This window comes from Pleurodeles waltl, chromosome 5, assembly GCF_031143425.1.
Source record: "Pleurodeles waltl isolate 20211129_DDA chromosome 5, aPleWal1.hap1.20221129, whole genome shotgun sequence".
In the NCBI taxonomy this organism is placed as follows: Eukaryota; Metazoa; Chordata; class Amphibia; order Caudata; family Salamandridae; genus Pleurodeles; species Pleurodeles waltl.
In genome coordinates, this window is record NC_090444.1 from 959,195,091 (window position 1) to 959,339,269 (window position 144,179).

Here is a 144,179-nt window from a genome sequence, read left to right on the forward strand (position 1 = left end):
ACAGAGTCTAAGAGAGTCCAAGTGGGGAAAAGGGTATTAGGACGGTAACAGCTGGGAAGGAGACCTGTTGATAGCAAAAGGTTAAAACACAACATCAAAATTACATCTCATGAAATCAGTACCATGCTACAACTCTAAGCTTCGTCTTTTCCCAAAAAAACATGAACAACCCTAGAATAGTCCTAAAACTGACTAGGCTTTAGATGACCGAATTCCTGAGGAGGAAACAGGAAAAGTTAAATAGGACTTTCAGCTTCAAGTACTTTCTTTAGCATGAGAATCAGGAAACACTCTGAGCAATTTCTAAACAACCATTTGAATCTCCTTTTAAGAATACATTTCAGGAACACACAGCATTACATCTAGAACTCTGGTATTGTTGTGTTCATCTCAGAAAAAACACTGGAAAGTGAATTGCGCACACTGCAGATTTTTAGATGAGTATTAAACACCGTAAAGGATTGTGCACCATGAAATCACACAACGTAGATTTAAGGAATAAATCACGCGACGTGTCAACTTGAAATGCTACCAAGAAAATGTCTTAGAATGGTAGCGCACAGTAATTTACATTATTTATACACAAGGAAAGAATTGTGCGTCTTGCCGATTCAAATGCCACCATACAAATGCCAAGAAATGGTAGCGCAGAATGAATAACATGAAAAAACACTCAAGGAAAGAATCGCGCGTGTTGCCGATTCGAATGCCACCATGTAAATGCCAGAAAATGGTAGCGCACAATGAACAGCATGAATTACACACGAGAAGTGAGCCACCATGTAAATGTCAAGAAAAGGTAGCGTGCAATGAACAACAAAATTAAATGCTCATGAAACGAGTTGCACGTCTTGCCAACTCGTAAAACATCATGTAAATGTCAAGAAATATCAACGCGCAATGAACAACAATGTAATAACGAAGTCAAATCTTTATGGAATAAATTGTGCGTCCTCCCTATTTGCAAACCACCATACAAATTCCAAAAAATGGCAGCGCACAAGTAATCTGTTATTCATTTAAGAATTAAAATCAAGAATATGAAAATTCTCAATTACGGTGTTGGAAAATGTCCAAACACCGTCTTACCGCCTGGAAACAGTGATCACCAATGAGAGATGAGTGCAGAAGAATGGAAAATCCAAATAGGCCGCCGGGACAGGAGCTCAGGAAGAAGCTGCTGCTCTGCACTGGGACCTCTGAATAGTGAGCACTGGAAGTTGGGCTGACTCTCTTTTATAGAGTCTTGGCCCAGCCTAGAACTACGCCCAGGCATGTTGCAGGCAAAGTCTCTAGAAGGCCCTGGAAAGGGACCACACCCTAACACACTCTGAATGTCTGCAGCAATACATTGCAAATGTACAGTATTTATAAGCACCTTAAAAATGAATCTTTTGGATGGAATTCTGCAATGCAAAAGGTTAAACAATAACATATCATCACAATGCATAAATTACATTATCTTGCGAGTGTTGGTTTTTTGCATTCTAGATGCCCGTAGAGCGCACACTGTCCTGGTGTTGACACATGCACCACATTGCGTGGTGCAAGAGTGAAGCAACTCCAGTTGTGAATATGCCTCCAAATACATTTATTTAGCACTTGAACACAGGGGAGTACCTCTACGGAGGGGTGTATGGGGTAGAACACCCTCAAATATTTTCTTAGTCAGGTCATTGACTGGCAGTGCCTGTCAGGCCCCACTACCAGTGATGAAATATGTTAGATGAAGTCAGCATTGAGCTGGATGGCTGAGTGTGCCTAGAACAGTGTGAGAGATGTGCAGGGCTGAGGGTGTGAATCTGATTTATAAGTAACACAGGTGCCAAGGGCCCCTTCTTGTCACACACTCCACTTGTGTGGGCTGCCTGGCATGATGATCCGATCACGTACTGTGCCAAAGCTTCATGCCCCTATCAGGCTGTGGCTATGGTACTCAAGGTACAATGCTCCAACAGTGAAAATTGGGTCTTCGATTCTCTGCACTATGCTGCACTATGGAGAAAACTGTAGTGCAAATAAGTACTCGCAGTTCCTTAGCATACGGCTGATACTTCTCATACTTCTTCGTGCTACATCAGCCCTAGGCGCTGTAAACACAGAGGGGGTCATTACGACCTCAGCGGTCTTGCAAAAAGACCGCAGAGGCCGCGGGAGACAGAATACCGCCATTGCCGGCGGTATTCCTGGCTCCCTATTATGACATTTCCGCTGGGCCAGGGACGGTAACAGTGTTACCGTCCACTGGCCCAGCGGAAATGTCACATCAACATTGCTGCCGGCTCTTAATAGAGCCGGCGGCAATGCTGATGTGCAGCGGGTGCAGTAGCACCCATCGCGCATTTCACTGCCCGAAATTCGGGCAGTGAAATGCGCGACGGGGCTATGCCTGGGGGCCCCTGCACTGCCCATGCCAAGTGCATGGGCAGTGCAGGGGCCCCCAGGGGCAACCCAAGTCCCCTTTCCGCCAGCCTTTCAATGACGGTGTTTACCGCCACGGACAGGCTGTCGGTCGGGGACTAATAATCCCCAGGGCAGCGGTGCTTGCTGCCCTGGGGATTATGACCACCAGGCGGAATCCTGGCGGGATATTGGAGGGGCCGGCGGTATGGCCGTGGCAATTCCGCCACAATCATAATTTCTGGCGGAACACCGCCAGCCTGTTGGCGGTGTTACCGCCACCTTACCGCTGGCGCCAGGGTCGTAATGACCCCCAAAGTGTTCTGATGACTGGTCAACTGATTAACACACTTGTTGGAGTCACAGTTATGTATGCAATCTTAGAACTGGAATCTGCATGTCAATAATACCAGTTGTTATTCCTCATACTGGGCTGCCTCACTTCTTTGAATGTGCAAGTTATCCTTTTATTTTCAGTACTACTGTATGTTATACCTCATTTTGACTGTCAGAGGCACAGTTTCCGATAAAAGACATTGGAACAATATGTTTAAAGCATGCTTTCAGAATCAGTGGAGCAGGACACGTAAATGCACAAAAGCCATCAACACAGACGCAGTGTCATGATTCTCAGTGGTATCAGGTGGTGGTGCTGTCCCATCACATTAATTCCAAGTGCTTTGTTGCCCACTGTGCAGGTTTCAGTGCCCTACAAGGTCATAAGTGTCTTTTTACAGCTCACCATGTGCCAAGGAGAGCAGCTCCAAATGCAGCAGCATCAAGATACATGAATCCATCTATCCATCTGCACACAAACACACACACACCCCCACAGACATGATCTGTGCACACATACATCCACCAGCATACCACTGATGTTCACATGCTGCACAGAAAATTAATCCAAAACACACAAACTATCACTCACCTTCACACAAAAGCCCATCAGTCCACAGGCATTGTCACCTACTCCTCAATCTATCCACCCACACAAATTCAGCAATTATCCAAACATAAATTCATGGGCCATCAAGCCTCCCCACTCACCCAACTTATTCATCTCACCCCACCATTTTTCCACTCACTCCTGCATCCACTCACACACTGATGCAGCCATTCACCTCCCACTTTATCCTCCATGTTTAATCGTTCATCCACTCAGCTGTCCAAACACTTACCAATCCACACAACCATACTGAAGAACACACATCAAATAGGTAAGTGTGTTCGCACTGTTGAGGCAGTTATATTTAGGAAGCTTGTTTGCTGATGTAGTTGCAGAACATTTGTGTCAGAGTGGAAAGCTTGTACCTGTTCCTGAGGTCCAGCTGCACCCATTATTTGAGGGATGCTTACCCCACTGTTAGATCTGTCAGCCTTAAAGTGGTCTTCACTCACACCTTTTTCCTTCATCCTCCATGTTTTGCTCCTCTCCTTTTTGCTGCTTTTAGGACTCTGTTCACTTCATCACTGCTGACCAGTGCTAAAGTACATAAAGCATGGTAACATTGGCTTATCTCCAATTGACATATTTAAGTTACTTATAAGTCCCTAGTAAAGTGGTACTAAATGTACCCAGGGTCTGTAAATTAAATGGTACTACTGGGCACCCTCTTAAGTAGCACTTTCAAACATGTCTCAATCCTACGATTGCATCCTGTGTGTGCATTTTTTAAACTGCCATGTCGACCTGGCAAAATAAACCTTTTGCCAGGCATAGACCTTTCTTTTTCATACATAGAAGGCAACCTTGGATAGCCCAAAGGGCAGGGTGCAGTGTATTTAAAAAGGTAGACATGTAATTTTAAGTTTTACATGTCTGGGTAGTGAAAAACGTCTACGTTCATTTTTTACTATTGAAAGACCAACCCCTCCCATAAGATAGCATTGGAGATACCTAATTACATTTAATAAGCTGTAATTTTCAAATGGGAGCAGGTAACCAGTTCATGTTTGGTGTCTCTGGAATTGTAATGAAAAATCCTAACTCATGGTAAAGTCAGATATTAAATTACAATTTAGCAAACACCACTTTTAGAAAGTTGGCATTTTCCTGCTTTAACCATTTAGTGCTTGTAGCCTTCCCCTATGTCACATGACTGCGTGTAGCTGACAGTTGAGATTTGTGTATTCATACTGAACAGCCACACACAATAGAAAGCTTAGGTGTGCCTGGTTGGGCCATCATTGACAGGAATTGACGGCAGAGCTGGGCCCAGCCCTACTTACACTTATTTAGGGTGTGTCCTGCCTCCACACAAACCCCCTGTAGTTAGTCTGGTGCCAGGATAGGTGAGGCAGGATGCCTAGGGACTTCAAAGGGAATTCTCTAGAAGCTTCTCCCATGTTTCATTTAAAGGATACCAGGTGTAACTATTGGATCTCAGACACCACCTGTTCTGTATACTTCTGGACATGTGGATACGCTGCTGAACTGCTCTACTGCTGAAAGGACACTCCGCTGGACTGCTGCCCTGAAGGACTGCTGCCTTGCTGTGCTGACCTGCTATCTGCCACCCTCCTGCCTGGGTGAGAAGGACTGGACAAACATCTGGCTAACCCAAGACTCCAAAGTGGCTTCACGCTTAGGTGGCTGGCCTCCAAGGGACAGAAGGCTCCAACAACCTTGAACCCAGCACCTGGAGCCTGCCATCTGTGAGTCTTCCCGACAAAGTGCTGCCATCCCAGTCCTGGACTTATGAAGTGGGCCTAGGGTGGTCTGCCAGCCTCTGTAGATCCAGTGGAACCAACACATCTTTGCTGCACAGCCCAATCCAGAGCAAAGCAGACACATTGCTGCTACTGTGTGGAGTGTCTTGTTGCAAAGGCCTGCATCGCATCACAGCCAACTGCTTCATCAGAACCCCTGCTGCGCAACACATCCTCAGTGCAGGCTCTCACATCTCTTGTCGACGGCATCCTTGATGATGATGCCAGGCTCCGCATTGAGTCTTGCTGCTCTTTAGAACTGATGCACACTGCATCCTCAGTGTTGGACCCTGCTTCGCAAGCCCTCATCGACGGTATCCTCAATCACCACCTAGGACCTCGCACTGCAGCCTCACCGCATCTTGGAAGCAACGCATTAGTTTGGCTGCACTACACATCTTTGACACGGACACTCACAATGTCCACAAACCAGGATATAAGGTACTTTGTTCAGCAGGCCTAATTGGGCCCCTTTAGCTAATGCATGCTCCATTGCACTCAGCCTGAACTTGTGAATTTACCTAGTGCGGCGCAGCCAGATATCCACAGTTGGTGCTTCTTGGCGCTACTTTAATTTAAATCTTTAAAGCTGTATTTCTGTGGTTCTACTGATTGAATTTTTGTCACTTCGGTCTTGTTTTATTTATTTAAAAATACTTTATTTTAAAAGTCTGTTGTGGGTTCCTTTTGTGGTGTTTTCACTGTGTTCCTGTTTGAATTATTGCACAAATACTTTACACATTGGGTCTGAGTTAAGCCTGACTAGTCAGTGCCAAGCTACTTAAGGGCTGTGCCAAGGTTTATTCAGGGCAGAAGCCTCCAACAAGTGGCACGGGAGCCACTGGCAGCTTGCCAGCACCCTCAAAGTAGTTCTCAGAGGTGAAGCCAAGTCCAGTACCTCAGAGGGTCTATGCATATTAAAGGGAGCAGCGCTGCTTATCTCAAGACCCTTAGACTGACGGCCAACCAAACCAATAGCCGGGCCCCATGATCACAGTAAAATACAAACTATGTTGGCTTATGGGGTCTGCCTGTATCTACTCTCAATCTAAGCTACAAAGAGATTGGTCATGTTATACACCCTTCTCTATCAGTTGCACCACATGTGTGAACAATGCACCATGAAAGAGGAGTGTCTGCAGTAACCTGCGCACGACCCAGAGTGAAAATGTGTTAGTTGTCAGCGTAATCAACCAATCAACCCAAGACTGAGAAGAGCAGGGTATGGATCCAGAGCAGAGAAAATTAAGCGCCTTATCTACATTAATTTATGCATCTGTCTGACACTGTGTCCCTCCCTAATAAACATTGTCTTTTCCAGGAAGCTATGCCTAACATCAAGGACCACCAAATGTGTGTGTAAGCCCCCATCATAAAGGTTCTATCACTGACACAGTCGTGCCGGTGTATGACATAATCATGCCAATTGCAAAATAATAGTCATCCTCTGCCATTTGTAGTCTAGTTATGGCATACAGGCAGCCATAATTGACATATCAATGGTCCACTTTTAGCCACATCTGACAGAATAGTGACCGCTCCTCCTATAATAATAGCCATGGCTGATATACAATGGGCATTCTGGCCATTCTGTTGTCCGGCCTTAGCACAATAGTGGCCCTGGCATAATGGTGGACATTATTGCTATAACACAGGCATCCTTGGTGATATGGGCCCTCATTACAACCGCCAAGGTTTTACCGCCGAGCGGCCGCCTATGCAGGCGCAATCGCGCCAGCCGCATTATGACATCCCCGCTGGGCCGGCGGGGATGTCGGCCGTAACATTGGAGCCGGCGGTGTTGCAGCCGTGCGACGGGTGCAGCTGCACCCATCGCGCTTTTCACTGTCTGCTGTGCATACAGTGAAAAGCAGGGTGGGGCTGTGCCTGGGGGGCCCTGCACTGCCCATGCCAAGGGCATGGGCAGTGCAGGGGCCCCCAGGGGCCCCGCGACTCCCCTTCCTACCAGCCTTTCCATGGCGGTCTCTACCGCCATGAACAGGCTGGCGGGAAGGGGACTCGTAATCCCATGGGCGCTGCCCTGGCGGATTAAAACCGGCAGGACAACCATGGCGGGAAACCGCCGGTTACGGCGGTGTGACTGCGGCGCTACCGCCGTGGTCGTAATACGCCAGATTGTACCGCCATCCTGTTGGCGGTACAATCGCCGAAACAGCCCTGGCGGTCTTTGACCGCCAGGGTTGTAATGAGGCCCGTGGTGACCATCCATGGCTTACGTTTAAATGCCTGGGTATTCAAAGTGGGTATTTAAAGCAGAATATGTCCATGTGAGGCATTGTTACATGTGAGTACTAGATGAAAATGACAAGCTGATGTTTGAACACCTTATTTCCAAAAATTGATAGGTGATGCTTTAAAGGTAAAACGTGTTTTTTCAGAAAAGATTTTTCTTGTAAATAATTGAGTTTGTTCACCCTAAATGGTAAGTGGTATTCAATAGAAAATATGTGCATTTTCAGAAACTGATATGCTGATGAAGACAAAATATTTCATTCCAAAACACATTTAAAGTTGATAGCAGAATGATAATTCAAGAACAGTTGGGAGACGTGCTGCTATGGTTATGTCTTTTGTGGCAGAGGGCACATGATGCTTTGAATGTTATTTCATTAGTAAGGTGGAAGCATTTAATAATAATAAACCTTCCATGGTATTTCTACTGGTAGCCTTGCCAGGTATGCTTGGATAGTAAATACTGATAATCCTACATAGGGTGAACATAGCATAATATTATATAGTACAGTGAGGAACTACACTAGCAGCTCAGGAGGACTTTCCTTGAGCAGAAGTAGCTCTCACTACAGAAAACGTTCTGAGCCCTGCTTTAGGGTTTGCTTGTGACTTCACCCTGAGAAGATGTGTGATTGCTGCTTGAGAAGGGTTTCACCCCCTCAACCAGTAACCCTGGGCGTGTGCACCACAGACATGAATTAAAGGCTAGTAGTGCTAGAATGAGTCATTTGCATGTCAGGCCACATCTCACAGTGTATCTGGCCTGTGGGTGATCCCAAAAATAACTCCTGGCCGTAGGAATGGCATCAGCTGACCAGGGGGCCCCATGATAGCCAATATAACAGAGCACCCTGCAGCTGAGAGCATGGGCACCAGCAGGCATCTCTCTGCTTCCTTCCCCTCTCTTAAGAAACCCCCTTCCCTGTGGACTTCTGACTTCTCTGCCCGAGCTAAACCGCTTATTTACCCAGCCTGACTCCCCTCAGAGGACTGCGGTAAGGTAGCACATTGTGTTCTGGTGTAGAGGTGGATGAGCTATGGAAAGCTCAAGCCACAATGAGCTATGCTTTCTGTTTGCCAATAAGCGCTAGCCTCATGCACCAAAAATTAAAAACAAAGCATTACTCTTGTGGATCGAGAGATCCTGGACCAAATCCCAGCTTTCCTATTTCACCAAATTGTGTGATTCTACCCAAATATTTTATTTATTGAGCTTCCTTTTTCTTCATTGTTACATATGAGATGAGGCCTGGATGTGTGCTGTATTGAATTCTATCGTGTTTTCATTTAACAGAGTACACTGGTGCTCTGAAGTTAGGCGAGCCACTGAAAGCTCGAGCCGTGCTAAGGAGGAAATCTTCCGTGTGTTAAAGAAATACACTTTCCTGAAGTTTGAAGATACCTCGTCATATTCTAACATAATGTCTGCTGCATGATTTACCTGTTAAATAGTTTCTGGCTCAGCTCATGCTCGGCTCTTAGAGCCAGCCCCCGCTCAGCTCTGCTCTCCCTATAAACTTGTCTACTCGCCCACCTCCATGTTGACCGATATTTAAAAAGAATGTAGGCAACACTGGGTACATGTGACAACTGTCTTGCCTCCTGCATCATCCTCAGAGCGCGAGGCCTGAATGTGTCTGAGGTCATGTTTTAAAACTCTCACTTTTAATAACTGTGTCTCAGTGCAGTGATATAATATGACATTGTGAAACCTGGGGACTGGGCAACAGGAGAACGCTATGTCAGGCTGGTTATTTCCTTTTAGAACAGAGCTCCAAGGCAGGCCTTTCTCAGCAGTAGGTGCTATAGTAACGCCCACCTGATTTCTATCCCCCCTTTCGTTAGACATTTAGGGTTCCACTCCTCAGGAGTGGGTGGGGAGTAAAAAAGGAATGTTCAGGCAATAATTCCTGGCTATTTGTGAGGAAGGGGTGTGAGAGCCTCTGTTTCAAGCTCCCAGAAGTCCCCTCCCACATATTTCCACCTCCATGTGAACTGCACAGCTTGACCCACTTAACAGAGGGGGTGTCTGACCCCCCACTTCCTTTGCAGCAGGATTCTTCAAGCTTCTTGGCAGCGCAGACACCAAACCACATAATAGTTTCCACGCACCAGACTTCCTAAAAGAAGTGGGCTACAAACAGAGGCTCTCCTAGTCTCTGAAGCGACCTGGGCGCACCATGAAAGACTCTAGGCGCTTCTGGGAGTCAGGATGAGGGCACCCTAGAGGGGACATAAGTTGTAACTAATATATGAAGTAGAGAAACCTGTAGCTTTCCTTCTATGATCTCAGAAGCATGAGTCACACATGCTGTGGTGTACCGCCCGTTGGTACCTGAGGGGTGCACCGGGGTACGGGTTTTAAGCAGGTGACCTTGACTCTGATTATCAGGACATCCGACTGGCTCAGTGTTTGCTAACTCAATAGCAAATCCAGATCAAACCATATTTACAGATCACACAAAAACATCAGTATACTTAAGACACACCTCCTACCCCCATAAAACGTCTCCAAACTTTACAGTTGTTTAAGTTTTTGTTCCCACAATGGCAGATCCTTTCAAGTTGTCCTGAGAAATTCTGTCCTATCGCCAATCTTCAAAGCCATGACAAAGAGGTTAATTTAAACCAACTATACCCACAGACACATAGAATGACACTCAACCCACCTAATTAGAAATGACACCTCAAAATCTAACAAGCACTTGAAGCTCACACCCCAAAAAGAATGAAATAAACTCCTTCACCACACGTTCCATGCCATAACCTTCATATTTGAGTGTGATATCATTACTGTATTTTCTAATAAAGAGGAAAATGAAAAGGAGTCACAGGTCCTGCTGTGAAGATCACCACAGTGTCCAAAAGATTTGTGGTCCGGGTAGTTTAAAACTTTCTTCGAGTGGAGTTTTGGGCATCTTGTGCAGTCCACATTGCTAGATATTCTGCAGCTTTTTTCCCTGTATCATAGTTTTCACATGGACTGCACTCTCGACCCCTGCTGAGCCTGGGGTCATATGAGGCCTGCTCCCACTGCCCTCCCCAAACCTGTTCTGGTCATGTTAGGTGTGTCCTAGAGCCTGGTCAGTTCTCGCTGCCCTCCTAAAACCCAAAGAACACAAATCTAGCATTCTTAACCCTGCCCATTACTTCATCCAGCAGCCTAGGGTCGACCTACCTGTTTTAGTTGGCTATACCTCGTTCTTCATTGGGAAGATCTCAGACTCACGCCCCAAACATTAATGACTAACTAAGCTGCACCCCTGCTTGAACATCAGGGCAACTAGGCAGAGCGGTGCAGGAGTTATTCAGGGAGGTGGTGTGGGGCAGAGATAAAGTACTCAATGAAGTATACAAAGTGGTGTGAGGCAGAGATAAAGTACTCAATGAAGTATACAAGGTGGTGTGAGGCAGAGGGATTGAACTCAATAAACCGTAGAACCAAAAATAAATAATTGTCCTGCCAGTGGTTTGACTTGAAAAGAAAAGGTGCTTTAATCATGGTACACAGCCAAATACTGCACATAGCATGAAAAGGGCAACATAGTATACACAAATATCAGGGGACTGTGATATGGGAAGTGATTAAAAATCCAAAATGTAGCCTGCTCCCCGATCCCTATTAGTATAACAAGATTAATTTGAAATACATAACTGTGCCAAGGGCTTGTGTGCTTCAACTTTCACATGAAGACTGCAGAGACACCAACAATAATGCTGCCATTATATGGTTGTCACTCAGGTAGATGTTGTGATGTCTGTTGATGTTATTTTGGCCCTTGCAATCTTAGTTGCACACTATACCAAAGTCTTGAACCATGGGCTTCTCCCACCACCCGTTGCTGGTGGATGGACTGCTCCAGCTTGTGTGCTTCCTCTCACAAAGCCACCAGGAATCAGCAACACTGTCCTGTCTGTGCCCCGCTGACTCCTGCGTGGGCCTGATAGTGTGATTGTGTGCTGGTGGGCGTCTCCAGTGCAGAAGAGTTGGGGCTGTGAGGGGACAGGTAAGCAGAGACATTTTCCTTTTTGGCTCTAATGTCAAGCTTACCACCCAAACAAATGGAGAGCCCATCCCAAGACGCATCTGAGACATTATTGGTGGTTTAAACTACAAGAGCTGAATGTGGTTGTGGTTTTCTTTAGAGTCATGCTGTCGCTAAAAGTAGTTATGATTTTACTTTGTGCCTGATGGTTAGAGGTTCTTCTTCTTCATCTGTTTCCTTCATTGTCATGTTTTTCATCTCCAGTTGCATAATTCATTTCTCTGTGGACTGATTAAACGGTGACAAATGTACCCACACACAAGCACTTATTTGGTGAACACGTTCCCGCACTCCAGTGTGCAGTGCAAGAACACCAGGGTCATGAGATCACACCACACAGCCTGGTATTGCAATTCCCTCCCTGGCTACATTGGCCCAAAATCCATTTCTACCTGCACAGCTCTTCACTGCCCTCGTCCTCCAGGTAGGCTTTACACTGTGCAGAAATCCTCTTCCTCAGCGATCACCGGCTCCTTCCCTCAAAGTGGTTCAAGGTAGCTTCTTCAGCAGGATGCAAAATGTCTAGGTTACATTTCCCGTTCTTACCAAGGGGACATGGCAGTAAAAGACTCCAAACCTGGATCATGTGAGAGCGTAGCTCTTATAATGAAAATTAACATGAGAGCTTTATGAACTAATGCATAATAATGTCGTATAGAAAATTTATTAATGTGTTTTTGCTAAACGTGTGCTCGAAATGTGCCCACAGGGAGTGGCCATCAATGTATACGATGATTAATGAAATTGACTAATAATGAAGAATTTATGTATTAATGTATGATTTTGAACTAGTATTAGAGTTATATGTTAAGGTTTTGCCAATAAATCACTAGGCCTTAGTTAGTTTCTAACGTACAGTGTGCTGACTTGCTGAAGGACATTTACTCATACTTTTCCAAAAGCTAGAGGATGTATGTAACCGCAGTGGATCTGTTCTCATGAAATTCGACTTGCTCAAAGAAACATTCTTATGGAACGCAACAGTGTAGACTTGCAACAGGTACAAGGTCACCTAAACCGGCATAGACAATGGAACTACTGACTGGGGATGCGAGAGGACCACGAGAACATGAAATCATACCGGACATTCTACCCGTTGAAGACGTCAATCACAAGAACCAATAAACTACGTGAGAACTGTTATGAGTTGACAAATTTTGATAGTGTGACTGCTAAATTATTGGACGGAGATAATGGTACGCCAAACCTGACCAATGAGGAATTAGGGGACTGTACAACAGAAAAGGGATAAAACCCTTTGACACGAGGAGCCATTGGGAGATGCCATTGCGAATATTCTTGTTATTACCCATCCACTTTGTCACTGTGCCTGAAGACTTTGCTGTTTGACTCTTCAAACCATCCTCACCCTTACTTTGCCCGTTCTATACTTCTTCTCCTTATGAGGGAAGTACCCCCTTTTACCCCGTCCTGCTGAACTGTGTTGATGGCGAATCAACTGATGTCCTGAGGACGAAGATTGACTCTGTATGCTGACCCATTACGGAGGGTAACTATATGATGATGAAATTGTAATTGTCTGTTTGCCTTTCCTTTCTAGGTACCAACTGCTTCTTTTGACAGAGACCATAGTTAGATGTTTTCTAAATTTATGTTGCCAAAACGTTTTGCATGAAGCCCAACATGCCAATGCTAATTCGAGGTTAGTTAAGAAGTTCACTAAACAGACGCAAATAGACAAATGACTGACTCTATGCTTTGTTGAATAATGCACTAATGATACTCTGCTGAGATGAACTCATGTTGACGTTGTGCTATGTTCTAAGTTTTATGATCTTTGCTTTGATGAAATCTTATTCGAGTTGCCATATTATGACAATGTTGATGTGTTTCATGGTGTTGAGACTAATAAACTTACTAGGGGAATTGTAATCAATAGGGAATAAATATCATAATATCGTACTAAACTGGTGTGGTTATTCATGACTGAAAGGTCATGGTGGTTTCCGAGTCTAATTAATGTTATTGATTATTCTAATTCATTCGTTATGGTGAATATTGATGACGTTGCAGATTTGTATCTAAAAGTGCATTTCTGCTTCTGACAAGGACGTCTTTTTGGAGGTTTGACACTTTAGAAAGATTTCTCAGTCATTTTTCTTAGATCTTCAGATTGGGCAGGAATTGCGGTGAAGCTACGTGTTTCTGCCAAAGGCTGAAAAAGAATGTCTCAAAAGGAGAGGGGTCTTCACTATCTTGTTGCTCCAAATTACTATGGGAGAAGAGTGAAGCAGAAAAGGGGCACTCCCTGAACCTCAAATGGGGCTGCAGTGTACACCCTCCTTCCCTATGAACTTGGAATGGGCCTACTGTATTTCTACCACTACATATCTAAGTGTGATAGACCCATCAACTTCCATATTGTCAGCCATAAACACATACGAGTCCCAAAATGGATTCCCCCTAGCAGTATGCAGCACACACATACTCCAGGCCAGCTCTGCTTGTGCCACACAAAGCAACTACAACTGCCTCAGTCATATACCATATTGATGGAGGAAGCACCCTGTTGGAAGGAAATGGCAGAACATTTAAAGCAGGAGAGGCCGGTAGGGAATGTAAAAGGCAGCAGCAAAAAAAGCCTGTTTTTTCTGTTAGCCTCATTTGCTGTTATCACTACCAGTTGTCTCTGTCCCGGAGAGAAGACAACAGCTTCTCACTCTTGGTTGGTTAGCGATCATTTCACAGAGGATCTCAGTGCAGACACATGATTCTTGTGTGTGGTGAGGTGAAAAATAAATGATGCTAGGCGAACTGATGGTAGGGAAGCATTCACTACTGAACCATGGAGGTGGTCACATCTGTCCCAACATGTCACTGGCCACTATAGCATTGCAGGTGGGGGAGAGGCTGGGCATTGATTCTCAGGCAAGCTCTCTAAGCTAAAAGCAGATAAGTAGAATATCTAATGCCCTCGTCATTACAGCCAGGAACCCTACAGGTCACGTCAACTCTCTCCAACCCACCGTTCAACAGAACTGGAAGCTCTCCTAGAGAAAATTCCAACGCGGTCTCTTCCCTCAAAGAGACAAAGACAAACCACAATTTCCTCTCAAGGCTTCAATATCCTCATTGCATGGGATGATGATAGAACACCAACTAAGGATAAGCTATGCCCCACCAGGTCTCCATCACATGGTACCATCCTGTAATCAGTGTTCTATATTGAGGCCACTATTCTTTCAGGATATGTGGTAGCCACTCCTTGCTGGCCGCTGCAGGGAGTTGCTCGCCCATATTAAGGTGAAGAGAAGCATGCAGTACTTATAGTCTGTTTACGATAAAAAAAAGTTATTTCTTGTTTCACTTCAAGCTGTATAGCATATCCCCTCAGGGGCCTTTGTCTCTTGTGATAGCCAGAATTCTATTTTCGAACAGATCACTACCCCCTTAGTTACCCGGAATCATCATGTGTGCCACACAGAACTATCCTTATGGCCCCCTTAATGTTAATGGCCTTACCAGTTACAGCCACTGAAAGATGGTATTGAATTATCTGGGCTCAAAAAAACAGATGTGGTTATGCTGCAGAAGTCTAACCTATCCCTCATGGAGGCCCACAAACTCCATTGCAGCTGGGTTGTATTGGTGGTATCAGCACTGGGCCGAATATCCTTCCAAATGGGTCCAATACATCTACATTGCCTTACAGAAAAGCAGGGGTTAGCATTCTTTCCACAACAACTCTACTGATAAAATTTGTGAAAAACTTGGTGTGACACCCACAAACAAATTTGTCTTTGCCAAGCTAGCATGCCAAGACCATTCCTATATCTTTAGCTCAATTTATGACCAAAACATGGACAAAGCAGATTTTGTTGCCAAAGTTAAAAGATTGCTCACTGAAAGGATAGGGCCTTTATATGGATTCTTATTGCCAACCAGTATCTATTAGATGCTTGGAGGCTCCTACACATATTTCTTTCATGTCCATATGGGACGGAGACCCAGATTGATTACTTTCCAGCATCCACAGAGAATCTCCCCAAAACCATGAAATGTGAGAGTATAATACAATGCATCTTGGATCATGCCCTACATACTATTAAACTGGACCTTTAATTATAGGTACCCAGTAATACAAGTTTGAGTATAGATACACTAAAATTCAAATTTCCCAACAAAAATTGAAACTAGTAGAGTATTTCAAAGGATATCAAACACTAAACAAGCATTCTGTGACTTCCTATCATGCCTGCTGGGCTTAGGGAGACTACTGATGAGGGATTCTGCTCAAGTGCAGAAAACTGCTACAGTGAGAGAACACCCACTCGAATCAGAAATCACTGCACACACACAAAACTCTTGCATGGGTTCCACAGGTTGTGATGAAAAATACAAGCTTAACACCATTTTTACAGCACAAGCAGAGAAAACTCTTCAGCTTAATTAACAGCCACAATATTGACCATGGAGAAAAAGTTGGACATCTATTAGCTTTTCAACTGAAACAAGATGTAGCTAAATGCAACATTCCTGTCATTTACAATGTCTCCAAAGTTCTGAGAAATCACAGAAGTGTTTGCCTCCTTTTATGCAATTCTATACAAGTCTGTAGTCTCTGCAGCTGTTACTGCTGGGCAGTGATTTCTGGATGATCTTCACCTTTCTACACCTTCCAAAACTGTTACAGGAAGATCGACCAACACTTGATATGGAAATCTCAGACAGGGAAGTTGGGGAAGATATCCAAAAGGTGCCAACGGGAGCATACAAAAAACTTCAAACTTGGCTGCAGCTCTTTGCTTATCTCAGCGACTCAGTTCCCTCTTTATTTGACCCTGGGTATAACACAAGGGCTCTGGCCATATGGTTGTTTCACAACGAACCCCCTGAATTTCTATATCTCCCTGGAAACGAACTGGAGAGACCGGGGTCACCTCAAGGTGTATACAAGCCATTAGCCCTGTGATGACAGCGTGGCTGGAGGATACATGGACGACAGAGCCTCAGAGCCAGGCACCTTCTAAGAGCAGCGCTGCTGGAGCTGGCTGTTGTGAGAAGATCTGACCTCCACTATGGGCTGTTGGTCGGATCCTGGGGAGGCGAAACCTGCGGTTTGACATGGCCCTACAGCGAAGAGAGAAATGTGGAGGAGATGCTGCCAGGCCTAAGCCATGCTGAGAATGAGGCAAAAGAGGAACATAAATAGCATAGCATTCTAGACCTGGTGAACAGATCTTTCAAATCCCACACTCACTGTCCACCCATAGTGTATGCAGGGGACTGGCGCTTGGGACCACGCAGGCCTAGCAGCTACCTATGATGTTTGTGGTGGGGACACAGGAAATGGTGACAGGGTCAGAGTCCTCCACAAGGCACTTGTGTGAGTGGCCAATAGAAAGTCCTTTTCTCATTTGGGGGTGAAGTGTGGACCTTCCTGATGCTTTTGTTTCTAGTGGCGCTCGCAAGAAATCTAGTCGCTGCAACAGAGAAGCAGTGACACCTATGATTTGCTGGGGGTGCCTCCATGACCTCTTCATTTCTCCTGGCTTGTAGCCTCCCCTGCGATCAAAGGCGGACCCAGTCATGGGTGCGGAGGCTGGTGGAGGAGGTTGTCCTACCCCTGGGGTGCAGGCAGAAGGCACCACGAAACCACTAAACCAGTTACTTTTGACTAAGGAATAGCTGAAAAGGAAAGAGGGTTCATAATACTGGTCTGAAACTTCGAGGCCCCAGTGGCTATAATCAGATGTCTCTACTGCACACAAGACATCAAGCTGAGAGAAGAGCATGCAATGCAGGGCCCAATATGCTGGTGACTTAAGTTGTCCTGCTGTCCTTTCCAGCTTGTCCGTGCCTTCATTTAGTGGTGTACCTTAGTAATAAATCCCTTTTGACTTACTCTGCATGCCTCCTATGCCCATAACAGAAGAACTCATAAACAACAGAGATCAGCGCCATTGGAGGTGGGCGAATATGGGAGACCGAGGACTCCATACGCAGTCTTAACACCACAATATCTGGAATGAAAAGACAGTACATCAACTGGAGGTGAGGGCTGAGGACACAGAGGGGTGCTCTTACCACAACAACATCAGAATAGTGATTTGAGAGGGTTGGAATGGGCTGTTTCCTACTCATCACGCACAGGCTGAAATCTTGCATTCCTTAAAAAGACTTGTGCATGTGCTTTGCAGTGGAGTGAGCCTATAGGTCCCTGGCTCCACAGCTCCCACCAGAGGCTTCTCCGCAGCCTACCATCGCCTGCAAATTCAACTTTGCATATAGAGATGCCATTGTTAAGTTCTCTTGGAAACACAACAGACAGGTTTGTAATCCTACACAAGTTATTATATTCCAAGGCTGCACTTCAATGGGGGAGCAACAGAGATGTACCTTTCTAGAAAACCAAAGAAGAAGATCAACTGTATCCTCATAGCCCTGCTGAACAGTTCAACAGCAGGGTGGGCTGTTCTTCTTTCAACCCTCTGCCTTCTTCCACCCACGGTGTATGCAGCACTCTGGCGCTTAGAACCACCAAGATATGCACACACTCATGAAGGGCTCCTGTTTGTGGCAGGGACATGGAGATGTTGATGGGCTCAGAGGCCACTAGTAGACACCCTTGTGAGCAGCATCACAAGTGGCTGGGAGACTTTTCCTCAGTTGTAGATTCAATGTCAACCGTTCCATCACTTTTTTATTGCTGCTGACCGGACCCAAAAATAATCAGGTCGCTGTTGTTGAGGTTCTGTGAAGTGTGTGAGCTACAGGGGATGCCGTACTTCCCTCTTGCTTTCTCATAACTTGTGGCTTCCCCTTGCTGGTATCACTGACAGTCTGGGTTGTGGGTGTGGAAGCTAGTGGACGAGGTTGGCCTGCCCTAGGGGGCAGACAAATGGTTCCACTAAATAAAGCCCTTGTAACGGGTTCTTTATCTCCGAGTAGGATAGATATTGGAATAATTCAATAGGCGCAGTTTGAGGGGGATGAATGATTTATTTATTCGTTATCAAGGTTGGGTTTTCTTTTGTCTCTGGTTGTTCCACAGGTTTAACTTCCTGTTATGTTCACCCAGTATCTCTCTCTCCTTCTCAGGCTCCGTTCGAGTTCCCGCTGTGGTCCGGTCCTGATTTGAAGGGATTCCTGTTTCTTCCTTTACTGGCCACGCCCCTCCGGGGACGCGGCCGGCTGTCTCGTGGTCTCCCGACTTTGCTTCGGCAGGGCCGGGAGGTGCCCTGGGGTTTTCCTCTGTCCCTCGCGGTTCTTTTCCCGTGTCGGACCTCGGTTCCTTATTCGTCGGCTCTCTCGCTCTCTCTGTCCGGTTCATTCTAGTTCCTCCGCCGCTTGCTTGCCTCCTTCCCCTAGTCCGTCGTCTTTTTCTAGTCTCTCAATGCGGCTTCCTCCGGCTGCTGGCACGCCCCCGAGGCTTTCGCTCGTGCCCCGGGGGTATGGCCACTCGATCCCGGTAGCCGTTCTGGGAGCTGCTTCGGTGGACTCCCGGCTACACATCCCCTCCCTTGAATGGGGCTGTTCGAGACCCAGAGGGCCCGGGAACCTGGACAAATAATCTGCCTGACCCATAAGATCCCCCGGGAGATGGCAAACCTGAAAGGAGAAAGGTTGAAGCTCCATGAACCATCTCAGAATTCGAACGTTGGTATCTTTATACCTCGAGAGCCAGGTAAGAGGAGTGTGGTCCGTATACAACAAAAAAGATCTTCCTAGGAGGTAGTATTGTAAGCTCTCGATCACCCACTTGATGGCAAGACACTCACGTTCAATTATGGGATACTTCTGTTCTCTGGGAAAAAGTTTTCTACTAATAAAGACTACTGGGTGACATATGCCATCCTTATCTTTCTGGAAAAGTACAGCCCCCAGTCCCACATCCGAGGCATCCGTTTGTAAATGAAACGGGAGATCAAACTTAGGACACTTTAAAACAGGTTGGGTAGTAAGACACCGTTGTAGGGGATGGTAACTATGGGACTGCGCTGGGTTGAGACTTGAGATGTTTTTAGGCTGCCCTTTCTTCAATAAGTCTGTCAGGGGTGCTGCTAAGGTGGAGTAGTGTGGTATAAATCTCCGATAGTACCCCACTAGGCCTAGGAACGAACGGATCTCTTTCTTTGTAGTGGGGGTGTTTATGCGTAAAATGGGCTCTATTTTATTCATTTGTGGTCTAATGATACCTCTCCCTATATGATATCCCAGGTAGGAGATCTCATTAAAGGCCAACCGGCTTTTGGATGGGTTGGCTGTCAGTCCTGCTTTCTGTAGGGCTGTAAGTATTTTATCTAAATGTAACAAATGGTCACTCCACGTTTCGCTATAAATGACGATGTCATCCAGATAGGTGGCTGCATATCCGGTATGAGGTCGTAAGATGGTATCTATGAGTCGCTGGAAGGTGGCGGGTGCTCCATGTAACCCGAAAGGGAGAACATTAAAATGATATAGGCCTGAGGAGGTAGAGAAGGCCGTTTTTTCTTTATCTGCCTGTGCTAAAGGAATTTGCCAGTAGCCTTTAGTCAGATCAAGGGTAGACATGTATTTGGCCTTCCCTAATTTCTCTAGGAGTTCGTCTACCCGTGGAAGGGGATAGGTGTCAAATTGAGATACGGCATTGACTTGTCTAAAATCAATACAAAAGCGTATAGACCCATCCGGTTTCGGTACTAACACCACCGGAGAACACCAGGGACTTTGGGAAGGCTCGATAATACCCAGATGTAACAACTTCTCTATTTCCTTCTCTACCAGAACCTTTCGAGCTTCGGGGATACGATAGGGCCGCAACCGAACTACCTTCCCAGGTTGAGTTATAATTTGATGTTGTACTAGGGTGGTTTTACCCGGGGTCGGTGAAAACACATGGGAATGACCGTTGAGGAGTAGGGTTAATTGTTTGTTCTGTTGAGACGTGATTTCTGTATTCCTATGGGGTTCCTCGGGCTCAGAGGGTCGATCAGTGGGACACCATCCTATTTCTAGCTCCTTAAGCGTATTAACTAAACATCCCGTGATCTGACCTACTATAGGTTCCTCTCTTTTTTTTTAGCAGATTGACATGAAAGATCTGTGACCTTTTTGGATTTGTCGAGAGTTGGACATTGTAGGTAACAGGAGTTACCACTCCTATCAGCTGGGCCCCTGCCATTTTGCCAACAGTTTGTTATCTGAACTGGGGAGAAGTACCAATACTCTGTCCCCTTCTTTAAAGGTTCGCAATTGCGTGTTCCTATCGTAATATCGTTTTTGTTTAACCTGGGCCCTCCCCATATGTTCCCTAATGTTCTCCCATACGGTTTGTAATCGGAGTTTTAAGTCGCTCGTATATTCCAAAAGGGCTTTTTCCCCGTCTTCTTCCTCCTCCCACTGCTCTGCTGCCATGTCCAATAATGTCCTAGGTTGTCGCCCGAACAACAATTCGAACGGGATGTTTCCCGTAGATGCTTGTTCATGTGTTCTGATGGCGTACAATACTAACGGGAGCTTCCTATCCCAATCTTTACCTGATTCTGAAATTGATTTCTTTAGGAGAGTTTTCAGGGTGCGGTTATATCTCTCGACCAACCCATCCGTTTGCGGATGATAAACCGCCGTACTCAGCTGTTTAATCCCCAGCAGTTGACAAACCTGTGCCATTAAATTGGACATGAACTGGGTACCTTGGTCGGTTAAAATTTTTCGGGGAAATCCTATCCGGGAAAAGAATCCTATCATGGCATTAGCAACACTCTTGGTGCTAATACTGGTGATGGGGATGGCCTCGGGGTATCTTCTGGCGTAGTCTACCAATACTAGTATATAACGGTATCCTTTAGATGAAGGAAGAAGAGGACCTACGATGTCCATTCCTATTCTAGAAAGGGCACGTCAAGAATGGGAAGGGGCTGCAACGGGGGTCTTCTCTTTGGGCCGGGATCGATCAATTGACATTTAGGGCACTGTTGACAGAATTTTCTGATCTGAGAGAAGACTCCAGGCCAGTAGAACCTTCTTAACAGGTATTCTTCTGTCTTTTCTCTCCCATAGTGACCACCCCCTGGTTGACTGTGGGCCAGGTGTAGTACCTGCAACCTATAAGGTTCAGGTACTAGTAGCTGTTTCTTTTCCCTCCTATTAGGGCCAGTGATTCGATATAAAAGATTTTTATCTGTCGTAAAAGATGGACCAGTATCGTTGGGACTTCAGGGTCTGGCAGTTTTCCATGCATTAATCAAACTCGGATCTTCCCTTTGACAACTACGGAAGGGAGGAAGACCGGTAAGGGTATGGACCCGTGTAATTACCCCATCGTGGCTCGAATCCCCTTGTGCATAGGATTTCCTTGTTTCTCGTTTTTCTCTTCTCTTGGGTTTGTATCGTACAACCGGAGGTTGAATTGGTAGGTTAAAGAAGGGAGCGCTCCTCCACCAGATACTCATGTCTTCTTTATTCCTTGTACTGTCCAGAAGTAACGAAAAGTCTTTAAAATCTGTTCCTATGATGGCTTCTTCAACCAGTCGTTCAACCACCCCCATCCGTATGGGGGTCTCTTTTCCTTCCCATGAAAGGGTGGCCCAGATTAGGGGATATTCTCTTGTTTCCCCATGTATGCAACAAATGGATACAGTGAGTCCCGGAGTAAAGGCATGAATGTTTATTAAATCGGCTCTAATTACAGACTGACTGCAGCCTGAGTTGATGAGGGCCACAGTTAACTTCCCATTGATTAATAGTTCTTTCTTGTACTGGGTTTCTTTTCCCCCTGTGAAGAAGACCCTTCCTCTGGTAACCCCTATCTCCGTCGGTTCAGGTTTTTCAGTTTTTAGGGGACAAACCCGGGCGATATGACCCCACTCTCCACAACTAAAACATTGAGGTTGCTGTATGTACGGTCTCTCAGTCGCTCAAGTTTTTCCTAGGTCTTCTACTGATCTTCGCCCTAAGGACGAGGTTTGTCCGGGATTCTGTCGGATGGGATTAGGTGGTGTACGTTGGAGGGGCGTCTTGAACTCGAGGGAACGGTGGAAGGCACAGGCCAGCTCAATGGTAGTGTTTGTATCAGGGTTCGGGTGTTGCTTGATCCAGTTGCAGGTATTGGTGGGGAGGGCGTCTAGATATTGCTCTAAAAGGACAACCTCAATGATATCCTCCCTATTAGTCCCAATGAGTCCTAGCCATTTGAGACCCAAATCTTTAATCCGAAAGTATAATGCCCTGGGATTCTCGGAGGGTCCCCACTTGGCTTTCCTAAACCTGACCCGGTAATGTTCTGTGTCAAAGCCCACCCGCTCCAGGATACTCTTTTTAATGTCCTGATATGGTGTTGTGCCACCCGGGTTTACCGCTTGGTACGCGGCTTGGAGTGTCCCCGTCAGTAAAGGAGCAATGTACTGTCCCCATCGATCTTGAGGCCAGGTGGCGGAAGTGGCAACGCGTTCAAAGTTGGTAAAGAAGGAACCAGGTCTTCGCCTTCCTGATACCTCTGTAAGACTGAGCTGGGTACGTTCGGATGTACTCGAGTGGCCGCAATGGTATCCGTGAGGCTTTTTAGTGCATTCTCATGTACCAACTGGTTGTTGGCCATGATGGTGGCCTGACTTTTAAAGGCATTCTGTAGGGCTTCTCGTTCCACTTTTGCTTCTTTCTGCTGCTCCTCCCACACGATTTGCAGGTGTCGTTGACCCTCAGCTAATTGCTGCATCATGTCAGCTATTGTAGGGGTACCCTCCATGGTCTCTATCGATCCTTTCGCCTATTCCAATATCCCACTTCTGACACCACTGTAACGGGTTCTTTATCTCCGAGTAGGATAGATATTGTAATAATTCGATAGGCGCAGTTTGAGGGGGATGAATGATTTATTTATTCGTTATCAAGGTTGGGTTTTCTTTTGTCTCTGTTTGTTCCACAGGTTTAACTTCCTGTTATGTTCACCCAGTATCCCTCCCTCCTTCTCAGGCTCCGTTCGAGTTCCCGCTGTGGTCCGGTCCTGATTTGAAGGGATTCCTGTCTGGTCCTGTAGGGGCCACGCCCCTCTGGGGACGCGGCCGGCTGTCTCGTGGTCTCCCGACCTTGCTTCGGCAGGGCCGGGAGGCGCCCTGCGGTTTTCCTCCGTCCCTCGCGGTTCTTTTCCCGTGTCAGACCTCGGTTCCTTATTCGTCGGCTCTCTCTGTCCGGTTCATTCTAGTTCCTCCGCCGCTTGCTTGCCTCCTTCCCCTAGTCCGTCGTCTTTTTCTAGTCTCTCAATGCGGCTTCCTCCGGCTGCTGTCACGCCCCCGAGGCTTTCGCTCGTGCCCCGGGGGTATGGCCACTCGATCCCGGTAGCCGTACTGGGAGCTGCTTCGGTGGACGCCCGCTACAGCCCTCTTGACCAAAGACTAGCTAAAAAGGAGAGAGAGCAGACACCACCAGGTTGAGACCCTGGGGACCCCAGCAGTGGTGACCAGGTATGTAAAATTCTGCATGGCGCTCTTTTTTTTTCTTTCAATCTATGTGGCAAGAAAAGTCCGGTTAGGAGTTTACAACGCTAATAGCTCTAACTCAAGCAAATGCGAGACACATTGCATTGTAAATGCTTGTTTATTATCTGGGCATATATCAGCCAGTCAACAACCTCCAGCTGTATCTCTAAACAAATAACAAAAAGTGAAATGGAAAAACAAAATATCTTGAGTGCTGTTAATTCTAAGACTGATTATGGGCATCTAAGGGTCCACATTTTGGGTTTTAAGCAGGGGTGTGCAAAACACATGTAATTCATGTGTAATTTCCCTTTGCATAATTATACAAATGTTCTGGAAAATTACTGAAACTGCAAACCTTGCATCACGCTGTAGTTTTTATTGTGAAATATGACAGCAAGTCAGTTTTGGCACAAAGATGCCTTATGTGTTTACAAATAGCACTAAATTGAACATGACATGAAGAGTAGCCTCTCACATGTTCATTCATGTTGTTCCTCTGCTCCTACAATAGGATTTGTCCCTGAACAGATGGACAATTATGTCCCATAATGCTGTAACTTCAGGCATTTCATGTAAAATGCACAAAGAGAAATGTGGGAACTATGCAAGATTATTCCACCTTAATGTACATTTTGCAATAACCTAGTGTCAAGTCACATATTGGCCGTGTGATCTGCATATTGACAAATTGTCCCAGGCAGATGTTGAAAGAAAACCGTCCACCAATTGCATGTTGCAGTTTGCAGACACATCAGTATTGCCCAGTTGAATGGGTGCAAATTTGGGCCCAAGGTTTGAGTCTCATGACCAAGAGGATCCACATTGCTCCTGGACAGGGAGATTTTTGAAACAAGGTGGACTACAACCAAAGGGCAACAACAAACATAGTTATGTGTCAGACATGTAAATACCGTAGCTGAAAGCAACATGCATGTCTCTGTATGTACTTCTAGATAACCTATTTGAAGTCATCAATAAACACATTGATGAGTTAAGTTAAATCAAACACAATGTGCACTTTTTATACAGGAACTATTCAATAGATAGTGGTGATAAGTATCAATATTCTTATTTTGATAAATCCAAAGATGAGGCCAGTTGTAATATACATATTTGCCTTACACACACTTCAGGCCCAGGGTTCACACTTACCTACCTGGGGGGATTATGAGTCAAAAGGGAGGACTTCCAGGGCATCCATCTCCCCCCTCGGGGTCCTCTGTTCTCTAGTATCCTCGGTACTCTCTGAGTACACCTTCTGAAGAATTTTTTAATCCTACGTAGAATATTAAAGCAGGAGGTTGTGGGTTCATGTTGGTCATCCTCCTGGTCAGTATGTGTGGGTCTGTGTTGAACCTCCTTTTCATTCTGCAAGGCCAGAGCAGTAGAAATGCACTATGGTATAGTATGGCTCATACATCAGCATTCATCTATATACATTCTTCAATGAGCCCAGTTGCACCTTCCTAAAAAATCTTAGCATCCATATTCAGAAATGAGGTAGCACAGTTATAGGGAGTGGAGTATGACTCCTACTCAACAAGCATCTTCTGCCTCTATTTGTGGTCTTCACCATATACTGCTAGTCACCCGGCCATAGGTGACCTCCCCTGTTCTTCACACTCCACCATATCTGAGTCAGTCATTTTACCAATCTAGTTTAGCCATTCATTTCTCTAATACGTTTCTGTAAACCACATTCATTGCAAAGTGTGTTCTGATGCCCATTGTTAGAAATATACAAAGCAACAACTCAGACACCACCACTGAGTTCACGTATTGTAGGTAAAGTAACCACGAATACTTGACACTACCTTGACATTTTGCTCATCATGCGATGTTGTTACCGATTAGGTTTTCTGCCACATTCAGTGGAACAGTTTGATTTATTTTTGTTACCCATTGATTACTGAGCCTGCTGCACTCCCATTGGCAAAGGGAGCACTTCATCCTCATTTTGGTGGGTCGACCTTTCCATATCTCCACTTCCAGTACAAGAACGCTGCACAAAAATGAACAAGCATTTACAAAGTCTCAAATTTACTTGAGTTAGAGCTACTGGCATTGTAAATGCATAACTGGACTTTTCTTGCCACATAATTTCAATGCCCTGCATATACCTAAAGGGCAGCAAGTCAAATCAGACAAATGATAATAACATATTTTTATATAGCACCTTGTAATGCATTTCAACTGTTTCACAGTGCTGGAAAGAACAGATGTTTGTGTCATCTAGCGTTAATGGTACTCATGAATTGACATAGGGAGGATGGAAGGCTGAGTCTGCCTTGCAGTGATTTGGGATCCAAAATCGTGACTTGCGGATGATCATAAATAATAGCCACTGGTGTAAAACCCACTGAGGCCTCTTCTGAGCAAATGCTGGTCATCCTCCTGGTCAGTATGTGTGGGTCTGTGTTGAACCTCCTCTTCATTTTGCAAGGCCAGAGCTGTAGAAAAGCACAATGGTATAGTATGGTTCATACACCAGCATTTATCTATATACATTCTTCAATAAGCCCAGCTGCACCTTCCTCAAAAATCTTAGCATCCATATTCAGAAATGAGGTAGCACAGTTATAGGAAGTGGAATATGACTCCTACTGAATGAGCCTCTTCTGCCTCCATTTGTAGTCTTCACCATACACTGCTAGTCACCCGGCCATTGGGGACCTTCCCTGTTCTTCACACTCCACCATATCTGAGTCAGCCATTTTACCTTTGATTGCTGACTTACCTTACTTCTTGCCCTTGAGCGTCTTATATCCCTCTTTACAAGTTATCATGTTACCAATCTAGTTTTAGCCATTAATTTCTCTAATACATTTCTGTAAACCACATTCATTGCACAGTGCTTTCTGATGCCCATTGTTAGAAATATACAATGCAACAACTCAGACACCACCACTGAGTTCACGTATTGTATGTAAAGTAACCACGAATACTTGTACAGTACCTTGACATTTTGCTCATCATGCGATGTTGTTACCAATGAGGTTTTCTGCCACATTCTGTGTAATGGTTTTATTTCTTTTTTCTTTTTCTTTTTGTTACCCATTGATTACTGAGCCTGCTGCACTCCCATTGGCAAAGGGAGCACTTCATCCTCATTTAGGTGGGTCGACCTTTCCATATCTCCACTTCCAGTACAAGAACGCTGCACAAAAATTAACAAGCATTTACAATACAATTAGTCTCAAATTTACTTGAGTTAGAGCTACTGGCATTGTAAATGCATAACTGGACTTTTCTTGCCACATAATTTCAGTGCCCTGCATATAACTAAAGGGCAGCAAGTCAAATCAGACAAATGATAATAACATATTTTTATATAGCACCTTGTAATGCATTTCAACTGTTTCACAGTGCTGGAAAGAACAGATGTTTGTGTCATCTAGCATTAATGGTACTCATGAATTGACATATGGAGGATGGAAGGCTGAGTCTGCCTTGCAGTGATTTGGGATCCAAAATCGTGACTTGCGGATGATCATAAATAATAGCCACTGGTGTAAAACCCACTGAGGCCTCTTCTGAGCAAATGCTGGTCATCCTCCTGGTCAGTATGTGTGGGTCTGTGTTGAACCTCCTCTTCATTTTGCAAGGCCAGAGCCGTAGAAACGCACAATGGTATAGTATGGTTCATACACCAGCATTCATCTATATACATTCTTCAATAAGCCCAGCTGCACCTTCCTCAAAAATCTTAGCATCCATATTCAGAAATGAGGTAGCACAGTTATAGGAAGTGGAATATGACTCCTACTGAATGAGCCTCTTCTGCCTCCATTTGTAGTCTTCACCATACACTGCTAGTCACCCGGCCATTGGGGACCTTCCCTGTTCTTCACACTCCACCATATCTGAGTCAGCCATTTTACCTTTGATTGCTGACTTACCTTACTTCTTGCCCTTGAGCGTCTTATATCCCTCTTTACAAGTTATCATGTTACCAATCTAGTTTTAGCCATTAATTTCTCTAATACATTTCTGTAAACCACATTCATTGCAAAGTGCTTTCTGATGCCCATTGTTAGAAATATACAATGCAACAACTCAGACACCACCACTGAGTTCACGTATTGTATGTAAAGTAACCACGAATACTTGTACAGTACCTTGACATTTTGCTCATCATGCGATGTTGTTACCAATGAGGGTTTCTGCCACATTCTGTGTAATGGTTTTATTTCTTTTTTCTTTTTCTTTTTGTTACCCATTGATTACTGAGCCTGCTGCACTCCCATTGGCAAAGGGAGCACTTCATCCTCATTTTGGTGGGTCGACCTTTCCATATCTCCACTTCCAGTACAAGAACGCTGCACAAAAATGAACAAGCATTTACAAAGTCTCACATTTACTTGACTTAGAGCTACTGGCATTGTAAATGCATAACTGGACTTTTCTTGCCACATAATTTCAGTGCCCTGCATATACCTAAAGGGCAGCAAGTCAAATCAGACAAATGATAATAGCATATTTTTATATAGCACCTTGTAATGCATTTCAACTGTTTCACAGTGCTGGAAAGAACAGATGTTTGTGTCATCTAGCGTTAATGGTACTCATGAATTGACATAGGGAGGATGGAAGGCTGAGTCTGCCTTGCAGTGATTTGGGATCCAAAATCGTGACTTGCGGATGATCATAAATAATAGCCACTGGTGTAAAACCCACTGAGGCCTCTTCTGAGCAAATGCTGGTCATCCTCCTGGTCAGTATGTGTGGGTCTGTGTTGAACCTCCTCTTCATTTTGCAAGGCCAGAGCCGTAGAAAAGCACAATGGTATAGTATGGTTCATACACCAGCATTCATCTATATACATTCTTCAATAAGCCCAGCTGCACCTTCCTCAAAAATCTTAGCATCCATATTCAGAAATGAGGTAGCACAGTTATAGGAAGTGGAATATGACTCCTACTCAATGAGCCTCTTCTGCCTCCATTTGTAGTCTTCACCATACACTGCTAGTCACCCGGCCATTGGGGACCTTCCCTGTTCTTCAAACTCCACCATATCTGAGTCGGCCATTTTACCTTTGATTGCTGACTTACCTTACTTCTTGCCCTTGAGCGTCTTATATCCCTCTTTACAAGTTATCATGTTACCAATCTAGTTTTAGCCATTAATTTCTCTAATACATTTCTGTAAACCACATTCATTGCAAAGTGCTCTCTGATGCCCATTGTTAGAAATATACAATGCAACAACTCAGACACCACCACTGAGTTCACGTATTGTATGTAAAGTAACCACGAATACTTGTACAGTACCTTGACATTTTGCTCATCATGCGATGTTGTTACCAATGAGGTTTTCTGCCACATTCTGTGTAATGGTTTTATTTCTTTTTTCTTTTTCTTTTTGTTACCCATTGATTACTGAGCCTGCTGCACTCCCATTGGCAAAGGGATCACTTCATCCTCATTTTGGTGGGTCGACATTTCCATATCTCCACTTCCAGTACAAGAACGCTGCACAAAAATGAACAAGCATTTACAAAGTCTCAAATTTACTTGAGTTAGAGCTACTGGCATTGTAAATGCATAACTGGACTTTTCTTGCCACATAATTCCAGTGCCCTGCATATACCTAAAGGGCAGCAAGTCAAATCAGACAAATGATAATAACATATTTTATATAGCACCTTGTAATGCATTTCAACTGTTTCACAGTGCTGGAAAGAACAGATGTTTGTGTCATCTAGCGTTAATGGTACTCATGAGTTGACATAGGGAGGATGGAAGGCTGAGTCTGCCTTGCAGTGATTTGGGATCCAAAATCGTGACTTGCGGATGATCATAAATAATAGCCAATGGTGTAAAACCCACTGAGGCCTCTTCTGAGCAAATGCTGGTCATCCTCCTGGTCAGTATGTGTGGGTCTGTGTTGGACCTCCTCTTCATTCTGCAAGGCCAGAGCTGTAGAAAAGCACAATGGTATAGTATGGTTCATACACCAGCATTCATCTATATACATTCTTCAATAAGCCCAGCTGCACCTTCCTCAAAAATCTTAGCATCCATATTCAGAAATGAGGTAGCACAGTTATAGGAAGTGGAATATGACTCCTACTGAATGAGCCTCTTCTGCCTCCATTTGTAGTCTTCACCATACACTGCTAGTCACCCGGCCATTGGGGACCTTCCCTGTTCTTCACACTCCACCATATCTGAGTCAGCCATTTTACCTTTGATTGCTGACTTACCTTACTTCTTGCCCTTGAGCGTCTTATATCCCTCTTTACAAGTTATCATGTTACCAATCTAGTTTTAGCCATTAATTTCTCTAATACATTTCTGTAAACCACATTCATTGCAAAGTGCTTTCTGATGCCCATTGTTAGAAATATACAATGCAACAACTCAGACACCACCACTGAGTTCACGTATTGTATGTAAAGTAACCACGAATACTTGTACAGTACCTTGACATTTTGCTCATCATGCGATGTTGTTACCAATGAGGTTTTCTGCCACATTCTGTGTAATGGTTTTATTTCTTTTTTATTTTTCTTTTTGTTACCCATTGATTACTGAGCCTGCTGCACTCCCATTGGCAAAGGGAACACTTCATCCTCATTTTGGTGGGTCGACCTTTCCATATCTCCACTTCCAGTACAAGAACGCTGCACAAAAATGAACAAGCATTTACAAAGTCTCAAATTTACTTGAGTTAGAGCTACTGGCATTGTAAATGCATAACTGGACTTTTCTTGCCACATAATTTCAGTGCCCTGCATATACCTAAAGGGCAGCAAGTCAAATCAGACAAATGATAATAACATATTTTTATATAGCACCTTGTAATGCATTTCAACTGTTTCACAGTGCTGGAAAGAACAGATGTTTGTGTCATCTAGCGTTAATGGTACTCATGAATTGACATAGGGAGGATGGAAGGCTGAGTCTGCCTTGCAGTGATTTGGGATCCAAAATTGTGACTTGCGGATGATCATAAATAATAGCCACTGGTGTAAAACCCACTGAGGCCTCTTCTGAGCAAATGCTGGTCATCCTCCTGGTCAGTATGTGTGGGTCTGTGTTGAACCTCCTCTTCATTTTGCAAGGCCAGAGCTGTAGAAAAGCACAATGGTATAGTATGGTTCATACACCAGCATTTATCTATATACATTCTTCAATAAGCCCAGCTGCACCTTCCTCAAAAATCTTAGCATCCATATTCAGAAATGAGGTAGCACAGTTATAGGAAGTGGAATATGACTCCTACTGAATGAGCCTCTTCTGCCTCCATTTGTAGTCTTCACCATACACTGCTAGTCACCCGGCCATTGGGGACCTTCCATGTTCTTCACACTCCACCATATCTGAGTCAGCCATTTTACCTTTGATTGCTGACTTACCTTACTTCTTGCCCTTGAGCGTCTTATATCCCTCTTTACAAGTTATCATGTTACCAATCTAGTTTTAGCCATTAATTTCTCTAATACATTTCTGTAAACCACATTCATTGCAAAGTGCTTTCTGATGCCCATTGTTAGAAATATACAATGCAACAACTCAGACACCACCACTGAGTTCACGTATTGTATGTAAAGTAACCACGAATACTTGTACAGTACCTTGACATTTTGCTCATCATGCGATGTTGTTACCAATGAGGGTTTCTGCCACATTCTGTGTAATGGTTTTATTTCTTTTTTCTTTTTCTTTTTGTTACCCATTGATTACTGAGCCTGCTGCACTCCCATTGGCAAAGGGAGCACTTCATCCTCATTTTGGTGGGTCGACCTTTTCATATCTCCACTTCCAGTACAAGAACGCTGCACAAAAATGAACAAGCATTTACAAAGTCTCAAATTTACTTGACTTAGAGCTACTGGCATTGTAAATGCATAACTGGACTTTTCTTGCCACATAATTTCAGTGCCCTGCATATACCTAAAGGGCAGCAAGTCAAATCAGACAAATGATAATAACATATTTTTATATAGCACCTTGTAATGCATTTCAACTGTTTCACAGTGCTGGAAAGAACAGATGTTTGTGTCATCTAGAGTTAATGGTACTCATGAATTGACATAGGGAGGATGGAAGGCTGAGTCTGCCTTGCAGTGATTTGGGATCCAAAATCGTGACTTGCGGATGATCATAAATAATAGCCACTGGTGTAAAACCCACTGAGGCCTCTTCTGAGCAAATGCTGGTCATCCTCCTGGTCAGTATGTGTGGGTCTGTGTTGAACCTCCTCTTCATTTTGCAAGGCCAGAGCCGTAGAAAAGCACAATGGTATAGTATGGTTCATACACCAGCATTCATCTATATACATTCTTCAATAAGCCCAGCTGCACCTTCCTCAAAAATCTTAGCATCCATATTCAGAAATGAGGTAGCACAGTTATAGGAAGTGGAATATGACTCCTACTGAATGAGCCTCTTCTGCCTCCATTTGTAGTCTTCACCATACACTGCTAGTCACCCGGCCATTGGGGACCTTCCCTGTTCTTCACACTCCACCATATCTGAGTCAGCCATTTTACCTTTGATTGCTGACTTACCTTACTTCTTGCCCTTGAGCGTCTTATATCCCTCTTTACAAGTTATCATGTTACCAATCTAGTTTTAGCCATTAATTTCTCTAATACATTTCTGTAAACCACATTCATTGCAAAGTGCTTTCTGATGCCCATTGTTAGAAATATACAATGCAACAACTCAGACACCACCACTGAGTTCACGTATTGTATGTAAAGTAACCACGAATACTTGTACAGTACCTTGACATTTTGCTCATCATGAGATGTTGTTACCAATGAGGTTTTCTGCCACATTCTGTGTAATGGTTTTATTTCTTTTTTCTTTTTCTTTTTGTTACCCATTGATTACTGAGCCTGCTGCACTCCCATTGGCAAAGGGAACACTTCATCCTCATTTTGGTGGGTCGACCTTTCCATATCTCCACTTCCAGTACAAGAACGCTGCACAAAAATGAACAAGCATTTACAAAGTCTCAAATTTACTTGAGTTAGAGCTACTGGCATTGTAAATGCATAACTGGACTTTTCTTGCCACATAATTTCAGTGCCCTGCATATACCTAAAGGGCAGCAAGTCAAATCAGACAAATGATAATAACATATTTTTATATAGCACCTTGTAATGCATTTCAACTGTTTCACAGTGCTGGAAAGAACAGATGTTTGTGTCATCTAGCGTTAATGGTACTCATGAATTGACATAGGGAGGATGGAAGGCTGAGTCTGCCTTGCAGTGATTTGGGATCCAAAATCGTGACTTGCGGATGATCATAAATAATAGCCACTGGTGTAAAACCCACTGAGGCCTCTTCTGAGCAAATGCTGGTCATCCTCCTAGTCAGTATGTGTGGGTCTGTGTTGAACCTCCTCTTCATTTTGCAAGGCCAGAGCTGTAGAAAAGCCCAATGGTATAGTATGGTTCATACACCAGCATTTATCTATATACATTCTTCAATAAGCCCAGCTGCACCTTCCTCAAAAATCTTAGCATCCATATTCAGAAATGAGGTAGCACAGTTATAGGAAGTGGAATATGACTCCTACTGAATGAGCCTCTTCTGCCTCCATTTGTAGTCTTCACCATACACTGCTAGTCACCCGGCCATTGGGGACCTTCCCTGTTCTTCACACTCCACCATATCTGAGTCAGCCATTTTACCTTTGATTGCTGACTTACCTTACTTCTTGCCCTTGAGCGTCTTATATCCCTCTTTACAAGTTATCATGTTACCAATCTAGTTTTAGCCATTAATTTCTCTAATACATTTCTGTAAACCACATTCATTGCACAGTGCTTTCTGATGCCCATTGTTAGAAATATACAATGCAACAACTCAGACACCACCACTGAGTTCACGTATTGTATGTAAAGTAACCACGAATACTTGTACAGTACCTTGACATTTTGCTCATCTTGCGATGTTGTTACCAATGAGGTTTTCTGCCACATTCTGTGTAATGGTTTTATTTCTTTTTTCTTTTTCTTTTTGTTACCCATTGATTACTGAGCCTGCTGCACTCCCATTGGCAAAGGGAGCACTTCATCCTCATTTTGGTGGGTCGACCTTTCCATATCTCCACTTCCAGTACAAGAACGCTGCACAAAAATTAACAAGCATTTACAATACAATTAGTCTCAAATTTACTTGAGTTAGAGCTACTGGCATTGTAAATGCATAACTGGACTTTTCTTGCCACATAATTTCAGTGCCCTGCATATACCTAAAGGGCAGCAAGTCAAATCAGACAAATGATAATAACATATTTTTATATAGCACCTTGTAATGCATTTCAACTGTTTCACAGTGCTGGAAAGAACAGATGTTTGTGTCATCTAGCGTTAATGGTACTCATGAATTGACATATGGAGGATGGAAGGCTGAGTCTGCCTTGCAGTGATTTGGGATCCAAAATCGTGACTTGCGGATGATCATAAATAATAGCCACTGGTGTAAAACCCACTGAGGCCTCTTCTGAGCAAATGCTGGTCATCCTCCTGGTCAGTATGTGTGGGTCTGTGTTGAACCTCCTCTTCATTTTGCAAGGCCAGAGCCGTAGAAACGCACAATGGTATAGTATGGTTCATACACCAGCATTCATCTATATACATTCTTCAATAAGCCCAGCTGCACCTTCCTCAAAAATCTTAGCATCCATATTCAGAAATGAGGTAGCACAGTTATAGGAAGTGGAATATGACTCCTACTGAATGAGCCTCTTCTGCCTCCATTTGTAGTCTTCACCATACACTGCTAGTCACCCGGCCATTGGAGACCTTCCCTGTTCTTCACACTCCACCATATCTGAGTCAGCCATTTTACCTTTGATTGCTGACTTACCTTACTTCTTGCCCTTGAGCGTCTTATATCCCTCTTTACAAGTTATCATGTTACCAATCTAGTTTTAGCCATTAATTTCTCTAATACATTTCTGTAAACCACATTCATTGCAAAGTGCTTTCTGATGCCCATTGTTAGAAATATACAATGCAACAACTCAGACACCACCACTGAGTTCACGTATTGTATGTAAAGTAACCACGAATACTTGTACAGTACCTTGACATTTTGCTCATCATGCGATGTTGTTACCAATGAGGGTTTCTGCCACATTCTGTGTAATGGTTTTATTTCTTTTTTCTTTTTCTTTTTGTTACCCATTGATTACTGAGCCTGCTGCACTCCCATTGGCAAAGGGAGCACTTCATCCTCATTTTGGTGGGTCGACCTTTCCATATCTCCACTTCCAGTACAAGAACGCTGCACAAAAATGAACAAGCATTTACAAAGTCTCACATTTACTTGACTTAGAGCTACTGGCATTGTAAATGCATAACTGGACTTTTCTTGCCACATAATTTCAGTGCCCTGCATATACCTAAAGGGCAGCAAGTCAAATCAGACAAATGATAATAGCATATTTTTATATAGCACCTTGTAATGCATTTCAACTGTTTCACAGTGCTGGAAAGAACAGATGTTTGTGTCATCTAGCGTTAATGGTACTCATGAATTGACATAGGGAGGATGGAAGGCTGAGTCTGCCTTGCAGTGATTTGGGATCCAAAATCGTGACTTGCGGATGATCATAAATAATAGCCACTGGTGTAAAACCCACTGAGGCCTCTTCTGAGCAAATGCTGGTCATCCTCCTGGTCAGTATGTGTGGGTCTGTGTTGAACCTCCTCTTCATTTTGCAAGGCCAGAGCCGTAGAAAAGCACAATGGTATAGTATGGTTCATACACCAGCATTCATCTATATACATTCTTCAATAAGCCCAGCTGCACCTTCCTCAAAAATCTTAGCATCCATATTCAGAAATGAGGTAGCACAGTTATAGGAAGTGGAATATGACTCCTACTCAATGAGCCTCTTCTGCCTCCATTTGTAGTCTTCACCATACACTGCTAGTCACCCGGCCATTGGGGACCTTCCCTGTTCTTCAAACTCCACCATATCTGAGTCGGCCATTTTACCTTTGATTGCTGACTTACCTTACTTCTTGCCCTTGAGCGTCTTATATCCCTCTTTACAAGTTATCATGTTACCAATCTAGTTTTAGCCATTAATTTCTCTAATACATTTCTGTAAACCACATTCATTGCAAAGTGCTCTCTGATGCCCATTGTTAGAAATATACAATGCAACAACTCAGACACCACCACTGAGTTCACGTATTGTATGTAAAGTAACCACGAATACTTGTACAGTACCTTGACATTTTGCTCATCATGCGATGTTGTTACCAATGAGGTTTTCTGCCACATTCTGTGTAATGGTTTTATTTCTTTTTTCTTTTTCTTTTTGTTACCCATTGATTACTGAGCCTGCTGCACTCCCATTGGCAAAGGGATCACTTCATCCTCATTTTGGTGGGTCGACATTTCCATATCTCCACTTCCAGTACAAGAACGCTGCACAAAAATGAACAAGCATTTACAAAGTCTCAAATTTACTTGAGTTAGAGCTACTGGCATTGTAAATGCATAACTGGACTTTTCTTGCCACATAATTCCAGTGCCCTGCATATACCTAAAGGGCAGCAAGTCAAATCAGACAAATGATAATAACATATTTTATATAGCACCTTGTAATGCATTTCAACTGTTTCACAGTGCTGGAAAGAACAGATGTTTGTGTCATCTAGCGTTAATGGTACTCATGAGTTGACATAGGGAGGATGGAAGGCTGAGTCTGCCTTACAGTGATTTGGGATCCAAAATCGTGACTTGCGGATGATCATAAATAATAGCCAATGGTGTAAAACCCACTGAGGCCTCTTCTGAGCAAATGCTGGTCATCCTCCTGGTCAGTATGTGTGGGTCTGTGTTGGACCTCCTCTTCATTCTGCAAGGCCAGAGCTGTAGAAAAGCACAATGGTATAGTATGGTTCATACACCAGCATTCATCTATATACATTCTTCAATAAGCCCAGCTGCACCTTCCTCAAAAATCTTAGCATCCATATTCAGAAATGAGGTAGCACAGTTATAGGAAGTGGAATATGACTCCTACTGAATGAGCCTCTTCTGCCTCCATTTGTAGTCTTCACCATACACTGCTAGTCACCCGGCCATTGGGGACCTTCCCTGTTCTTCACACTCCACCATATCTGAGTCAGCCATTTTACCTTTGATTGCTGACTTACCTTACTTCTTGCCCTTGAGCGTCTTATATCCCTCTTTACAAGTTATCATGTTACCAATCTAGTTTTAGCCATTAATTTCTCTAATACATTTCTGTAAACCACATTCATTGCAAAGTGCTTTCTGGTGCCCATTGTTAGAAATATACAATGCAACAACTCATACACCACCACTGAGTTCACGTATTGTATGTAAAGTAACCACGAATACTTGTACAGTACCTTGACATTTTGCTCATCATGTGATGTTGTTACCAATGAGGTTTTCTGCCACATTCTGTGTAATGGTTTTATTTCTTTTTTCTTTTTCTTTTTGTTACCCATTGATTACTGAGCCTGCTGCACTCCCATTGGCAAAGGGAACACTTCATCCTCATTTTGGTGGGTCGACCTTTCCATATCTCCACTTCCAGTACAAGAACGCTGCACAAAAATGAACAAGCATTTACAAAGTCTCAAATTTACTTGAGTTAGAGCTACTGGCATTGTAAATGCATAACTGGACTTTTCTTGCCACATAATTTCAGTGCCCTGCATATACCTAAAGGGCAGCAAGTCAAATCAGACAAATGATAATAACATATTTTTATATAGCACCTTGTAATGCATTTCAACTGTTTCACAGTGCTGGAAAGAACAGATGTTTGTGTCATCTAGCGTTAATGGTACTCATGAATTGACATAGGGAGGATGGAAGGCTGAGTCTGCCTTGCAGTGATTTGGGATCCAAAATTGTGACTTGCGGATGATCATAAATAATAGCCACTGGTGTAAAACCCACTGAGGCCTCTTCTGAGCAAATGCTGGTCATCCTCCTGGTCAGTATGTGTGGGTCTGTGTTGAACCTCCTCTTCATTTTGCAAGGCCAGAGCTGTAGAAAAGCACAATGGTATAGTATGGTTCATACACCAGCATTTATCTATATACATTCTTCAATAAGCCCAGCTGCACCTTCCTCAAAAATCTTAGCATCCATATTCAGAAATGAGGTAGCACAGTTATAGGAAGTGGAATATGACTCCTACTGAATGAGCCTCTTCTGCCTCCATTTGTAGTCTTCACCATACACTGCTAGTCACCCGGCCATTGGGGACCTTCCATGTTCTTCACACTCCACCATATCTGAGTCAGCCATTTTACCTTTGATTGCTGACTTACCTTACTTCTTGCCCTTGAGCGTCTTATATCCCTCTTTACAAGTTATCATGTTACCAATCTAGTTTTAGCCATTAATTTCTCTAATACATTTCTGTAAACCACATTCATTGCAAAGTGCTTTCTGATGCCCATTGTTAGAAATATACAATGCAACAACTCAGACACCACCACTGAGTTCACGTATTGTATGTAAAGTAACCACGAATACTTGTACAGTACCTTGACATTTTGCTCATCATGCGATGTTGTTACCAATGAGGGTTTCTGCCACATTCTGTGTAATGGTTTTATTTCTTTTTTCTTTTTCTTTTTGTTACCCATTGATTACTGAGCCTGCTGCACTCCCATTGGCAAAGGGAGCACTTCATCCTCATTTTGGTGGGTCGACCTTTTCATATCTCCACTTCCAGTACAAGAACGCTGCACAAAAATGAACAAGCATTTACAAAGTCTCAAATTTACTTGACTTAGAGCTACTGGCATTGTAAATGCATAACTGGACTTTTCTTGCCACATAATTTCAGTGCCCTGCATATACCTAAAGGGCAGCAAGTCAAATCAGACAAATGATAATAACATATTTTTATATAGCACCTTGTAATGCATTTCAACTGTTTCACAGTGCTGGAAAGAACAGATGTTTGTGTCATCTAGAGTTAATGGTACTCATGAATTGACATAGGGAGGATGGAAGGCTGAGTCTGCCTTGCAGTGATTTGGGATCCAAAATCGTGACTTGCGGATGATCATAAATAATAGCCACTGGTGTAAAACCCACTGAGGCCTCTTCTGAGCAAATGCTGGTCATCCTCCTGGTCAGTATGTGTGGGTCTGTGTTGAACCTCCTCTTCATTTTGCAAGGCCAGAGCCGTAGAAAAGCACAATGGTATAGTATGGTTCATACACCAGCATTCATCTATATACATTCTTCAATAAGCCCAGCTGCACCTTCCTCAAAAATCTTAGCATCCATATTCAGAAATGAGGTAGCACAGTTATAGGAAGTGGAATATGACTCCTACTGAATGAGCCTCTTCTGCCTCCATTTGTAGTCTTCACCATACACTGCTAGTCACCCGGCCATTGGGGACCTTCCCTGTTCTTCACACTCCACCATATCTGAGTCAGCCATTTTACCTTTGATTGCTGACTTACCTTACTTCTTGCCCTTGAGCGTCTTATATCCCTCTTTACAAGTTATCATGTTACCAATCTAGTTTTAGCCATTAATTTCTCTAATACATTTCTGTAAACCACATTCATTGCAAAGTGCTTTCTGATGCCCATTGTTAGAAATATACAATGCAACAACTCAGACACCACCACTGAGTTCACGTATTGTATGTAAAGTAACCACGAATACTTGTACAGTACCTTGACATTTTGCTCATCATGAGATGTTGTTACCAATGAGGTTTTCTGCCACATTCTGTGTAATGGTTTTATTTCTTTTTTCTTTTTCTTTTTGTTACCCATTGATTACTGAGCCTGCTGCACTCCCATTGGCAAAGGGAACACTTCATCCTCATTTTGGTGGGTCGACCTTTCCATATCTCCACTTCCAGTACAAGAACGCTGCACAAAAATGAACAAGCATTTACAAAGTCTCAAATTTACTTGAGTTAGAGCTACTGGCATTGTAAATGCATAACTGGACTTTTCTTGCCACATAATTTCAGTGCCCTGCATATACCTAAAGGGCAGCAAGTCAAATCAGACAAATGATAATAACATATTTTTATATAGCACCTTGTAATGCATTTCAACTGTTTCACAGTGCTGGAAAGAACAGATGTTTGTGTCATCTAGCGTTAATGGTACTCATGAATTGACATAGGGAGGATGGAAGGCTGAGTCTGCCTTGCAGTGATTTGGGATCCAAAATCGTGACTTGCGGATGATCATAAATAATAGCCACTGGTGTAAAACCCACTGAGGCCTCTTCTGAGCAAATGCTGGTCATCCTCCTAGTCAGTATGTGTGGGTCTGTGTTGAACCTCCTCTTCATTTTGCAAGGCCAGAGCTGTAGAAAAGCCCAATGGTATAGTATGGTTCATACACCAGCATTTATCTATATACATTCTTCAATAAGCCCAGCTGCACCTTCCTCAAAAATCTTAGCATCCATATTCAGAAATGAGGTAGCACAGTTATAGGAAGTGGAATATGACTCCTACTGAATGAGCCTCTTCTGCCTCCATTTGTAGTCTTCACCATACACTGCTAGTCACCCGGCCATTGGGGACCTTCCCTGTTCTTCACACTCCACCATATCTGAGTCAGCCATTTTACCTTTGATTGCTGACTTACCTTACTTCTTGCCCTTGAGCGTCTTATATCCCTCTTTACAAGTTATCATGTTACCAATCTAGTTTTAGCCATTAATTTCTCTAATACATTTCTGTAAACCACATTCATTGCAAAGTGCTTTCTGATGCCCATTGTTAGAAATATACAATGCAACAACTCAGACACCACCACTGAGTTCACGTATTGTATGTAAAGTAACCACGAATACTTGTACAGTACCTTGACATTTTGCTCATCATGCGATGTTGTTACCAATGAGGGTTTCTGCCACATTCTGTGTAATGGTTTTATTTCTTTTTTCTTTTTCTTTTTGTTACCCATTGATTACTGAGCCTGCTGCACTCCCATTGGCAAAGGGATCACTTCATCCTCATTTTGGTGGGTCGACATTTCCATATCTCCACTTCCAGTACAAGAACGCTGCACAAAAATGAACAAGCATTTACAAAGTCTCAAATTTACTTGAGTTAGAGCTACTGGCATTGTAAATGCATAACTGGACTTTTCTTGCCACATAATTCCAGTGCCCTGCATATACCTAAAGGGCAGCAAGTCAAATCAGACAAATGATAATAACATATTTTATATAGCACCTTGTAATGCATTTCAACTGTTTCACAGTGCTGGAAAGAACAGATGTTTGTGTCATCTAGCGTTAATGGTACTCATGAGTTGACATAGGGAGGATGGAAGGCTGAGTCTGCCTTGCAGTGATTTGGGATCCAAAATCGTGACTTGCGGATGATCATAAATAATAGCCAATGGTGTAAAACCCACTGAGGCCTCTTCTGAGCAAATGCTGGTCATCCTCCTGGTCAGTATGTGTGGGTCTGTGTTGGACCTCCTCTTCATTCTGCAAGGCCAGAGCTGTAGAAAAGCACAATGGTATAGTATGGTTCATACACCAGCATTCATCTATATACATTCTTCAATAAGCCCAGCTGCACCTTCCTCAAAAATCTTAGCATCCATATTCAGAAATGAGGTAGCACAGTTATAGGAAGTGGAATATGACTCCTACTGAATGAGCCTCTTCTGCCTCCATTTGTAGTCTTCACCATACACTGCTAGTCACCCGGCCATTGGGGACCTTCCCTGTTCTTCACACTCCACCATATCTGAGTCAGCCATTTTACCTTTGATTGCTGACTTACCTTACTTCTTGCCCTTGAGCGTCTTATATCCCTCTTTACAAGTTATCATGTTACCAATCTAGTTTTAGCCATTAATTTCTCTAATACATTTCTGTAAACCACATTCATTGCAAAGTGCTTTCTGATGCCCATTGTTAGAAATATACAATGCAACAACTCAGACACCACCACTGAGTTCACGTATTGTATGTAAAGTAACCACGAATACTTGTACAGTACCTTGACATTTTGCTCATCATGCGATGTTGTTACCAATGAGGTTTTCTGCCACATTCTGTGTAATGGTTTTATTTCTTTTTTCTTTTTCTTTTTGTTACCCATTGATTACTGAGCCTGCTGCACTCCCATTGGCAAAGGGAACACTTCATCCTCATTTTGGTGGGTCGACCTTTCCATATCTCCACTTCCAGTACAAGAACGCTGCACAAAAATGAACAAGCATTTACAAAGTCTCAAATTTACTTGACTTAGAGCTACTGGCATTGTAAATGCATAACTGGACTTTTCTTGCCACATAATTTCAGTGCCCTGCATATACCTAAAGGGCAGCAAGTCAAATCAGACAAATGATAATAGCATATTTTTATATAGCACCTTGTAATGCATTTCAACTGTTTCACAGTGCTGGAAAGAACAGATGTTTGTGTCATCTAGCGTTAATGGTACTCATGAATTGACATAGGGAGGATGGAAGGCTGAGTCTGCCTTGCAGTGATTTGGGATCCAAAATCGTGACTTGCGGATGATCATAAATAATAGCCACTGGTGTAAAACCCACTGAGGCCTCTTCTGAGCAAATGCTGGTCATCCTCCTGGTCAGTATGTGTGGGTCTGTGTTGAACCTCCTCTTCATTTTGCAAGGCCAGAGCCGTAGAAAAGCACAATGGTATAGTATGGTTCATACACCAGCATTCATCTATATACATTCTTCAATAAGCCCAGCTGCACCTTCCTCAAAAATCTTAGCATCCATATTCAGAAATGAGGTAGCACAGTTATAGGAAGTGGAATATGACTCCTACTCAATGAGCCTCTTCTGCCTCCATTTGTAGTCTTCACCATACACTGCTAGTCACCCGGCCATTGGGGACCTTCCCTGTTCTTCAAACTCCACCATATCTGAGTCGGCCATTTTACCTTTGATTGCTGACTTACCTTACTTCTTGCCCTTGAGCGTCTTATATCCCTCTTTACAAGTTATCATGTTACCAATCTAGTTTTAGCCATTAATTTCTCTAATACATTTCTGTAAACCACATTCATTGCAAAGTGCTCTCTGATGCCCATTGTTAGAAATATACAATGCAACAACTCAGACACCACCACTGAGTTCACGTATTGTATGTAAAGTAACCACGAATACTTGTACAGGACCTTGACATTTTGCTCATCATGCGATGTTGTTACCAATGAGGTTTTCTGCCACATTCTGTGTAATGGTTTTATTTCTTTTTTCTTTTTCTTTTTGTTACCCATTGATTACTGAGCCTGCTGCACTCCCATTGGCAAAGGGATCACTTCATCCTCATTTTGGTGGGTCGACATTTCCATATCTCCACTTCCAGTACAAGAACGCTGCACAAAAATGAACAAGCATTTACAAAGTCTCAAATTTACTTGAGTTAGAGCTACTGGCATTGTAAATGCATAACTGGACTTTTCTTGCCACATAATTCCAGTGCCCTGCATATACCTAAAGGGCAGCAAGTCAAATCAGACAAATGATAATAACATATTTTATATAGCACCTTGTAATGCATTTCAACTGTTTCACAGTGCTGGAAAGAACAGATGTTTGTGTCATCTAGCGTTAATGGTACTCATGAGTTGACATAGGGAGGATGGAAGGCTGAGTCTGCCTTGCAGTGATTTGGGATCCAAAATCGTGACTTGCGGATGATCATAAATAATAGCCAATGGTGTAAAACCCACTGAGGCCTCTTCTGAGCAAATGCTGGTCATCCTCCTGGTCAGTATGTGTGGGTCTGTGTTGGACCTCCTCTTCATTCTGCAAGGCCAGAGCTGTAGAAAAGCACAATGGTATAGTATGGTTCATACACCAGCATTCATCTATATACATTCTTCAATAAGCCCAGCTGCACCTTCCTCAAAAATCTTAGCATCCATATTCAGAAATGAGGTAGCACAGTTATAGGAAGTGGAATATGACTCCTACTGAATGAGCCTCTTCTGCCTCCATTTGTAGTCTTCACCATACACTGCTAGTCACCCGGCCATTGGGGACCTTCCCTGTTCTTCACACTCCACCATATCTGAGTCAGCCATTTTACCTTTGATTGCTGACTTACCTTACTTCTTGCCCTTGAGCGTCTTATATCCCTCTTTACAAGTTATCATGTTACCAATCTAGTTTTAGCCATTAATTTCTCTAATACATTTCTGTAAACCACATTCATTGCAAAGTGCTTTCTGATGCCCATTGTTAGAAATATACAATGCAACAACTCAGACACCACCACTGAGTTCACGTATTGTATCTAAAGTAACCACGAATACTTGTACAGTACCTTGACATTTTGCTCATCATGCGATGTTGTTACCAATGAGGTTTTCTGCCACATTCTGTGTAATGGTTTTATTTCTTTTTTCTTTTTCTTTTTGTTACCCATTGATTACTGAGCCTGCTGCACTCCCATTGGCAAAGGGAGCACTTCATCCTCATTTTGGTGGGTCGACATTTCCATATCTCCACTTCCAGTACAAGAACGCTGCACAAAAATGAACAAGCATTTACAAAGTCTCAAATTTACTTGAGTTAGACCTACTGGCATTGTAAATGCATAACTGGACTTTTCTTGCCACATAATTTCAGTGCCCTGCATATACCTAAAGGGCAGCAAGTCAAATCAGACAAATAATAATAACATATTTTTATATAGCACCTTGTAATGCATTTCAACTGTTTCACAGTGCTGGAAAGAACAGATGTTTGTGTCATCTAGCGTTAATGGTACTCATGAATTGACATAGGGAGGATGGAAGGCTGAGTCTGCCTTGCAGTGATTTGGGATCCAAAATCGTGACTTGCGGATGATCATAAATAATAGCCACTGGTGTAAAACCCACTGAGGCCTCTTCTGAGCAAATGCTGGTCATCCTCCTGGTCAGTATGTGTGGGTCTGTGTTGAACCTCCTCTTCATTCTGCAAGGCCAGAGCCGTAGAAAAGCACAATGGTATAGTATGGTTCATACACCAGCATTCATCTATATACATTCTTCAATAAGCCCAGCTGCACCTTCCTCAAAAATCTTAGCATCCATATTCAGAAATGAGGTAGCACAGTTATAGGAAGTGGAATATGACTCCTACTGAATGAGCCTCTTCTGCCTCCATTTGTAGTCTTCACCATACACTGCTAGTCACCCGGCCATTGGGGACCTTCCCTGTTCTTCACACTCCACCATATCTGAGTCAGCCATTTTACCTTTGATTGCTGACTTACCTTACTTCTTGCCCTTGAGCGTCTTATATCCCTCTTTACAAGTTATCATGTTACCAATCTAGTTTTAGCCATTAATTTCTCTAATACATTTCTGTAAACCACATTCATTGCAAAGTGCTTTCTGATGCCCATTGTTAGAAATATACAATGCAACAACTCAGACACCACCACTGAGTTCACGTATTGTATGTAAAGTAACCACGAATACTTGTACAGTACCTTGACATTTTGCTCATCATGCGATGTTGTTACCAATGAGGGTTTCTGCCACATTCTGTGTAATGGTTTTATTTCTTTTTTCTTTTTCTTTTTGTTACCCATTGATTACTGAGCCTGCTGCACTCCCATTGGCAAAGGGATCACTTCATCCTCATTTTGGTGGGTCGACATTTCCATATCTCCACTTCCAGTACAAGAACGCTGCACAAAAATGAACAAGCATTTACAAAGTCTCAAATTTACTTGAGTTAGAGCTACTGGCATTGTAAATGCATAACTGGACTTTTCTTGCCACATAATTCCAGTGCCCTGCATATACCTAAAGGGCAGCAAGTCAAATCAGACAAATGATAATAACATATTTTATATAGCACCTTGTAATGCATTTCAACTGTTTCACAGTGCTGGAAAGAACAGATGTTTGTGTCATCTAGCGTTAATGGTACTCATGAGTTGACATAGGGAGGATGGAAGGCTGAGTCTGCCTTGCAGTGATTTGGGATCCAAAATCGTGACTTGCGGATGATCATAAATAATAGCCAATGGTGTAAAACCCACTGAGGCCTCTTCTGAGCAAATGCTGGTCATCCTCCTGGTCAGTATGTGTGGGTCTGTGTTGGACCTCCTCTTCATTCTGCAAGGCCAGAGCTGTAGAAAAGCACAATGGTATAGTATGGTTCATACACCAGCATTCATCTATATACATTCTTCAATAAGCCCAGCTGCACCTTCCTCAAAAATCTTAGCATCCATATTCAGAAATGAGGTAGCACAGTTATAGGAAGTGGAATATGACTCCTACTGAATGAGCCTCTTCTGCCTCCATTTGTAGTCTTCACCATACACTGCTAGTCACCCGGCCATTGGGGACCTTCCCTGTTCTTCACACTCCACCATATCTGAGTCAGCCATTTTACCTTTGATTGCTGACTTACCTTACTTCTTGCCCTTGAGCGTCTTATATCCCTCTTTACAAGTTATCATGTTACCAATCTAGTTTTAGCCATTAATTTCTCTAATACATTTCTGTAAACCACATTCATTGCAAAGTGCTTTCTGATGCCCATTGTTAGAAATATACAATGCAACAACTCAGACACCACCACTGAGTTCACGTATTGTATGTAAAGTAACCACGAATACTTGTACAGTACCTTGACATTTTGCTCATCATGCGATGTTGTTACCAATGAGGTTTTCTGCCACATTCTGTGTAATGGTTTTATTTCTTTTTTCTTTTTCTTTTTGTTACCCATTGATTACTGAGCCTGCTGCACTCCCATTGGCAAAGGGAACACTTCATCCTCATTTTGGTGGGTCGACCTTTCCATATCTCCACTTCCAGTACAAGAACGCTGCACAAAAATGAACAAGCATTTACAAAGTCTCAAATTTACTTGAGTTAGACCTACTGGCATTGTAAATGCATAACTGGACTTTTCTTGCCACATAATTTCAGTGCCCTGCATATACCTAAAGGGCAGCAAGTCAAATCAGACAAATGATAATAGCATATTTTTATATAGCACCTTGTAATGCATTTCAACTGTTTCACAGTGCTGGAAAGAACAGATGTTTGTGTCATCTAGCGTTAATGGTACTCATGAATTGACATAGGGAGGATGGAAGGCTGAGTCTGCCTTGCAGTGATTTGGGATCCAAAATCGTGACTTGCGGATGATCATAAATAATAGCCACTGGTGTAAAACCCACTGAGGCCTCTTCTGAGCAAATGCTGGTCATCCTCCTGGTCAGTATGTGTGGGTCTGTGTTGAACCTCCTCTTCATTTTGCAAGGCCAGAGCCGTAGAAAAGCACAATGGTATAGTATGGTTCATACACCAGCATTCATCTATATACATTCTTCAATAAGCCCAGCTGCACCTTCCTCAAAAATCTTAGCATCCATATTCAGAAATGAGGTAGCACAGTTATAGGAAGTGGAATATGACTCCTACTCAATGAGCCTCTTCTGCCTCCATTTGTAGTCTTCACCATACACTGCTAGTCACCCGGCCATTGGGGACCTTCCCTGTTCTTCAAACTCCACCATATCTGAGTCGGCCATTTTACCTTTGATTGCTGACTTACCTTACTTCTTGCCCTTGAGCGTCTTATATCCCTCTTTACAAGTTATCATGTTACCAATCTAGTTTTAGCCATTAATTTCTCTAATACATTTCTGTAAACCACATTCATTGCAAAGTGCTCTCTGATGCCCATTGTTAGAAATATACAATGCAACAACTCAGACACCACCACTGAGTTCACGTATTGTATGTAAAGTAACCACGAATACTTGTACAGTACCTTGACATTTTGCTCATCATGCGATGTTGTTACCAATGAGGTTTTCTGCCACATTCTGTGTAATGGTTTTATTTCTTTTTTCTTTTTCTTTTTGTTACCCATTGATTACTGAGCCTGCTGCACTCCCATTGGCAAAGGGATCACTTCATCCTCATTTTGGTGGGTCGACATTTCCATATCTCCACTTCCAGTACAAGAACGCTGCACAAAAATGAACAAGCATTTACAAAGTCTCAAATTTACTTGAGTTAGAGCTACTGGCATTGTAAATGCATAACTGGACTTTTCTTGCCACATAATTCCAGTGCCCTGCATATACCTAAAGGGCAGCAAGTCAAATCAGACAAATGATAATAACATATTTTATATAGCACCTTGTAATGCATTTCAACTGTTTCACAGTGCTGGAAAGAACAGATGTTTGTGTCATCTAGCGTTAATGGTACTCATGAGTTGACATAGGGAGGATGGAAGGCTGAGTCTGCCTTGCAGTGATTTGGGATCCAAAATCGTGACTTGCGGATGATCATAAATAATAGCCAATGGTGTAAAACCCACTGAGGCCTCTTCTGAGCAAATGCTGGTCATCCTCCTGGTCAGTATGTGTGGGTCTGTGTTGGACCTCCTCTTCATTCTGCAAGGCCAGAGCTGTAGAAAAGCACAATGGTATAGTATGGTTCATATACCAGCATTCATCTATATACATTCTTCAATAAGCCCAGCTGCACCTTCCTCAAAAATCTTAGCATCCATATTCAGAAATGAGGTAGCACAGTTATAGGAAGTGGAATATGACTCCTACTGAATGAGCCTCTTCTGCCTCCATTTGTAGTCTTCACCATACACTGCTAGTCACCCGGCCATTGGGGACCTTCCCTGTTCTTCACACTCCACCATATCTGAGTCAGCCATTTTACCTTTGATTGCTGACTTACCTTACTTCTTGCCCTTGAGCGTCTTATATCCCTCTTTACAAGTTATCATGTTACCAATCTAGTTTTAGCCATTAATTTCTCTAATACATTTCTGTAAACCACATTCATTGCAAAGTGCTTTCTGATGCCCATTGTTAGAAATATACAATGCAACAACTCAGACACCACCACTGAGTTCACGTATTGTATCTAAAGTAACCACGAATACTTGTACAGTACCTTGACATTTTGCTCATCATGCGATGTTGTTACCAATGAGGTTTTCTGCCACATTCTGTGTAATGGTTTTATTTCTTTTTTCTTTTTCTTTTTGTTACCCATTGATTACTGAGCCTGCTGCACTCCCATTGGCAAAGGGAACACTTCATCCTCATTTTGGTGGGTCGACCTTTCCATATCTCCACTTCCAGTACAAGAACGCTGCACAAAAATGAACAAGCATTTACAAAGTCTCAAATTTACTTGAGTTAGAGCTACTGGCATTGTAAATGCATAACTGGACTTTTCTTGCCACATAATTTCAGTGCCCTGCATATACCTAAAGGGCAGCAAGTCAAATCAGACAAATGATAATAACATATTTTTATATAGCACCTTGTAATGCATTTCAACTGTTTCACAGTGCTGGAAAGAACAGATGTTTGTGTCATCTAGCGTTAATGGTACTCATGAATTGACATAGGGAGGATGGAAGGCTGAGTCTGCCTTGCAGTGATTTGGGATCCAAAATTGTGACTTGCGGATGATCATAAATAATAGCCACTGGTGTAAAACCCACTGAGGCCTCTTCTGAGCAAATGCTGGTCATCCTCCTGGTCAGTATGTGTGGGTCTGTGTTGAACCTCCTCTTCATTTTGCAAGGCCAGAGCTGTAGAAAAGCACAATGGTATAGTATGGTTCATACACCAGCATTTATCTATATACATTCTTCAATAAGCCCAGCTGCACCTTCCTCAAAAATCTTAGCATCCATATTCAGAAATGAGGTAGCACAGTTATAGGAAGTGGAATATGACTCCTACTGAATGAGCCTCTTCTGCCTCCATTTGTAGTCTTCACCATACACTGCTAGTCACCCGGCCATTGGGGACCTTCCATGTTCTTCACACTCCACCATATCTGAGTCAGCCATTTTACCTTTGATTGCTGACTTACCTTACTTCTTGCCCTTGAGCGTCTTATATCCCTCTTTACAAGTTATCATGTTACCAATCTAGTTTTAGCCATTAATTTCTCTAATACATTTCTGTAAACCACATTCATTGCAAAGTGCTTTCTGATGCCCATTGTTAGAAATATACAATGCAACAACTCAGACACCACCACTGAGTTCTCGTATTGTATGTAAAGTAACCACGAATACTTGTACAGTACCTTGACATTTTGCTCATCATGCGATGTTGTTACCAATGAGGGTTTCTGCCACATTCTGTGTAATGGTTTTATTTCTTTTTTCTTTTTCTTTTTGTTACCCATTGATTACTGAGCCTGCTGCACTCCCATTGGCAAAGGGAGCACTTCATCCTCATTTTGGTGGGTCGACCTTTTCATATCTCCACTTCCAGTACAAGAACGCTGCACAAAAATGAACAAGCATTTACAAAGTCTCAAATTTACTTGACTTAGAGCTACTGGCATTGTAAATGCATAACTGGACTTTTCTTGCCACATAATTTCAGTGCCCTGCATATACCTAAAGGGCAGCAAGTCAAATCAGACAAATGATAATAACATATTTTTATATAGCACCTTGTAATGCATTTCAACTGTTTCACAGTGCTGGAAAGAACAGATGTTTGTGTCATCTAGAGTTAATGGTACTCATGAATTGACATAGGGAGGATGGAAGGCTGAGTCTGCCTTGCAGTGATTTGGGATCCAAAATCGTGACTTGCGGATGATCATAAATAATAGCCACTGGTGTAAAACCCACTGAGGCCTCTTCTGAGCAAATGCTGGTCATCCTCCTGGTCAGTATGTGTGGGTCTGTGTTGAACCTCCTCTTCATTTTGCAAGGCCAGAGCCATAGAAAAGCACAATGGTATAGTATGGTTCATACACCAGCATTCATCTATATACATTCTTCAATAAGCCCAGCTGCACCTTCCTCAAAAATCTTAGCATCCATATTCAGAAATGAGGTAGCACAGTTATAGGAAGTGGAATATGACTCCTACTGAATGAGCCTCTTCTGCCTCCATTTGTAGTCTTCACCATACACTGCTAGTCACCCGGCCATTGGGGACCTTCCCTGTTCTTCACACTCCACCATATCTGAGTCAGCCATTTTACCTTTGATTGCTGACTTACCTTACTTCTTGCCCTTGAGCGTCTTATATCCCTCTTTACAAGTTATCATGTTACCAATCTAGTTTTAGCCATTATTTCTCTAATACATTTCTGTAAACCACATTCATTGCAAAGTGCTTTCTGATGCCCATTGTTAGAAATATACAATGCAACAACTCAGACACCACCACTGAGTTCACGTATTGTATGTAAAGTAACCACGAATACTTGTACAGTACCTTGACATTTTGCTCATCATGAGATGTTGTTACCAATGAGGTTTTCTGCCACATTCTGTGTAATGGTTTTATTTCTTTTTTCTTTTTCTTTTTGTTACCCATTGATTACTGAGCCTGCTGCACTCCCATTGGCAAAGGGAACACTTCATCCTCATTTTGGTGGGTCGACCTTTCCATATCTCCACTTCCAGTACAAGAACGCTGCACAAAAATGAACAAGCATTTACAAAGTCTCAAATTTACTTGAGTTAGAGCTACTGGCATTGTAAATGCATAACTGGACTTTTCTTGCCACATAATTTCAGTGCCCTGCATATACCTAAAGGGCAGCAAGTCAAATCAGACAAATGATAATAACATATTTTTATATAGCACCTTGTAATGCATTTCAACTGTTTCACAGTGCTGGAAAGAACAGATGTTTGTGTCATCTAGCGTTAATGGTACTCATGAATTGACATAGGGAGGATGGAAGGCTGAGTCTGCCTTGCAGTGATTTGGGATCCAAAATCGTGACTTGCGGATGATCATAAATAATAGCCACTGGTGTAAAACCCACTGAGGCCTCTTCTGAGCAAATGCTGGTCATCCTCCTAGTCAGTATGTGTGGGTCTGTGTTGAACCTCCTCTTCATTTTGCAAGGCCAGAGCTGTAGAAAAGCCCAATGGTATAGTATGGTTCATACACCAGCATTTATCTATATACATTCTTCAATAAGCCCAGCTGCACCTTCCTCAAAAATCTTAGCATCCATATTCAGAAATGAGGTAGCACAGTTATAGGAAGTGGAATATGACTCCTACTGAATGAGCCTCTTCTGCCTCCATTTGTAGTCTTCACCATACACTGCTAGTCACCCGGCCATTGGGGACCTTCCCTGTTCTTCACACTCCACCATATCTGAGTCAGCCATTTTACCTTTGATTGCTGACTTACCTTACTTCTTGCCCTTGAGCGTCTTATATCCCTCTTTACAAGTTATCATGTTACCAATCTAGTTTTAGCCATTAATTTCTCTAATACATTTCTGTAAACCACATTCATTGCAAAGTGCTTTCTGATGCCCATTGTTAGAAATATACAATGCAACAACTCAGACACCACCACTGAGTTCACGTATTGTATGTAAAGTAACCACGAATACTTGTACAGTACCTTGACATTTTGCTCATCATGCGATGTTGTTACCAATGAGGGTTTCTGCCACATTCTGTGTAATGGTTTTATTTCTTTTTTCTTTTTCTTTTTGTTACCCATTGATTACTGAGCCTGCTGCACTCCCATTGGCAAAGGGATCACTTCATCCTCATTTTGGTGGGTCGACATTTCCATATCTCCACTTCCAGTACAAGAACGCTGCACAAAAATGAACAAGCATTTACAAAGTCTCAAATTTACTTGAGTTAGAGCTACTGGCATTGTAAATGCATAACTGGACTTTTCTTGCCACATAATTCCAGTGCCCTGCATATACCTAAAGGGCAGCAAGTCAAATCAGACAAATGATAATAACATATTTTATATAGCACCTTGTAATGCATTTCAACTGTTTCACAGTGCTGGAAAGAACAGATGTTTGTGTCATCTAGCGTTAATGGTACTCATGAGTTGACATAGGGAGGATGGAAGGCTGAGTCTGCCTTGCAGTGATTTGGGATCCAAAATCGTGACTTGCGGATGATCATAAATAATAGCCAATGGTGTAAAACCCACTGAGGCCTCTTCTGAGCAAATGCTGGTCATCCTCCTGGTCAGTATGTGTGGGTCTGTGTTGGACCTCCTCTTCATTCTGCAAGGCCAGAGCTGTAGAAAAGCACAATGGTATAGTATGGTTCATACACCAGCATTCATCTATATACATTCTTCAATAAGCCCAGCTGCACCTTCCTCAAAAATCTTAGCATCCATATTCAGAAATGAGGTAGCACAGTTATAGGAAGTGGAATATGACTCCTACTGAATGAGCCTCTTCTGCCTCCATTTGTAGTCTTCACCATACACTGCTAGTCACCCGGCCATTGGGGACCTTCCCTGTTCTTCACACTCCACCATATCTGAGTCAGCCATTTTACCTTTGATTGCTGACTTACCTTACTTCTTGCCCTTGAGCGTCTTATATCCCTCTTTACAAGTTATCATGTTACCAATCTAGTTTTAGCCATTAATTTCTCTAATACATTTCTGTAAACCACATTCATTGCAAAGTGCTTTCTGATGCCCATTGTTAGAAATATACAATGCAACAACTCAGACACCACCACTGAGTTCACGTATTGTATGTAAAGTAACCACGAATACTTGTACAGTACCTTGACATTTTGCTCATCATGCGATGTTGTTACCAATGAGGTTTTCTGCCACATTCTGTGTAATGGTTTTATTTCTTTTTTCTTTTTCTTTTTGTTACCCATTGATTACTGAGCCTGCTGCACTCCCATTGGCAAAGGGAACACTTCATCCTCATTTTGGTGGGTCGACCTTTCCATATCTCCACTTCCAGTACAAGAACGCTGCACAAAAATGAACAAGCATTTACAAAGTCTCAAATTTACTTGACTTAGAGCTACTGGCATTGTAAATGCATAACTGGACTTTTCTTGCCACATAATTTCAGTGCCCTGCATATACCTAAAGGGCAGCAAGTCAAATCAGACAAATGATAATAACATATTTTTATATAGCACCTTGTAATGCATTTCAACTGTTTCACAGTGCTGGAAAGAACAGATGTTTGTGTCATCTAGAGTTAATGGTACTCATGAATTGACATAGGGAGGATGGAAGGCTGAGTCTGCCTTGCAGTGATTTGGGATCCAAAATCGTGACTTGCGGATGATCATAAATAATAGCCACTGGTGTAAAACCCACTGAGGCCTCTTCTGAGCAAATGCTGGTCATCCTCCTGGTCAGTATGTGTGGGTCTGTGTTGAACCTCCTCTTCATTTTGCAAGGCCAGAGCCGTAGAAAAGCACAATGGTATAGTATGGTTCATACACCAGCATTCATCTATATACATTCTTCAATAAGCCCAGCTGCACCTTCCTCAAAAATCTTAGCATCCATATTCAGAAATGAGGTAGCACAGTTATAGGAAGTGGAATATGACTCCTACTGAATGAGCCTCTTCTGCCTCCATTTGTAGTCTTCACCATACACTGCTAGTCACCCGGCCATTGGGGACCTTCCCTGTTCTTCACACTCCACCATATCTGAGTCAGCCATTTTACCTTTGATTGCTGACTTACCTTACTTCTTGCCCTTGAGCGTCTTATATCCCTCTTTACAAGTTATCATGTTACCAATCTAGTTTTAGCCATTAATTTCTCTAATACATTTCTGTAAACCACATTCATTGCAAAGTGCTTTCTGATGCCCATTGTTAGAAATATACAATGCAACAACTCAGACACCACCACTGAGTTCACGTATTGTATGTAAAGTAACCACGAATACTTGTACAGTACCTTGACATTTTGCTCATCATGCGATGTTGTTACCAATGAGATTTTCTGCCACATTCTGTGTAATGGTTTTATTTCTTTTTTCTTTTTCTTTTTGTTACCCATTGATTACTGAGCCTGCTGCACTCCCATTGGCAAAGGGAGCACTTCATCCTCATTTTGGTGGGTCGACCTTTCCATATCTCCACTTCCAGTACAAGAACGCTGCACAAAAATGAACAAGCATTTACAAAGTCTCAAATTTACTTGACTTAGAGCTACTGGCATTGTAAATGCATAACTGGACTTTTCTTGCCACATAATTTCAGTGCCCTGCATATACCTAAAGGGCAGCAAGTCAAATCAGACAAATGATAATAACATATTTTTATATAGCACCTTGTAATGCATTTCAACTGTTTCACAGTGCTGGAAAGAACAGATGTTTGTGTCATCTATCGTTAATGGTACTCATGAATTGACATAGGGAGGATGGAAGGCTGAGTCTGCCTTGCAGTGATTTGGGATCCAAAATCGTGACTTGCGGATGATCATAAATAATAGCCACTGGTGTAAAACCCACTGAGGCCTCTTCTGAGCAAATGCTGGTCATCCTCCTGGTCAGTATGTGTGGGTCTGTGTTGAACCTCCTCTTCATTTTGCAAAGCCAGAGCCGTAGAAAAGCACAATGGTATAGTATGGTTCATACACCAGCATTCATCTATATACATTCTTCAATAAGCCCAGCTGCACCTTCCTCAAAAATCTTAGCATCCATATTCAGAAATGAGGTAGCACAGTTATAGGAAGTGGAATATGACTCCTACTGAATGAGCCTCTTCTGCCTCCATTTGTAGTCTTCACCATACACTGCTAGTCACCCGGCCATTGGGGACCTTCCCTGTTCTTCACACTCCACCATATCTGAGTCAGCCATTTTACCTTTGATTGCTGACTTACCTTACTTCTTGCCCTTGAGCGTCTTATATCCCTCTTTACAAGTTATCATGTTACCAATCTAGTTTTAGCCATTAATTTCTCTAATACATTTCTGTAAACCACATTCATTGCAAAGTGCTTTCTGATGCCCATTGTTACAAATATACAATGCAACAACTCAGACACCACCACTGAGTTCACGTATTGTATGTAAAGTAACCACGAATACTTGTACAGTACCTTGACATTTTGCTCATCATGCGATGTTGTTACCAATGAGGTTTTCTGCCACATTCTGTGTAATGGTTTTATTTCTTTTTTCTTTTTCTTTTTGTTACCCATTGATTACTGAGCCTGCTGCACTCCCATTGGCAAAGGGAGCACTTCATCCTCATTTTGGTGGGTCGACCTTTCCATATCTTCACTTCCAGTACAAGAACGCTGCACAAAAATTAACAAGCATTTACAATGCAATTAGTCTCACATTTACTTGAGTTAGAGCTACTGGCATTGTAAATGCATAACTGGACTTTTCTTGCCACATAATTTCAGTGCCCTGCATATACCTAAAGGGCAGCAAGTCAAATCAGACAAATGATAATAACATATTTTTATATAGCACCTTGTAATGCATTTCAACTGTTTCACAGTGCTGGAAAGAACAGATGTTTGTGTCATCTAGCGTTAATGGTACTCATGAATTGACATAGGGAGGATGGAAGGCTGAGTCTGCCTTGCAGTGATTTGGGATCCAAAATCGTGACTTGCGGATGATCATAAATAATAGCCACTGGTGTAAAACCCACTGAGGCCTCTTCTAAGCAAATGCTGGTCATCCTCCTGGTCAGTATGTGTGGGTCTCTGTTGAACCTCCTCTTCATTTTGCAAGGCCAGAGCCGTAGAAACGCACAATGGTATAGTATGGTTCATACACCAGCATTCATCTATATACATTCTTCAATAAGCCCAGCTGCACCTTCCTCAAAAATCTTAGCATCCATATTCAGAAATGAGGTAGCACAGTTATAGGAAGTGGAATATGACTCCTACTGAATGAGCCTCTTCTGCCTCCATTTGTAGTCTTCACCATACACTGCTAGTCACCCGGCCATTGGGGACCTTCCCTGTTCTTCACACTCCACCATATCTGAGTCAGCCATTTTACCTTTGATTGCTGACTTACCTTACTTCTTGCCCTTGAGCGTCTTATATCCCTCTTTACAAGTTATCATGTTACCAATCTAGTTTTAGCCATTAATTTCTCTAATACATTTCTGTAAACCACATTCATTGCAAAGTGCTCTCTGATGCCCATTGTTAGAAATATACAATGCAACAACTCAGACACCACCACTGAGTTCACGTATTGTATGTAAAGTAACCACGAATACTTGTACAGTACCTTGACATTTTGCTCATCATGCGATGTTGTTACCAATGAGGTTTTTTGCCACATTCTGTTTAATGGTTTTATTTCTTTTTTCTTTTTCTTTTTGTTACCCATTGATTCCTGAGCCTGCTGCACTCCCATTGGCAAAGGGAGCACTTCATCCTCATTTTGGTGGGTCGACATTTCCATATCTCCACTTCCAGTACAAGAACGCTGCACAAAAATGAACAAGCATTTACAAAGTCTCAAATTTACTTGAGTTAGACCTACTGGCATTGTAAATGCATAACTGGACTTTTCTTGCCACATAATTTCAGTGCCCTGCATATACCTAAAGGGCAGCAAGTCAAATCAGACAAATAATAATAACATATTTTTATATAGCACCTTGTAATGCATTTCAACTGTTTCACAGTGCTGGAAAGAACAGATGTTTGTGTCATCTAGCGTTAATGGTACTCATGAATTGACATAGGGAGGATGGAAGGCTGAGTCTGCCTTGCAGTGATTTGGGATCCAAAATCGTGACTTGCGGATGATCATAAATAATAGCCACTGGTGTAAAACCCACTGAGGCCTCTTCTGAGCAAATGCTGGTCATCCTCCTGGTCAGTATGTGTGGGTCTGTGTTGAACCTCCTCTTCATTCTGCAAGGCCAGAGCCGTAGAAAAGCACAATGGTATAGTATGGTTCATACACCAGCATTCATCTATATACATTCTTCAATAAGCCCAGCTGCACCTTCCTCAAAAATCTTAGCATCCATATTCATAAATGAGGTAGCACAGTTATAGGAAGTGGAATATGACTCCTACTGAATGAGCCTCTTCTGCCTCCATTTGTAGTCTTCACCATACACTGCTAGTCACCCGGCCATTGGGGACCTTCCCTGTTCTTCACACTCCACCATATCTGAGTCAGCCATTTTACCTTTGATTGCTGACTTACCTTACTTCTTGCCCTTGAGTGTCTTATATCCCTCTTTACAAGTTATCATGTTACCAATCTAGTTTTAGCCATTAATTTCTCTAATACATTTCTGTAAACCACATTCATTGCAAAGTGCTCTCTGATGCCCATTGTTAGAAATATACAATGCAACAACTCAGACACCACCACTGAGTTCACGTATTGTATGTAAAGTAACCACGAATACTTGTACAGTACCTTGACATTTTGCTCATCATGCGATGTTGTTACTGTAACGGGCGAGGTGCCGATCCCGGGTCCGAAGCTCCCGTCGGGGAAGAAAACCGATACCCCCGGGGCACGGAAGAGGATTCCCCTATAATGACGTATGACGCGGAGGGCGTCATAAAGAGGAAAAGAGAAGACGGACGGGGAGAGAGGTCGGAGGAAAAGGAGGAGCCGAGAACGCGGAGAAGCCGAGGAGAGGAAACCACCATCACCCAGGAGCCGGAGGAAGAGCGAGAAAACACCGTGGCAGGAGAGCAGAGCACGAAAGGAGAACCCGCCATCACCCAGGAGCTGAAGGGAGAGGAAGACACCGCCAGCAAAGTGATCGAGACGGAGGGAGAGACCTGGAAGTCGGGACGCCTCGAGGACAAGAAGAACCAGTGGGCGACCCCCAACCCGACCGAAGAGAAATCGGGGGACCACCTACGTGCCGGCCGCGCCCCTGGAGGGACGTGGCCCTCCCAGGTATGACTATACCCTGCCTGGCAGACTCTGTCAGGTTGGCTCACAGGGAAAAGAGGAAGGTGGGGGGGAGAAAAGGGAGGACGGGGAGGTTTTTTTTAAAAGAAGGGCATAGACCTGCAAAGAGAGGGGAAACCCGTTTACTTAACCCACGGACTGGGACACCTCCCGAGAAACCCTAGAAAGAAGAGAAGGGGTTGTCTGGGACAAAAGGGGAGAGAAGGCACAATAAATAAATAGAGAAACCCACCACAACCAGCACCGCCGCCCCTACCTATTTCACAACCCCTACTAACCCCTATCTGATTCCTTACCTTAGCCCTACTTCATTTTCACTTACCTGATTATTTTTATTTTTCCTTTCTTTTGGGGAATACCGGCGACCGGAGGACGGGAAACCAGACCGCCTCAAGACGGAGCCAAGACACCACCAGAGCCTGGAAAGGGAAAAGAAAAGGGGCTTTGAGGAAATAGAAATTAGGGCTGATCTTGTGAAGAGGAACAAGAGAGGACTGGCCAAGATATAAATAAAACAGTATTATTCCCTCAAATAGCAGTGCCTGTCGTATTCTTCCAATATCTTACATACGTCAGATAACTAACCCATTTACAGTGGTGTCAGAAGTGGGATATTGGAACAAGCGACAGGAGAATTCTAGAAAATGGAGGGTACACCCACAATGGCCGACATGATGCAGCAACTGGCTGAGGGCCAACGCCATCTGCAAATTGTATGGGAGGAACAACAGAAGGCTGCCAAGGTGGAAAGGGAGGCTCTGCAAAATGCACTTAAAAGTCAGGCCACTATCATGGCCAACAATCAGTTGGTACATGACAACGCCATAAAAACTTTGACTGATACCATTGCCGCAACTAGGGTACATCCAAATGTACTGAGTTCCGTTTTGCAGAGATATCAGGAAGGCGAAGATCCCGACGCCTTCTTTACTAACTTTGAACGCGTTGCCCTTTCAGCCACCTGGCCGCAGGACAGATGGGGTCAATATATTGCTCCCTTGTTAACCGGGACACTTCAAGCAGAATATCAAGCGGTTAACCCGGGAGGAACAACGCCCTATCCGGACATCAAGAAGAGTATCCTAGAAAGGGTCGGCTTTGATACAGAACATTATCGGGTTCGCTTCCGGAAGGCCAAGTGGGGCCCCGCTGAGAACCCTCGAGCCTTATATTTTCGGGTCAAAGACCTAGGTCTCAAATGGCTTGGACCCATAGGGACGAATAGGGAAGACGTTATCGAGGCCGTCCTCCTAGAACAATATTTAGATGCCCTACCCACCAATACTCGCCATTGGATCAAGCAACACCCAAACCCCGACACAAATACTACTATTGAGCTGGCCTGCGCTTTCCACCGCTCCCTCGAATTCAAAACACCACTCCCGCGGTTGTTACCTCAACCCGTTAGGCAAAACCCGGGACAATCCGCAGCCACGGGGAAAAGGCCAATAGAGGAACCGGGAAGAATACGAGGGATGGAAAAGCCATATGGGCAGCAGCCCCAATGTTTTAGTTGTGGGGAATGGGGACACATTGCCCGCTTTTGTCCTTTGAAGGCCGGAAAACCCGAACCCATGGAAATAGGGGTTACGAGAGGCCGGGTATTCTACACCGGGGGGAAAGAAACCCAATACAAAAAGATAGTGTCCATTAATGGAAGGGATACGTTAGCGCTCATCGACTCCGGATGTAGCCAGTCCGTAATTAGAGCGGACCTAATTACTGAGCATAACCTTGACCCGGATTTCATGGTATCCATATGCTGCATTCATGGGGAAACAAGGGAATATCCCCTAATATGGACTACCCTTTTTTGGGAAGGAAAGGAGACCCCCATACGGCTGGGGGTAGTTGAAGGTTTGGTGGAAGAAGCCATCATAGGAACAGACTTTAAAGACTTTCCGATCCTCTTAGACAGCACACAGAGTAAGAATGACCTGGATGCCTGGTTGGGAAGCGCCCCTTTTTCTGAATTAACCATACCAACCCCGGTGATCCGCTATAAACCCACTAAAAGAGAGAAACGAGAAGCCAGGAAGTCCTATGGAAGAGGAGATATGAACCACGATAGTCTTAATGCACAGGTACTCGCCCTCGTTGGTCTTCCACCCTTCCGATGTAGTCAAAGAGACGATCCCAGTCTGATCCATGCCTGGAAAAGCGCCAAACCTCGGACCATAGATGATAAGGGTCCCTCCTTTATAATAAATAGAAATCTGCTATATCGGATCACCAGTAACGAGAGAGGGGAAAAGAAACAATTATTGGTTCCCGAACCCTATAGGCAGCAGGTGTTGCATCTAGCCCATAATCAGCCGGGGGGGTGGTCATTATGGGAGAGAGAAAACCGAGGAGTACCTATTAAGGAAGTTCTATTGGCCTGGGGTTTTTTCTCATATCAGAAAGTTCTGTCAACAATGCCCTAGATGTCAGTTGATCGATCCCGGACCCAAGAAAAAAGCCCCCCTACATCCTCTGCCCATTATTGACGTACCTTTCTCTAGAATAGGAATGGATTTAGTCGGGCCACTTCTACCGTCTTCCAAGGGATACCGATATATCCTAGTATTGGTCGACTACGCCTCTAGATATCCGGAAGCTATCCCCCTAAGCAGTATTAGCACCAAAAGTGTCACCAACGCCATGATAAGTTTCTTCTCACGAATAGGGTTTCCCCGAGAAATATTGACGGACCAAGGGACCCAGTTTATGTCCAACCTAATGGCTCAAATCTGTCAAATATTAGGGATACGACAGCTAAGGACAGCGGTTTATCATCCCCAGACAGACGGATTAGTAGAGAGGTATAATCGCACCCTGAAGACCCTCCTGAGAAAGACGATTTCCGAGTCAGGTAAAGATTGGGACAAGAAACTTCCCCTAGTGTTATATGCGGTCAGAACCCATGAACAAGCCTCTACAGGGCATAGTCCATTCGAACTGCTGTTTGGGCGACAGCCTAGAACCCTATTGGACATGGCAGCTGAACTATGGGAGGAAGACGAAAACGGGGAAAAGCCTCTCCTAGAGTACACTAGCGAGTTAAAGTCTCGACTACAAACAATATGGGAAGATGTGAGAGGGCATATGGAAAAAGCCCAGGAGAAACAGAAGCGATACTATGATAGGAACACGCAAGTGCGATCTTTTGTAGAGGGAGACCGAGTATTAGTGCTTTTACCCAGTTCAGACAATAAACTCTTGGCAAAATGGCAAGGACCCTATAAAGTAATAGCAGCAGTAACTCCTGTTACCTATAAGCTACAACTAACAACTAATCCCAACCGATTTCAGATCTTTCATGTTAACTTACTAAAAAGATGGGAGGAATCACAGGTGGACCAAAATATGAACTGTTTAATTAATACAGTAAAAGAGCTAGAAATAGGGTGGTGCCCCACGGACCCCCCCTCAAGGGGCGAGGTACCCCTCCGAAATGCGGAGTTAACAGTGCAACAGAACCAACAACTAAACCAACTCCTTAATAAACAGCCCCACGTTTTTTCCCCGATTCCAGGTAAAACAGATCTAATCCACCACCAGATTATAACCCAACCGGGGAAAATAATCCGGTTACGCCCCTATCGCATTCCCGAAGCAAGGAAGGTCATAGTTGAAGAGGAGGTAAAAAGGATGTTAGACATGGGTATTATAGAGCCGTCCCAAAGCCCCTGGTGCTCCCCGGTGGTATTAGTGCCAAAACCGGACGGATCTATACGTTTCTGTATCGACTTTAGACAAGTCAATGCCGTGTCCCAATTTGACACGTATCCTCTTCCCAGGGTAGACGAACTTCTAGAACGGCTGGGTAAAGCTAAATACATGTCTACCCTGGACCTAACCAAGGGGTACTGGCAGATTCCTTTAGCTAAAGCAGATAAAGAAAAAACTGCGTTCTCCACCTCTTCCGGTCTATATCACTTTAACGTACTTCCCTTTGGACTACATGGGGCCCCCGCCACTTTTCAGAGACTTATCGATACTATATTGCAACCACATACCAGATACGCAGCCGCCTATCTGGATGACATCGTTATTCATAGCGAAACCTGGGAAGACCATTTATCCCATTTAGAACTGATCATTAAAGCACTGGCGGCGGCCGGATTGACCGCCAATCCTTCCAAGAGCCGGCTGGCCTTCAATGAGATTCCCTATCTGGGGTATCATATTGGAAACGGGAATATTAGACCACAAATGAGTAAAATTTAAGCCATTTTACGCATAAGAGCACCCAGTACAAAAAAGGAGATCCGTTCCTTCCTCGGACTAGTGGGATATTATCGTAGATTCATACCCCATTACTCTACAGTGGCCGCCCCTCTCACTGACCTGTTGAGGAAAGGTCAACCTAAGATCATCACAAGTTTAACTGTTCTACAGTCCCATAGCTATCGTACCTTACAACGATGTCTAACCACGCAACCGGTATTAAAATGTCCTGAGTTCAGCCGTCCCTTCCACCTCCAAACAGACGCATCGGACGTAGGCCTGGGTGCAGTACTTTTCCAAAAAGATGAAAATGAGATAAGCCATCCAGTGGTCTTCATTAGTCGCAAGCTATTTCCACGGGAACAGAACTATCCCATAATAGAACGTGAGTGCCTGGCCATTAAATGGGCTGTGGAAAGTCTTCAGTATTATCTCCTAGGGAGGTCCTTCCTTTTATACACCGACCACGCACCTCTTACCTGGCTCTCGAGGTATAAAGATACCAACGTTCGCATTTTAAGATGGTTTATGGAGCTTCAACCTTTCTCCTTCCAGGTTTGTCATCTCCCTGGGGACCTTATGGGGCAAGCGGACTATCTGTCTCGATTTCCGGGACCTGGGGGGCTCGAACAGCCCCATCCAAGGGAGGGGATGTGTAACGGGCGAGGTGCCGATCCCGGGTCCGAAGCTCCCGTCGGGGAAGAAAACCGATACCCCCGGGGCACGGAAGAGGATTCCCCTATAATGACGTATGACGCGGAGGGCGTCATAAAGAGGAAAAGAGAAGACAGACGGGGAGAGAGGTCGGAGGAAAAGGAGGAGCCGAGAACGCGGAGAAGCCGAGGAGAGGAAACCACCATCACCCAGGAGCCGGAGGAAGAGCGAGAAAACACCGTGGCAGGAGAGCAGAGCACGAAAGGAGAACCCGCCATCACCCAGGAGCTGAAGGGAGAGGAAGACACCGCCAGCAAAGTGATCGAGACGGAGGGAAAGACCCGGAAGTCGGGACGCCTCGAGGACAAGAAGAACCAGTGGGCGACCCCCAACCCGACCGAAGACCACGGGGGACCACCTACGTGCCGGCCGCACCCCTGGAGGGACGTGGCCCTCCCAGGTACGACTATACCCTGCCTGGCAGACTCTGTCAGGTTGGCTCACAGGGAAAAGAGGAAGGTGGGGGGGAGAAAAGGGAGGACGGGGAGGTTTTTTTTCAAAAGAAGGGCATAGACCTGCAAAGAGAGGGGAAACCCGTTTACTTAACCCACGGACTGGGACACCTCCCGAGAAACCCTAGAAAGAAGAGAAGGGGTTGTCTGGGACAAAAGGGGAGAGAAGGCACAATAAATAAATAGAGAAACCCACCACAACCAGCACCGCCGCCCCTACCTATTTCACAACCCCTACTAACCCCTATCTGATTCCTTACCTTAGCCCTACTTCATTTTCACTTACCTGATTATTTTTATTTTTCCTTTCTTTTGGGGAATACGGGCGACCGGAGGACGGGAAACCAGACCGCCTCAAGACGGAGCCAAGACACCACCAGAGCCTGGAAAGGGAAAAGAAAAGGGGCTTTGAGGAAATAGAAATTAGGGCTGATCTTGTGAAGAGGAACAAGAGAGGACTGGCCAAGATATAAATAAAACAGTATTATTCCCTCAAATAGCAGTGCCTGTCGTATTCTTCCAATATCTTACATACGTCAGATAACGAACCCATTTACAGTTACCAATGAGGTTTTCTGCCACATTCTGTGTAATGGTTTTATTTCTTTTTTCTTTTTCTTTTTGTTACCCATTGATTCCTGAGCCTGCTGCACTCCCATTGGCAAAGGGATCACTTCATCCTCATTTTGGTGGGTCGACATTTCCATATCGCCACTTCCAGTACAAGAACGCTGCACAAAAATAAACAAGCATTTACAAAGTCTCAAATTTACTTGAGTTAGAGCTACTGGCATTGTAAATGCATAACTGGACTTTTCTTGCCACATAATTTCAGTGCCCTGCATATACCTAAAGGGCAGCAAGTCAAATCAGACAAATGATAATAACATATTTTTATATAGCACCTTGTAATGCATTTCAACTGTTTCACAGTGCTGGAAAGAACAGATGTTTGTGTCATCTAGCGTTAATGGTACTCATGAATTGACATAGGGAGGATGGAAGGCTGAGTCTGCCTTGCAGTGATTTGGGATCCAAAATCGTGACTTGCGGATGATCATAAATAATAGCCACTGGTGTAAAACCCACTGAGGCCTCTTCTGAGCAAATGCTGGTCATCCTCCTGGTCAGTATGTGTGGGTCTGTGTTGAACCTCCTCTTCATTCTGCAAGGCCAGAGCCGTAGAAACACACAATGGTATAGTATGGTTCATACACCAGCATTCATCTATATACATTCTTCAATAAGCCCAGCTGCACCTTCCTCAAAAATCTTAGCATCCATATTCAGAAATGAGGTAGCACAGTTATAGGAAGTGGAATATGACTCCTACTGAATGAGCCTCTTCTGCCTCCATTTGTAGTCTTCACCATACACTGCTAGTCACCCGGCCATTAGGGACCTTCCCTGTTCTTCACACTCCACCATATCTGAGTCAGCCATTTTACCTTTGATTGCTGACTTACCTTACTTCTTGCCCTTGAGCTTCTTATATCCCTCTTTACAAGTTATCATGTTACCAATCTAGTTTTAGCCATTAATTTCTCTAATACATTTCTGTAAACCACATTCATTGCAAAGTGCTTTCTGATGCCCATTGTTAGAAATATACAATGCAACAACTCAGACACCACCACTGAGTTCACGTATTGTATGTAAAGTAACCACGAATACTTGTACAGTACCTTGACATTTTGCTCATCATGCGATGTTGTTACCAATGAGGTTTTCTGCCACATTCTGTGTAATGGTTTTATTTCTTTTTTCTTTTTCTTTTTGTTACCCATTGATTCCTGAGCCTGCTGCACTCCCATTGGCAAAGGGATCACTTCATCCTCATTTTGGTGGGTCGACATTTCCATATCTCCACTTCCAGTACAAGAACGCTGCACAAAAATGAACAAGCATTTACAAAGTCTCAAATTTACTTGAGTTAGAGCTACTGGCATTGTAAATGCATAACTGGACTTTTCTTGCCACATAATTTCAGTGCCCTGCATATACCTAAAGGGCAGCAAGTCAAATCAGACAAATGATAATAACATATTTTTATATAGCACCTTGTAATGCATTTCAACTATTTTACAGTGCTGGAAAGAACAGATGTTTGTGTCATCTAACGTTAATGGTACTCATGAATTGACATAGGGAGGATGGAAGGCTGAGTCTGCCTTGCAGTGATTTGGGATCCAAAATCGCGACTTGCGGATGATCATAAATAATAGCCACTGGTGTAAAACTCACTGAGGCCTTTTCTGAGCTAATGCAGACAAAACAACAGTCAATCACCTCAGCCTGGTGCAGGAAGAAGCACAGAAGGAGGTGCATCAGCGGAGCACATGGACAGGTTCAGGCAGCATGGGTGAGCAACGTGTGAGGCACCTCAGGGTACCACTGTGTAATGCCGCTCATAGAAGCACATAAACACGTTATTAGTGTGAACCTGGCTAGGGGTGACGTCTGTTTGGTGAGGAAAGTGTGCCCGCTCCACAAAAGCATATAAAAAAATCCATCTCATCACTTCACAACAGAACACGGAGCATTGTTGCCGGCAGCAAAAACACAGAAGGAAGCAAACTTGTGCAAAAGCCTACTCAACACTGACCTCTACCGTCTACAGCAGGGAATGATCAACCCCCAATAATGCCCTGCTGCAGCAGAGAAAACAAGCATTTTCAATGCAACGTGTCCCGCATTTGCTCAAGTTAGATCTATTAGCGTTGTAAACTCCTAACTGGATTTTTCTTGCCACACAAACTAAAAGAAAAAAAACGCAGCACGACGCACTATGTAAAATGCAGCACGATCGCGATGAAATTGAAAACGGAAGAACCGAGCACGATCGCGCTATGTAAACCGCAGCGCAATCGTGCTGCGTGGAAAATAAACAGATAGAGTAGTCGGGAAACCATGCTGAACACATTGAGCCTCGTATATTTCCAGTACTTTACCGGTGCTGTGTAGGTGGGCTAAACACCAGAAAAGGCATGACGTATGCGTGCCTTCACAAATTAAAGCAAGCAGATTTTAAAAGGCAAGCCCACAAACCAATGAAAGTGACTGATGTGACATGGGAGTGGTTGGAAGCCCAAAGAGAGATTACTACAAGGGATGGAGCACTTTGCACTTGCCCCTAAAAAAAACAAAAAGCTCAGAAGACGTCACGACAAGGGACAAACTAGCAAAAACCGAACTGAACCACCAGTGGCTCCAAATAAAACGCTCCCTCAGCACAAACCTCCAAATGGTCAAACAGTTTTGGAAAGTGTCGCTATACTAGAAGATAGATCGCAATGGCCTTGGCTTAGTTAAAAATTATAAAAGAAACATTGAGAAACTGGACCATTTCCGCTGCAAGAAAACATTTCACTTTTTTACTTTCCCAGAAGTCCATCTTGTAAAAACCAACAATAAAGAAAACAAGCTGAAGCATTTCAGGTTTGCTGCCAACATGGCGCACGAAGAAAAGGGAAAGGAAACAACGTGACTTAACTAGTGCTCAGGCAAAGCACTCGAATACCACTGAGCGAGTTTGCGCTGTGAGCGCCATGGCTGCCCTGGAGCGCGAAGGGGAGAGACAAAAGGAAAAAGTAGTTCACCCAGGCTGAAGTATATCGGCAATGATGCAATTATGCATGTAACAGGATCAGTCTGCAAGGTGTGGCAAAACAACCTGAAGACATGACAAACGTAAAGCATTTACCAATCACATCAAGGGATTTTTGCAAGGCACGCCCAAGAACGAATGAAAGTGATGGGCGTGAGGTGGGTGTGGCTAAATCCCACAGTTAGATAACACCACGTCAAAAAGCAGCGCTTGCAGATGGCTAGGCTCAACCTAAAAATATGGACTCACATTTGAAGTATGATGTACCTTAATACGTGTTCATAATGTAAAACTTTATGACAAATAGATAGTTTAAGACTATGGAAAATAGATTGATACAATTTTATCACATTTACAACTGCTTTGAAAAACACACTAAAGCATACAAAAATTAAAAGCAGCTCAAAATCCACCTGTGGATGAAGGCCCAGGGCACTGTATCATATATTAAAGTTATCTACAACTGAATGGATTTTTATTACAGTAAATGTAGGGAAATTGTCATGCTGCAGCTACATCAAAACCATGTTTCCACACTCCATTTAGAGTTTGGGAAACACCACACAAGGCAAGAGGGTGACAGCCACCTGTGCTCTCACAAACCCTTGATGCAGCAGCTTATCACAGACCGCTCATCACATTGTCACATGTTGCAATGTCAGAGGCCTCTCCCTACATGACACAGAGAACCCATCATTGCTTTTTTCCTATTGTTTGGTGAGTAAATGGGGCCAAGCAGAAGAATGCTGTTTACACACATGGAGCAGACTCCCCGTGCATCACAACTACCACATTCTTTGTTTTTCTGAAAAAAATCCTTCCTTTTCTGAAAAGGAAAAATAATTTAGCATTCAGCTTCTCTGAAAAGTGCTTCTGCTGCGTAAAAGATGTCTCCCTAAAAGGAATGAGGAATAAGTATCTTTTTTCCAAAAAGTACATTACCTCAGTCTGAGAATTGTCTACTCTACTTGAAAGTGCTTCAGGATCCAGGCTGTAAAAAGGGGAAAGAGCAGAATCATTGTATAGAATTATTAGTGCAGCGACTGCACCCGGAGTAATCTGGAAGATATTAGTAGAGTACATCTCATTATTGTGTTTGTGTGACATTCCTGAATGTGTCATAGTAAACACTGAAGAAACTTTGTTTTTTTATAAAAGAAGCATAGATTGGGTTAGTGTTGAACATACATATACATTTTGCAACATCTTACCAAACAAACACATAATAATAATTCATGGTATCTGTTTAAGTAAGAAATCATCTATCACATTTGGGACCATATTGTCCAGTGTGTGGAAGGTGAAAAAATTGGTTTTGTATTTCCGTTTGCACAGTTGCAGCAGCGATTCTCTGACATAAGTGCTTAGTCAAACATTTACACACTATGGTCCCGATTCACAAAGGTCAACATAGATTAGGAAAGCACCCTTTTTGGCATGGTTAGCTCCCACTTTTTGCCTTGTATCTGATGTGATTCGGACTGAAAGTGCACTGGGTTCCTGCTAACCAGATTCCCAGTGACAGATCTCTTTCTCAAAATTGTACAATTGTTTTCCCCAATTGGCAAAACCTTTAGCATCGTCTGTAAGTCCCTATTAAATGGTACCCCTGGTACCTAGAGCCTGGGGTTCTAAAGAAGGAAAGCAGCACCAATTGCACCACCCTCTCACCAACTGCACACAGCGCTGTCGTCTAAGACTGCGTGTCTTGGTGCAGACAAAAGCAAAACCACAACCTGTCACACATCCCCATATGACAGGTACCCTACCACTGCTTGAGATGTTCATAAGTCGCCCCTTCGGAAGGCCTTCCAGTCCTAAGGCAGGGTGCAGTATATCATATGAGAGGACATATCAGCATGAGCAGATATGCCCCTACTATGTCTTTGTCGATTGTTAGATATAGTAAGTGAGCAGGGAAGCCATTTTAGGTATGTTTTCTTGTCACTGGTAAATACGAGTTCCCCAGCTACATGGTGGCTTCCCTGAAACTAGGGATGTTTGGTATCAAACATCTCATATTGATAAGCCCTCACTGGTTGCAGTGATGGATTTATTAGAGGTGTCCCCCTGAAAACCTAGCCGACTGCTGGTGTGTTGACTGATTGGTTTGAACCAGCACTACCACCCTAGACAGGTGAGGGCCAACACTCTCAGAGGCCTGGCACAAAGCCTACTCTGGGGGCGAAGTTGTTATCACCACTTTGAGGCAGGATGGACATTCCAGAGCGGGAAGCTTCCAAGGGCTGGATGCCTTTGTTATGCAACCCAGGTCTCTACAGATGCAGAGAAGACCCACTTCTTGCCTACAACACAGGTGGGAAAATTAGTAAGATGAGGCAATGTGCTCACAACATGCCAGTCCCACCCCTAAGGGCAACCAGCTATCATGTACACCACTTTCCATATTCCTCCATCTTGCTTTGGATGTGTTGGACCTGGCCCTTTTTACAGGGTCATCCCCAAACTTTTTGCCTTCCCCCTACTATTTTTTCTGACCTCTTTTTGTTGGCTCTAGGACTCTGAGCACTTTACCACTGCTGATCAGTGCTAAAGTGCATGTGCTCTCCCTTCTAAAGTTGGTATGATTGGCTTACATCTAATTGGCACAATTAATTTACCTGTAAGTCCCTTGTACAGTGGTATCCCTATACCCAGGGCCGGTAAATGAAATGCCAGTAGTGGGCCTGAAGCGCAGCTTGCGCCACCCACAGAAGTAGCCTTTCAAACCTGTCTCAGGCCTGCTACTGCAGGGCCTGTGTCCGCAGTTTACTGCCACAGGGACCTGGCATCTAAATTTATTTGCCAGGCTTGGAACTCCCCTTTTACTACATGTAAGTCACCCCTAAGGTAGGCCCTAGCTAGCCCTATGGCCCTATGGGGAGCCCTAGCTAGCCGTACGGGCAGGGTGCTATGTATGTAGAAGGCAGGACATGTGCCTGGTTGTGTGGCCTGTCTTGGTAGTGACAAACAGACTATTTGGTTTCTCACTGCTGTGAGTGCTGCCTTGCTCTTAGGATTGCATTGGAAATGCCCTATTTTATGTTTAGGTAGTATTGTCTGATCTATTAGGGGTATCGTAGGCATGTTTGGTAAGGTTGTAATGGTAGTTAAAAATGCTGCTTACTGGTGTAGGTGGATTTTTAATTACCATTATTGAAATGCCACTTTTAGAAAGTAGGCATTTCTCTGTGCTTATGACGCTGGTGTTTTGCAGCTTGACTTTTCAGACAGCCTGTACACAGAGAGGGTGGAGGTGTCATAGAGGTGCATCTGCATATGGAATGGTCTTCCTGGGCTGAGAGAAGGAGAGGTGGGGCACACCAGCATTTGTACGGCTGTGTCCTGGCCTCACACAAAGGGCTTGTTTACCCCCCACTGATGTCTGGAGCCTGTGCTGGAGGAGAGAGGGGACACTCCTAGAACCAGATAGGAATGGTTGAAACCTCTTCTCCCGCCTTTTGTAAAAGTTGTGCGAAACTGAATATAAGTACAGGGGGTTTCCCCCACATTTTAGAGACACTAATGAACTGATCTGGACACAGGACTCACCAGGAACTGCCTTTGGACTGCTGCTGTTGTGCTGACCTGTGCCCTGCTGGGTCGCTAAGAGGAACTGCCACTGCCTGCAAACCCTTGTGCTTACCTGTTTGCTTGGGCCTGCCATCCTGTGCCCCATTTTGCTGTCTCCAGGGGCTGGGTGCTGTGGCCTCTGTTCCCCTGCAATTTTATTTCTTAAAGCACTGGAAGGGCGCTTGACTTGAAATATTCCCAGCACATGAGGCGCACTTGATTTTATGTGGAGGTGCTTGGCGAGTGCTACATTTCATTTTTGTTGCTTTTCCCAGCGCTGAAACAGCGCTGTCTTGTCTCCCTCTGCGCAGGGGAATCCGTGTCCTCTGGTGTGAGGAAACCGCCATGACTCGGGCGAGTCTCGAGGAGTCATAGCGAAAGAGATGTGGTTGGTGCCCCGGGGCACAGGAGCACAGTGAGTAGTGCCTCTGGGGCACAGGCAGGCACCTGCTTGGAAGTGCCTATTGCCGCCGTGGCTCCGGGTGGCCTAAGGACTGAATAGCCGTGGAAGGGGAGCTGCCTCACTACTGCTGTGAAGGCGGCGGTCCCCAGGAACCCGTGAACATTGGGGTACGGCTTGTGGGTGGGAGGGAAGCTTCATCGGAGGTCCCCGTTCCTACCGGGCCCCCTTTCTGCTTTGTGGCTCATGGGTGGGAGGGAAGCATCAAAAGAGGTCCCCGTTCCCGCTGAGCGGCAGCTGTTCGGTTGTTAGCAGGCCAGGGTAGTGACCCTCGACGGAGGTCTCTGGTCCTGCCAGTACGGTACAATAATCAGAGTTTGCAAGAGCCACCCGATTCTCCTCCTCCCTAATTGCAGTGAAAGATTTTTGAGTGTAGCGACCCCCATGAGGAGAGTGGGGTCATTACTGGATATTCCATGAAGGTTACAGAATTTCTTGTAATAGGAGCGTGTGAGCTCCCGCTTTTCATCTACGGGGCTGGGGTTTACCGCTGCTTTTTATAATGTAGATGATAATTATTTCATGGCGATGTCCTGGCATTTTTGATTATATGTGATCATGATGACCTATGTGTTTTGGTTATAATTATGACAACCTAACTACTGCTTGTGTTGCAGTATAACCAGTAACCTATGTGTTTTATGTGACTACCGCCGACTTTTACAGAGTATTAGTATCAGTAACTGTGTGATGTTTAGACAACAGCTTGTCTAGCAGGGTATTACTGACATCTTGTGTTTTGGTCTAATTATGTTTTGTGCAATACAGTTTATTTTGTAGATAATTGGGTGTTGTGTTTTCTTTGTGGTGAATTTATTGCATCACCTGTGTTGTGTATGTTGTACAATCACGTTACACATTGCCTCTGGGATAAGCCTGTCTGCTCGTGCCAAGCTACCAAGGGGGTGAGCAGGGGTTATCTTGGGTGTGTAACTCCCTAGACCCAACTAGAGTGGGTGTGTTCTGCCTGGCTTAGGTGCATACCCTAGCCAACAAGAAACACCATTTCTAACAGGACAGAATTAGAATTCTAGGATTAGGGTTATGCCCATTTTCCAGCAGAAGTGGTCATGTACCGTACTCACCCTACAGGTAGGCAATCCATTGGCACTACCTGGCACGCCCTATAACGCCCATAAATTGAGTATTTAGGTGGCACCCCTGATCCCAATTACTCAGATTTGATGGACAAAGAGAAGAAGGACAAACAAGCATCACTGTCTGGTGAGAACAGCAGAAGAGGTATGGATTTCTTGGGGCAGAACCCTTCCTACCTGCTTCTCTGTTGATAGAGTGACTCATCTTGCAAAGCTGGAGAAAGCCTTTGGTAGCCTGCCAGCGCCTTGAGAATCACCACAAGTCTTCCTTGCAGTAGAGGAGCTACTTCCCTGCAGTCCGAAGACACCAAAAAGCAGAGTCCCATCTACCGCCTTGCAGATTCCTGGCCCTGACTAATACCGCAGATGACCAGCAGGTGGTACCCGCGCTCTGTAAATCCAGTAGGGGTTCTCACTGCACCAGGACCAATCAATCATTGAGGGTCGTCAGCACCACTAAGACCCACTTTGTGAGTGGCCTAGCTGTCCTGATTTTGCACCTAACAGCTGTTTGTCCCTGACCCCGAGGAGCTTCTTTGCGCACCAGACCCAGCCGCGCTATCCTCTCTGCATCCAAGCCGTCTGCCCGGATCGCAAAGAAGTGACTGGGCCCCTTGCTCCAAGACAACTTGCAACTCAAGCCCCCACTTGGGAGCTCTCAGACTTGTCCCCAAGCTCCCCCCTGTGCAACCCGGTTCTAGGTGGACCTCCCCTTCAGCGTAGCGCATCTAGCTACAACCTCACCAGCATCCTGCTCCCAGTGAAACTCAAGTGCCTCCTGATGAACCACTAATAGAACTTTGGAAGTGGGGCCTTTACAACTCCAAACCCTGAAGGTGAACCCCTAAAACTGACTGTACTTTTATGCATTATTGACTTCTCCTTCCTTAGGATTGCATTGCACATTAAGGCGCACAGGATTGAACATTTTGCTTAGCTGTAACAATTGATATTGAAAACAGTACTTACTCGTTAACAAAGTTCTTGGTTTCAAAACATATATAAAAAGAAGTAGTATTTTTCTAAATGGGTCTTGGATTTATTCTTTGACTGTGAGTCTCATCTATTGCCTCTGTGAGTACAAAAAATACTTAGCACTGCCCTCTGATAAGCATAACTGCTACACTACCACAAAAGAGCTTTGGTATTATCGACTTTTGCGTCTGTCAACCAATTGGGGATCCTCTGAAGTCTGCACGGTGTACTTCTTTGTAGTGAAACATATAGAGAACCAGCCTCCTACACTAGACTTAAGTGTAAGTTTACTACTTTTGGTATTCACAAATGGAAAGTTACTCCTAGTAACTTTACTACTAGTAACATTAATAATAAAAATGTAAAGCAGTAAAGTTACTACTAGGAAAGGTATTAGTAGTGATTTATTTTTATGACTACCAAAGGTAGTACACTTAGTAGACTTATGTCTAAGTTTACTACTTAAAGTCTATTTTTACTACATTTTGGTATGCACATGGGTAAGTTACTACCAGTAACTTTACTACTAGTAAGTTTTCTGGTAGTAAGGTTACTAGTAGTAAAGTTACTACTAGTAAATACCTTTGTGAATACCAAAGAGTAGTAAACTTACACTTAAGCATAAGTGTACCTTTGTGAATTGGGTCCATGATCTTTTTTCATCTGATAATGAATATTTTTCATAACTCTTGATTAGGTTTTCAGCTTTCACCTAAATAAAGATACCATAGCACACAAGTGTAGAAGTCCAAAAGTAAGATTGAAAGTTCACCACATAAGATTCTCTAGGATTTGGTTTCAAAACAATACATTTCTTGCATCGTAGGATACTCTGTACATTCCAATACACGTCACGTCCCAATAACAGCAGACTGATGTGTTTCCTTAATGTAAGTGATTTTTTCAAGGCTAATGTAAACACGTCAAAGTAACAAATATGAATATAAAAAGCAAGTCCTCTACTACACATTGATCCAAATAAGTCTTGAAAAAGTCGAACACATAGTAAAGTAGTCTCAAGTGTTGGATCCAACGACAGGAATCAGGGGGCTGTGCAAATCATCCAAGAACATTCAGGCTGATGGAAAGTAATGATAAGGTCCAAGTAAATCTGAGTAGGGCCACAAGAAGCAAATTAGATGATATGGCTTTCCCAATAGGGGATCATATTGTAGAACTAAAAAGGAGAAAAGTGTGTAAGCTACTACCGGCATAAATATTTCTAGTCTACAAAATAGTTTACGTCATACAGCCTCCAATATGCATGTAAAGCTAGGAGCGCAAGTCATGATAAGCTCATACTTCTGGTTATTGGATGCGGTTGCAGCTGTTGCAACTGTGTAGTTACAGTTATGTCCGCATTTCCAAAGGGAATGCATTTTTTGTGTTGCCAATAATTTTGACACTGTTTGACGAATCTCCACAAACTTTCCAAAAAAGTGCTGCTTTTCCCCTAGTTTGTGCATGGGAGGTGTCACTGTGATCTGTCAAGTGCGGGATGAGGAAAAAGGGGGGTCCAAAAACGCAAAATCCCCATGCATTTTGCATAGACTTCTTTAGGCAGGGCAACAGCAAAAACTGCTGAACAAAATTACACCAAAGTCCACAGATTTTCCTTTTTTGACCACGGTATTAGGGATCGCCTTTGATCCTAATTAATGTAATACATTAAACAAACATATCACAGATGCGTGCTACCCTGTCCTCGATGCTCAAATCAAAAACATAAAACGGAGCATGAAATAAAAAAAATATTATGTTATAGTTGACCATTTTAATATCTATGTAACTATTAATAAGAAGTAAACTTCCTGATAGTGTATGTGATGGCGCCCCTTATTTGCCTGGAACCGTCCTTACATGTGAACAGGGGAATGTACCCTTTATATTGCACTCATGCAATGGGCACTACAGTAGAGGGACTGGCCCCTTATGTAATACGGGAGTAACACAGGTGCAGAAAGAGGGTACAGACACCTGCCCCTTATGTAATACGGGAGTAACACAGGTGCAGAAAGAGGGTGCAAACACCTGCCCTTTATGTAATACGGGAGTAACACAGGTGCAGAAAGAGGGTGCAAACACCTGCCCCTTATGTAATACGGGAGTAATACAGGTGCAGAAAGAGGGTGCAAACACCTGCCCCTTATGTAATACGGGAGTAACACTGGTGCAGAAAGAGGGTGAAAAAACCTGCCTCTTATGTAATACAGGAGTAACACAGGTGCAGAAAGAAGGTGCAAACATCTGCCCCTTATGTAATACATGAGTAACACAGGTGCAGAAAGAGGATGTAAACACCTACCCCAATGTAATACGGAGGTAAGAGAGGTGCAGAAAGAGGGTGCAAACACCTACCCTTATGTAATACGGGAATAACACAGGTGCAGAAAGAGGGTGCAAGCACCTACCCTTATGTAATACGGGAGTAACACAGGTGCAGAAAGAGGGTTCAAACACCTACCCTTATGTAATAGAGGAGTAACATAGGTGCAGAAAGAGGGTGCAAACACCTGCTGCGTGCTTAAGAGTTCTGTAATCAGACCAGGGATGATGTATTCCAATAGCACCACTGCCTGAGGGAAGGTGAGCATAGACCAAAGACTACAGACTGGTGATAACTACAAACAAAGAACTAAAAAGAAATTGTACATGACTCAAAGAATGGATGGAAACAGAGGTGAAGGCATTATTTGCCAATTTTTTAAGTGGTGTAAAAATGGTGTGCCCTGTTTTGGTACTTACAATAAATGTGATCACACATCACCAAACATACAAAAGAAATTATTGTTTTGTTGATTTTATTTTTAATATGGCTGTTTCACCTTCAAAGGAAGAACAGGTGAGTAACTATTATTTCTTTTTACCAGCAACCATGATTTAAAACAGAAAATGTAAGTGCTGAATATTCATTATGGGGCAAATAGAAGACAATCTAGTTCTGTATGGCTCACATTGAGAACCTCTGACGTCTTACAAGATTCTTAAGGCCCGATTTAGATGTTGGCGGAGGGGAATACTCTGTCACAAATGTGACGGATAACCCATCCGCTGTATCATGATCCCATGATATCCCATGGAGTTCGTAATACAGGGGACGGGATATCAGCCACATTTGTGACTGAGTATTCCGTCTGCCAACATGCAAATCAGACCCTAAGTCTGGTTAGTCGATGCTGTGATGCAGTCACAGTGGTTTGCTTCCCAATGATGCCACATCATAAAGAGTCCCTTGTTTCTATTTCACAGCTCTAAGAGGCAGCACCGCTTTGGGAGGGGAGGAGGTCAGAGGGCACAGAACGTTGTCGTGTTGGTGGCATGAGTTCAGGGTTAACTTTCGGGAGGGGCAGGAGAGGCCATGCTCTGTATGGGTCCCCCATTACTTCTGTGCCCCTGTGTAACAAATGAATGCAAGGGAAGATGATTTGGGTGGACCATGTATAATATAAAATTAAACAAGTGTTACAGTGAGTGAAGGATGTTTTGCACCTCAGTTTCTGAGTGATATCATAGGCAACTCGATCTTCACTCTTGTTTATTTGGTATCTCTCTGAACCCCTTAGTGAATAGCACCCCCATCATTCACAGTTTCCCATCTATAATTCTATAAATGTGCTTTGATTTTAATTACAAATTATAAGTAGAAAATGTATCTCTACCACAGAGTCCACACTACCTGGTTTTCAAACAGCAGCTCTAGCGCAGATTGACTGGAGTAAGTGCACTAATGCAAAGAAAAAGGGAAAAAACAAAACAGTTACCTCTCAGATTTAGTAGACCTCTATAACTGATGTTCTAAATTGCTATAATTATTTTTGTAATACTGGGAAAGCACAATTTCTATCAGAAACCAACAGGAGCCAATTTCGTGCTGGCTACAATGTTGTGGGTAGTTTTCTGCTGGGCCTACGGGTGGATACGCTGTTTCTGGCCGCTGGCCCAGCAGGAAACTCATAATAGGGCCAGCGAGAGGAAGACCATGGTGGCGGTCTTCTGACCAAAGAAGTTTGACGGCCGGTCTCCGCTGCCCGCCAAACTCGGAATGAGGCCCTGAGTGCTAATAATTTCTGAGACCCCCTTCACTGGAAAGGTTATTATGATTCCCAAAAGCCATATGTGGCCAGTATTCAGATTTTTAATTTTGAGACTTATGCTTTTCCTCACAAAACCCACACGAACCCCTGACAGCTGCCCCTTTTGAGATGATCTCACTGCAGGAGCATCAAATGTGTTGTATCCTAGTAGTTCAGGTGCTTCTGTTTGCCCTGTTCCCTGGAGACATATGATGTCAAAATATGCTAAATGAGATAGTGCATCATCTTGCAGGTGAATTTGTTCCCATCCCACTATGTTTCAGGAGCAAATTTGGAGGGTGCAGATTGAGCTGTGCTTTCCTAGTATGGTGGACCGGCCTCTGCAGGCTGGAGCTGCATGACTTGCAAGCCAACTAAGGTCAAGGGTGGGACTTCCAGCTCATGATAAGCAGTGGGAATATTTAAACAATTAAATGGTGAATATAAGCTCCTTGGTAACTTGCAGTCTTGCATTGGTGTTTTGCTTGCTGTATATTTCAATCACCTCTCCACATCCTTCACCACTGTGTTTTTTTTTTACCTCTGCATGTTGTCCAGTTTTGTGACCACTGCATTTTTTACTTTGCATTTCTGCGCCTCATATTGGCTTTGTCATATTTCTGTGTCATGTTGCCTGTCCTTCTCACTTTTCAGAAGGTCCCTAGCTTCCTGTTTTATTGCTGATTTATTGACTTCCTTCCAGCATGGCTTAGGTTCACAGTGGTCGTATCCCAAAGCCATGAATTATTTATCTATTGGGGAACAAGTGTGCATATCCATGCTGTTGTATGAGACTTCAAAGCTGAGAGTGGGGCCCAAGAACACTGCAGCATTTTTGGTATTTTCTCTCTCTCTCTCACATTCCCCTTACTTTCAAAATGTTGTTCTGCTTTGAGCTTTCTTACCCATACAGGCAGAATCACAATCTGAGGAAAAGGGTATATGGTCAGTTAGCAGTTGCAAATCCGGACAATCTCCCTGTAAATGCCTATGCCAGTTGTTCTTAACCTGTATTTCTGGGTCCCCATGGGTCGGCAAAGACCACTTCCCACGACTGCTTCAAAAATTAAATAATACTAACAGATTTAAAAAGTGCATTTAGGTAGAGAAGCAAAATGTACAATTGCAAAACTTAAAACAATCTGTAAATGAAGGAAGTTGAAATTAGAATCTAAAAATAAAGTGAGCATTTTGAGATTGATTTATGGAAACAGTGCCAGTGCCATCAATTGCATTTAGACATCCTCCAACTTTCCCATTCAAACTTAGATCATTTTCATTTGTGTGTGAAATAAATACATGTTTTCATCATTTGTGTATTTGTTTGATGAATGCTTGTTTCAGTATTTTTTTATGTAATGTTTTGAGGTTCAAAGTATTCAAAATGATTAAGCAGGGCTCAATGGCATACAGTAATTACATAGTGAGGGGTCCCCAGGTTCCAGTAATAATTAAGTGGGGGTCCACAGAAGTTGAAAGGTTAAAAACCACTGGCCTATGCCATATTTTCATATTACAAGTATGTTCTAATGTCATAACACTGACACTAGCAAGCTTCTAGTAGCATCACAATGTTGTGCCTCTGAAAACATGGATGCCGGGGGTGGGATCTGAAGAATAATGACTTCAAAGTGTGTGATGACAGGTATATATGCTAGTTCGTTTGGTATATGGTGAGACTAGCTTGACTGAGCTAATGTTAAATAGGCTGCGGAACATTAAAGTGTTTGGGATTGGTTCTAGACTTGTTTCAAATATCATTCACTTTAGGTGTTCAGATTCCTTCTTATCAAGGATCTTGCAATGTAAAGCATGTTTATACAGCTGCCTTTATAAGCAGGACACCTTCAGTGCTGCAACTCCTCCCTCTCCAACACTTTGTACACAGACATTGGTCTCTGACAAGCACCTCTGCACAGCTTATGTTCAAAGTGTGCAGAGCATCGAAAGGGACCTGATAGTAGGTGGCTCAAGGCAGCATGCTGAGCTGTGCAAGACTTTTCAGCCTTCCCCTGAATCAGGTTCTCGCTAGGTTTCAGAGACAGCCCTGGGAGCTCAAACCCATTCTGGCAGAGACTCAAGGGTTTCTTGCTGCTCATATCATTTCTATCTCTGACTCTCTTCAGTGGCTTCCATTGTTGATTTCACTTTCTCTTTCTTTGTATCACATTTAAATGTATTTATCGACCCTGCTCTATCTTGTCTATCCTCACTTGTGGTGGTCTACACTCCTGGTAATCTTTGTTATATCTCAAAGCATTGTCTTGTCGCTCCCATTCCTCTATGGGCTTATTCTCTTTTTTTTTTTACTCTTTTTCTCCTTTAGCCCCAAACATTGAGATTTAGTCCTAGTGATGTAACCACTGGTCCTTCCCTTTACTCGTCCTGTGTCAAAGAATGTCCTCACTCTCTTTTCTATAGGACCGATATAGCGTTAAGTTCCATATAGAATGTTATCTATTATCTATTATTTGTTATCTCTTGAATGTAGAACCTGTGATAGGACAGTTTCAGGGGGAGAGCCTGTTGGAAGCTGTGGCTGGAGCTTCTTCTTCACTGGAAATAAATCGTAACTTTGGAGCCATCTCACCTGTTCGTGTACGTTTCTGGTAACTATACAAATACTACAGCAAAGGTAATTCCACACCTTGCAGAGAGCATTATTGTCAGGGAGACCAGATCCTCGGGGCCTGCGTACGCTCCCAACATGTCCACCACTAGACAGCTCCAAAACTCTCATAGAAATATCACAGAGCCTGAGAGGGTCCAAGCGGGGGAAAAGGGGATTAGGAAGGGAACAGCTGGGAAGGAGACCTGTAGGAAGCAAAATGTTAAACAACACAATATCAAGAGATTATCACATTGATTTTCACTAGAGTATGATTCTAAGCGTTGTCATACTGTAACCATGGATAACTTAAGAAAGGACTATAACTAGACCTCAAGACGTCTGGGTACCTGGGAAGGAATCAAGAATGGTTAATACAATGTTTCATATGAACTTTTCATGAAATGTCACATACTGTCTAGGAATATAAGAACCTTCTAGAATAATGTTTCAGAACAAACATTGCATCTTTACATGAGGACAAAGGGTATTCTGAACATTCCCAGGAAAACAATAGGAATTGTACTAAGGACTTAATATGCACAAAGAATGTAACATCTTGAATTTAACACCTTTGCAGAAAATTCAAAGGCCCTGGATAATTGTGTGCACTTCAGGAAACAATACATATCAAAGTTTTAATTGCCATGAAATGATCGCGTACACTGTAAGCGATCTGAACAGCTGGGTTTAAATGCAGGAAATGAATGACGCACACTGCCGATTCCAACAAGTATTTGCAAATGCCATGAAATGATTGCGCACTCTGTAAGCGATCTGAACATCAAGGTTTAAATGGGGGAATGAATCGCGCACACTGCCGATTCCAACAAGAATATGCAAATGTCATGAAATGATCGCGCACTCTGTAAGCGATCTGAACATCAAGGTTTAAATGCGGGAATGAATCACGCACACTGCCGATTCCAACAAGAATATGCAAATGCCATGTAATGATCACGCTAGCCATTGCCAGTCTGAACACCAAGATTTACATGCGGTAAATGAATTGCGCACACTGCCGATTCCAACAAGAATATGCAAATGCCATGTAATGATCACGCTAGCCATTGCCAGTCTGAACACCAAGATTTACATGCGGTAAATGAATTGCGCACACTGCCGATTCAAACAAGAATATGCAAATGCCATGAAATGATCGCGCAAGCCTTTGCCGATCTGAACACCAAGATTTACATGCGGTAAATGAATCGCGCACATTGCCGATTCAAACAAGAATATGCAAATGCCATTAAATGATCGCGCAAGCCTTTGCCGATTTGAACACCAAGATTTACATGCGGTAAATGAATCGCGCACACTGCAGATTCAAACAAGAATATGCAAATGCCATGAAATGTTCGCGCAAGGCTTTGCCGATCTGAACACCAAGATCTGCATCAGAGCAATGATTTGCATACTCTGAAAGTTTCACGAGTAGGCCCCAAAACTCAAGAGTTTCTTAGAACGGGGTTGGGGGCCCAGCCCGACCTCCGTCTTACCCCCCTGCTCAAGGATCACCAAAAGAATGCAGGGTCGGCCTGGAACGTCAAGGTAGGCCTCCAGAACAGGAGCTCAGGAAAATGCTGCTGCTCTGCACCGGGGCCTCTGAATAGTGAGCACATGGAGCTGGGGGGGCTCCCTTATATAGAGTCTGGCCCAGCCCACAACCACACCCAGTCATGCTGCAGAGAAAGCTTTTGGAAGGTCCTAGAAAGGAACGACACCCTAACACACTCAGTAAGTCTGCAGCAATACCTTGCAAAAGAACAGTTATTGCAAACATTATTAATAGTGTTTTTCAAGGTTAAAGTCTGCAAAGCAAAAGGTTAACATACTGCATATATACACAATGCATGAATTATGCTCTTGCATAAAGGCTGGGTTTTTGCATTTTAGTCGCCCGTAGAGCGTGCACTGACCTGATGTTGACAATTATAATGTTTTGTACTCTATCAGTTTTACATACAGCAGTTTGGTGAAAGTCCTTTCTAAGTTCATTAAACTGAAATGGAGGGGCGTGGCCAAGATGGCAGCGTAGGAGGGCGCGTTTTGCCGGAGCTCCGTCGCCCGGGACTGCAGTGGTGGCACAGCAGTCCCGGGCCCCCTTCCATTGAGGGCCGGGCGAGGTGGGCTCTGTGGCAGGGCTGCAGTGGCGCTAAGGCCGCGTTTGGCTGCCACTGTGGGCCGGGCCACGCCTTTGGCCCTGAGAGCCCCGGGCAACGCGGGTGGCTCCGCCCGAGTCTGCTGGAGGAGGCGGTGGCCGCACTCAGGAGCAGAGCGGGCGGCGAGGGCAGATAACGGGTCGGGGGCGGTGAGATGAGCGTGTGGCATCGGTGCGCGCTCTGAGCCCCCCGGCCCAAAGAGAGAGCCTAGAGGTTGTTGGAAGGCGGCCTTGCGAGGCCTGGGACGGCCTTGCAAAACCCGGGGAGGCCATTTCTGAGTGTCGGGCATCCCTGGGGCCCACAGGAGTGGTGGGTCTGAGGGCCTTGGAGCTCCTCCAGAACAGGGGCAAAGGAGAAACTCGACAGGACTGATCGGCCCGCGGTGTTACTGGGTGCTGGCGGGAGGCGGCACTGTGTGGCTGGGGCCTGCCGAAGCTGGGGACCTACGAGTCCGGACTTGGCTGATGGGATCCCAGGGAGCTGGGACGTGGTGACTGGTCTCCCTGGTTCTGTCTGTGGCGGTGAGAGGCGGCACCAGGGAGAAAAGCGTGGTGACGAGCTGGAGTGAGGGGCTCGTTGGGGCTAGTCGGCCCGCGGTGGGGGTCAGGAGGATTTGTGGAGCGTGGTCACCCGTGGTGGACAGAGCGGAGGTTTTATAGCGCTTTGAGAGCAACGATGACATCCACCAAACCTAAAAGGGAGCAGTCCGTAAGAGAGATGCTGACAAGATTGCACCCGTCGCAGAGCAAGCAGGCTGAGGCTGCGGCCCGGCTCGTGGGGCCGAGGGCCAGGGAGAGGCAGAGGCCGATGGAGAGTCTCCGGTGACGAAGGGCTTTCTTACCTCCTTGTTCAATTGGCTGAGGGTGGATCTGCAAGAACTTCGTAGAGATATCTCCCAGGAGATGCAGGAGTTGCGGACTGATATTACATCCCCGGGGGAACGGGTGTCCAGCATAGAGAACAATGAGATCGCCAGAGGTGAGGAGGTCGAGCAACTTCAACAGGAACTTCCCTGATTGAGTGAACAGCAGGAACAACTGCAGATTGCGACCGAGGACTTGGAGAACCGGTCTCGGCGCCATAATATACGCATTAGAGGGGTGCCACATGGGGCCGAGGGAGAGGATATTAGAGTTTGTCACGGCCTTGTTTCGCTCCCTCTTGGATTCTGAGGACACGCACATGATTATGTTAGATCGGGTCCACAGGGTGGGCCGGGTGGGGGGTGCGGGAGCGCACCCTCTGGATATTTTAGCATGCGTACACAACTTTTTGGCTAAAGAAGCTATTCTCCAACGAGCCCGGAATCTCCCTCAGATCCAGGTTTGGAGGCACAGCCTGCAGCTCTATTAAGACCTCTCTGTACTGACGCTGCAGAGCTCAAGCCCATTACGGATCACCTCCGAGCCAACTCCATGCCCTACACATGGGGCCATCCTTTTAGACTTGTCTTCCGCTGGTGAGATCAGATTAGACAGGTGAAGTCTCTGCAAGAGGCCCGCCGGGTTCTGGGTCTAGAGGAGTCAGAACAGCAGACAGGGTCCCCCGGAGGGGGCCCTGTTGCGCACCAGTCGGGATGGCAGAGGAAAGAAAGGAAGCGGAGGCCGTCCCACCCGTCGTCGAAGGAGCAGGCTCGAGAGAGACAAGCCATCCTGACTAGTGTCACTGCCGGCACCTGCCCATAGATTTTGCTTCTGGCTGGTAGCCAGCGGGTAAGCCCGTGGACCGTCCTGCAGAACTAATGTGCACAGGACTTACACTGGGCCTGGAGGGCGGGGCTTCTGGATACTAGGAGTGGGCCCTGTGAATATTTCGGACCTTAGTCTGGAGCTATACCTCGCAATGGACCTTCTGTAAAGGACTTGAATGTTTATTAATATGCAGCTGTTGTGCTTTCTTGTCTAGTTCCAATTTACTCCCCCTGCTAGAATCTCACTCTCCCCTGGAGACGGCAATGGTACCCTATGCTTGCCCTACCCGGGATGGTTCCCAAACTCAGCCCCACCGAGGAGGTCAGCTGTCAAGGCTGTTTGCTTTCTTCTTCACACCTGAATTTTAAGTGCATAAGGCTCACTGAATAATCCTTCGAAGAGGCTAGCAGTCCTGTCATTCTTAGAGCGCTCTGGGTGCCATGTTTGTCTGCTACAAGAAACACATTTGCTGGCTACTGATGTGTATTGCATGCGCTCTAGATGGTTCCCCCTGCAGTACTGGTCTTCTGCTCCCACTGAGCATGATGGGGTGGCGATTTTGTTTTCAAAGTCCTTCCCTGGGGAAGTCATTGCTAAGATCCATGAGGTTAAGGGCAGATTCCTGGCTCTGAGAGTTCGTATTAACTCTTTCCATTTCACAATTGCAACAATATATGCGCCAAACACTCAAACTCAAACAAGAAAGTTTTATGAAGCAGGCCTTGTCCCCGACACTCACAATCCTGGACAGGGCACTGCTTGTGGGAGGGGATTTTAATGTTGTTATGGACAATGACTTGGACAGATCGGGGCAGCGATATGGGCAGTCTGGGGCCCTGACAACGGCTGGGTTGCAGTGGCTGTCTGACTGTGATCTGGAGGATATTTGGCGGACAGTTCATCCAGGCCTCCGCGATTATTCATTTTATTCAGCTGCCACGAAAACTTACGCACGTATAGATTATTTTTTTGCCTCTTCAGAGTTCCGTTCTAGGGTGCGGGAGACTTCAATAGAGCCCAGGGCTCTGGCGGATCACGCTCCTGTTTCTGTGACGGTTTACCTGTGTCTTGACCGAGCACGGGGACCGGGTTGGCGCTTCCGAGACACGATTTGGCAGTCCCCCGATATGGTAGATGCTGTGAGACGAGCGATTAGAGACTATCTTGCCCAGAATGATAACGGGCTAACGAGTTTAGAGACCTTCTGGGAGGCGCTTAGAGTGGTCATACAGGGGGAGGTGATATCTCTTTCGGCTAAAGAAAATAAGGCTCGCAGGGACCGGAGGGAGGTTCTGGAGAGGCGAGTGGCCGCCATGGAGCACTCTCATAAGCACACTGGAGCTCCCAGAGCCTGGAGAGAGTTAGAGAAGGTGCACATGCAGTTGAAGAGGTTGGATTGGGACAGAGCGGAATATGCGCTACCGCGACTGAAACACAAATATTACACAGGGGGCGAGAGATGTGGGAAATTCCTGGCTCAGAAGTTAAGGGCTCAGATGCATGCCTCTGCCATAAAGATGGTGCATTCCCCCTCTCAGGGGGGGCGCACACTGATACGCAGATCGCGGAGGCCTTTTCCAAGTTTTACAGGGTGTTGTATGCAGAGGACACAACCATTGCTCTAGACCCCTCCTCCTATCTGTCTGATTGTGAAGTTACGCCACTCAGGGAGCAGGATGCAGATCTCCTTGACTAGCTTATTCGGTTGGAGGAGGTAATTTCATCCATCTCGTGTCTAAGGGTGGGGAGATCGCCTGGCCCCGATGGCTTAACTCTGCTTTTCTATAAAACCTTCTCTCCGGAGATGGCCCCTGTGCTCACCCGGCTGTTTATTTCTTTTACAGAGACCAAGACCCTTGCCCGCAGTATGCTTGAAGCCCTTATTCCGGTTATTCATAAACCCGGGAAGGCCCCGGAGGAGTGTGGATCATATCGCCCTATTTCGCTCCTAAACATAGATGCCAAGCTGTTTACAGGCATATTAGTGCAGCGCCCCAACCGCTATATGCCTGGGCTAATTGACCCAGACCAGGCGGGTTTTATACCCCAGCGGCAATGCAGGATAATACGAAACGGATTCTACACCTGATAGATAAAACGCATAGGTCCCATAGGGAAGCTCTCCTTCTCACTATTGACGCGGAGAAAGCGTTTGGTAGGGTGCACTGGCCCTATCCTTTCTGGGTGCTGGAGCGCTTTGGGGTTAGGCCGACACTCCTGACTCGGTTCAAATGTGTCTATCATGAGACTAGTGCGGCGGTCCTCGTTAATGGAACAGTTTCTCTGCCGTTTCTGATAAGAAGAGGAACGAGACAGGGGTGCCTGTTCTCCCCGCTTCTGTTTGCTCTACATGGAGCCTCAGGCTCAAAGACTTTGAGCTGACCCGCGAGTTACAGGCATCGTATTTGGGGGGACTATCACCTGATCGGTCTCTACGCTGATGATGTGATCCTTGCACTGGCAGAGCCTGTGACCTCACTTCCAGCGCTTGCAGACGCTTTACATGTATTTGGTACAGTCTCGGGGTTCAAAGTGAATATGCAGAAATCTCAGATCCTGAACCTGTCAGTCTCCCCGGACCACAAGGAGGATTTGCGTTCTAGATTCCCTTTCTTATGGGCATCGTCCCACATCCCATACCTGGGCATAGTCTTAGCGAAGACGACCGCAAAGACGTCTTGTTTGAATTATGCTGCCCTTTCCAGAGAGGCACTAAAAGACTTAGAGCTATGTGGGAACCACAAATTATCCTGGTTCGGCAGGATTGCGGCAATTAAGATGACCATTTTGCTGCGCATTCTCTATCTGTTTCAGACGCTTCCTCTGACTCCGCCGCCTAATACCATAGCTACGCTTCAAAAGGCGATTCTGAAGTTTATTTGGGTCTGGAAACCCACGCGAATCCCGCTCAACATCTTATATTGTTCAAAGCTTGAGGGAGGACTGGGGGTTCCTTGTCTGTTAAAGTATTACCAGGCAGCTCAGTTGTGCTTTTTATTGAAGTGGAGTCGTCAGTTGACGGAGGAACACTGGTGTTTCATGGATCAGGCGATTGCCGGTTCCCATATCTGGAAGGAACCCTGGCTGTGACGTAGGCACAGAGTCAGGACTTTACTCATCCCCCATCACTGGTGAGACTCTTGGGGTGTGGGATGTGGTGGCGCATAGATGCGGCTTGACGACTTTCCCTTTCCCAATGACGCCGATATGTGCGAACCCTGAGTTTGCCCCTGGCCTACACTCAGAGGGCTTTCAGTGCTTGCAGGCGAAAGGGTGTAAAAGAGTAGGGAGTCTATTCGACATAGATGGTATTATCCCCTTTGACCAGCTGAGGGAGACCTATAAAATAACGGAAGGAGATAGATTGCCGTTTTACCAGGTCCGTCACTGGGTACCGCAGCCAACAGTTAAACCCCTAGTGGCTAGAACACTTACATCATTTGAGAAATGGCTGGTAGGGAAGAAGGATGATAAGAGATTGTTATCCGAAATCTACGCACACCTCCTTAAAGCCACACCGCTCTCCAAGACGAAGGGGCAGAAACGATGGGACAGGGAGATTGGGAGAGAGTTGACAGAGGAGGAGTGGGAGGACATATATTTTAGGGTACACCACACAGCTCACAATACACCGGAGGATGAAATGGCCTACAAGATAGCTACTTCATGGTACTACACCCCTGTGAGGGTGCGGGGGTGGGACTCCGCCAAATCTGAGCTCTGCTGGAGAGGGTGTGGTAATACGGGCACCATCATTCACTTATTGTGGCACTTCCTGAAACTGCAAAGATATTGGAACAGCATTTTGGATGACATAGACAGGATATTCCGCACAGAGATTCAGAGGCTCCCGACATATACTATCTTGGGGCTGCCCTCCTCTCACCTTCCCCCTCCGGTCTTTGAGAGGTCAACAGATCGCTCTTGCCCTCAATGCAGCACATCAGGTGCTTCTTGGTCTCTGGGGCACGGATAAGGTTCTGAGCTACACCTCGTGGCTTTATAAGCTCTGGTATATCTTAGTGATGGAGAAATTAACCTTGTCAGCCAATCAGAGAGCAGACGAAACTGCTGTCCTGTGGAGGCAGTTTATTCAGATTCTATCTGCGGAATTCAACAAACTTACGTGTCCTGCATACTTACGAGTGGTACGGTTGCTTAGCGATACCTGATTGGGGTGGAGGCGGCCAGGGAGAGGGTGGGTGATGCGATACAGCCCTGGTGGATGGTGGGGCAGGGGCCCGGGGGGGAAGGTGAGGAATCTGGCTGAGTGTTGATGGGAGGAGTGAGGTTGCTATATTTTGTTTTTCTCTGTTCTATATTCTCTTTTTCTTTCTTGCTGGTTTCCTATTATATGATACCTGCTCTTGTTATTACTGTTTGAGGTGAGAGAGAGGCAATGTTGCGCTGAGTCCAAGATATATCAATTCTCTCGCCTGGAACCCGTTTTTGGGGCCACGGATAAATGATGTTATTTGCTGCCGGCTGGGAAGGTTGTAGGCATAGAGCTGTGTAATGTGTTCTTACCTCTTAAATCAATAAACAGAGTTGATCTATAAACTGAAATGGAATTAAGTTTGACTTTTTAAAAACAGTGCACAATTGGCCACTTCCACCACTTCCCTTGCCCTCTTGATGGCTTAGCCTGGGAATTGGAGTGGTAACACCACACTGATGTTACCAGTATTGGATGGTATCACCACCCAGTTTACTGGCTATTACATGTTTGTGGTATCAAATGAAGAGTAAAGTGTGGGTCCTTGAATTACTAGCTGCTGGGACAGAAAAGTTCACTGCATGGTAGTTGACATGCACCCCTGCCCTGAGTGCCCTAGCTGCAATGGCATCTTGATACCTGGTGCTGATGTCTGGTTGTGGGTGAGCACAGATCATGTGTGTGTGCCAGGACCTAGGCCTGTCTCACAGATTGCAGTCTTGATTAGGGGATGGGTGCCCAAAGCACTACCCTTGTGTGGTGGAGGGCTCCAGCCTTCACTGCAAGATAAGTTAGCGCAAGTGTGGTGGTGGCAGCTCACTCAGTAGAGTGGCCATGCCTTTACACCTGTACCACTAGAGCAGTGATACTCAAAGTACGGACTGGGGCCACATGCAGCCCTCCTGACATATACATGCGGCCCCCAGGTCATCAGCAGCACTGTACTGTGCTGCTGTTTATTTGACTTGGCACTAGCACTAAAAATTGTTTAAAAAACAGGCAAGTATTTATTTGGAGGCTAATTGAAAAGGGAGTAACTAGGGTGTCCTAGAACTCAACTTTAGAAACACCTTCATTATTAAAGACATCTTACAGCAAAAATATAAAAGTATGATCTGTTTGAAATTCAAAAAGTGCATTTCAATAATCTGCAGAACCGTTTCACCTTAGTACACACGATTATTTCACTGCATTGAGAAGTATTTTTCAAAGTGATATTTTTCAAACATAAATTTACAAACATTCCTCCCCCCCTCCGCTCCCCACACCATGACAACAATGTGAACTAAGAGGCAAGTCCTTTGTTATGTGAACTCTTTGGGAGGGCTGGGTTTCCATTATACATGAACAATATTATAGTTTCTTAAATCAGACCCAGAAGGTTTTATATAGCATACATCCGGAAGACATATTTCAAAGTTCTTATTTGTGATGATGAAGAAAAAGGAGGTAAAGTGAAATAAAACATTTGCCTAGGATCACACAATTTGGTTAAGTGGAGAAGCCGGGATTTATACCCAAGTTTCTGGTTTCAGATTCCGCAATTCAGACACTAAATGTATATGCTTCATTTCCCCTACAACCACTTTACCACTTCCCCTCCCTGCCCCTCCGACCGCCCCACCCTGCTGGCATCAATGCAGCCCTCGGTCACATCACAGACCAAACAGTGCGGCCCCTGGGAAAATGTTTGTGTGTTCCCATGCACTAGAGTATAACTGGTATAAAATTCTGCTGCTGTGTGCTTAGCACACCTTTGTCCTGCATTTGGGTGTAATGTAGCGCCACACAATGTGAGAGTAGACATGTGAACACTGGAATGCATGTGTGCCTGTAAGTAGTACAATTCATGGAAGACAGAGGGGGTCTGTGGGAGCCCACTGGGATGTATATGTGCCTGTGAAGGGGTGCCATACATGGGAACTTGCACGCATATTGTTCGTACATGCAGGGATGTATGTGTGCTTGTGAAGGGCATAGTAGATTGCAGTCTTTAGGTTTCCTTTTAGGAGACCCAGGGTCTGCCGGAGGAGCATGTCGAGATAAAGGAGCGCCGAGATAGATTTGTGGATTGCTGCTTTCCTGACAGCTGGTTGCGGCACACACTGTAGGAAGGAAGACTCAGGCTGTTCAAATCAGTTCGATAGAGAGTGTTTGATTCTGACAGATGTCACTGGTCAAAGGGAACTCAGGATGGAGCTGGGGCTAACAAGGGAATCACAAAGAGTAGGGTTGGGGGGCTTTTGAACACTTCGGAAAAACATATATCAGTGAGGTTAACTTCTAGGTATGATCTTTAAGTCACTCCTATGGCCTGTGATTGGGGCTATTAGGTTTAGAGACACTCTTGCTGTGATAGACGTCTCTCTTGGAAAAACAGCAGGACAAAGGAGTGGGCACTTTAAAGTGGGCAGCCCTAGAACACAAACTTCAAAGACTGAGATCTAAGTCATATTTGTGCCTGGAAAAAGTGTATAAAAACGGGAGCTTCAGATTCCCATATGTTCAAACTGAAGCTGTAGGTCAGTGTGGAAATGCTCAGCATGGCGTCTACCTGTTGTGGCCAGGAGAGGGGCCTGCAGGTGGTAGAAATGATCATCTTTTGTGTGGTATTCACCCAGATGATTGCCTTCTGCTGCTGGGCCCTTTTTTGTTGGTCAAAGGACTCTGTGCACTTTACCCATGCTAACCAGTTCTAAAGTTTTTTTGCTCTTCCTTTCAAACATGTTAAAATTGGCATAAAGCTGGTTGTCGTATTTAATTTGTCTGTATGTCCCTAGTATATGCTACTACATTTATTCAGAGACTGAAAATTAAATGCTACTAGCGGACTGCAGCACCCATTGAGCCACCTACTAAAGTAGCACTTTAAAACATCTCTCAATATTGGCTACTGCAGCCTGGGTGCACAGTTTGAAGGGGTTATTTATAAAATAAACCTGTTGCCAGACCTAAACCTTTACTTTTATAACCCATAAGTCACCCTTAAAGTATGCTTTAAAAGCCCATAGGGTAGGGTGCATGGTATTGAAAGACAGGACAAGTATTTTTTATGTTTTACAAGTCCTCGCAATGAAAAATCTCCAAAGTTGTTCTTCACTATAGCAAGGCTATCTATTTTACTCTATGATATTTAATAAGTGCTAAATTCAGTTATGACTAGATTTAACAGTGATTTAAAACCAAGCTTAATGAGAAAATCAAATTTTATATTACAATTTTAGAAATCACACTTTTAGAAAGTTTTTATTTTCCTGCCTAGTGTGTCTAACTGTCACCTTACCCCTGATGGCTCTCCTGTGGTTAGATGTGTATTGTTTCCAGATAGTGGGAAAAGTCTCTGGGTGTGGGGAGGGGGGTCTCCTCTTTGACAGGATAGCCTGAGTATTGTGCCCAGCTCCTTCCTGAACTTTGAATGATACTTACCCTATCAATGACAGATGAATAGGGTACTTGGCCTGGCTCCCTTTTGTTTCTCTAGTCCAGTTAGTAAGTTTTGTTTCTGGGCTTCAACCCCAAAGAGTAGGGAGAAACTGACCAGAACTAGTTTAGGGTGGTGACAAAGGACTGCCCACCGGCTGGCACTGGGCATACTTGTACCCCACAGATCTGTTGTCAGAGTACTCTGGACCTGTGCCCTGCTCTCTGAAGAACCTGAAGGGAGACTGAGCTTGCTTGCCCTAAACCCAGGACCCTAGAAGTGACAACAAGGATCAGTTGGCTGACCTTCTATTTGATCTACAGGGACACATTAAGCTTCAGAGACCTTTCTTCCTGCATCTGTCTGCTGATCAATTCCGACTAGACCTGCCCTGATCCTGCTGCTGGCCTCTGTTTGCGTGAGTTCTAACACCCAAGTGGAGCCACTCTTCGCATGTGCTAAAGGATAATTCTCTTGCCCCCATACTACAAGAAATTAGGACTTCAAAACTATTTGCCATCTTTCTGCTTAGAAAATCAACAGAGACCGGGCCCTGCATCGACACTGCCGTTGCAGGCATCAAATCTTCAGTCTGCTTCAACCTGCAGGCTTGCCCCCACTGAAAAAGAACCAACTTCCTGAAAAGTTTCTAGTCCAAACATAGAGGTCTTCAATGGGATGGACGATAAGAGGGATTCCATCGGACAAACCTGGTCCCTGTAACAAGGTCAGCCTTAACTTTTGACTTTGACAGAGTCTAACATGACCAGATTCACATGGTTGATGCTTTGCACTTTTTGCCACTATTTTCAATTAAAAATTTAAAAAATAATCTCTGGTTCTGCTGATTGGATTACTTTCATTTTAGTGTCATTCAATTTATTAAAATATTGTATATTTTCTTACATTGATTTTGGATTTATTCTGTGTTATTTATCACATTATTACAGTTTGAGTATTGCATAAAGACTTTACACATTGCATTTAAGTTAAGCCTGACTGCACTGTGCTAACCTACCAGAGGGTTGATCACAGGTTTATTTAGTGACTTTTGTAGTTGACCCTGACATGGATTGTGATTATTATTCAAAGTAGGTCCTCACCCCTTTAAATAAAACTCAAATCTCATACAGTGGGTCTCCCAGTCTTCCTGCTGGGTAAGAGGACATTAGCCATCAGAATCAAGATCATTCTCCATAGAGCTTGGAGCACCAGTTTCTGCCTGACCCAACAACAGAGGAACCTGTGAGGAGAAGGAGATCGCCTGGAGGGAACGAGGTCCAGTAGAGATCCTCCTGAGTGAATCCCGGGAGCGGAGTGTGAGATTGAGATCTGTCAGTAACACAGCACCAATCGGGCTATCCACCCTTGTGCACTGAACGTTCCCCCCTGTTTTCCAGATAGGAGCCGTAGTGGAACTGAAGGGCCATTGCCTGGTGCAGCATTGTGGTGAGTATAGGGCTGTCACCCTGTGCAGTGTTGTTACTCAAAGAGGGATGCCGTCTTAAGTGCATAGTGCTTGACGCCAGTATATCAGGATGGGACTGCGATAGAAGATGCGGGCCATTGCTCGTGAACAGTGTGAAACTATGAACTCAGAGACGCTACTTCATCATCAAGACAGGAGCAGCACCCCAGACCTGCCATCAGAGTCCGAAGATACGTATCCTGACAACAGAAGAGAGACATGGAGGTCATGACTCGGTGTCGGTTACTGCTGGGCTTCCCTCTCATCTCCACTGTGTGCCATTAAGCCTTAACATCCAAATACAAATTTCTTTAGGAGGAAGATGCTCTCACTATAGTGCCCGAGGCACTGGACACTGACTTTAAAATAGTTATTCCTGGATTTCTAAGACTCTAGCGGGGCCTAGTCTGGATGTTGTCTCATGTAAATGGAGAAACCCCTCAGTCCTTAACTAGACAAGTGGGACGTTGGTGCCCATGTGGACAGTGCTAGAATATAGACCTCCTTAAGATTGGGTTAGTATTTAGTGTGTATCATATTACACATTAGGGTGGTTATTACAACTTTGGAGGAGGTGTTAATCCGTCCCAAAAGTGACGGTAAAGTGACGGATATACCACCATCCGTATTACGAGTACATTATATCATATGGAACTTGTAATACGGCTGGTGGTATATCCGTCACATTTGGGACGGATTAACACCTCCTCCAAAGTTGTAATAACCCCCTATGTTTCTATATAAATACTACTTTTTGCATAAAAGCAACTATTTGGCTGGAATTTCATTTATTGGGTTTACTGCTCATAGTTTGAGTTGTGAGCCTGTATACTCCTTGTATATACCGCCTCGCTGAGAAGCCTTGAACTGCTCAACTTGCGCTGCTCAGAGTCAAGTGCTGAAGGGTTACCAGTGCCCATAGATGGTCGGGTCCCTGGACATCAGGAGTAAAAGACCTTAACCATGACAGTTGGGTCCTGTTCAAAGATGGCTACCAACTCACTGAAATAAAGCAAAAGTGTTCAAATGTACCTACAATGCATTACATACCTGCACTCTCACTGGTGGCTATTTTAAAATGATCACAAAATCCTTTTAAGATGGCCATGTGCCAAATGCGAGGCTGGTGCTTTAAAAAAACAGCGGCAAGGGGGCGGTACGAAAGGCTCATGACATTGATGACATGATAATGGAGAATAGGGAGAGAAAATAGTGTCATGTACTGCAAAGCAAGGTTTCACATCAGCAGTGGAAGAATTTCTATGTGGTAATTTCCTGCCCTGTGATCCAACACCCAGAAAACTCAGCCCATTTTCGGTAAGGTAGAGAAGTATCCTACACCTCCTAGCTACTAATCAGGACTAAAGAATATTTAGTGTATCATAAATAATAGGTCATGCCAGTAGGCAGCTAAAGCTGTCATTTTCTGATACCTAAACATGCGAATAAGACTGTGCAAGTGTGTGTTTTCTAAATAACCAGAAACACAGTTGAGTTCCTGTAAATAAAGTTATGCAATTTTAGACTTGGAGATTGCATTGACAAAGTCACTAAATGCTACTTAAATAACATTTCTCCTAAACCTCTTAATTTGTAGGCACTATAAATGTCATGAATTTGCTGTACCTCATCAGGAATCCTCCCTAACTCGGAGAAGGGAGAAGAACAATCTGAAATGGAATCCTGGAAAAATAAAAAAAGAGAGATCCAAAGCCAAATCACATTTTTTAGAAATTCAATATATCCTCTTCTGCTAGCTGCTGTAAAAATTCACTATAAAGTCAAGTAAAAAAAGAAGAGTTGTCTTTCCAATGTACAAGTCAGCCATCCTTCTTCCATATTCTTACTGGTTCATTGCAGAGGTTGATCTTTAAAAGTTCGGAAATTAGCCTAATAAATTCATCAATTACATTTTAAAGCTGTATTATGTGCGACTAAGGAAATGTTAAATTAATTTTATTATCAGCTTTTATGGAACAGCTACATTTCCTTTGCAATCTTGAAGCTCTGTACACAAATACAAAGAACCATACAATGTCATTACACCCTGTGTGGTGCTATTGTTGAAACCAGATAAAATCATATTAATAAACAAATCATGTAGAATTCACGTACAAAAAAAAACATGAGAGAGTCCTAGTGGCCAAGGAAATTCCCCAGTTAGAGTAAACATCTGTTAATATTATGCTTCTTAACAGGAAACAGGAACCACATACAAATTGGTAGAAAATAATGCATCTTTAGCACCATACATTATTGGAAAGCATTACACCTCAAAGGTGCTAATAGATAGCAGGTGATTTCATCAGAAAATCAATATCTTCAACTTGTCCTTTAGATCATTTGATGGCAATAGTGTGAGTGAGTTGTCCTTTATTCCAGCTCCCTGAGCCAAAAAAGGTACAAAATATTTCACGACTCATGTGCTGCTTACGCCTGGAATCCGCAGATCGAGTGGCGTGGGTCTTGAATGTTCGGCTTTGGCCCAGATAGGGGTGACTCTTTCTGGTAGCCACGGTGCTGTAGGCAATGGAAACGCCAAGAACAGACCGTGTCCTTCAGAAATAGCGCCAGAGGGAAAAAAAACCTGAAAAGGGGAAAAAACCTCCAAACAGATAGATTCCTGAAACAGGAACAAAAGAACAGGAATCAACAGAGGCAAAATACAGGAAATACACTGACTCGACGAGAACCAGCACAGGAAAGAAAAGAAACAGGAGCGAAGACACCATCCAAACAGAAAGTGTTGCAGCGCAAGGAGAGAAAGAATCACAGTCCTTAAATACCAACAAACAGGAAGCGACCGACAGGAAGTACAAAGACACCATCTTAGATAGGGAAAAGATACATAGAATAGAATGAACTAGGAACCATAGAGAGCAGGGAACAAGGAATGTTGGGAAAAGAAGGGAGATATGGGAAGGGAGAAAAAGCATAAAGGAAGGCACAACCAGATGGCCAGGGAAAAGCAGAGAAGAAAAGAAAATAAAAGAAAAGAACAGGTGAGTGGAGGGTTCAGACCTGCCTGTACGCGGGGTGCAGAAAAGGAAAACGAGGCCCCATGCCAATTCTGGGGCCTCGAAGAATGCAGAGTAGTCTGGGGGTGCGGCGCGTCTTGTGGCCGTGTTCCGCGTCCCGAGCCGAATGCTCGGCTCGAGACGCACGCGGCAGAGCAACAGTAGGTCCCCCCCTTGAAGGTCCAGGTTTGTGAGGAAACAAGCGGTGAAAATGGCGAATCAGAAGAGGTGCGTGAACAGAAGATGCATCTCCCCAAGAGCATTCACTGAGAGGATAACACTTTCAATGAATCAGATACTGAAGACGTTTGTGAAAGATACGAGAGTCACAAATTTCTTGTACCTCATATTCAGGTACATCATCCACTAACACAAGAGGAGGACATGGAAACTGACGAGAGTAAGGATCAGGTACATAAGGTTTGAGCTGGGAAACATGAAAGACCGGATGAATTTTCCATGTACGAGGCAAGTGAAGACAGACAGTGACAGGATTAATCAGCTGAAGGATACGGAAAGGACTGTAGTAGCGGGGTGTGAACTTATTCTGAGAAAGGCGTAAAGGCAAGAATCTTGATGAAAGCCAGGCTTTATCCTGAAGGTGATAGTCTGGAATGTCCCTACGTTTCTTGTCTGCTATTTTCTTCATATATCTCTTGGTGTTCAACAAGTTAGATCAAATTAATCTATGGATCTGTAGAAGTCATGTGGAAAGGGAAGTAACAGCAGGCAGAGGAGAGGTAGACTGAGGAGAAGTAGGAAAAGAGGTAGGATGATAGTTATAAGAACAGAAAAAAGGAGTGACCTTGGAGGCACTATGGACATTATTATTGTAGGAGAATTCAGCCATACGGAGGTAAGTGTTCCAGTTGCTCTGGGTAGAATTACAAAAACAGCGAAGGTATTGCTCTAATCCTTGGTTAAGACGCTCAGTCTGTCCATTGGTTTGAGGATGGAAACCCGATGATAGTGCTATATTGATATTCAGTGTCCTACAAAAATGTTTCCAAAACCGGGAGATGTACTGAGGTCCTCTGTCAGATACAATGGTATGTGGAAGTCCATGAAGACGAAAAATATGATGGATAAATATCTGACTTAGTTCTTGGGACGTAGGTAACTTTTTCAGGGCAGTGAAGTGAGCCATCTTAGTAAAGGAATTGATTGTGACCATGATAACCCGGTTTCCTGCTGATGGAGGGAGCGAACACATGAAATCAGTAGAAATGGTGTGCCAGGGAGCTGGTGGAACAGGTAATGGTTGTAGTAATCCTGCAGGTCTGGTACGGGGAATCTTTACTTGAGCACATATGAGACAAGCCTGAACGTATCTTTCGACATCCGACTTCCAGGTAGGCCACCAGAAAGATCACGAGAGAAGTTCTTGCATGGCCTTGATGCCTCTATGACCAGCAACCGGCAAATCATGGCACATTTGTAGTGCTTTTTCTTTTACTCTATTAGTAGGGAGGAACAACAGGTTCTGATAATAATAATATCCTTGCCTTTTACATATAAGGGGGTTTAATTTCTCTAATTCGTGATCAGACAGGTTGGAATATTCCAATTGTACCTCATCCAGGAAAGACTGAGCTACTCCGATGATCTTACTAGGCTCAAGTAGGTACTGTGATGGGGTAGGAGTACAATCTGGATAACGGCGAGACAGAGCATCAGCCAAAATGTTTGGGGATCCAGGAATATAGGTGATGTAAAAATCATACTGACTGAAGAAAAAGGCCCAACGAGCCTGGCAACTATTCTGGCACGAAAACATTGTAGATTACGATGGTCTGTTCTCACCTCGAAAGGCTCCTTGGAACCCATAAGAAACTGTCTCCACTCTAGGCAGGCTGTTTTCAGAGCTAATAACTCCCTTTCTAGTACTGAGTAATGTTGTTCCGATGTAGAGAGTACATGGGACAAATAGAAAACAGGATGTTCAAGACCGTCATCTTCTTGTTGTTGGAGTAAGACAGCTCCGATGGCTCTTTCGGAAGCATCGGTAACAACAATATATTGTTTGTTGGGATCTGGGTGTCTCAATATAGGAGCTTGAGTGAAAGCCTTCTTTAGACCTTGAAAAGCTGTTTCAGCCGCCTTAGTCCAGACAAAACATTTCTTTAAATTTTCCTTCTTTAAAGTTTGAGTTATGTGGCTGATTTGTTTTGCAAAATCTAAGATAAACTGCCAATAAAAATTAGCTAATCTTAGAAAACATTGTGTTTCCTTAATAGAAGAAGGAGAAGGCCAATCTAGGATGGCTTGTACCTTTTCTTGGTCCATAGCTATGCCAGTGGGACTTAAATGATAACCCAGATATTTGACTTCCGTCTTGTCAAACTCACACTTTTCTGGTTTACAAGATAGTTGATGTTCCCGGAGTCTTTGAAGGACTTGTTTCACGTGAGAGGAATGCAGTTCAGGACGTCTACAATAAATAAGAATGTCGTCTAAGTAGATGACAACCGTTTGGTTCAAAAGATCAGAAAACACAGAGTCCATAAATCTTTGGAAAATGGAGGGGGCATTAGTGAGACCAAAAGGCACAACTCTGTACTGATAGTGACCAAATGGGGTCCTGGAAGCTGTTTTCCACTCGTCTCCTTCTTTATTACGTAAAAGGTGGTAGGCTCCCCGTAGATCCAGTTTGGTAAATCGTTGAGCCCCTCTGACTGCCTCTAGTATATCCTTGATGAGGGGCAAAGGATAACGGTCCTTTATAGTTATCTTATTCAGGCCTCGAAAATCCAGGCAAGGACGAAGATCCTTTGTCTTCTTGGGTACAAAAAAGAGGGGAGCCCCTGCCGGAGAGGACGATGGTACAATAAGACCGCTCTGTAAGTTTTCTTCCGGATACTCCTTTAGGACTTCCCTTTCGGGTTCCGTGAGTGAATACATCCTCCCAAAGGGAACGACAGTTCCAGGTTCCAAGGGAATAGCACAATCGTAATCTCGATGTGGGGTTAACACAGGTCTGGATGGTTTTTGGAACACATCTTGAAATTCTAAATAGTGTTCAGGGACTCCTTGGACAGTATTAATGGAACATCCGGTAGTAATTTCAGTAGGTGTCAATCTCTTAGGTGACCAATATGTGTCTGAAGCAAAGCAGTTCTCATGACAAAACTGTGAAGACAAGAAAATAGTCCGGGTTTCCAAATTCACATACGGATTATGTCTTATGAACCACAGAATTCCTAAAATGATGGTATGGTTGGGGGATGATATGAGATCAAAGGAGATGTGTTCTTGATGGTTACCAAATTGTAAACTTAATGTCAGGGTGGTAGTATCGACTGGACCAGAGGATATTAAGGATCCATCCACTGTGTGTACTTGTTCTGGAATTTCTTTGGGTCGTGTTGGAATTTGTTGAGTAGTGGCCCAAGTCTTATCCATGTATATACCACTAGCACCACAATCAAGTAAAGCCATTGTTCTTTCTTGACGGCCGTCAGGTAGCTGTAACATGACAGGTAACATGAACAAGGTCGTGGCATTGTCCTTAAATGAACTGATGGAAGGTATAGCCAATGATCCCGTCCCCTCCCTTCTTACAGAGGACGGGAAGTGGCGTTTCCCGATGGCCTTTGAGGATGCACGGGGCAGGTACGAAGCATGTGGCCAGCAGCACCACAGTACAGGCACAATCCTTTCTTACGTCTGTCTTCCCGCTCGCTAACGGAAAGTGGGCCTCAAGTGGTATCCACTTGCATAGGTTCTCCCTCCATGTCTCTAGCAGGAGGGCGAGGTTCCTCGGAACGATGCAGATAAACCCGTGAAGTGCTTGGCTGGGAAGATCCTCTACTCTTTCTCTTCTCCAATCGTCGTTCTTGGAGACGGTATTCAATGGAAAGTGCTTGATCCATCAGACCACGAAGATCTTCAACTCAGGTTGAGTCTACTAACTCATCTTTTAGTTCTTCTTTAAGTCCTCTGCGAAATAAAGTCACCGGAGTTTGTTCCACCCAGGTGATCTCCGCAGCTAGGTGTCGAAAGCGAGTAATATATTGAAGGACATCTTGTGAGCCTTGTTGGATGTCACATAAGGCTTCTTCCGCAGAGGCCTCCAATCCTGGACGACTAAACATTTGTTGTAACCGATTCACGAAGGCGGAATAATCCGACAAGACCGGGTCGTTGGATGATACCATCGGGTTGCCCAGGCCAAGGCAGGACCGGATAACGCACTGATAAGATATCCCACCTTTGTCCTGTCATGGGAGAATTGGGTAGGTCGGAAGGCGAAATACACAGTTAATGCATCAAGGAATTCACGCAGTTTAGTTGGTTCACCAGAGAAACGAGGAGTAGAGGTGGAGACAGTCGGAACATCGCCACTGCGGAAAGCCAAAGCCTGTCGTAACGCAGCATTCTCATTGCGTAATTGTTGCAGTTCCTGAGCCTGTTGCTGAATAGTTGCCAGAAGAGATTGATCAGGATCTGCAGCAGCCGCCACTGTATCATCCATGGTGTTAGTTGACGTCAGGAGAATTTGGCGCTGCAATCTGTCACGACTCACGTGCTGGTTACGCCTGGAATCCGCAGATCGAGTGGCGTGGGTTTTGAATGTTCGGCTTTGGCCCAGATAGGGGCGACTCTTTCTGGTAGCCACGGTGCTGTAGGCAATGGAAACGGCAAGAACAGACCGTGCCCTTTAGAAATAGCGCCAGAGGGAAAAAAAAACCTGAAAAGGGGAAAAAACCTCCAAACAGATATATTCCTGAAACAGGAGCAAAAGAACAGGAATCAACAGAGGCAAAATACAGGAAATACACTGAATCGATGAGAACCAGCACAGGAAGGCAAAGAAACAGGAGCGAAGACACCATCCAAACAGAAAGTTTTGCAGCGCAAGGAGAGAAAGAATCACAGTCCTTAAATACCAACAAACAGGAAGCGACCAACAGGAAGTACAAAGACACCATCTTAGATAGGGAAAAGATACATAGAATAGAATGAACTAGGAACCATAGATAGCAGGAAACAAGGAATGTTGGGAAAAGAAGGGAGATATGGGAAGGGAGAAAAAACATAAAGGAAGGCACAACCAGATAGCCAGGGAAAAGCAGAGAAGAAAAGAAAAGAAAAGAACAGGTGAGTGGGGGGTTCAGACCTGCCTGTATGCGTGGTACAGAAAAGGAAAACGAGGCCCCATGCCAATTCTGGGGCCTCGGAGAATGCAGAGTAGTCTGGGGGCGCAGTGCGTCTTGTGGCCGCGTTCCGCGTCCCGAGCTGAATGTTCGGCTCGAGACACACGCGGCGGCGCGACAAAATATTACATTCATATCAAGTGAATAAAATCCAACAATTACATAGAAATGCATTCTAAAATGTCTAAACACATAGGTGGTCATTACCCGCCCGCCAAGCGGTAACCGCCGTGCGCCCGCCAATGCGGCCGCACTCCTGCGGACCCCATTACGACATCCCCGCTGGGCCGGCGGGCACAAACCTAGTTTGCGCCTGCCGGCCCAGCGGGGATGAGGCCGCAACATAGGAGCCGGCTCCTAATGGAGCCGGCGGTGTTGCGGCCTTGCGACGGGTGCAGTAGCACCCATTGCGCTTTTCACTGTCTGCTATGCAGACAGTGAAAAGCTGGCCGGTGCCCTGTTAGGGGGGCCCCTGCACTGCCCATGCCAGTGGCATGGGCAGTGCAGGGGCCCCCAGGGGCCCCAGGACACCCCTTACCGCCAGCCTCTTCCTGGCGGTGCAAACCGCCAGAAACAGGCTGGCAGTAGGGGTGTCATAATCCCCAGGGCAGCGCTGCTTGCAGCGCTGCCCTGGTGGATTATCACCGCCGGGGTCAAAAACGGCAGGAAACCGCCAGCCCCGGCGGTGCGACCGCGGCGCTACCGCCGCGTTCGTAATAAGGGTCTCCGTACCGCCAGCCTGTTGGCGGTACGGACGCTACATTACCCCTGGCGGTCTCCGACTGCCAGGGTCGTAATGAGCCCCATAATTTCTTTAAAATACAGTTCATCAGTGCAAGAACAAGTTTGTAAAAAATAAAATTTTGCTAACAGCAGGCATGACCCCTGAATCTAATAAGTGTCTTTATGTGTACCAGGCCAAAAATGTACAGGAGCAGCATTTACATCTATAGCGTGGCATTTTAACTAATGTGCCATAGTAGCAATAAATAACTCAAGACATGAAAAATACTATGGGTTTCCAAGGATTGCTTCTGCTCATCCTTGGAGTTATGTAGCAACCCCTATGGTCAAAGATTCTACAAAGGGGCTTGGTTCTGCATGATTATCTCCCACTATATTCTTTTATAATATTTTGGAAACACAACAAATTCCCCAAATTGAGTAATGTGCCTTTTTGTTTGCTAAACTAAAATATAAAATAGCAGTATTTATTTCTATTTTAAGGTCTTTGATCTAAAGTGCCATTTGATGGCAATATCGTTCCAGAAATTCTCCCGGGCCAAAAGACTCATTAATATATACAATACATTTGAGAGATGCAAAGCTGACTCTTGCCGGTTGTTGCCCAACCTAGGGTTGATGGTACATCACTCGGAAACATCATTATTGGTCACAGAGCCAACAAGAAAAATACGTATCCTGTGTGCCTTTTCTGATTTTGTGGCATGACCTCTAGTCATGTTTGATAAGTAAACATTTAAAACATCCTTTTTGAAGATTAGTTTAGTCTATTGAGTGGGACTTTGTGCCTTCGGATGTGGGTAGTAGGACAGCCATTCAGGGTGCTAAGTATTTTGTTCATAACTAGAGGTATAAGCTGTGAGACGAAGCTCTTTCAGAACTGACAGCTGTCAGAGACAGAATGTATGACAGCACTGGCACTTTCGTGCTAATAACTTTAATGGAAGAGAGCCTGCAAATAACACTAATTTGTGGTGTAACACCACACATCTGACAGGTGTAAATATCTAGAATTAATGCTCTGTTTTATGGTCGACAAAGCTAATATCTTGTACATATGTAGATAATTTTCATTTTCAGCAATTATATCTCAAGGTTATCAGTCACCAAAGCGATAATGATACTGTAATCCACAATAAAAAAAAAATGGTAATATATATTAAAGATGTGACTCTACCATAGATGTCCATTGCAGAACTGCTGCAAGAGCTCGTCGGAAATATATTCTAGGTCAGAGAGAGAAGTGGAGAAATCATCCTACTGTTTTTTTGGTTTATTAACTGGAACCTCTTACAGGACAACAATACAGGTTATTTGCACACTCATTGCAATGCTGGGAGCATGAAAGCCATTCATGTTCCTTAGATGTAGTTCACAGCTACAAGTACAGGCCCTCAGATAAAGCTCTTTCACAGTGTATGTTTGTGTGATGTTATTTAGTTAAGATGGTTTATGCAATTGTCAGGCTGAATACATTGACCTAGCTGAGGTGGAGTCTAAAAAAAGATACATTTCTGTGCATTTTTCGAATTTAGGGTGGCCTTTTGTATTAAGAAGATCCTCCAGCAGGCCATTCCAACTTTTTCTCTGCAAAGCCTTCAACAGACCTACCCCATGAATTGTTTTAAAACCTGGTAGCAAGATAGTCAGCCCTTGCACTGAGCTAAGACTACATTCACCCACCAAATCATAAGAGGCTCTCATGTAGTGAGGGACCGCTTGATAAACCAATTTCTATGCTAAATTTAAATCTTGACCCTTGCTGCCATGCCATGACATAAAAGGTTGCCTCTTCTTGGTTGTTTTATAAAATGATGTTGTTGTTAAATGACTCACAATTGTGGTTCTAGGTCCGAGAGTAAAAGAGAGAAATGCAGGTTAGTTCACAAAATTCCAAATCAGATCTACAGCATCAGTCTTCTTGAGGTAAATTGATTTCAGTTGCAAAACATTAATACATACCATAATGAGTCACTGTTCGGAAGGGATGCTCTAAATACGCCCCTTCCAACTAAAGATTTTTTATTCCCTTCTAAAGCTATTTTGCCATTCTGTAACCTGCTACCAATAGACAAAATGGGGTTTATACATTGCAAAAATAATGTTTTTCACTCAAAGTTGAATTTGGAGCATTTGTGACTAGTTTGTTCATCTGACCCCAAATCCGTTTAGCTAATTCTGAATCTTAAGAACCAGTAGAGTATGAACATTTGTGTATAGGATGCCAGTAACCCTGACATTTCTTAGGACTCATGGAGACATTTAAGGCCAACATAAATCTAGAATATGCCTCTTACACTCTTTAAATTGTGTCAAGATCCTTTGGTTAATGTTCCATATTAAGAGGCAGATTCCTTTGATTTATGTCACTGTTGTCCAGATACTTTAAATTGTTCTGTATCAGTTTTGCTTCTCAGTTGATTAAGCTGGAAAATAAATTAAACGTTTCCCTCTGATTGACGGATCACATCTGCACTCCACAGAATTACAGTAGCATCAGAAAGGTTTCAATAAGCGGACTGCAAGGCTCATGCAAAACAATGCAAAAGAGGAGGTATGCAGTTCTTGATTTGTCTATACCTGCTGCTATATGGCCAAATAAAAATGCAAAGACACCATCAATTTAAGATAGAAGATCAAAACAGGCATGTGCTCAGGAAAGGTGTAATGTTAGAGAAGAGATAGAAGGATCGGTTTAAGATGGGAGTTTGACCTGGACCAGGTAGAGTACAATAATAAAGGGCTTTTAAGTAGTAACGTGAAAGGAACCCCTGACACACAAATAATATCAGTTGTAAGAAGGAGCCCAGTGGTCCTATGAATTAGGGTGAAGGAAAACGAAATCAGTGGTGTATACATCAATCATGCAAACCATTATCTGTAATACTGAGTTACTGGTCACTGCTTCCACTTCTGTAGGTGATGCTGTTAATGGTGATTTCACGGTAATCCTATCATTAACACTTTCTTCTTTCTTTATCCCTTTGGGTGTCTTACTCTTCTGAGTGGTTTTCTCACCTACAAGCTCTTGCAGGTTTCTTCCGCAAGCAAATATTAGATTTTTCTGCATATCCAGAATTATTTTCCAGTAAAGAAGATAGTAGTTCAGAGGTAGATTTTAAATGTACAACTGTGAATAGCTTTATAGCTGTGTGTGGACAGCTGTTGTGATGTAGCACAGTGTTGGAATGCTACAAGCGTAAGCTAAGGAAACAGGGTGGCTGAATGGGCTGACAGATGAACACAACTGGCTATTGCAGGGGTGTTCAGAGTGGCAACAGAGCATTCCAGCAGATCCAGGTATGTAAAACCCAATGTGACTATTATGTTTATAAATATAAATTACCATGACAATAAATAATCAAACAGCTGCTTATAAACAATAATCATGAGGGGCTGCCATCGCGTCTGTGTTCTTAGAAAATCCTCTCCGCAGCCATCAGTAGTCTCTATTCTCCAAAGAACTATGTGCACAAAGTCTTCTATTAAATGATTTTAAAGCACATCCTAGATAGATGGAAATACACTCTCCTGCCTTACTGAAGTACTGGTGATGTGCTGCAAAATATTGACTCGTCTTCTGAAGTCAATATAAGGTTTAGTGCATAAAAGGGAAACCTGCTAGGGCCCATTTGTCTTGGTTGTATCCTGTCTTATTTAACAAAATTGAAACTGTGATTGTGCTCTTGTCAGCTCCCACATCCTCCTTCATGATATTAAATGATGGGCTTTACTCCTGCAGACAATGCCTTACCACCAGTGGTGATTAAACTATAAGTAGGTAATTTCAATATAGAGATCTGACCTAGTGTTGGTAATCATTCGGTCCAGAGCCAGTGCACTTGCCTCCCTAAGCACCACAACATGCATTTAGCTTCTACCAAGGCCCTTCATCATGAACACAACCAGCACTGCTAACCCACACATTTTCCTCTGTAACGTATCATGTGCTCTGTGCCTCAGAATTCCAGTATGTATTTAGTCATCATCATGAAAGCAGGTGCTCTGATTGTAGTTTTTGATTCTACACTATTATCCTTATCTATAGTCAATAGCTAGAAAAGATTTTAGTGACATGTGGCTAACTAAAAGACTAGGGCCCTCATTTCGACCTCAGCGGTCTTTTTTAAAGACCGCCGGGGTACCGCCGTGCTGAAGACCGCCAGTGCAGGTGGTTTTCCACGCAGTGTATTATGACTGCTGGCAGCCCTTCGTCCTTTTTCGGACAGAGAGCCACCAGCAGCCATACTGGCGGTCGGCGGGGAAGTGGAGGCTGCTCCACCTCCACCACCCCGTCATCAGAACACCGCCTACCGAATCACGTCCCATGATTCAGTGTGGTGGTGTTCTGGTGACGGGGTGCTGGCGGCGGAGCAGTCCCCATGGATCCCGTCCCCTCCCGGAGGATCAACAGACAAGGTAAGTTGATCGTACGTTAGGGGAGGGGGGTGGGTGGGTGTTGTGTGCGTGCATGGGGGTGTGCGTGTGAGTATGTAGAGGAGGAGTGTGAATGTGTGTATGCATGCAGGGGTGTGTTGTGTGTATGGGAAATGTGTGCGGGTTGGTCTCTGTGCATGTCTGTTTGTATGTGTGTGGGTATGTGTTGTAGTGTATGTGTGCGTGTAGGGGTGTGTGTGTATGTGCATGTTGGGAGTGGAGGTGGGGAGGGGGTGTGTGTATGTGCATGTTGGGGGTGAGGGTGTGGAGGGGGGTCCTGCCACCTTTAGGGGGTGGCAGGGGGGTGAGGGGTCTGGGGGGAGGACTTGGGGTGGGGTAGAAGGGGTGGGGAAGACCCCTATCAGTGCCAGGGAAAGAATTCTCTGGCACTGATAGTGCATACCGCCATGGATTTCGTGGCGGTTCCAAACCACCCAAAATCCATGGCGGTATGCAGGGCCCTGATACCGCCGCCGGTCTGGCGACGGCCGCCGGGCTGGAGACCGAAGTCTCCAGCCCAGCGGTCGTCACTGCCCTGGCAGTCGGAGTGGAGCCATGGTCATAATTCCATTATTTTTTTTCGTCGGCCTGTTGCCGTTATTACCGCCACTTCTCCCCCGTCTGCAAGGGTCGTAATGAGGACCTAGATGCCATGATTCATCCGTGAAAAATGTGGGTGTTGGGAGGGGAAGTGTTCCTTCCACCCAATCAGCACGCCCTGCTGAGCACCACTTTTATTCCAAAATGGCTGAGCTATCAAAACGCCCTGCATTTATGGCATCATCCAGCATAGATGGGCAAACCGTGGCTCCATTACTGGTATGTTTGTTCATGCTGCCTAATAAACATTCACTGCTGCATACTATTTGCTAACAAAATAAATATGATGCAAAAACAATTTGAGAGGCAGGGGGAATGCATCTAAATAAAGAAAGAACATAGGAAAGATTTGACAAAAACCAGTGGTGATATAGGGCCTGATTCAGACCTTGGCGGGCGGCCGAGGCCGCCCGCCAAGGTCCCGCCGACAAATGACCGCACCACGGTCAAAAGACCGCGGTGGCCATTCATACATTTCCGCTGGCCCGGCGGGCGCTCTCCAAAAGAGCGCCCGCCGGCCCAGCGGAAATGCCCCTGCAACGAGGATGCCGGCTCCGAATGGAGCCGGCGGAGTTGCAGGGGTGCGACGGGTGCAGTGGCATCCGTCGCGTATTTCAGTGTCTGCATAGCAGACACTGAAATACTTTGTGGGGCCCTCTTACGGGGGCCCCGCGGCACCCCCTACCGCCATCCTGTCCCGCCAGGAACAGGATGGCGGTAGGGGGTGTCAGAATCCCCATGGCGGCGGAGCGCGCTCCGCCGCCATTGAGGATTCTGCAGGGCAGCGGGAAACCGGCGGGAGACCGCCGGTTTCCCGCATCTGACCGCAGCCGAACCGCCGCGGTCAGAATGCCCTGCGGGGCACCGCCGGTCTGTCAGAATGACCCCCATATTGTTTTGCTCAAAAGTGGGCTAGTCTACTTGTAGAAGGTAGGAAGGCTGCAGGCACTCTGGTGAAAATACGGTGCACCATTGTGCAGGTCTTCTCTGTAAGATGTAATGGGCATGACTGGCAAAGGGCTAGTCTTCACCATTATATCTTGGCACTGCTCACTTAATACGCCCATGACATCACTGTACCTCAGTCTCTTGTTGCTCTTCGACATCAAGATCAGGTTTACTACGTTTTCCTGTGTTTGCAGGCAGGATCCGAAATTCTTCTACAGAGGTAGTCCTGAAAATATTAGAAATTCCCTGCAGAAACTTCTTGGCCTGCAGATTTAAATCAAGAAAACTGTAATTTTTAAAATGCACTGACATGTCAATCAGTCAATCAATCGATTAGTGTTTACTTTGGAAATATAAGTTCCATGAAATACATTGAGCAAAACATACATAAACAAACATGAATAATTTAAAAAAAATCAAATATTCAACAGATCTTTCAACTAATCAGATGCAAGATTCACAATAGACTTCCACCTGCACCATGCTTATTTAAAAACGTGCTTACTGAGAAACCAATACAATTCAATCTGAGGATCCTTACACCAACAGGGTACTGTCTTATGCCCATGTTCTTGCAGGTCAGCCGTGTGGATGTGTTGATACACTGGACAAAAGAACACAAAGGGGGTTATTCTAACTTTGGAGGAGTGTTAATCCGTCCCAAAAGTAAAGTGACGGATATACCACCAGCCGTATTACGAGTCCATTATATCCTATGGAACTCGTAATACGGCTTGTGGTATATCCGTCACTTTACCGTCACTTTTGGGACGGATTAACACTCCTCCAAAGTTAGAATAACCCCCAAAATGTCCTTCTGTTTCCTGTGCTACACTACAAGCAGGGCAAAGAGCAGAATCCACATTGTGCTGTTGCCATCTCACATTGTTCTGTTTCAGTTTACTGGTAAAAGCACTTAGTGGTAGGGTCCTCAAACTACATCGAACATATAAACTTTTAGCATGCAGTGAACTGAAATTGTCATGGGCACAGACTTCAGAACTAGAAATTAACAAGTCAACATACCATATGTTGACTGCCAGTTATCAAAACTATACATCCAGAAAACAAACTGATCATCATTTCTTAACAGTAGATTTTATAATAAGGGAAGGGTTATCCCATAAGTCACTTAAACCTACTTTACACGACCAAGTACGAACATGTTTCAACCATTGGATTTTTCAGTCTTTCCAACAGCACCAATTCTTTAGGACCAATTCTAAAGATTACAGTTTTTGCGTTAAACCATAGCCTGCTTCAGTAACAGCTTCAATGTAGCTAAGTGAAAGATTCTCTTAAAATTGACATCTAAAAACAATGATAACACTAGAAGACTATCTGGTACAGTTACCAGGAACCTTACAAATCTATTTTCAAATCTATTTTCTGGGAGAACCAGAATGTCAGGGTTGGGAAAACTCCAGAAGTTTGCCCTGTATTGTGCTGAGTTTTGCACTTTTGCTCTATAAGAATCTAATGCTGGTGTTCTTGTTCTCAAACAAGTTATTTTATATGTACAGGGGATTGCCTTGGATCGTTATTGAATAATCTGGTTGCTCTTTCTGATTTGCAATTCCCACGTAAAATTATCAGCTATCTTAGTGGCAAGACACTTACTTGTTCAAGAAAATCACCCCCCATGGCCAAACTTCTTTTTTAACCTCTGTGCTCTTTGAACACCATATATTTATTCTTCGCAGTATTTAATTAAAGTCCTCCTAGAATACAAAATTCTACAGAGGGGTTAAGTAGGATTTGAAGACCAAGAGGTGTCTTAGATCTAAGTAGAAAATCATCAGCAAATAACAAAAAATTACTTTTAACACTTTCTAGTACTGGGGAGTCATTTTTACATACCAACAAAAAGTAGCTATCTCACTAATATCCAAGGAAAACAATCAATCAACCAATCAATCAGTCATTAGTAAAGCACAACACTATCACCCCTAGGGGTATCTGGGTGCTGAGGGTGCTGCGTCTGTGTAAAAAAACAGGTCTCAAGCTGCTTTCTGAAGACTGCCAGGGAGGATGCCATTCTGAGGTAGAGGGGGAGGTCATTTCAGGCTTGGGCGGTGATAAAGGGGAAGGCGTGGCCCCTGCTGCAAGTGCGATGGGTGCGGGGGACTTGTGCCAGGATGAGTGAAGAGGAGCACAGGTGTCTTGGGGGAGGATGGAAGGTCAGCCAGTGGTTGATTTAGAATGGTCCCAGTTTGTGTAGGGCTTTGTAGGCGTGTGTGTCTTGAACTGGCATGTTTTTCGTACAGGGATCCAGTGGACCTTCCTGAGGCAAAAGGTGATGCAGGTACTCTTGTGGAGGCCCAGGATCAATCAATCAATCAATCAAAAGAATTTTATAGAGCGCACTACTCACCCGTGAGGGTCTCAAGGCGCTTGGGGGGGGGGTTGGGGGAGGGTAATTTTTCGAACAACCATGTCTTGAGGTTTTTTCTGAAGAGCAGGAGGTCTTTGGTTTTGCGGAGGTTGGTGGGGAGAGAATTCCAGGTTTTGGGGGCGAGGTAGGAAAAGGACCTGCCTCCTGTGGTGGTGCGTTGGATGCAGGGGACTGTGGCTAGTGCGAGGTCGGCAGATCAGAGGTTGCGGGTGGGAGTGTGGAAGTTCACTCTTTCGTTGAGGTCGGTTGGGCCGGTGATGTGGAGGGATTTGTGTGCGTGGATGAGGATCTTGAAAGTGATTCTCTTATCTATGGGGAGCCAGTGAAGGGATTTGAGCTGTGGTGAGATTTGTTTGTGGCGGGGGAGGTCCAGGATGAGGCGTGCAGCTGTGTTCTGGATTCTCTGGAGTTTACTTTTGAGTTTGAGTGTGGTGCCGGCGTAGAGGACGTTACCGTAGTCGAGCCTGCTGCTAATGAGTGCATGGGTGACTGTCTTCCTGGTCTCTGTGGGAATCCATTTGAAGGATTTTTTCAGTGTGCAGAGTGTGTGGAAACAGGGGGAGGTTACTGCATTGATTTGCTGTGTCATGGAGAGGGAGGGGTCCAGGATGATGCTGAGGTTGCGTGCGTGGTTTGCGGGGGTGGGTGCGGGGCCTACGGCGGTGGGCCACCAGGAGTCGTCCCATATGGTGAAGATGATGATTTCGGTTTTGTTGGAGTTAAGCTTGAGGTGGTTTATTGTCATCCAGGTGGCGGTGTCAAGGAGTACAGCTTGTAGGTTGGTTTTGGCGGTGGTGGGGTTGCGGGTGAGGGAGAAGATGAGTTGGTTGTCATCTGCATAGGAGAGGATGGTGATTCCGTGGGGTCGGAGGATGTTGGCGAGGGGGGTCATGTATATGTTGAAGAGGGTGGGGCTGAGGGAGGGCCCTTGGGGGACTCCGCAGATGATTTTGATAGCAGTGGAGTGGGAGGGTGGGAGGTGTACTTTTTTTGTCTGGTCGGTGAGGAAGGAGGTGAGCCAGTCTAAGGCTTTGTGTCGAATTCCTGTGTTGTGGAGGCATGTGCAGAGTGTGTGGTGGCAGACAGTGTCAAAGGCCGCGGAGAGGTCTAGGAGGATGAGTGCGACGGTCTCGCCCTTGTCGACTCTGGTTCTGATGTCGTCAGTATATGTGATGAGGGCGGTTTCTGTGCTGTGGTTCTTGCGGAACCCGGATTGGGGGGGGTCTAGTGTGTTGTTTTCCTCAAGAAAGTGGGATAGGTGGGCATTGACTAGTTTCTCGGCGACCTTGGCAGGGAAGGGGAGGAGGGAGATGGGGCGGTAGTTGGAGAGGACCTCCGGGTCGGCTTTGGGCTTTTTTAGGAGAGCAGTGATTTCTGCGTGCTTCCAGGGGTCTGGGAAGGTGGCGGTGTGGAATGAGGAGTTGATTATGTCGTGGAGTATGGGGGCGATGGTTTGGCTGGCTTTGTTGTAGATGCGATGAGGGCAGGGGTCGGAGGGGGATCCAGAATGGATGGAATTCATGTTTGTTTTGTTTTTTTCATGTGTGGTTGGGGCCCAGGTGGTAAGTATGGTGGGGAGGTCATGAGTGGGGTCTGAGTTGGGCAGGTGAGGGTTGTGTCTGGTGGGTGTGTGTGGTATGAAGCTGTTGTGAATGTCCAGGATTTTGTGGTGGAAGTGGTTGGAGAAGGCGTCACAGAGGGGCTGTGTGTGTCTGGGTTCTATGTTGCTGGCTTTGGGTTTAGATAGCTCTCTAATGATGGTGAAGAGTTCTTTGCTGTTTTGGGAGTTGTTGTCAAGGCGTGTCTTGTAGTGTGCTCTTTTGGTGGTACGTATGAGTTGGTGGTGGGTGCGAATGGAAGTTTTGAGGGTGGAGAAGTTGGTTGTAGAGGGTTCTTGTTGTCAGGCTTTCTCCGCTTGGCGGCATTTACGCTTGGAGTCTTGGAGTTCAGGGGTGAACCAGGGGGCGTTCTTGATGTTGCAGGCAGCAATGGGTTTTCTGAGGGGGGCTAGTGTGTCTGCGCAGGTAGTGATCCATTTAGAGAGGTTGTGGGCCCCGGTGTTGGGGTCATTGGTGTGGGGGGGTGGTTATGAGACAGTTGGGAGTTCAGGCGTTCTGTGGGGATCTTGTCCCACATGCAGTAGGGCGTGGTGTGTTGGTGGTGGTATGTGGGGGGTTTGGCGAAGGAGAAGTGGACGCAGTTGGGGTCAGTCCAGTGGAGTTCGGTGGTGTGGGTGTAGGTTATGTGTTGGCTTGAGGAGAAGATTGCGTCAAGCGTGGGTCCTGCTAAGTGGGTGGGTGCTGTGACCAGTTGTTTGAGCCCGAGGTTGGTGAGGTTGTCTATGAGGGAGGAGGAGTTGTGGTCTTGAAGGTTCTCCAAGTGAAAGTTGAAATCACGAGGAGGATGTAGTCTGTGGAGATGAGGGCGTGCGTGCTGATGGTGTCACAAAAAAGGGGGGCGTGGTCCTGGGGGTCTGTAGATTAGTGTACCTCTGAGGGTGGAGTTGTTGTTAATGTGGATTAGGAAATGCATGTGTTCTGCACCGTCGATTGTGTCTTGGGAGTTGGTGGTGACTTTAATGGTGTCTTTGTGCAGGATGGCTATGCCACCTCCTGGCTTGTTAGGGTGGTCTTTGCGTTGGAGTTTGTAACCCATGGGGTGGCTGTGGCTATGTCGGGCTCTGAGGAGTGGTTGGTCCAGGTTTCCGTGAGGAAGACGATGTCAGGTGAGTGTTATGTGATGAGGTCCCAGAGTTCTGTGGCATGTTTGTGAAGGGAGTGGTTGTTGAGAATCAGGCAGTTGAGGTGGTTGTGGTGGGTGTTGTTGTTGTGTTGTACGATGTTTGCGAGGTGTGTTCTGGTTGTGAGGTGTTATGTGGTGGGGCTGGTAGGTGGGTGTGGGGGCAGAGAGGGTGTATATTGTGTTGGGGATTTTGTGTTTGGTGGGGGGCGCTGGGGTTGGTGTGGGGTGTGAGGGATGTGGAGCAGGAGAAATGACAGGTGTAGCAGGTGAACTGGCCATGTGTGTGTGTGTGTGTGGGGCTGGAAAGGGTGCAGGCGGGGCGGGGCCTGGGTTGAGGGAGTGGAGGGTGAGAGGGGAGTAGGGTTGTCTGGGGGGGGCTTAGGCTGTGGGGACCAGGAGCACTGGCACTGGGCGCGGACGGGCGCAGACGGGATCACTTAAGCGGTCTTCGGAGTAAGGGCCTCGAACTGCTGTCCAGGCGGCAGTTGGGGGGTCAGGAGCATGGGGGCAGGCTGGTGGAGCCAAGTGGACTCCTGGCCAGAACCAGGTCAGGGAGTCTGGCTGATGCCTTTTGTATCATCTGGAGTCTTCTGAGGAGTTGGGAGGGGATACCGGTGTAGAGAGCGTTGCTATAGTCGAGGCAGCTGGTGATGAGGGCCTGTGTGACGATCATTCTGGTGTTTATTGGGATCCACATGAAGATTTTGCAGAGCATGCGGAGGGTGTGGAAAAATGAGGAGGAAACTGCATTGACTTGTTGTTTCATAGTCAGTTGGATGTCTAAGATTATGCCAAGGTTGAGAGTGTGGTCAGTCGGTGTGGGAGTGGGTCCAAGTTCTTCCAACACCAGATGTGGCCCTAAGCAGAGGTGTTCTTCCCGAAAATCAGTAAATTGGATTTGTTGAAGTTCAGTTTGAGGCAGCTGTCTCTCATTCAGTCGGCTACGTCAGTCATGGCGTTGCAGAAGTTGGTTTTGATGTTACAAGAGTCTTTGGTAAGTAAGACCACGAGCTGGGTGTCATTGGCGTAGGAGGTGATGTTGAGTCCGTGGGCTCTGACAATATCTGTGAGGGGGTCATGTTGAACAGCTTGGGGCTGTGGGTTAAGGGTTAAAGTTGTTGTAGAAATTGGCAATCTTGCTGTGGAAGTAGTTGGATAGTGAGTCACCGAGTACTTGGGAGGGGTACTGTGTTTTCTGTGATAGTCAGGTCAGAGAATTCCTTGATGATCTTGAATATTTCATTGGTGTGGTTGGTTGCAGCATCTATGTGGTTGGTGATGGCTGTTTTTTTGGCCTCCTTGATGTGCTGGTGGTAGTTGTTGAGTGCTATTTTCTGTGCAGCTCTGTCAGAGGGGTCCTTGGAGATGAGTCATCATTTCTTGAGTCAAATACAGTTACGCTTGGTGGTTCTGAGTTCTGGGGTGTACCAGCTGGCTTGTTTTGGTATTCTGTTGGCTTTTGCCTGTTTCAGAGGGGCAACTTTGTCAGCGCATTTGCTGATCCAGGCAGAGAGGTTGTGGACAGCCTGGTCATGGTTGGTTGATGTGTTGGGTGGTGTGGTGCTGAGAGTCTGTGCCCATTGGCTCTCAGTTATTTTTCCCCAGCTGAGGTGGGAGGCTCTTCGGTGCTTGGTGATGGTGTGCTGGGTCTTGGAAATGATGAAGTGGATGATTGTGTGGGTGAATTTAGTTCTGTTGCTGGAGGAGAAGATGGTGTTGAGGGTGTGACCGGCTCTGTTGGTGGGTTTGGAGACTATTTGGGTGAGTTCAATGTTGTTGAAGTTCTCCAGTAGGGATGTGGATTTGGCGTCCTTGCAATTCTCGATGTGGAAGTTGAGGTCGCTGAGCTGCATGTAATTGAAGGTGTCGATGGCGAGGGGGCGATGGTGCTGCTGGTGGCATCACAAAATGCTGGTCAGGGTCCTGGTGGTCTGTATGTGATGGTTTTCTTGTGGTTGATGTGTAGTAGGAAGTTAAGGTGCTAGATGGCAGGTGTTGGGCCGTCATTTGTGGCAGAGTATTGGATGGTTTCCTTGAAAGTTATAGCAATTCTTCTGCCGTGCTTATAAGGGCAGTCTTGGTGTATCATCTTGTATCTGGTGGGGGTGGCGATGTCAGGGTTAGAGGTGGGGCGGAGCCATGTTTCGCTGATGAAGGTGAAGGGGAGGCAGCGGGGGCCTGAACCAGGGAAAGGCAAGAGGCAGCAAGGCTGCAGCAAGGCAGCAGCAGGCAGGAGGCAGCAGATAGGCAGAGACAGCAGGCACTATGCTGCAAGCACTATGTAACACTTAGCAGTATAGTCAGCACGAGCTGGTGGGGCCTGTGAACAATGTTGGTGCTGGTATGCATCCTTGGCGTACACCTCTCCTTATCCAGATTTGTTCAGTCATCTCCCCCAAATCGCTCAAACATCTGAGTATACATATATTCATAGAACATAATCAAAACAGAAACTGTTTTCAGGAGCTCCCAAAATTCTCAATACCATCCAATGTCTGTCCCATTGAACCATACTGAATGGGGCCCTTAGATCTACAAAAGCCACATATAAGTTTTCTTTCTGTAGAGTTATAAACTTCTGATATATCAAGGCAAAGTGGACAGTCTCAACAACAGTGCTGATTTTTGTATGAAAACCCCGCTTGGAGTTGAGTCAAAATGTGATTATCATCCATCCATCTTGTAACCTATCGACTACCTGTCTAGCAAACATCTTTTGTAAATGTCCATTAAACTAGTGGGATGATAGTCAGAGGGGTCACTCCCAAGTCCCTTTTCATAAATGGGGATGGCCTCGGCCTCCTTTCAAGTATTGTATATAGCACCTCCAGAAGCTTTAGTGTTAGATAACATTATAACACAAGGTCCCTAGATGGGATGTTAAGCATGATACAAATCTCCATATACCTCATCAGGCCCCGGGACCTTTCCTCTCTTCTGTCAATCAGCTGATCTGAGATTTTCTGAAGGAGAAAAGGAAAGAGTTTTCTAAGGAACATGCTCAGTCTGTTCATCATTATCCAACTATACTGTAACCAGTTTTTGAATATCAGTCATTAGCAGAGGAAAATATGAATCCATAAAATGTTCAAATCATTAGAAGGATGTATCTGATTAGCAATAGGCACAGTCGCATGTGAGCTCCTATGTACTATAACATGCCAAAAGGGTTTAGTATTTTTTCGTTTGCCAGCAATTAGGAGATCTTGCCAATTCCTGTCCTCCCAGTTTCTCTTGCTAGTTTCTATGGTCCACTTACAAAAGATCCTGCATCTCAAACAGAGGATGTGATATGAATTCAAGAGAAAGCTTTCGGCCATCCTACAATCTTTATTGCTCCGGGGCGTGGTCTTAGTCTGGTCATGGAGCTTATGTGGACACTCCTTGTAAAACAGACCCCGCACTTTGTGAAACAGAGAATCATGCACTTGAACAATCGGGATATCAGTTGGAATAGCATTCTCACGTGGATTAAATGATTCGATAGATATAGTCTGTTCACTTGAGCAGTACTGTAATTGAACTGTGGCCATTTAACAGACGTAAAGTTGTTAGCACCTAAGGGCAAGGGAACATGAGTTCTAGTCAATTAATAGAATGTTGAGTCACAACATCTTTCAAAGAAGCAGCCAGGGGATTATGATCACTTTCAAAGGAGGAAACACAGTCATGTACTTTAAGAAGGGCCATCATTTAAGATCAAAAGTGACATCATCTAGTTTGCTTTTATAATTCCCTCTTTTAAAGGGTTATTCTCCCTTCCTGTCTGGTTGATTGTGCCGATGACAAGCCCGCATAACTAAATTACAGTCATTGAGGCAAGCTGGAGGGTTGCACTAGAATTCTTCGTCAGGAGCTCTGCCTCCAGGCCAGGAATTTCCATAACTCATCTTAAGTTTCTAAGAAGGAGTAAATGCAATCAAATGTTCCTAAGTTACATTGAAGTCCCCAGCAACTATCTACGGATATTTATTCTTGCATTTTTCCAACATCTCGAGGGTAGGAGAATCTTTATTTCTAGTCACTGTTTGAAACATTACAAATAGTCAATGTAAATCCTGTGGAAAATTCCATTATTACTCCCAAAATATCAGGGAATTTACATTTGTCGTCCTTAACTTGCAACCAGTTGTATTCTTAATCACAATCGACAGGCCCCTTGATGAACTACCGATGAACTACCAACTTTAGTGGGAAGACCCTCCAAATAACAGGAGGTAAATTCACTCCCAAACACCGACGAGGGAGCCTAAGTCTCCTGCAGCAGGCAGATGTCACACTGATTGGTAAAGTTCCAGCCCCTGGGCCAATAAACTTGGAAGCGATGCCAGCGATGTTCCATGAAAGTGCAATCAATTGGGGTGCAGTGCAGGGTTTGTTGGGGTGCTTGCCTTAGTATTAGTACCTTTCCTTTGTGCTTTGTTAGCACCTGATAAAACAAGGATCACCTCCCCATAACCCATTTTATTAGCGTACATCCCCTGATTCCCCATCCCAGCTAAAGTCAGAAAACGACTTGAATCAATATTATTCTCCTGGAAAAACCCTGTGATTTCATCGCATCACCTGGATTAGGGAACTCAAGCATTCGTGTGCCTGGTTGTCAGCCGATCTCAGTAACATCCAAACACAGAGCATACTTTTTTGAATTAGGGGGAGCCATAGATTTCGCAAAACAGATTTTAGATGAAATTCTATGCAAAAGCAATGAATCATGTAATTTAAATTGAATACTAAAACTATTACAAGAGCCAAAATTTGATGAGATGCGTGCATCTATACTGACAAGATCTTCTTCTTTCGTTCTATGTATAAGAATCAACTTTATGCAATCATCAATATTCATTTGTGTTGTGGTGCAATAATAATGTTAGATTTTACCACAGTGCAGCACTGCTGCTGAAACCTGATCCAGTATATCACCTTATTCTTAAGTGAGTCAGTGTCCTCAAAAGTACCAGATGTTACTTTGGGTACTGTTGTCCCCCTTTTAGAGTTATTATAACTATTGTTATGTTACTGATCTTAATGCACACCTGTTCCATCAAGCGTGCCTTCCTTGGTAAAGGTGATATAAATATGACAGTGAGCAAAACCTCTGGGTGGCAGGTCCCTGTCTGCATTGTTCTTACTGGCTGCATAGAGTTGGGGTTTAATTCTGTGGGCTCGGGTACAGCTGCTCCAATTAGGGCCTTAAAACACTGTTTCACCCCCTCGCCTGAAATCCCTCACTGAGCAGACATTCTTTACTCTGACTGATAATAGTGCAAGACTGTGGTATGGGGTCAATAGCTTTAGCTCTCAAAGGAACATTTCCACCTCCCTGACTATCTCTGTCACACAGTGGTTGATGGTACTTCAAGCTGTCATCTAGCTTTGGAACAATTGCCAGGGCTAGGTTTCATCCTTCTTCAGTTCTCCCCTAAAAAGCACTATAAACTCAATTGTCTCAGCAGCCTCCACACTTGGACTTGTAGTCACTGTTATTGTATTAGTACATTCAGTTGATTGTGACATTAAATGCTGGGTGTTAGATTGTGAGTGTTCATTAGAGGTAAAAACCTGTTCTGCCAAGAAACATTAGACTGCACAATAATGTAAAGGGATATTAGAAGGCTTCCATTTTCCAGGGCAATGGTCCCAATAGACTCATCAACAGCCATAGGGTGTAACTTTCAGGTGGAGGAAACTTTGGCTAATTTGACATCTTCTTTTCTCTTAAAGAACTTATGAACTCTGGGAGACACTTTTAAACTTAGCATATGTTTCCCATGTATTCAAAATTGACTCTGCTTTCTCAAGGAGGAGATTATTGTCGGTCAATGTACAAATATTGGCCATGTGTTTTGTAATTTTAGTTGGTTTTACAGTGATCTTTATGCTTTTGATGGCCTTATGTTTCCCCATTAAAATTAAAACAGGTAAAAAAAGATAGGTGTTAAAATGGCGTTCCTATAGTAACCTATGGGCCTCCTTGCACTTTGCTGCACTAGCGGCAACATTTTTTACACTAGTGTAGCAAAGCGCCACTATTGTGTCAAAAATGTTGACGCTATTGTGCTAACGACTGCCATGGTGCACCGTATTATAAATACGGTGCAACCATGGTGCTGTTAGGGTCTGGTAGGGGGGCGCATGAGAAGTGGCGCACCAGAGCTGATGCGCCACTTTTTCTTAAATATGGGCCCACATGTCTAAATATAATAGCCTAAAAAACATGTGGGTAAAATGACTAAGGTTCGGGGTGAGATTGTAGCAGGGGTGAAAGAGAGAGGGTCCTGTCTCCTCCTGGTGATGACTGGCAAAGATGGGCCCGACCTTGGTCTGGGCTTTGCACAGGCTTGCTCCGCACACATCCCGCAATACGTCTGGTGTCAGCTTTATACACCATGCCAAGGCTGGGGGGGTCCCACCTCCTGCACTCCCTCCTGGTGTGAAGAGATGCCTTCTGAGACTTAGAGTACACAAAATCCATATTTTTGTGACATGTCATTACACTTTCTTTCCCCAGTTCATCTATTCAATAGGAGAAGCATTCCTCTTTTAGGAAATACAGAAATAGCTTCCCAAACTTTGGCATGTACAATTCATGATTTATGCAAGGATGGGCCATGGGACTTTACTACCATCTAAAACTTGAGAACAGCTTGTATTTCTTTCTTCTGATTCATAAACCCTGCCATGAGATGTGCTTCTACTTGTTTGGAAACCATCATTTAAGTGACCTGCCTTTCGCTACTCCTTGGTAGCGCCCTCTGGTATCACTTCTTTTTTTTGTTCCACTCATGAAGGTACTTCCCACACCATTGGTGTCCTGCGCAGGTATCCAGGCCTGCAGGTGGAAATCAAGAAAAGTAGGGATGGTTCCTGTGTTTTTATAAAAATTATGCTTATTTTGGCAAGTCATATTCAGAAAATAATGAAAAATTGACAATTCACCTTTGCTATTGTACAATTCCTGAACTACACTATGGTATATCAGTGCTACACTACTACAGGGTAATTCAAGGTGTTATTCCTCTGGTTTCTGAAGCATCAAAAGTATGAAATTCGTTCCTATGTGGGTCTAAGCCCCCATCTGCTTTGCCTGCCCTTGGTTGCACCCCTTGCATGCATGGTATACTTTTGCACATGAAGCTCAAAGTCATGCAAATATTTTGCACTTCTAGTTTCTATAATCACTTTCTTCTCATGCCGAAATATGAAAATATGCATCTATTAATTGCCATTCTCGGTGGAGTAGCACCACCATCTTTTTCTCAGCATGCCTAAAGCCTACGGTGTCTGTGCTGTGTCCACTTGACACTCTAAAAGTGTTTATTTTTAAACTAAAATTAAAGTCCATAAGTCAATAGGGTTTTCTATTTTTCTCTTCTGGACAAAGAAGGGAAATGTGTTTAATGACTATGTTGGCAAAATCTTTGAGCACCCAAGTGGCCTTTACCATGGAAATTGTACTGTTTGGGGCAAATTCTAATTTATTTGCATGACTAATAAAAATCATTACGAAATTCCACTGAACTGAAAATAAAAGTTACGACTGTACAAGTTCACAAATCCTCAAATATCAAACAATTACAAAAGTCAGTTCCATAATTTGGCATAATAATTATATGTAAAATGATGGTAGATCGATATTATACAAATGTGGTAATGTGTATTTTGATGTGCAATTAGCGCAGTAAATGGAGCTTCAAGATGCAAAATTAATGTTAAATAATTATTAAACAATAAGATGAAAATAAGAGCTGAACTGGACATAATCTATGCTCCCCCTGCCTTTTCATCCAAGACTGAGTATGATGCCTGTGGAGTAAGCAGTCATACAGCTATACTCTCTCAGCTTATTGTAGTGCATACGTTTAGGAGTAGTTCTGAGATTCTGTGGCAAAATACCCTAAAAAAAGCCTGAAATGGCTGCTACTGGATTCAAGCTAGCTTGGCTAATATGGTGTGATACCCCAAAACCGGTCCCAGGATGCTTGTTTCCAGTCAAGGGAGGACTCAGCCTGGCAGTTCAGGCTGAACTGTTCCCCTTGGGAAGCAGGGTCAATAATGATTTGCACATGGCTGGGTCCAAACTGGGGTGGTGTGTTGAGCAAAAAAAACTAAGGAATAAACCCAAATCTGTGACGGGGGGAATGATTGATTTGTTTAGAATTACGTCCATTTTCTGTTCTCATTACTTTTAGGAGTAGTCCTGGGATTCTGTGCCAAAACACTCCCAAGAAACCTGAAATGACTGCAAACATTGGATGAAGACTACAGTATTCAAGCTCAGACTTTTCTAGATAGGCTTTTGTAAATGCACTTATAAGGTATTATTCCTAAATTCCTTACATATTTCAAATCTACATTTATAAGGCTAGACAGTGTGGAAATACAATATATAATGCAGGAGGCAGGTGAGAAAGCAGTGGAAAATATGTTAGTGTACCTTACAATCATGTTTATTTTTATTTTGGTGCAATGGAAAACAATATTTTATAAAAATGTGCTGTGCATTGTAGATAGTATCAGTAAAGTGTCAATCACTTAAATTAAGTTTCCAAGTTACATCCAGTAATAAATTAAAGGTAAGTTTGCTGACTCTCATGTTTAATCTGGTATTTTTAGTATTTCATTATTTGTTATTGATTTAAATTCATTTTGGGTATTTATTATTGTTTTCTTGAGTCTTTAATGCCTCTATGCATGGAGTCCAGGCCTAAACAGCTCTGGAAAATATGAACTCTGATTCTAAACACCCAATGGTAAGTAGCAATCATAAATAGACAAGAAGTGAGCATTGGACCTATCCACAGTATAAATAAGTTTAGCAGCAGAGCTTTCATAAAAGAAGGACAGTCTGATTGTAAAGATTAGGAAGGGTTAAATCATATGGCAGTGGACAGGAGTTAACAGTTCCAACAAACTTGTAGAGGAAGGATGAGGTTCTTTAAAGACTAAGGAACTTTTGTCCCAGAGTTTGTTTCCACTTTGATGATATGAACAGACTTGGTGAAAGAGTGACTGGCAGTAAATCTACCATACCCCTTTGACACCACAAAAACAGTACCGAAAAAGGTACAGTGAATTGTCAGTACCCACCAGTAAGTTTTGCAGACATGCAGGGAGGGATTTCCATGGCATGCCAGCTGCACTGCATTGTAGGTCCGAAGAAGACTATAAAGAGTTACACAGTGGTCTTTATCTGTGTTGACACCACCATAAATGGTGAAGGTCAAGTCAACCTAAATTTGGTGGCGTTGACATCGTTCTGGGTAATTGCACGACTAATGGTAATAGCTTCTTTGACCTTGCACTAGTAGCTGTAACTATTGCTAATTTAATATTCTCTTCTTAACCTCGACTCTCGTTAACTTTTGTCAAAAACTGAGGTGGTGTGCAACCTACAGCTAATAACAATTTCTGCAAATAACAATAGTGCATAAGCAATTCAACCAACAACTATTCATGAGCCTGATTCACAAAGGTACATTTACACTCTAGTTGTAACTTTATTTTTGCAGTAGTAAATTTACAAATAGTAACTTTATGATTGCAGAGGCGCTGCACTCGTGGCAGAAACTCCAATAAATATGTTGCATGCTTTTATGTGCAGTGTCCACTACGAGTGTAGAGTTTCTGCATTCATAAAGTTACTAGCTGTAAAATTACTACTGCAAATGTAAACTGACACAGAAAAGTGTGAGTTTACCTTTTTGAATCAGTTCCATAATCTATTAACACTGTTAAGAGGGTAAATAGCCGGAAAGACTATTTGGACCTCAAGCAAATCATAAATACCTCTCTTCTGTGAAATGGTGATGGGCTGACTGGAACCATTGTTTGCTTTGCTTTTCCATCATTCTTAATCTTCTCATCTTTGCCTAAAAGATGCATTGTTGAAGGTCTGTCTCCTGTATCACCAAGCTGCAAGTAAGAAGCAAGCAAGAATGAAGGTCTGTATTTATATGCCATTCACTGACAAGTACAAACGATCTGGAAAGTCTTTTTGAGCTTGTGAGGACAGGAGTTAAATCTGTTGGTCCCTCTTCTAGATAGTTCTTTCTAAAGGGTGCGTGGAACATATGGAAAATCATGTTCTAAAACATCCCATCTTCCTTTGTGACACATTATAAACTGATAGCTGGATATCCAGTGTTGAAATGAGCCTTGAGATTTTGTTATCCTCCAAGGAAGACTATTAAAAGAACATACACTAAGAAATGGGGGACCCCTTGTCGATTTATAGTGCATACCCACGTGCCAAGGACTTTACCAGTCTCCTAGCCTGGGACAGAGGAGGGGGAGAAGTGAGCGAATGTGACCCCGACCAGAGATTTCAAGCTTTGGCCATGAAATTACTGAGTGGGTTGTATGAGGATGGCTGATTTAAGACACCAGACTGCGCGGGTTCTTTGTTTAGGAAGGTTGTATTTATTGGTCTTTAGATGGTATGGTATAGATATGAGGTAGTTGTTGTTAGGTGGAGGGTTGCGATGTCTTCTCCTTCTGGACACTAAATCTCGTCTTCTTCTTCTTTTCTTTCTTTCAGGACCTCGCGGGAAGCGTGCGGAAAGAGAAGGGAATAGATGTGGTAAGTGTGGGGGTGGGGTTTGGTTTTCTTTATTCTCTCTCTTTTCCTTTCCTCTCTGTTGTCCTTTCCCTTGTCTCTTCTCTTCACTCTCTTATCTCCTTCCCTGGTTCTCTCTCGCTTTCTCTTCTTTTACTTTCCTTGCTGTCTTTTCTTTCTTATCTTCCCCTCTTCTCCTTTTGTTCGTGTGATAGGGCCTTCTATGCTCTCATACTTTTCCCCTTCGTCTCTCCTGGTTTGGTTTCTGCACTATTATTAGTATGCTGGTCTCTCCGCTGTCTTGGTCTGTTTTCTGCTTAGCCCTGTTCTGTCTGTTTGGTGCCTTGTCTTTTCCTCTTTTCTGCTATGCGTTTTCCATGTTTTATATCTCTCACCACCCCCCCGTCAGTGCTCCCCGTGTAGTGCCCGTTTCCTTTCCCACCTCCCCGCCTTTCTTCGCCTCCCGCTCCTTTTCTTCGTCCCGCACCCCCGTACCTGGAGGGGCCACGCTTCTCCTGAAGCGTGGGAGCTCTTTCACGGGCTTCCCGGGGTCAGCGGTCTTCACAACGGGGCTCCTCTGGCTCCAATTCCAACGTTGTTCCGCTCCTCCGGAGAGTGGTTTCCTCGTCTTCGGTGTCGGTGTCCTCCTGAGTCGTCCGTTCTTTTCCGGTTGAAAACTCCGATATACTCCAGCTCCTACTCCCAGCGCCCTCCCCGGAAAAGGGAGGAAGCCTCCTTTTGACCACCGTCAGATCCCGTGGTGGTGGCAGGGAACCAATGAGAGTGCCGCCCTCCCGGGTTACTTCCGGTGTGGAAGTGGCAGTGTCAGCACAAGTCCGAGGAGAGTGTGGGTCGGATCGGAGCAACCCATCACAAACACTCCCCCTAGAGAGCATCTGTCGATGACGCTCCGTAGCAGGATGCCAGGAGTGAAAATCAGCATTGACCATGTGACGGCCCGGAGAATGGAGCACCTGAAAAGAAAAAGGTTGTAGAGAAAGAAACCATCTCAGGATCTTAGGGTTGGTATCCTTATTGCGAGCGGGCCAGGTGAGAGGAGCATGATCAGTCAAGAGGGTAAAGGGAGGGCCACTGAGATAATAACGGAGGGACTCAATGGCCTACTTAATGGCCAGACACTCCTTCTCAATGGTCGGATAGTGCTGTTCTCGCGGGAGTAGCTTCCTACCTTCCTACTGATGTATAAGATGGGACGGTAGTACCATCACATTGTGGTTGAGATAACACAGCTCCTAGCCCAACTTCAGAAGCATCAGTTTGCAAACAAAACGGGCTATTGAAGTCAGGGCAACACAACACAGGGTCAGTAGACAGTGCATTCTTGAGCCTGAGAAAGCTGCGCATACTAGCCTCGGACAAAGATGCAAAGGTTTTTGGAGACCCGTTTTTCAGTAAGTTAGTAAGGGGCTCGTCTATGGTGGAAAACCCGGGTATAAACCGCCTGTAGTACCCTACGAGAGCGAGAAAGGCACGTACTTCTTTTTTTTATGTTGGTACTGGGATCTGTTGGATAGCTTCCACCTTCTCTATTTGTTGGCGGACCTGCCCCTGTCCTAAGATGTAGCCTAAATATTTTATAGAGGTACATCCCAGTTTACACTTCTCTGGGTTGGCGGTCAGTTGTGCTTCCCTTAATGCCTGTAATACCGCTGTCAAGTGTCAGAGGTGGTCAGACCACGTCTCACTAAATATCACGATGTCATCTAAGTATGCTGCTGCATACAAGTGATGGGGACGTAAGACCATATCCATTAACCTTTGAAAGGTGGCGGGAGCCCCATGCAACCCAAAGGGCAGGATGGTAAATTGATACAACCTGGAAGGTGCCGCAAAGGCGTTTTTTTCTCGGTCTGTTTTTTTTTAAAGGGATCTGCCAATACCCCTTGGTTAGATCTAGGGTAGACATGAACTTGGCATGCCCTATTTTCTCTAATAGTTCGTCTATGTGAGGCATGGGATATGCGTCGAAATAAGTGAGCTCATTGACCCTCCTGTAGTCTACGCAAAATCGGGTAGTCCCATCTAGCTTGGGTACCAACACCACAGGAGAACACCAGGGACTATTGGACGGTTCTATAATACCTGTCTGTAACATGTTTTGGACTTCTTGTTCAATTACGGTTTTCTTGGCATCGGGAATTCTGTAGGGTCTTTGTCGTGCTATTGCCTCGCTTTTAGTACGGATACTATGTTCAGTTAATGTAGTGTGACCGGGTTGTCGGGAAAAAACATCTGCATAGGAATTAACCATCTATGAGAGGGACGTTTTATATGACTCAAATAGGGTGGGATTGATTTGTGGTTTACTGTCTTCTGGGTTTTGGGATGGGGAAAAGGAGGGATATGGTATGTCATCTCTATGATCTGTTGTGATGTGTTGAATTTTGTGTATTTCGTCAGTCTCCTGCCATTTTTTAAACAGGTTTATGTGATAGATCTGGTCTTTATGCGGCCTATGGGGAAGAGCCAACCTATACGTTGTGGGGTTGATCCACTCTAATACTTCATGTGGCCCTTGCCATCGGGCTAACAGTTTATTCTCACTACTGGGGAGAAGGATCAGAGCCTTGTCCCCGACATTAAGAGTACGAAGCACACTTCCAGTATCGTGATTTTTCTCCTGTCTCTCTTGAGCTTCCCGGAGGTTATCGTGAGCCCTATCCCAAACGGACTGCAGATTCTCTCTCAATTCTTTAGTATAGGTCAGGAGATCCTTAGTTTCCTCGTCTGTCTCTTCCCACTGTTCAACTAACATGTCTAGGAGAGAGAGTTTGAGGGGTTCGGCCAAATAATAGTTCGTAGGGACTATGTCCAAGGGATGATTGCGTGTGTGTACGTATTGCGTATAGTACAAGGGGTAGCTTTTTTTCCCAATCCCCTCCGTCCTCCGCAATGCTTTTCCTAAGTAATGATTTAATAGTCCGATTGTATCGTTCCACTAGTCCATCTGTTTGGGGGTGGTATACGGAGGTCCTGATTTGTTTTATTCCCAAGGTTTTGCTGACCTCTCCCATAAGCCGGGACATGAATGGGGTACCTTGATCAGTCAGGATCTCTTTAGGAAAACCGACCCGTGAAAAAAACTCAATCATAGCCTGAGGTACTACCTTTGTGTGCATACTGGGGAGAGGAATAGCCTCAGGATATCGAGTGGCATAGTCCACCAGCACCAGGATATATTGTCTCCCTTGATTAGATGGAGTGAGGGGACCAATAAGGTCCATTCCCACCCGAGAAAACGGGGTTTCTATGACCAGGAGGGGCTGTAACGGAGCAGGGGTTTGCGTGACTGGATTATAGAGTTGGCATTTCTGACAGTTTGGCAGAGCCTACGTATCTCCCCATATACCCCGGGCCAGTAAAATCGCTGGAGTACCGCCTCCTCTGTCTTGTCCCTTCCGGGATGCCCTTCCCCTTTTTCACCATATGCTAACTGCAGAACCTGTGTTCGATAGCTGATAGGGACTAATAATTGTCTCTTTGGGTTGCCTCCTGACTGGGGTATCCTATATAATAGGTTATTATGGATGTGAAACGAGGGTCCTGCCCCTGCTCTCTCTTTACTAAGTGCTTTTTCCCATGCATTCTTTAATGAGGGATCCTCTCTCTGACTTTGTCGAAAATCACCCGCCAAGGTATATACCTTTCCCGTGACTTCCGGCACGTCAATGTTCCTACGGTTCTCCTCCCAATGTAGTTGTCTCTGGACTCTTTTCTGTCTTTTACTTAAGTGAGGTTTGATAGGTCGAACTTCGGCTACCTCAGACTCATAGGGTATTTCTTCCCACCATTTTTTCATCATGTGTTCCTCCCTGGCTTTACTTAACAACCGTGTGAAGGCCGTATAATCTGTCCCAATGATGATATCTTCTTCGAGATGTGGCAACACTCCCACCTTGAGGTGTTCTTCCTCACCCCTCCACTGAAATCTAATCATAGCTACAGGATAATAGGATTGGTCTCCATGGACACAAGCGATTAATACCTGGGCCTGGGGCACAGTTTGCCTTGGGCCCACCAGGTCTTGTCTTATCACGCTCTGACTGCAACCCGAGTCAACCAGAACAACTTTCTCCTGTCCGTTCAGAAGAATGGGGAGAGTATATGTAGGTTTAGTCTCCCCTGCCCAGGATACCCTTCCTTTGGTGACACCGATTTCCATTGGTTCTTCTATATCCTTTTTTTGAGGACAGAATTGTGCGATGTGACCATATTCTGAACAATTGTAACACTGAGGTCTGTTTGAGGGATATGAGAATGGGGTCGGATTGGGTATACGGACTCATTCTGGTTCATGTGAACTCGGGGATCGAGGAAGTATTCCCTTTCCTATACTTGGACGCACAGAGGATGGTACTGGGTTTCTGCTAGGATTAGCTCTAAAGTCTGGGCTCCTGTGAAAGGCACAAGCTTATTCAATGGCCGTTTCATTGCTTAACCCAGGATGTTGATGAACCCAGTTCCTTGTGGAAGGAGGTAAGGCATCCAGGAATTGTTCCAGTACTATGACATCAAACATCTCCTCCCGAGTCTTTTCTGTGGGCCGCAACCACCGCCCAGCAGCGTGTTGACCTCTGTAATATAGGGTGCGGGGTTTTTCCTGTAACATCCATTTCATGTGTCAGAATTTATTCCGATAACTTTCGCTGTCCAGCCCCACTCTTTCTAGGATGGTCTTTTTGATCTCTTTATACGGCAGGGTACCCGTAGGATTTATGGCCTGATATGTTGCTTGTAATTGTCCGGTTAACAGTGGGGCAATATATATATATATTTTTTATTTTATTTTTATTTTTTTTATTATTTTTATTGTTTATTCAGTTAAGTACAAACCAAGAAAAAACATACATTAATTCAGCAGAGCTCCAAACGGGTGGATAAGGATATGTGAGAGTCATTACACGTCATATAACTACAGTGGTGTCGCATATCTCAAGTATGACTCTACCGGCGTCTCTCGCCATCCGCCAGTATCCAGGGGTCCATTCCAGAAGAGGAAATCATAAAGATAAAAGGCCTACCATATCGGAAAGATGCAGCATTCCATCGCACCATGTAGGGAGAACGACAGAAACACGCCAATGATATTAATCAACCACCGTCGTACAGGAAGAACTGCAACTAGATACCAATTGCAAAAACCTCTAAAAGCAGGCAGGTGGAGGGCATAACCACGTCACGCAGGGCTATCGCACGTCAAGGTAACTCGCATGACTCGGGGGGGGATTGAAACACTCAGATGGGGGACATCAGTCACACATCACTCACAGTCTGCATAGCCAAGTATTCATTTAAAGGGCTCCAAGTATCTTTGGGACGAGATCTCTCTGGCATGAGTTCCCAAAATACTAACAGTTGGTCATGGCAGAAAGCCGCATCTCGTAGCCAGTCCGATCTGCGCGGGGCTCTCCCTCTGCCCCAACACATTGCTACTCTTCGCTTGGCCAGCTGCATAAGCAGGCCCACTAAACGTCTATGCGGGCTCTGCATTTCGTCCATGTATCCCAACAGCGCTATCTTAGGAGAGAGGGGTATCTCTTCCCCTATCATTTCAGCAATCGCTCGTCGCACCTCTTCCCAGTACTTATATACTTCCACACACTCCCATGCCAGGTGAAAAAAGCCCGCATCCGGAGCTCCGCAGCGGACGCAGCGAGTGTCCGCCACCAATCCCATGGAGTGTAACTTCCTAGGTGTATAATAAATTCGGTGTAGAAACTTGAAGTGCAGCAAGCGCAGCCTATAATTCGGGGACAATGTCCTCATATGAGCACAGCAGCTGCGCCACATCGCATCCGGGATAGGCTCCCCCACGTCTCTCTCCCATGCAGCCCGGGCGGGCATCACCAAGCCACCACCCTGCTCCTGCGCAGCATTATACAGTTTGGTTATCAGCTTGGAGGGGGATTTCGCGCTACAGAGTGCCTCCAAAGCCCGGAACTCAGAGGGAGCGGTCGACTCTCCAAAGAGCCGATCCCGCAGCATGGAGCGAACGCGGAGAGCATAAAAGCGCCGCAACGGAGAGCCGTCACAGTTCGAGAGTGCGTCAGGGACATCCAACAGCCGGCCATCCACCACCCAGTCTCCCAGCACCAACAATTCAGCGTCCCGCAGAAACCCGCGCACCCCTCCATCACGGAACATCTGGCCATCTGCCACCGCCATAACAGGTAGTGATGGCGCAAAAGGAGCCAACAACCCAGCCCGCCGCATCAACGCCTTCCATGCTCCCGCAGTGCAGGAGACCGTGTCTATTCCTCTGGGGCGGGTGAGAACCCGCCCGCCGAGCACACATACCAAGCCGTCAGGCCAGACAGAGTCACTCTCCAGTGCTAGATGTGGCATATATCGGGTCGGATTCAGCCAAAAATACGCGAAATGTGCTTGAGCGCTGTGATAATATAACTCCAGGTCTGGGGCTGCCAATCCGCCGCGCTCAAATGGCAACGTCAATTTCTCCCAAGCGATGCGGGGCTCACGCCCCGCCCAGGCCAGCCACACAAGCACAGATCTCAGGTGCCGGAAATAAGCTTTAGTAAGTGGTAGGGGGAGATTTACGAATAGATACAGAAATTTAGGGAGTACCACCATCTTAGCAATAGCAATGCGGCCGGTCAGCGAGAGAGGAAGGGCCCTCCAGGCCTCCACCTTGCCCTCTAGCCATGTCATCGCTGTTTCGTAGTTAGCAAATCGAAGCGTCTCCACATCACGGCATAGGTGTATACCTAAATAGCGCACTGGCCCGTCCGCCCAGACCAAAGGGTATCGCGAGTCGTAGCTCTCTACACTAGGGGTTAGTGGCAGAATCATTGATTTCGACCAGTTAATAGTGACCCCAGAAAAGTTCCCAAAGCGAACAATTTCATCTAATAAGATATCTAGATTTTGCCCGGGATTGCGCACATATATCGCGATATCATCTGCATATAAAGATATCAAGACAGGGCGTTGCCGGAACCGTAGGCCACTATTGCTGTACTTCTGACGCAGTCCCGCCGCCAGTGGCTCCATAGCAGCCGCAAAAAGAAGTGGAGACAGCGGGCAGCCCTGTCGTGTACCCCGCGAGACCGGGAATGGGGCTGATATACCCCCGTTGAGGCGAAGCCTGGCAGTAGGCAGAGTGTACAGCAACCTGATCCAATTCACAAAACGCGTGCTAAGGCCCACTCGATTCAGGAGTGCAAACATATATTCCCAGGCCAGTGAGTCAAAGGCCTTAGCCGCATCGAGAAACACTGCTGCCACATCATCGTCTGTCTCTAGTGATCCCAGCACCGCAAAGAAGGTACGTAGATTGTGGCTTGTGGATCTCCCGGGAACAAAGCCCGATTGATCTGGGAGCACCATTTTAGAAAGTAGTGGCTGTAGTCGGGTCGCTATCATTTTTGCAAGAATCTTATTGTCAATGTTTATCATGGAGAGTGGACGGTACGAATCGCAACGCGTCGGGTCTTTACCAGGCTTCAAGATGGTTATTATTAAGGCCTCCCGGAGGGAGGTCGGAAGGGAGTCCACCGCCAGGGACTCTTCATACACCTCCAGCACATAGGGGGCAAGGATGTCCCCGTATTCTTTATAAAAGGCAGGGGACAAACCGTCAGTGCCAGGAGACTTATCCCCAGGTAGGCTCTGGATCGCCGCCACCACCTCCTCTACCGTGAACGGCGCATCCAGATACATCCTGTGTGCCTCTTCAAACCACACTAACGCAATGCTCTCAAAATACTCCTTCATATCTGCCTCTCTGAGACCCTCCGGAGGCGCGTATAGCTGCGAGTAAAATTTAGTAAATTCCTGCATCACGCCTCCAGTTCCAGTCACCCTGCCACCCTCGGTGTCTAACACTTCAGAGACGTAATTGCTGGCCCAGGGGCTGCGCAGCAACCCCGCAAGTGTCCTCCCAGCTCTCTCGCCCTCTCCATACCTACGAGCCCGCGCATGTCTCCCAAGGAAGCAAACCTCTCTAAGCGAGGCCTCTTCATACAGTGACACCTCTCGTCTGATTTCCGCAAGTACCTCGTTTGACCATGTCGCCTCAAGTCTCCGCTCCAGGTCCTCAAGCCTCCTTTCAATATCTGCCATCTCCCGTCTTAGTGCCTTCACTATCCCATGCTGCTTTGCTAGGCACTCCCCACGGATCACCACTTTAAATGCTTCCCATACCGTGCCAGGGGAGTCCACCGACCCTCGGTTCTCCTAAAAAAATAGCCGAATAGCCTCTCGTATCTCCGCTCGAAAGGTGTCGTCCCGGAGAGCACCACTGGGCAGCCGCCACATCACCATTGAATGTAGCTCACTAGGCATCGCCAGGTCTAATAATACCGGTGAGTGGTCTGACAGTGTACGGGGGAGATGGTTAATTGTTCTAGTCCAGGCCTCCACATCTCTAGTGCCCAGCCATCGATCAATACGGGACCAGCTGCTATGAAAGTGATTCAGACAAGTGCCCTCCCGCACTCCTGTGTGTCTCTGCCTCCACAAATCTACCAGCGCGCCACTATCCATTACTGCTGTCAATGCCCTTGCTGCCGAAACATGTTGCATCCTAGCCACACTCTCGCGGTCCAGCCACGCATCCAGCACAACATTAAAATCACCGCCCCAAATCACAGCCCCAGCTCCCAGCGACTCTACTTGGCGCCATACCTCCAGGAAGAATTCCGAGTCATCCACATTTGGCCCATATACTGCCACTAGCCGGCAAGCCCTGTCTAACAACATTCCGCTCAGCATTACATATCTACCATTGGGGTCAGTAATGATCTCGCGCGTGCGCCACTGCAGCCCCTTACGGATAATGATTGCAACCCCCCGGGCGTAGCTAGAGTATGCCGAATGATGAGCCTCACCAACCCAGCCAGCCTTCAGCCTGCCGACTGTCGACGCCATCAGATGCGTTTCTTGGAGCATACAAATATCAATGCCATGACGTTTGACATAAGCCATCACCAGCCGGATTTTTCGGTTGTCATTAAGTCCCCGCACATTCCATGTCAAGCATCTCACAGTAGAAGAAGCATCATCCCCCATCCAGAACCTCAGTCATGCAGCTCCGCACATGGACACAACCCTCCACTTGCCAAAAACCGAACAAAAAAAGAACCAAGATCATTTCCCAATTTGCCCCCTCCTCCCTCCTCCCACCCAGGCCCCCCAATCGGACCCTAGTAGTGTCCCACCCAACCATCCCTAGAGCCCAAACTGCAGGCATGTAACAAAAGAGAACCGGAATCATCCGTGGGGGCAGAAGCCCGCCGTTCAGGTCTCCACCCAGAAGGTATGGGAGAGAGGGGTCACGGGCAAACTTCAGCTATACATCAGGGGCAGATCGCGGAGCGGACCCGCACTTCTCCACAGTTCCAGAAGCAACGAGGTCCCAGGTCTAACACTTAATCATTGTCACTAAGTGAGGCGTTTTCGGGGCTCACCCCCCCGGGCGCCCCCGCTCCTCGCTGTTTAGGCAATCGTCTTACAAACTTATTCGCCTGCTTTGGATCCGTGAAATATAGCACTTTGCCTTCATGCCGCACCCTCAATTTAGCCGGGTATAACAGAGCAAATCCTATTCCAGCCTGACTGAGCAAACGCTTTATCGGCAGAAAAGCCCGTCTCTGTGCCTGTACACCTGGAGTATAATCAGGAAAGAAGTTAATTTCGGAGTTCTTAAATACTAGGGGGCTTTTCTCCCTGGCTAGCCGGAGCACAGTGTCTCGGTCCCTGTAATTCAATAGTCGTGCAATGATTGGGCGCAGAGGAGTGCCAGGCGGAGGCCGAGGGCCCAAGGATCAATGTGCCCTCTCAATCACCACCAGCCGAGAGAGCTCGCCAGCAAACAGCTCTTGTAGCATGTTCTCGACGAAGACTTCCATGCGACCCATATCTGTTGCCTCCGGCAGCCCCACGATACGGACATTATTACGACGGGACCGGGCTTCCAGGTCCTCATTCTTGTTTCGTATCACCTCCAGAAGACGTTCCATCTGCGCAATCTGTTCTCTATCGCCACTGCGAGCATCCTCTATCTCAGATGTGCGAGTCTCCAGAGTTTAAAATCTAGCGTCGTGGTCATCTACCCGGGCTCTAATGCGGTCAAGCCGCTCCGTTACATGATCCAGCTTAGCGTCTATCCCAGCCAAACTGGTCTTGAGTTCCATGAACATGGCTCTCACAGACATCTCTGAAGACCCCTCCTCAGCGTCTGCATCTCCGGGCCGGGGGTCGGAGGTGGCGCCACGTTTTTCTCCTCCAGAGAAGGAGAGTTTAGCCTGTCGCTTATCTGCCTTGCCCATCTTGCAGTATTACCATATAGTGCAACTGGGGCAGTCCAGATGCACCTGCCTGGGACTACAAGTCTCTAACGCCAGTAGAAACAACTGTTCGGCTGTCTCGCTCACTCCACCAAGCTACCAGACGGCCCCCGGCACGCCCAGCGGCCTCCGCCGCTCCCAAGTCCATCCATTTCTATACGTGAGCCCAGATTAGCTCCGCCGACTTCAGGGGGCACGACACAGCACAGGGGGGCGGGGGGAGGGGGCCAGCCAGCCACCAAATTACAAGTCCAGGATGTTTAAGCTCCTCGAGCCCATGGGGGCACCGGGAGCACAGCGCCGTGCCAGCCAGGACCCTCGACCCCCGCCTCGCCCCCAATCCGCCCCCTACCTGATTCTATGCTCCCAGCACAGGGCAGGATTCCAAGCGCGGTCCGCAGGGCGTCAGGAAAGTTTATGTACAGGCAGCCGGGGGCAGTATCCAAGTCCTCCAAGCAGGTCCCCAAGCAGGCCCAGGTCTCAGGCACGCACCTTATCCAGTCCCGGCGCACTCAGCCAGCGCTCGATATGCGCTATCCGTCAGCCGGGCCCCGCGCTCCTCCGCCGTGGGTCCGGGAACCGGGATCCCCCGAGGGAGACTCCGTCCAAGGGGCGGGAGCGGCCCGCGAGGCCGGGGCTCCAAGCCGCGGCACGCACCCGGAACCAATCGCCGGAGAAAAAAGGGAGGGGGGGGGAGGGGGAGGGGGAGCCGCGGTCCGAAGCGACCGCCGATCAGGCTCCCCCTAAGTCCTTTGCACTCCTGTCCCCGCGCCCCTTGATCAGGGGGGGCGGCCGCCGCCTCCACTCCCCCCGCGCTCACCACAGAAGCCGGCGCGCGCGGAGAGCAGCCGGCGCCAGGCCTCCTGACGCTCCACCGCTCCCCGGGCCCCGACAGCAGCCAAACCCGGCTCAAATAACGCCGGCAGAGTCCCCGGGGGGAAGCCCCAGGGGTCCGCTCCTTCTCCACCGCATTTAGGATGGATTTTGACGGATAAATTGCCCGGCCCCGGCAGAGCCTCACAGGGTGACGGCCATCTTGCCCGGTGGCCAAGCCACGCCCCCCACAGTGGGGCAATATATTGACCCCATTTATCTTCGGGCCAACTGGCTGAGCTGGCCACCCTCTTGAAATTAAGAAAGAAGGAGTCAGGATCTTCCTGGTCTTATTATTTTTGGAGCACGCTGCTGGGTACATTAGGATGTATCTTTGTGTGGGCAATGGTTTCCGTTAATTTGCTCAGGGCAGTTTCGTGGGCGAGTTGGTTGTTGGCCATAATTGTGACCTGACTTTTAAATGCTGTTTGCAAAGCGTCTCTCTCCTCTTTAGCTTCCTTCATTTGTTGCTCCCACATCAACTGGAGATGACGTTGTCCTTCTGCGAGTTGCGCGATTACATCCGCCATGGTGGGTTTTCCCTCCATCTTCTTTATAGGAGACCGGCTATAAATCCCACTTCTGACACCACTTTGTACGAGGATGGCTGATTTAAGACACCAGACTGCGCGGGTTCTTTGTTTAGGAAGGTTGTATTTATTGGTCTTTAGATTTTATATATGGTATAGATATGAGGTAGTTGATGTTAGCCCTGTTCTGTCTGTTTGGTGCCTTGTCTTTTCCTCTTTTCTGCTATGCGTTTTTCTATGTTTTATATCTCTCACCACCCCCCGTCAGTGCTCCCCGTGTAGTGCCCGTTTCCATTCCCACCTCCCCGCCTTTGTTCGCCTCCCGCCTCCTGCTCCTTTTCTTCGTCCCACAGCCCCGTACCTGGAGTGGCCATGCTTCTCCTGAAGCGTGGCAGCTCTTTCACGGGCTTCCCGGGGTCAGCAGTCTTCACAACGGGGCTCCTCCGGCTTTAATTCCAACGTTGTTCCGCTCCTCCGGTGGTTTCCTCGTCTTCGGTGTTGGCGTCCTCTTGAGTCGTCCGTTCTTTTCCGGTTGAAAACTCCGATATACTCCAGCTCCTACTCCCGACGCCCTCACCGGAAAAGGGAGGAAGCCTCCTTTTGACCACCGTCAGATCCCGCGGTGGTGGCAGGGAACCAATGAGAGTGCCGCCCTCCCGGGTTACTTCCGGTGTGGAAGTGGCAGTGTCAGCACAAGTCCGAGGAGAGGGTGGGTCGGATCGGAGCGACCCATCACAGTGGTATTTTCTTTATGTTGTTTTTGAGGCATAGTGTGGATCGTTTCTTTGGATTACATTAAATGTGGTGCAATAGTGTGTTGCATTCTGCCTTCTGTTATTTGATTTGTATCCGTATAAAACCATGACATGGTGTATACTCATTGGCTTAGAACTGAAATCCTACTATAAGTCACTGATTTCCGCAAAATGGGCCGGTTGGCACTGGTATTGCATGTTATGTGGCTTGAACCTGGAAAACGTAACAAAAATTATTTATCAAACTAATTACATATCTTTAGATATCCTGACAGCTCAAGCGATCAAATGATTATACAAAAGTCCAGTGGTGCCACCTACCGGGAATGAATGATAAAGGGCTGTACTAGACAAAGCTCACATTATGCTTCTTCAGGTTCCTACAGATTGTCACTGGCCACAGCCCAACTTAAGAGAGCAAATTTAAGTCGGAACTTTGAAGAGGCAGTGAACTGAATGGTGAAATGGTGCATTTTATTTGTTCCTTCTCAAATCTACATGTTTATTGGCAGCACCTTTGGACCACAATGCCAGGCATGAGTGGTCTTGCTCTGTATAAGGTACCTGGAATCATGAATCACTGGATGACCTGGATAGATATCACATTGGCCATTGGTAATATGTGTGTTTTATAAGTAACCTGTTCTGTACAACTCTGTCCCCAATAACCATTTGCACATAATCATGATCCATATGTGAAATTGACCAAATCTCAAAGCTGGATAGTTCTTTTGAGACATTTCACACCTGATGGTTTACTCTTTCTGGACCTGCCTGGTGTCCTGAGTCTTTTACTCTGAAGAACTTTTAAAAATGTTACTTTGCTTTATTCTGTTCCATTTTTCTTTCTCTTGATCCTGCATAAAGCATTGGAACAGGGCATCCTGTGTCACTCTATACACATACAGCATAATCTCTTAAGTATTCCCGTAGTTCTCTTTGACAGTGCTTCGGCGCCGCCCTGGCTGATTACAACCTTATTCTCTGCCAGCCTTTTCATGGCAGTTTCCCCACCGTGAAAAGGCTGGCAGAGAACAAGTGTAGGGCTCCCCCTGCCCAGCACCCTCGGAATGTGCACTGTCTGTTTTGCAGTCAGTGTGCATTCCGAGGGTGGGTGCTGGAAGGTCCCCTCTGTGCTACAAGATAGCACTCGGCTCCTTCAAGGACGCCAAGTGTTATCTCTTAGCACTGTTCCCACTGATCTGACTGGTGGGAATGCTCTATTTCAGTGTTTCCACCAGTTAGCCCGGTCAGTCCGGCAAAAACATTGTACTAGGGAGGGACGTCACCGCCATGGCAGTAGCATCCTTTCCCTGAGTTTGCCTGCCCCGCATTAGGACCGCCAAACTCGAAATCAGGCCCTATATGCAAATTAGTGCTCCTAACAAGAACAGAGCTGCACAATGGATCACTTCAAATTTATGCTGAAGGGATTTCCATTGTAAGAATATGTCTAAAATAAATTTCATTGTGACAGGATCAACGTTATTCACAGTCTTGGGTTACAAAGACTGCCCATACTTCTAAGAATAGACAAAGGGTGAAGATGGCAAATTGCTCCACAAGTGCCTTTGCAAATTCATCAATTGCTTATTTTTGCACCAAAATGTAGTTTGGAAACTGACACATTTTATTCCCTAATCTTCCGTAATAACAGTACACACATGACTATGGAAATACCATATGCAGTGTTATAATTAACATACTATTTATAGATTGTCAATGGCACTGTAGGATACTCTCAAAATAACTGGACTAGAACAATGCCACATACTTTATGAATGTATTACAGATTTACTGCTTTCCCCTGCCTACCAGAGACAACCATTTACCACAATCTAAAGATACATCAGTCCTACTATTCATAACAATAATTATAATATTGCTATTGTAGCTGCTACAAATATTAATAACAGACCTACTAGTACTTATAATCATAATAATTGTTTTTTCTGTAGCCCTTCATACTGCAGTCACCATTTGTAAACGCTGTAAATTACAGATGTTAATGTTTCCCAATTTAATGATGCTTAATTTACCAGCCTCAGAAGGATGGAAGGATGTCTCTTCCTTTACATCGTTCTTACATTGAATGTGTAGTTATAAGGTATTTATATAGTGAATATAGTATAGGAAATTGCATTTGATATACCTAGATGTCAAATATTTCCAAGTCATTAGCCTGGTTTACGTGAATGTTGGAAGACGAGACTTCAATGCCTTCTGAATGCTGAGTGTTGTTCCCAAGTCCCTCTGAAGCACTCTTGATGCCAGGAGGAGTTGTGTTCTGAAACAGAAACCAGCAGATGGTGTTGCACAGTGTGTATTTCAACAGCATTACTTCTTATAGGTTTTCGTTCAGGTATTTTTGCTGTGGTTTTTGTGTTTGCATTATTCAGATACTTGCTAGATTTCTTGAACTGACTAATAAGTGGCCAAGGTAAACCACAGATTTCTACTGTTCTGACAATTCTTTAATACATTTTCATGATAGTTTTGTGTTTTCGTTCCCTGGCCCAAAACATATTCTGAATTTGTGATCACTTCAATGTGCCTCAGAGGGCTGGGTTCTGTGTGGGCCTCTTCAGTCGTTTTCCAAGTTGGAAAAAGATAGCACAGTCCAGTTTCACTACCTGGGACACGTCTCCATCAGACCACAGAATCCGCCAGTAGCAGCCCTCATGAGAAATGGTGAAAACACATTTTCTACATTCGGTTGTGCCACTGTCTGCCTGCTTGTCAGGTGAATATTGCTTGTAAAATGTCAGGACATAAATATGGTATTTCTGGTCATCCACGGACTGCCATAACTGGATATTCTAATGACCTGGTCAACTAGTCCTTGTAGTCATGAGTTATATATCATCCTCCTTGAATGTGATAAACAAGAGGAGACCATTTACTGATTTCATGAAAGTACTATTTACTGTAACAAATTATTACTTTAATGTCCTGTTCCCTTCTGCTTGGTGACCAAAGTTTACTATATGTTTATTTATTGTGCTCATTAAGTGTACAAGAAACAGATATGAAACATGCGCATGGCAGTTTTGGTGATGACAAGCAATGTCAGCTGGTTCAAATTGGGGCACTGGTTAGCATGCTTTTACTTTATCATGACAAATCCCAAAAGCAGGGGTTTGGTGATGGAAACTAGAAAAAGGAATTTCCCTAACATGGCTGGAGTCTTCTATCAGAGTTGCCATGGTCCATCTTCAAGTGAACCTTTTAATGCGGAGTCAGCTGTTCAGAAGCTAAACGGGTGTTTAGGAACCATGGTGGAATAACTGAGAACTCAAAGGGCTTATTAAACGACTGTAGGAAGGTGCCCTTATTGGATGGTCACCCTCCGCCCCCGAACGTTTTGCTCTAAATGCTGTTCATTATGACTCTGAAAGTGCACTGGAGCCTGCTAATCAGGCCCTAGTGGCAGTGCTCTCTCCCTGAATTGGTAACTGTGAAATGGCATTCACAAATGGCAAGTACTTTGATCCCTTATAGGTCCCTGATATATGGTACCAGGGGTACCCAGGGCATGGGTGATAACGGGGTCACCAGGTCATGAAGCACTGATTGTGCAACTATGCGTGACCCAAGCAAACTACTGAGAGCGGGCCTGCCACTGCAGACTGTAGGGACAGTCCAAAGTGTTCAAACTCGATTGTGCCCACACAATGTGTGACACAGCCCCAGCACTGCCATTAACATATATATATATATATATATATATATATATATATATATATATATATATATATATATATATATATATATACATATATATATATATCTTTCAACCCTAAGGTAGGCCTTCAGAGCCCAGGAAGCAGGATGCATTATATTAAAGGTGTGGACATATTAGTACCAGCTTTTATTTCTCTATAGTGTCCTTTTCGTTGCAGGCTACTGTAAGTTGACCTACAGTCCACAGGGACTGGCACCCGTGCAAACCCGAAGTCACCAGCTCCAATATAGTACCTCCAAAATGGGTCATTTTGGTATCAAACAATGTGCCTTCTCACCCCTTACATAAATCTAGTGTCAAGGGCGATGTGGCATGGACCTAGAAAGCAACCTTAGGGGTTGCCCACCGAGCTACCCATGTTTTCCTGTGCTCTGGCTGCCAGCTTTTAGTTGCTGCCGCCAAGACAGGATTCTGACAACCTGGGTAGAGGTGGCAGGAGTCAAGACAATGGCCTGAACAGGAAGTAGGTCACACCTCTCTTCCTCCCAGGAAGGCTAGTGAAGTGGCACATCAAGGTGGTGAGCTTCAAAGGGCACACCGCCTCTAATATGCCTCCCAGTGGAGGACAAAGCTGCTTAATTTTTTCACCTGCCGGTCCCCAGGCACATTTGCACCAGGGCAGGTGGGAAAATTAGTTAGTCAGGAGGCGTACACCCCCAGAAGGCTAGCCACACCTCTAGAGTTGGCAGCCTGGTCTGTACAGCTAAGGAAGATTTCTGACATCTCGGAAAGAGGCAGAATAGAGGGTTCTGGATAGAAAAGTTGACACAGCCCACCTAATGTGGTCACCTCAAGGGCTGGTTAGCCACCACTGGGGCTAGTAGCCCATTGGCTACTAGCACCCACAGCCCTAAGACACTTAAATCTAGGATTTCAGGGGCTAACTGGCACCAGAACCTCAGATCTTCAATAATTTGTGACAAGAGGATACAAGAAGACCCTCATCGACCTCAAAAGGGACCTACACTAATAAAAGGTGCGATATCTTGAAACTGTGGCAACCACCTGGAACTGCTCGACTGCAGCTCGCCCTAAAATAAAAACCGCTTCCTCCATCAAGAGGGAATCCTTTGTGAGCCAAAGGTAAGGACAGACTTCCTTGGACTAATGGCACTAGTCCCCTGCCCACCACAGGTAAAAAGTACTCACTGGATTGGAAGGAGCGCTGGCCATAGGGCCCTCCGAGGGATTGGATTGTGGGAAGTGTAGTGCAGCTCCCTGACAAGTTACAGTCAGCTCCCATTTTCCACTGGACCTCCAGAAGGGGAGATAGCTTATCCTCCAGTTTATCACTGCCAAGGCTTGGTGGTGGCCAGTACAGTCATCACCACCTTTACCTGACGCTGCAGCTCTAGGGCACACCACAATACCTTCAGCCGATGTCACCTGTGGCTCCATTGTTGAGATTTTGTATTTGTTTTCTTACCTGCAGTATCTCAGTGGTAAAACCAACAACTGCAGCTCCCGTTTAGCACCAATAACAGCCAAGCACACCTTTGCACCCGAAGCACTAAGACTAGGTAGAGTTGTTATGCCTGGTGTATCCAGGTCTAGGAGCCCACGCAACCTGAACCCCACTGGGCTCCCTTGGACTCGACTTGCAAGTGACCGAGTGCCACAAGTATAATTCTTGAGCACCCACTGCTCCCGTGATCAGCACCAAGGACAGCAATGACACCTCTGCACCTGGGCCCCACAAGCCAGGTAAAATTGGTCTGACTGTCGTGCTTGGTCTTGAGACCCTCACAACCTTAACTGCAAGTGGGTTCCTCTTAGCTCACCCTGCAAGTGACCAAGTGTCACTAGTGGCTTTTCCCATTGACCGCAATGGTGATATGTGACAGATTGTAAATGCACTAATTTTATTTCTTCTTTAAAATCCATAACTCTGGTTATATCCAACTGATTCGCTTTGTTTTGGTGTTAAATATTATATATAAATCAGCACTAATTTTAGAAATTGGTGTTGGATTTGTTTCGAGCCATATCAATTACTTATTGTCCATGTTGGTACTTTGAAAGGCTTTGTTGTTGTGAATCCAAGGGACCGTCTTTAGGGTATTGAGAGAATATTGCATAATGAAGCATAACTAGCCTCACTGTATAATACTCCACTTTCCTAGACCGACAATTCCTAAATGAGCCATTACCTTCCAACTCTAAATAAGTCCCTAAGACTATCATCATCCATGTTGTCATAAGGGTGGCCGCTATTCCATTTGCTCTCTCCTCTAGTTCCCTCTCCAGCTAATTCTGATGGGCAACTCCACCATCTGAGTTATAGCTGTGGTAATATCTGGACACTTCTGTTCAAGGGCGATGCCTGTGAAGATTAAGAGGTAAAATATCACACCATTTGGTTGGCTTGATGTTGGTCTGTAGCCCTCGGGTAATTCTAGTTCTGAACCAACAGGTGAATGGGAACCACCTTACTCAAGGAACTTCCCATGTTCAAACCCAATGGTATACAGTGATCTATGCTTTTCAAACCCTTACCAAGGCTTTCATTGTAATCCATGCCTGTATTAAATGTGGTAGCAGCATTTCTACACGTACAGTTCCAAATCCAACTAAATTGTCAGGATTTTTCCCTGATTTCTTATTTTCTAGGAGCACTTGGCAATGTGATACACAATAGCTTATTTTCCTACTACAGGTACAGTATTCTGAAAAGATCAAACGTGGTGGATGGACCAGGTTTTGTAGATGGTGCTATGGCTCACTGTGCAAGCATGTATCTCAAGAGGGTGTGTGACGGGTGGGACCACACACAATGTAACAAATGGTCTGTCTGGCCTCCCCAGTGTTCCCAAGTCCAATTCTAAGATCTAAAATCAGCAGTTTAAAGAATGACCTAGTCTTTACTGACTCCACCATTGAGTCCCTCATTGCACAGCGGTAAAGCCCCAGAAGTGATAGTGGAATGGGTGTTTGATTTAGAGTGGACATTCTGCCACCTTTTTGGTGAGTTCACCTCCACAACAGACCATAAGGCCTGTCATAGAAGGGAAGTGTCTTTGCCACATTCGGAGGAAACTTGCAGTGGAGTCATTGGAAAACAAAGAAATGAGGCAGATCACAAGTTAGGTTGGCGGTAATGGGAGCGAGTCATTGAGGCAGGGAAGCAAACGTTTCAGATGGTGCTAAGCCACAGATCAGGTTGGAGTCCATGGGATGAGCAATGTGACAAGGGGAGGTGATGCAGGGCATGACACTAACTTCCAGATGCTAGGCAGTTTCGTCCCAGGGGAAGGTCTGGCTCTACTGTCATGAGCCCCCTAAAGGTACAATACCAGTAAACATTAGGGGGCATATTTACATGCGCCACCAGAGAGTCACTTTTTGTAATGCTTTAGTGGCACTGTGCACTGGACCGTTTTTACAAAGCAATGTTAAGCCAATTTTTGTGGCTTAATGTCACCTTGTAAGTACGGGCCCTTCACATGTAGCACTTTGTCTGGAAGGGGCGTGCCATGAGTTTTGCTGTGGGTGTTCCAAAACACCCATTGCACTTTGACGCTGCTCCAGATTTATGAGATTTCGTAAACTTGAGGCAGGTCCAAAATGTAATGCCACCCAAGGGGTGGTGTTAACATGGCGCAACAAGGACAAATGCTTTCATTTATCCTTGTTGTTTGCTCTTTCTATGTGTGCTGTGTTCTGCAGCACACATGAAAGAGTAAATTGCCATTAAAGATTGTTTTTGTGCAGGAAGATAACCCTTCCTGCACAAAAACAATCTCCTCTGCAACGCAGCCATCCTTGCACCATGGTGCAAGGATGGCTGCGTTGGCGCTCAGCAACTAATTTAGCACTGGCGTAGGGGGAAACACAGTGATGCGCTGTATTCTAGTAAATACGGCGCATCTCTGCGTTTTAGAAGTGATGCAGCGCTGCACTGCCAATTTTGGTGCTGCGGCCGTGCTGTGCCACTTCTTGTAAATATGCCCTTAGGTGTGTTGTGCTCCTCCCCAGTGGACAGCAGCCCACAGAAAGAGCAGAAAAGAACTTTAGCTGCCTGGGATATTGATTTACACCATTTCTCTTTTAAACCAATCACCAATGTAGAGGAGGCTAAAAATTCCAATCTGAAAGACACCTATAGTGGATAAAATAAGAGAGGAG